The 144,179-nt window shown below is 43.8% G+C and overlaps 1 protein-coding gene across 1 annotated transcript; it reads left to right on the top strand.

Moving 5' to 3' along the window:
• Positions 1 to 58,079: 58,079 nt before the first annotated feature.
• On the top strand, positions 58,080 to 133,186 carry ntsr1 (neurotensin receptor 1 (high affinity)). Its single transcript, XM_070895092.1, has 4 exons — positions 58,080 to 58,754; positions 98,411 to 98,612; positions 127,773 to 127,863; positions 132,937 to 133,186. Exons 1-4 carry the CDS (start codon positions 58,080 to 58,082, stop codon positions 133,184 to 133,186), a joined length of 1,218 nt encoding a protein of 405 aa, XP_070751193.1.
• The last annotated feature ends 10,993 nt before the right edge of the window (positions 133,187 to 144,179 follow it).

Raw genomic sequence — 144,179 nt, 5'->3', positions numbered from 1 at the left:
GGGACCTTGTCGAACGCCTTCTGAAAGTCCAAATATACCACATCAACTGGTTCTCCCTTATCCACTCTACTGGAAACATCCTCAAAAAATTCCAGAAGATTTGTCAAGCATGATTTCCCTTTCACAAATCCATGCTGACTTGGACCCATCATGTCACCTCTTTCCAAATGCACTGCTATGACATCCTTAATAATTGATTCCATCATTTTACCCTACCGATGTCAGGTTGACCGGTCTATAATTCCCTGTTTTCTCTCTCCCTCCTTTTTTAAAAAGTGGGGTTACATTGGCTACCCTCCACTCCATAGGAACTGATCCAGAGTCAATGGAATGTTGGAAAATGACTGTCAACGCATCCACTATTTCCAAGGCCACCTCCTTAAGTACTCTGGGATGCAGTCCATCAGGCCCTGGGGATTTATCGGCCTTCAATCCCATCAATTTCCCCAACACAATTTCCCGGCTAATAAGGATTTCCCTCAGTTCCTCCTCCTTACTAGACCCCCCGACCCCTTTTATAACCGGAAGTTGTTCGTGTCCTCCTTCGTGAATACCGAACCAAAGTACTTGTTCAATTGGTCCGCCATTTCTTTGTTCCCCGTTATGACTTCCCCTGATTCTGACTGCAGGGGACCTACGTTTGTCTTTACTAACCTTTTTCTCTTTACATATCTATAGAAACTTTTGCAATCCGTCTTAATGTTCCCTGCAAGCTTCTTCTCATACTCCATTTTCCCTGCCCTAATCAAACCCTTTGTCCTCCTCTGCTGAGTTCTAAATTTCTCCCAGTCCCCAGGTTCGCTGCTATTTCTGGCCAATTTGTATGCCACTTCCTTGGCTTTAATACTATCCCTGATTTCCCTTGATAGCCACGGTTGAGCCACCTTCCCTTTTTTATTTCTATGCCAGACAGGAATGTACAATTGTTGTAGTTCATCCATGCGGTCTCTAAATGTCTGCCATTGCCCATCCACAGTCAACCCCTTAAGTATCATTCGCCAATCCATCCCAGCCAATTCACGCCTCATACCTTCAAAGTTAGCCTTCTTTAAGTTCTAGACCATGGTCTCTGAATTAACTGTTTCATTCTCCATCCCAATGCAGAATTCCACCATATTATGGTCACTCTTCCCCAAGGGGCCTCGCACAACGAGATTGCTAATTAATCCTCTCTCATTACATAACACCCAGTCTAAGATGGCCTCCCCCCTAGTTGGTTCCTCGACATATTGGTCTAAAAAACCATCCCTTATGCACTCCAGAAAATCCTCCTCCACCGTATTGCTTCCAGTTTGGTTAGCCCAATCTATGTGCATATTAAAGTCACCCGTTATAACTGCTGCACCTTTATTGCACGCACCCCTAATTTCATGTTTGATGCCCTCCCCAACATCACTACTACTGTTTAGAGGTCTGTACACAACTCCCACTAACGTTTTTTGCCCTTTGGTGTTCTGCAGCTCTACCCATATAGATTCCACATCATCCAAGCTAATGTCCTTCCTAACTATTGCCTTAATCTCCTCCTTAACCAGCAATGCTACCCCAACTCCTTTTCCTTTTATTCTATCCTTCCTGAATGTTGAATACCCCTGGATGTTGAGTTCCCAGCCCTGCTCATCCTGGAGCCACGTCTCCGTAATCCCAATCACATCATATTTGTTAACATCTATTTGCACAGTTAATTCATCCACCTTATTGCGGATACTCCTTGCATTAAGACACAAAGCCTTTAGGCTTGTTTTTTTAACACCCTCTGTCCTTTTAGAATTTTGCTGTACAATGGCCCTTTTTGTTCTTTGCCTTGGGTTTCTCAGCCCTCCACTTTTCCTCATCTCCTTGCTGTCTTTTGTTTTTGCCTCCTTTTTGTTTCCCTCTATCTCCCTGCATTGGTTCCCATCCCCCTGCCATATTAGTTTAACTCCTCCCCAACAGCACTAGCAAACACTCCCCCGAGGACATTGGTTCCGATTCTGCCCAGGTGCAGACCGTCCGGATTGTACTGGTCCCATCTCCCCCAGAACCGGTTCCAATGCCCCAGGAATTTAAATCCCTCCCTGCTGCACCATTGCTCAAGCCACGTATTCATCTGAGCTATCCTGCGATTCCTACTCTGACTAGCACGTGGCACTGGTAGCAACCCCGAGATTACTACTTTTGAGGTCCTACTTTTTAATTTAGCTCCTAGCTCCTTAAATTCATTTCGTAGGAACTCATCCCTTTTTTTAACCTATGTCATTGGTACCAACGTGCACCACGACAACTGACTGTTCTCCCTCCCTTTTTAGAATGTCCTGCACCCGCTCCGAGACATCCTTGACCCTTGCACCAGGGAGGCAACATACCATCCTGGAGTCTCGGTTGCGGCCGCAGAAATGCCTATCTATTCCCCTTACAATTGAATCCCCTATCACTATCGCTCGCCCACTCTTTTTCCTGCCCTCCTGTGCAACAGAGCCAGCCACGGTGCCATGAACTTGGCTGCTGCTGCCCACTCCTGATGAGTCATCCCCCTCAACAGCACTCAAAGCAGTGTATCTGTTTTGCAGTGGGATGACCACAGGGGACCCCTGCACTACCTTCCTTGCACTACTCTTCCTGCTGGTCTTCCATTCCCTCGCTGGCTGTGGACCCTTCTCCTGCGGTAAGACCAACTCGCTACACGTGATACTCACGTCATTCTCAGCATCGTGGATGCTCCAGAGTGAATCCACCTTCAGCTCCAACTCCGCAACGCGGACCGTCAGTAGCCGGAGGTGGACACACTTCCCGCACATGTAGTCGTCAGGGACACTGGTGTTGTCCCCGTGTTCCCACATGGTACAGGAGGAGCATATCACGTGACCGAGCTGTCCTGCCATGACTTAACCCTTAGATACACTTAAATTGCCGACAACAATGTTAAAAGTTACTGACTAATAAAGAAAAAGAAAAACTACTCACCAATCAGCAGCCAATCACTTACCACGTTGGCTGTGATGTCACCTTTTGATTTCTTTCTACTTCTTTTTTGGCTTCTCTCAGCTGGAGCTGCACAAGTACGCCTCTCTCGACGCTCCCCGGACTGCTGAGCCTTTTATAGGCCGCTGCCTCTCTCAACTCCCGCCTCTCTCGACGCTCCCCGGACTGCTGAGCCTTTTATAGGCCGCTGCCTCTCTCAACTCCCGCCTCTCTCGACGCTCCCCGGACTGCTGAGCCTTTTATAGGCCGCTGCCTCTCTCAACTCCCGCCTCTCTCGACGCTCCCCGGACTGCTGAGCCTTTTATAGGCCGCTGCCTCTCTCAACTCCCGCCTCTCTCGACGCTCCCCGGACTGCTGAGCCTTTTATAGGCCGCTGCCTCTCTCGACTCCCGCCTCTCTCGACGCTCCCCGGACTGCTGAGCCTTTTATAGGCCGCTGCCTCTCTCGACTCCCGCCTCTCTCGACGCTCCCCGGACTGCTGAGCCTTTTATAGGCTGCTGCCTCTCTCCACTCCCGCCTCTCTCGACGCTCCCCGGACTGCTGAGCCTTTTATAGGCCGCTGCCTCTCTCAACTCCCGCCTCTCTCGACGCTCCCCGGACTGCTGAGCCTTTTATAGGCCGCTGCCTCTCTCGACTCCCGCCTCTCTCGACGCTCCCCGGACTGCTGAGCCTTTTATAGGCCGCTGCCTCTCTCGACTCCCGCCTCTCTCGACGCTCCCCGGACTGCTGAGCCTTTTATAGGCCGCTGCCTCTCTCGACTCCCGCCTCTCTCGACGCTTCCCGGACTGCTGAGCCTTTTATAGGCCGCTGCCTCTCTCGACGCTCCCCGGACTGCTGAGCCTTTTATAGGCCGCTGCCTCTCTCGACTCCCGCCTCTCTCGACGCTCCCCGGACTGCTGAGCCTTTTATAGGCCGCTGCCTCTCTCGACTCCCGCCTCTCTTGACGCTCCCTGGACTGCTGAGCCTTTTATAGGCCGCTGCCTCTCTCGATGCTCCCCGGACTGCTGAGTCTTTTATAGGCCGCTGCCTCTCTCGACTCCCGCCTCTCTCGACGCTTCCCGGACTGCTGAGCCTTTTATAGGCCGCTGCCTCTCTCGACGCTCCCCGGACTGCTGAGCCTTTTATAGGCCGCTGCCTCTCTCGACTCCCGCCTCTCTCGACGCTCCCCGGACTGCTGAGCCTTTTATAGGCCGCTGCCTCTCTCGACTCCCGCCTCTCTTGACGCTCCCTGGACTGCTGAGCCTTTTATAGGCCGCTGCCTCTCTCGACGCTCCCCGGACTGCTGAGTCTTTTATAGGCCGCTGCCTCTCTCGACTCCCGCCTCTCTCGACGCTCCCCGGACTGCTGAGTCTTTTATAGGCCGCTGCCTCTCTCGACTCCCGCGTCTCTCCTATGGGCGGATGCTTCCGATCTGCAAAAAATCTACAAACTGACCTAGTAGTCCGGGAGGTTTGGTGACTTGCAGCCCTGGGCCTCTACGCATAGGCCTGCACAGGGGCCCACGTATCCCAGGGATGCAGGCGGTTCGCAAGCGCCCTTGGGATCACATGGGCCGGCCCAACCAATCAAAGAAGGGAATCTCCATTCATACTTCTGGGAATTCCATATGTATGGATCTTCCAGAAATATAAATGTGGATCACATAAAACGTACCTCTACACATCAAATAATTTTTTTAAAATTACATATTTAAAATTAATTAAAGTGGCATTTAATTCAATATTTAAAACAAAAATTTAATTTTTTGAAAAATAAATTTACATATTTTAACAGGGCTAAAAATAAACTAACCTTATTACACAGGGTTTTTAATGTATAAATGAATGAAACAATGTTATTTTTACCAGGCGTAAGAATTTCACGGGCATTCGCTGGGCAGAATTTGGGTAAGCAGCTCAACTCTGCGCCTGCTGAGGTCGTTTTCCCAGGAGTTCATGCATTCTGTCAGGAGAACTCTTGACAGATCGCGAGTTCCGGGTTTTAGCGCATGCGCAACGCATATCTAAACCCGGAACTTGCGCAGCCCCTACAGACACGTGCACACCTTGTACGCGCCCGTAGGGGCCGCAGATTCAGCCCCATTATGTTTACCGGCTGTTCTTTTGTGATCTTTTCTGAAAACACCTGAAAACAATGATCCTGTTACCCTCTGTATATACAGCAGCTCTCCAACATTACAACAGCGATTATACTTCAAATGTACTTCATTGGCTGCAAAGCGCTTTGGGACATCCTGAGAAGATGAAAGATGATAAATAAATACAAGTTCTTTCTTTCAAAGTCTTCCACTTGTCGAGTGTAGAACTGGTGAAGTAATAGATCAATAGATAAAGTCAAGTCCTAATGAATGGAAAATCTGAAACCAAAAAAGGTTTTAATCAGAGGTGCTTGTTCACATTGTACCATCATCAGAGTATAAAACAAAGAAATTCAAAGATTAGCTCTCTTGCTCTGCTTGTTGCAGCATCAGGAATATAATTTACCAGCTCGCTGATCAGGATAGCTATGTTACACATCATTTGGTGTCTTCATTAAACTTTGGAAGCAGAGGTCTTTTAATTTAGATGATAGCGCGAACTATAACATGAATATAAAAGGCTCACAATTATACGCAGTGCAGACAAGAATGGATTATAAGGTCTGCTACTATTACTTAGCACATGCCTGTTTGCTTGTGAAAAACAATGATCAAAATCAATTGTTATTTTCAAAATTTAATGAGATTTAAAAAAATGTATGTAACAATATAAATCTGTATTTGTTACAACTCTAACTTTTAAAATTCTGACAAAAGGTCCTCGACCTGAAATGTTGAGCTCGGTTTTCCCTACCGAGGCGGGCTGCAACCCTGCTCCTGGCTCCATGTCAGCTCCCCTCATGACTTTTCCTAGATTGGGCTTGTAAAGCTCACCCTGTGAGGTTACCGGCCAATTAAAAGGAAGCAGGTCTGGTGACCTCATTTGATGATGCACCGTCAGTTGGTTTCCTTAAAGGGACCATGGCTACATTGATTGTGCTGTCCGTGTTCTGCGGCATTGAGGTGCTGCAAATACTGACAAGCACTGCACAAAGTTGCACAGCTGCACACAGGCTCAAAGTCACAGCACGCAGGGAGGTTCTCTTCCCTTCCCGTGGGCGGAAGAGACCTCCCCAGGCCACCAATGCAGCCTGGTTACACATTGTACAGGAGGGCACAAGCAGGGAAGTCGTCAGGAGGACCTGGCTGCAGTGGCGCAAACGTTTCAATGATCTCAGTAGATCTCGAAATGTTACTGCAAAGCCACACTCAACATCATCCTGCTGTGCCACTCGTCACATCACTGTGCCTGCCCTACCCTACTCCTGTACGTCCTTACTCACACCAACTTACCTTGCACCTCCGTCCATCCCTCTCCCTCTATTTACATTATCACATCCCCATCTCACTAGCCACCCTTCACACTTACCCTCATCCTTGTCCAATCGTACCAACTAACAATACACAGGGGTGGGCACTTGGGTGTTGTCGCAAATGCTGTTGTAAGGTTTCTTTTAATGTGTTTTCAAACATTGAAATCTTTATGTTTAACACTTTGCCTTCTTGGATAGATCTGTGTGCACCTTTGGAAGTGGCTCAGTGTGTTGCAGTGAATAGTGAGACATAATGGTATCGTCCCTCCACCCACCCACCACAATGGTGTTGAGTGTGAAAGGAATAGCTTGGGCATTGTGGGAATGCTTTATGGTGTTGGTGTGGGGTGGTGCCAACCTGGTTCATCATGTGGCAGCCAGGGTCTACAGCATCAAGTGAAGTAAATCTGGCCATGGTGGGGCCATCCCTGGCGTCCCGGGCAGCAATGTAGTCGGGTGCTGATGCCCTGTGTCCTGTGCAGCATCAGGTGATTGCGGAGAAGTTTGGTGTTGTTGGTGGTGATGCTGGTGTGTTTAATGATGTTGGTGGTGGGGCTGATCGTGGTGGGATTCTGAGGACCAAGGTGATATTTTTTTCAAGAGCACCAATACTGCTTGATTAGGATTAGATGGCAGCTGAAGTTGAGATACAGGTGCGATCTGTCAATGGTGAGAAAGGTTGCTCCAAGGAGGTGACACTGGATAGAGAGCTCAATGCAAACATTTCAAACCTCCATAAAGCTGAAAAGTGTATTCCAAATCCTGAAGGTTCCAGCTTCTAAGATTGGAAATTGAACAGCTGTGAAATGGTAGCTTTTATACCACATCTGCAGCTGTCAACTGGTCAAACCAATCCAGCGTTGTTGAGAACTCGACACATTTACCTGACGTGATCATCGAGGGACAGGAACCTTGTAAAAAAACTTGGCAAAATAGATAGGACTGGGTAAAATGCTGCTTAAAAAGCTTTAAGCAGCCTCTTAACTAGCTCAATTGCCTGACCCGCTGCTTAGTGCTGGGTCTGCAAACCGCAGGTAGAGCCGGCACTTGTGAAATTCACAAGGAGGCGGGTTCAGAGCAGACTTCCGCCCCGCTGTCAATCACGGCCATTTGGACAGCGGGCCCACCTCCAAACCCACACTCGCAAGGTAATACTCTGGCCATTAACTCTGTTTCTCTCTCCACAGATGCTGCCTGAGCTGCTGCGTATTTCCTGCATTTTTTGGGCTCAATTTTCCCACAATGCCGTTTTTTTGGCATACTGCCAAAGTTACGCCCATTTTTCTTGGCCCCAACTGCTCCAAAAAAAGGTAGCAAGTTTCCCCGTTCTATTTTTTGAAATTGGTGCCGCGCAGCCTGTGCTTTAGCTTCGGGGGGGGTGGCGGTGGAGTCTAATGCCTGCACTGAAAAAACGATGCTGCTCCTTCTGCGCATGTGTGGGGGAAAAAAGGACGTTTTTGACGTGATTGCTATTGGCGCGCATGCCCAGTACAGCTCCTGGTCTGCATTCGGCCATTTTTAAAGAGCCAGTTGTGTGTGAGAACTTTAATTTTTATTGGAAAAATCGGAGCTGCAATACAAGATGCAACGCAGCGCAAGGACCAAGGATTTCTTACAGGATGAAGTGGAGGCACTAGTTACTGTGATTGAGACCAGATGGCAGGAGCTGGACACCAGCAGCAATCACATAAAAGTTCAACCAGAAGAAATGCTGGAACCAACTTGCAGAAGATTACTGTGCAATGGTGACCAGCCCGAGGTCTGGAGACCAGTGCAAAAAGAAGTGGCAGGACATTGGTCAAGTAGTTAGTGTAAGTAATATTTTCATTTTTCAATGGAATTGTAAATGTGACCATCTGTATATGTCCCACCCAGCAGAAAGACATTCTCTCTAAAAAGTTATATTTTCATCTTTGCAGGGGAAGGTGGCACACAACAAAAGGGAAAGAACTTGAACAGGAGGAGGCCTGGCAAATCTGTACCCACTGACACCATTGGAAGAGAGGGTCACTGCTTTGATGGGTCCTGCCTGGAGAAAAACAATCACCACTGCACAAGCTGGGCCCTCACTCGAAGGAGAGGGTAAGTCCTGCAAATTCCACAGTCTGGCTTTGCTAAATGTTAAGTACTGTGCGGGTAGCCATGTTTTGGTTAATGGGGATGTCTCTGTCAGCTAGGCTTTGGTTGATGCCATGTGCTATCATTCATCTTGGTCCTTTAAATCAGCCTGCTGCCTGCGCTGTGTGAGCCTACTCATGTTACCCACCCTACTCACTCTGCTGCTAACCATTTGTCAGTTCTGTTATATTTTGCAAAACTTGAGGCCAACCCTGACAATGCAGAAGAAGATTCAGACGTGGACGAGCCTGAAGAGAACATCTTCCAATCCTACCTTCCAGACCAAGAGCATGGGGGTGAGGGGGAGGGGGAGGTGATGGATGAAGCCCCCACTGTTGTACTCACTCTGGAGGAGGTGCAGGTGCCGCCCATTGAGGTACCAGCCCATTCCCTGAGTGGTTTGAGTGTTAGTGGGAGATTCCATCGTTTCCCACTGTCCGAGGCTAGGGATTCCAGTGGGGTGCAGTGAGGCACACCCAGGGTGAGGAGGGGAAGGAGAACTCAACAGCGCCCTCCTGAGGTGTAGGATCTAACAAATGTAGTTCAGATAATGGCAATGAGTGTGGAGAGCATTGATCTTACGCGATCACTCCTGGACACCATCAGTGGGGTGGGTGATAGTCCCGATACCTCATCAGGAGAAGTAACAACACTCACACGAAAAATGGGAACACTCTGCAGGAACATGAGGGAGGGAATGGCTCAGTCAGCTGAAACAATGTCGGTGCACATGAGGGAGGGAAAATTGCAGGTAGCTGATGTGCGCTGTCAGTGAACATGAGGAAGGGAATGTTTCAGGTAGTTGACACACTATTGCTCAATATGAGGGAGGGCATGTCACAGGTAGCTGAGACACTGTCGGCGAACATGAGGGAGGGTATGTTGGGGGTAGTTGGGACACTGTCAGGGCACATGAGGGAGGGAATGTTAGAGTTAGCTGCTTCAATAAAGCAACATGCCCAAACCCCAAGGCCATTGACAGAATTAGCTGCTACTCCCACTCCAATCCCCAGACCAAGCCGGGTCCTCCACATTACCGCCTGCACCCCGCGCCGCCACCCCCTCCCACCCTCCATCAAGAAGTGCGCATTAACTGAGATGTTCAAAAGAATAATCTAAGTACCAACCCGAGAAACACTGCACCACCACCTGCGGGCAGGGGTGGAGTCAACAAGACCAAGCGCTGTGGGCGGTCTTAGAATAAGGTGGAGGAGAGATGGGTGCAGCCTTTCTTAGCTGCTGTTGTTGTTATTATTGTTGTTACTGTTGTAACTGTTCTCATTAAAAAAAAATTGTAAGTGATGTAAATTTACAAGTTTAGAAGTTTGTAAGTGATCTTAACTGAATAGTTTAAAGTTTGATACAAGAATATTTTTATTAAAGTTAAGTTAAGTACAAACAAGTGTTAAATTTTGAATAAAATATATTTTAAATTATAACTGAATCATTTACATTATTTGTTGCATTATTAACACATTTTTGAACTAAAGAAGAATAATTTCCATTAATTGTTCCATTATTAACATAACTTTTTGAAGTAAACAAAAATCATTTCCATCATTTGTTCCATTGATACAACACAACATTACGGAACAGGTCAAACAGTAAACATGGTCCATAGTTGCCGCTGAGCCTTCAGGCAGCAAAGCGTTCATGGATGAGCTGCTGGTGCAAGGCTCGAGTAATCGTTAAAAGGGCATGATGGTCCGCCCTCCTCCGTCGTCGTGCTCCAAGTTCAGGTAGTTGCATGGCTTCCTCCTCCTCCTCCTCCTCGACAACTGCATCTTCCTCCTCATCATCAGTCACTCTCACCTCAGTTGGCTCTTCTACTACCAGCTGCTGCTGCCTCATGATGGCTATGTTATGCAACATGCAGCACACAGCAGTTAACTGACTCTCAGGGAAGTATTGCAAGTAGTCTCCGGAGTGGTCCGGGCATCGGAAACGCTGTTTAAAATGCCAATAGTCCTCTCCATTAGGCTGCGTGTCGCAATGTGCGTCAAATTGCATTCCCGGTCAGCTTCCGTCTGCGTTACGCGTAGGGGCATCATGAGCCAGGTGGTGAGGCCGTACCCTTTGTCTCCCAGTAGCCAGCTCTGCCCTTCAATCTGCTGCTGAAACATGGCAGATATAATGCTCTTGCGTAGGATGTATGCATCATGGGCGCTCCCAGGGTATCTTGCATCAACTGATATGATACGATGCATGTCGTCACACACAAGCTGCACCTTAATGGACTGGAACCCTTTTCTGTTCCTGTACATCTCGGAATCCTCCAAAGATGCTCACAAGGCGATGTAGGTACAATCAATGTAGCCCTGTAGCTTTGGGAAGCCAACAATCCTGGTGAAGCCTACAGCCCTTTCATGCATTGCTTGTGCGGTCATGGGGAACTTTATGTAGTCATTCCTCTGGGTATATAGTGCAGCAGTCACCTGCCGAATGCAGATATATGTTGCATGTTAAGAAATGGTGCACTGTTAAGGGGTTTTCAGGGAGTGTTGTTGTGCCTTGGGTGTCTCTCTCTGGGCTTCTGCCCTCACAGCTTATGCCTGGCCTGTGAGGTACCCTGAGTGCTGCAAGAGCACCCCTGGAGAGACTGTGTCCACAGCTTATGAAGGGGGTTTTGAGACTCGTGCGTCCCCACAGCTTATGCCTAGCCTGTGTGGCACCTGTGAGTGTCAAACACTCCTAACCCCTTCTTCCCTAGCCTGTGACACACAGTTGAGCGTTTTCGATGCGCTCCTAGCTTCCCTTACAATGTTCTGACATAAGCCTCACGATCAGGAGATGTAATACAATAGAACTGAGACAAGGTGATTCCAAGAGGAACTTCAGCTTCCAATTTATTTGACAAGGTGTATCTCAACAAACAGCAATACACCAACAAAACAATCCCCCTAAATCCCACTCAACGGACACAACGAAAATCTTTACACAAGTTTAGCAGTACAATGCCCAACCTCCCACCTTTCCTGGCCTAACTGAGTTGGGAGTTCCGGGGACCAGAGGTTATACTCACTACTGTGCCTTCTTCAAATCTGGTGATTTGTTTCTTCTATCTTCGGTGTCTTCGGACACTGGTTTTCCTTCAGTGTCGAGAGTCTTGCTGGTTGTTGGATGACGAGGGCAGGGAACCACCCACACTCTATCAGAAACCCCTTTTTATAGCCAGATTATCCAGATGGCCTCTCCTGCTGAAATCGATTCTTCCCATTGGTGGGCTTTGTGATTTTGTAAAATGCAGCAGTTTTAGATTATTGCGGGTTTTTTCCACTGATGTTAACCTACTCAAGGTTTGAATGGGTATTGATTGCGTTGGCCTCCTGTAGCCATTGTGTAGGCCCTTGGGTTGTTTTGGGTTCCCTGGTTTCTGAAGATCTGTATAATTTTCCTCCAATTCAGTTTTTCTAACCTACTCAAGGTTTGAGTAGGTTCCCTGCCCTCGTGATCCAACAACCAGCAAGCCTCTCGACACTGAAGGAAAACCAGTGTCCGAAGACACCGAAGATAGAAGAAACAAACCACCAGACTTGCAGAAGGCACAGTAGTGAGTATAACCGCTGGTCCCCGGAACTCCCAACTCAGTTAGGTTTGAGTAGGTGTTAATTGGGTTGGCCTCCTGTAGCCATTGTGTAAGCCCTTGGTTTGTTTTCGGTTCCCTAGTTTTCTGAAGGTCTGCATAATTTCCTTCCATAGTGTAAACATGGGGAAGACAATAGTCCGATAATGGCTGTGAGTCAGTCCCACAGTTTTCGAGCAAGTGCTCTCCCATTGGCTTGAAAGCCCCATGCTTCAGGCTGACTCTGTCCCACCATTGGCCCTCCAGTGTCCTCCCCCGTCCAATCACTGCTCTGCCAAGGTCAAACCGTATCGGTTTCAATTCACAGCACAGACTGATCCCACAGCCCTTTTCCTTCTGGGTAAAATGAGGGGGTTTTCGTCCTCCCCTACAGCACACATCCCCAGTTGTAGCCTGGAATGATCCAGATGCATTGAAAGTGCAGCTGTTACCTTCACTTCAACTGACAAAGCAGTCCTCTTGACACGTCTTGGTAGCAGGTCTGTTTTTACTCACTCACGGATCTCAGTTACAACTTCTTTGCGGAAACACAGTCTTCTGACACAGTCTGCATCACTCAGGTGCAGGTACGAACGCCTGTCTCGATATACCCGACATGGCTAAGGCCTCCTGACCATCACTTTACGTGCTCTGATGTTCCTCATGCAATGACATTGAATCAATTGTTTCCTCCGCAACACAACATGCAGAAGGCTTGCACAAGGTCTGGCATTGTCAGTAGTGCCCCCATGATTAAATTGTACCTTCGCAAGAAACTCAAAATGGCAGGCAGGTCAAGGTTCTTTGTTCTCTCTCCCAAAGATTGACGCCCTAGTACGGACCACACCCAGGTCTGAGCAGACGTAATGCCCCCCCCCCCCCCAGCCCCTCAACCCCCGGGCTTCATTTAATGTGTATTGTAGCCTTCTCATGCCTACCATTCACCTTCCACAGCCACCCACCCTCCCGGGCTTCATTTGACGTGTATAGCCTTCTCATGCCTTTTGTTTGCCTTCCACAGTCCCTGCCCCCCCCCCCCCGGGCTTGTTTTGAAGCCGAGCCCCTGTGTCCGGGCGAGAAACCGATTCTGCCGGCCAACGCCCCGACCCTCGAGCCCGGTTTGGAGACGTTCAGTGGTGGTGGCGTGTCAGTTTTTTTAAAAAGTGAAAACTTAAAGAAGTCCATTAAACTTCCATTTCCTGCGTTTTATATTTTTTTAATTTAAGTTTGATGATGCATATTTAAGGTGTTCTTGACTCCCTCCAAAACTTTGTATAAAAACAATGGTTCTTTCTGCGCCGATTTTTTAATGTGCGCTGGTTTTTCTTAAGCGCCCAGAAGGTTTTTCGGGAGTGGTCACATACGCCATCCTGGGATAAATTAAAATTGGCCAAACTTCCATAAGTGTTTAAAACTGGCGCAGACATCATGTTATGACGCAAAAAAAACCTAACTTAATAAAATTGTAACTAGCCGAGTTACGCTGGCGCACATTCCTTGGGGAAACTTGGATTTTTAAATTTCAGCCAAAAAAATGGCGCAAATCATTGGAGAAAATTGAGCCCATAGTTTTTATATTATATATAATATAAATCTGTTGTCTGTTTCATATACGTGACAGGTGCGCATCTTGGGCCCGACGAAGATCTTCAGCTGAGCGGCAGTGCCAAGATTTTCTATATTTACTAGCTTTCAGACAACTATTTTCCCAGTCAACAGTTTAACTCTCCAGTAAAAAAAAATCAAAAATCTTAACCTGCCAAAAATATAAACACTTACTAAAGTACACTTAAGACACACTAGAGAACTTAGAGAAGGCTAGAATTAAAGAACTGGAGAAAGCTTAAGCCAGCAATGGGCACAAATCAATTAATAAATGAATACGGCGGTGGAAGCAATTAATTAAATGGAGAAGGGGGTAGCATAACTAAAGAAATGGACCAGTGAGTACCAACAAATCAATAAATGAATGGAGCTGCGGACGCCATTGAATCAATAAAGTTATGGAGCAGCGAGCATGAGAACAATCGATAAATTAATGGAGCAGCAGGCAGCAATGAATCAATGAATTTCCAGATTTACACAGTTTCTGACTATGCAATATTAATGAAAAAGCAGAGCCACAGCGCAATGACGAAGGATAGCTTGCATAGGATGTTGCTTGATAGTGACATGCTGCATTCAAAAGATTTAATTCTGATGTGATGTGCACACAGCTAGAGTTTGATCATTTTATCATTATACCAATAATAAGTTTTGCCTCCCACGGTGTCAACTTTACAGATAGTAAAACATCACAAGCCTGCGCTGCCTGGCATATCAATTGGGCTATGATGCTGATTACAGTTAAAGAGGCAAACAAAGAAAGTGAGATGTTGCTTAATCGGAAGCCAATGTAAATCAGCAAGCACAGGGGTGATGGATGAACGGGATTGGTGCAAGTTAGAACACGGGCAGCCGGGTTTTGGATGACCTCATGTTTATGTAGGGTATAATGTGGGAGGCTAGCCACAACCATATGTAGTCTTCAGGTGAAGTTGACTTAAAGGGTAGGGGGATAAGTAGACTGGGGCATACAGATGTAATTCAATCCACATTTTAAAGTAATTCATTCTTTATTTATTTTTATATTACCATAATAAATTCCTATTCCTGCATTTATAAAGGAAATTGTCTATGTTAACTTGTCATGTTGTAATTACACTCACAATACTGGTACAGTAAAACTCCCATTGGGCGGAGGATATCATTGAAGTGTGACAAGTTGACATAGACAGTTTTATTCATAAATGTAGAAAAAAGAATTTATAAAGCAAAAAGCTGAAAAGACAGACATAAGATTTCTAATATATTACTAGTCAACATTGTGTGGCACATGGGAGTAAAGAAGTGCAGTGGTAACGGCCTAGCAACTGAATCCTGCCCGAATCGAGGTGCGTTCCCGGTGCAACGCATCTGCACGCGCATAATGAGACCAGTGGTAAATTGGTCCGCCGGCCTCATTTGTATATTATGGCAAGCGGCGGGTGCCAATCATGGCCCATGAGGCAGCTCTTTGGTTATGGGTTGGAGGGAGATCGGCATATTGGATCGGGCTCCTCTATAGGTGCCATGGGTACGTGCCGGATGTATTAAAACCTCTCGTTATATTATTTAAATAAAAGTCCTACATTTGATGCAAGACCTATTCATGAAATTGGTCTGCCCCAGTGCCTGACTTGCCTTGTGATAAACTCATTCAGCAACTCGAGGCATTAACAGGCAGGAAGGACCTTCAGCAGTGCTATTTAAAAAGCTCATCCACTCTGTACAGACCAATTGCTTCTTTATCCTTTTAGGCTGCTTGTTAACTTCTGGCTGTGTTTTTGTACCTATTGTCTACTTTCTACAACTAATTTGTGATTTCTGCTAACAAATTTTTGCTGATATTGAACTGCTTTGATTTGTCTTCAAACAAGTTTTATTGCAGACATCTGATATGTCTGCCTTTGGGGCTGGAGGACTTTGAGGCAGACAACTTGGCGACAAGGGCTATCCCCTTCGGACCTGACTCACGACTCCCGTCAGGAACCCGAGCAGAGCTCCAGAGATGGCCTACAATGTGAGAAACGTCATCGAGCAGACGATCGGCTGGCTCAAGCAATGCTTCCGATACCCAGTTAATTTGGGAGGAGCTCTGCAGGACAGCCCTGACATATTTCTAGATTTGTGGTCATGTGCTGCATAATTTTGCAATAATGAGGGACCAGCCCTTACCACCACCAGGCTACAAGAAGTGCAGGAGGAGAATGGGCAGAAACACATGATACCATCTGACACCAAAACAGGATGTACTGTTAAAAGAAAAAAGACTTGCATTTATACAGTGCCTTTCACAACTCAGGACGTCCCAAAGCACTTTACAGCCAATGAAGTACTTTTGAAGTATAGTCACTGTTGCAATTCGATAGCAGACCAAAGGAAACAGTAAGAGGATATTGGTACGATCGGGGAATAGGTTAAAAATGGACAGATGGAATTCAATGTCAGTAAGTGTGAGGTGATGTATTTTGATAAAAGAACTAACAGCAGTAATTACACTTTGAAGGGAAGTGAGCTTGGTGCTGTGGAAGAGCAGAGGGACTTGGGGTTCCAGGTTAAGCTGTACAAACAAGCTAATGGAATTCTGTGTTTTATCTCTTGTTGTAGAATATAAAAGACAAGATGTAATGATGAACCTATATAAAATGTTAATAAAACCTTGGTTACAGGGCTGTGTGCACTAGTGGGCTCCACGCCATAGGAAGGCTATTGAGGATTTAGACAGATTCACGAAGAGGGTGTGCGGAAATACAAATCTGAAGAAAGTCTTAGAAAGCTGGCTTTTTTGTCGTTCTGTTGCAATAATTTATCCTAAAAGCAGAAATCATTGAATATTCAGCACAGAAGGTCATTGAACTTTTGTGTACGTGTGTGTTAGCCCTACATCAGAGCTCTCTCTTTGAATCCTATTTCCCTGCTATTTCTCTTCAAGTGTTTACCTAAATCCCACTTAATTGCTGTAATCCACTCTTTTCAATAGTTACTTCTTTTGTATTCCATATTCTAATAACCCTTTTGAGGAAAAAATCTTCTACCTTCCCTTTTATGTGAGCAGCACTGATTCTAAGTTTATGCTCCTTAATATTGAAATAATAGAACAGGCGAGGTTTTCAGCAAGCAAATAATAATGTAGATCATCCGCCTTATTTGATACTTGGATTCTTCTCAAATATTGCTCATTTATACTGTGTTGTTTTCTAAACAGATATAGATTTTTCTAACAGATGTGGATTTAAAGCAGAACATTCCAGTGCTTTTTGATAAAGTAACATCTAAAACAGCCATGAGAATATTCATGCACATTTGCTATCAACAATCTGGATGACTTGCCGGTATAAATGAATTGATACTGACAATAGGAAACCGAATTACTAACACACACTATGTATGTACTTTCTTTAATTTTGCACAATGACATTTCAGTTTTGTGTAATTTGTGTATGAACATTTAAAGATATAGGGCCAGAAATTCGGTATCGCCCGCTTTGAGGTGGTGACACCGCCGGGGCGCTAGCTTTAGCGCCGGGCGATGTCTACTACCTCAAAGTGCGATATTCAATTGTATCGCCTCAAAAGGCGAGTGGAGCACTAAGGGAAGTGTTGCACAATCCTCTTAGGGTGCTAAAGGCCCATTGCGGGGTGGTAGCGCAGGAGCGCTTCTCAACTTGAGGTGTTAGGATACTGGCATCTTAGGGCCTAAAGAAGAGGTGAGGTTGACCATGTGAAACCTGCAAAAAAATGGAAGGGAGGCTACCAACAGCCTTCCACAGGTAAGAGGGGTAAGCAATTGTTCAAAATTTGACTCTCAACACTTACCTCTTCATTCCCTGTGATATTGCCCCCGCAATCCTCTGTGCACTGTCTGCTTCCCCCTGTCGGGAGTAGCGCCAAGCAGGCAAAAGCAGTCAATTTTGGAAACGCATCGCAAAGGGGGTGTTGCACACTCGTGACATCACCAAGTGGGTGGCGCTAGAGTGCGCAGTGCTAAAGGACAGTGCTGCCGCTAAACCACCAGGGAAGCTCGCAGCAGGCTGTCATAGCGCGGGGCTCGGGCGGTAGGTGTTTACCAGCGCCTTAGCTCCCCTCTCTGGCACTAAACATCTGAATTTCTCCCCTATATTCCTTTTAACTATCAATCTTCAATTAAGCAACAATCTGCTCAAAAAGAAACAGAACAAGGGTAAAAGGCAGGCAAACACATAAGAAAACAAATAGAATTACCTGTAAAGTGCTTAAGTAGAGAATAGGAGATGGTTGAATGGCAGAAGTGATATAAGCATGAGACAATAGGAGACTTAATGAGGGAAATAAAAGATATGTACGAGACTCAGAGATGGTGAAATTGTTTTTCGGTGATAGCGCTGAACCGAAGTGATAAATCAGGCAGTGTAAAGCGGACTGCCAATTCACTATCTGCTACCACCAAGGACCAATTTCACATCCAGTGTGTGTAACTATTTTAATGAGTGGGAGATAGACAGGTGGAAAGGATGCATGAAAACTGTCTTCTCTTCACACTAGTGCATGTTTATCACACCCGTATTCACTTGCTCTGTTCCTTGTTAAATGTTGTTCTTCGGTAATATCTTCCAGACTTCACCATTGGCTTGTCTGTTCTCTCCACAGATGCTGTCTCATCTACTGAGTGTTTCCAGCATTTTCTGTTTTTATTTAAGACCATTGGTGTGTTTTATTTATTATTGGGCACCTAAGCAACAATATAACTTAAGAACAACACATTAATCTTACTCGACTGTTTCTTGAGACTAAAAAATGTGATAAATAACCATGCGAGTATGTAATGGTTGTTTATTTAAGAGTGCCTCGGACCATGTCAGATTCGAAACATTTTCTACTCGAAAGCACAGAATGTCAATTTTTGCAGCAGTTCAACTCAGCTGAATTTTAGCTGGAAGTGCAGTGAATGCTGATATTTACTGTATCGCCTTCAAGCCTCTTTGAGCACAATATTTCAATTGGTACAAGGATTTGGTACAGAAATATAATAGATCACTTTTTAAAAGATGGTGGGGGTTATTTTGGCCAAAGGGTGAAAAGGGGTGCTAAATGGGTGCTATGCTTATAAGATACGCCTGTTTGAAAGTCTGGTTTTAGCACGCAATCTTAATCCTAATTGTTGATTACCATAATTTGAACTTGCCTGGAGGTACTAATATAATGATACATAGGTTTATCACCCAAGTGCTGATTAGATGCAATGAACATGCAGCAGTATATGTGGGCTCCACGCACCCACTTCCACTGACATACAGCGGCAGGTTTCAGGGAGGCTCAGGGACTGAGGGAGAAGGCACACAGGTTCTTGTACGCAGCAACGGAGGTTCCTGGTGGAGGAGGTCCAGAGGAGGAGGGATGGAGGGATGTCCTGCACCCACGGGGGTGGTGGTGGGGGTAGAGAGAGGAGGGGGAGGAATCCACCTCACCCTCCTATCCCTCTCTCTTGCAGCAACTGGTGCTGCTCTGCCTGGCCTCATGTCCTCCTCACATTCCTCTTGCAGACCAAGAGGGACCCCTAGCAAGATGCCCATGACCAAGCACTCCCTTTCTCCTGGTGACTCCTGTAAGGTAGAGTAGTACAGCACTTACTCTCTTTAGGTGAAGTCCTCAAAGAATTTCAGGAATAAATGTTGATTGAATGTTGGTGAAGTCTTGACAAAGTCCTAGAAAGTCTCCCGATCTGTTTCAGAAGTCCTCTTCAAAGCTCCAGCAGCAAGGGAACAGTGAAAGGTGATATACCTTTCAATAACACTCGAAATCCTCTGCAACGACTTGTTTACTCCCAAGCAGCTGGTCGCTGTTAGGAGAGTGCAAGAGGGCATATGCTAGCTATCAAATTCCCTCGAGTCTCTTTAATGAGCACCAGCAGGCAATTTAACTATCAATCAGGGCCTTAACAAGCCTCCGGGCGGCAGTTCCTTGCACAAGCTACAACTCCTTTACCAAGATGGCGTCTTGCGCTGAACATGGGCTAAACTGACATTTCAGTTCAAGACCTCATCTTGGCCACCTTGGAGGCTCTTTAGCGCCTGAACACACCATTGAAAATCGCTCCTGATATTTATTTTCAGGAAGCTTAAACCAAATTAAAATTGTACTGCTGAGGCACTAAACAAGCCTTTTCAACCAGAAAATAAGGACAATCAAGAAGTACGAGGATGGATGTGGCCCACAGAGAGGGGTGTGGGTGGGGGCGGGGGAGGTGTGGGGGTGGTCGCTCTGGCTGCCTGGCTCTCTTCCACAGTTTTGAGGCCTTCAATAACAGGTGGGCACCGCAGGGAGGGGAGTATTTTTTGGACACCAAGAATAATATTATAATCTAGCCTTATAACTTTCCCTTTGTTTTGTTCAAAGTTCTTAAAGATAAAAGATCTGAGAAAATGAAAAAAAAATCATGCAGCAGATTGTTCTTTAACGTAGCCAAGAATTGAATTCAGAGTGGATGTTCTCATGCAAACTTGGGGCATACTGTTACAATTAAAATTTCAAATTAGTTGTGGTTTACAAAATAATAATCACAAAATAAATAAACCTTTTTGGCTATCCCATTTTTTACTTCTATGGTTGGTGTTTTCAGGATAAATGTGTTTTAAATTCAGCACAATTTGGCTGCTCAACTATGATGGCTCTACTATGATGCATGTTATGAATGCAAAATAGAAAATCTAACTGTAATAACCTTGCCTCTTTTTTGAATTATGTTTCATTGTTTGTTTCCCAGTTCCAATAGCTTGTTTATCATGACAGACAGCTTCAATGGTATTCTCATAAATACAAATGAAGATACTAAGCAAAAATATTCTGACACATAAGTCTCCTTCAAGTTCATTGATTGATCTTTCAAAACAAAACTCTATTGAATTTTAAAGATAAGATTTGAGCTGATATGATCATGCACACCTCTTTTGCCAAACCTGATGTATATTCTGAATAACTCCAGTTTCTCTAAAAGATGGGCAAAACATTCCTATATAAAGCGACTCTGCATGAACAGTTAAATCAATCCACCACCATAGATGACTGGGTATTTTCTACTTTAGAGTAAGGACCTGTTTAGCCAGAATTTAAGCCAGCAAGATCCAACTCTTTCCTATTTTGTTCACCTTATTTGAATTCAGCTAACAAGCATTATAATGTTATTGAGTGAAGCACTTATGTTCAAAAGTGTAATGATCTTTTATTCGCAATGGATTTCCAATAGATCAATCGTTCATTGGTGTCACTAAAACTGAGCTTCTCTGTTTGACATTTTGAACAATTAGAAGAAAACCTACACTTCCATTTTGTCTGATACCTTGCCAAAGTGATTAATCTTTGTGCATGAACTCAGTTAGCAGCTATAACTCCTAAATGCCTTTAAGTATATAAGAAATAGGAGCAGGAATAGGCCATTCGGCCCCTCGAGCCATTCAATAAGATCATGGCTGATCAACAACCTCCACTTTCCCGCCCAATCTCCATATCCCTTGATTCCCTGAGACTCCAAAAATCTATCTATCACAGCCTTGAATATATTCAGAGACTCAGCATCTGGGGCAGAGAATTCCAAAGATTCACAACCCTCTGACTGAAGAAATTCCTCCTCATCTCAGTCTTAAATGGCCGACCCCTTATCCTGAGACTGTGCCCCCTAGTTCTAGATACTCCAGCCAGGGGAAACAACCTCTCAGCATCTACCCTGTCAATCCCCTTTAGAATTTTGTATTTTTCAATATCACCTCTCATTCTTCTAAACTCCAGAGAGCATAGGCCCATTCTACACAATCTCTCATCATAGGACAGCCCTCTTATCCCAGGAATCAATCTAGTGAACCTTTGTTACACCGCCTCCTATTTACTCATAGCCGAAGTTGTTCCCTATTCTTGTCTTCTGTAATTAAATGTTAGTTGATTTTGTTTCCAAAATGACATTAAACGGCCTATGTCTTTGCTACATTATGTATGGGGGGTGTCGGGAGACTAGAGCTTAGGTGGGCGGGACAGTGGGAACTGGGGTCCTGGGGGGGATTGGGGAGGTGGGGTGTTCATAGGGGACCAGCGATTCTTGCAGAGTAGGGAGCAGCAGCAGCAATATGGTGAGTGGCAGTGCCACAAGAGAGTAAAGGGGTGAGTGGAACACTGGGATCTTACGGTGAGGTAAATAGTGAAAGATTATTTCTACTGGTGAGCAAATCGGGAATAAGGGAATGGAGACTTGGAATTCTCACTGGAAGAACCAAGGCGAAAGAGAGAAAGAAGGTTTTAGAACTCAAGGATTTTTGGTTTTGGTCATTTCGGGACAGTAATGGCAGCAGGGCGGTAACATAGAAACATAGAAAATAGGTGCAGGAGTAGGCCATTCGGCCCTTCGAGCCTGCACCGCCATTCAATAAGATCATGGCTGATCATTCCCTCAGTACCCCTTTCCTGCTTTCTCTCCATACCCCTTGATCCCCTTAGTCGTAAGGGCCATATCTAACTCCCTCTTGAATATATCTAATGAACTGGCCTCAACAACTCTCTGTGGCAGGGAATTCCATAGGTTAATAACTCTCTGAGTGAAGAAGTTTCTCCTCATCTCAGTCCTAAGACTATGTCCCCTGGTTCTGGACTTCCCCAACACCGGGAACATTCTTCCCGCATCTAACCTGTCCAGTCCCGTCAGAATCTTATATGTTTCTATGAGATCCCCTCTCATCCTTCTAAACTCCAGTGAATAAAGGCCCAGTTGATCCAGTCTCTCCTCATAAGACAGCCCAGCCATCCCAGGAATCAGTCTGGTGAACCTTCGTTGCACTCCCTCAATAGCAAGAACGTCCTTCCTCAGATTAGAAGACCAAAACTGAACACAATATTCCAGGTGAGGCCTCACTAAGGCCCTGTACAACTGCAGTAAGACCTCACTGCTCCTATACTCAAATTCCCTGGCTATGAAGGCCAACATACCATTTGCCTTCTTCACCGCCTGCCAACTTTCAATGACTGATGAACCATGACACCCAGGTCTCGTTGCACCTCCCCTTTCCCTAATCTGCCGCTATCCAGATAATATTCTGCCTTCGTGTTTTTGCCCCCAAAATGGATAATCTCACATTTATCCACATTATACTGCATCTGCCATGCATTTGCCCACTCACCTAACCTGTCCAAGTCACCCGGCAGCCTCTTAGCGTCCTCCTCACAACTCACACCACCACCCAGTTTAGTGTCATCCGCAAACTTGGAGATGTTACACTCAATTCCTTCATCTAAATCGTTAATATATATTGTAAAAAGCTGAGGTCCCAGCACTGAGCCCTGCGGTACTCCGCTAGTCACTGCCTGCCATTCTGAAAAGGACCCGTTTATCCCGACTCTCTGCTTCCTGTCTGCCAACCAGTTCTCTATCCACGTCAGTACATTACCCCCAATACCATGTGCTTTGATTTTGCACACCAATCTCTTGTGCGGGACCTTGTCAAAAGCCTTTTGAAAGTCCAAATACACCACATCCACTGGTTCTCCCTTGTCCACTCTGTTAGTTACATCCTCAAAAAATTCCAGAAGATTCGTCAAGCATGATTTCCCTTTCATAAATCCATGCTGACTTGGTCCAATCCTGTTACTGCTTTCCAAATGCGCTGCTATTTCTTCCTTAATGATTGATTCCAACATTTTCCCCACCACTGATGTCAGGCTAACCGGTCTATAATTATTCATTTTCTCTCTCCCTTTTTTAAAAAGTGGTGTTACATTAGCTACCCTCCAGTCCATAGGAACTGATCCAGAGTCAATAGACTGTTGGAAAATGATCACCAATGCATCCACTATTTCTAGGGCTACTTCCTTGAATACTCTGGGATGTAGACCATTAGGTCCCGGGGATTTATCGGTCTTCAATTCCATCAATTTCCCTAACACAATTTCCCGCCTGATAAGGATATCCTTCAGTTCCTCCTTCTCACTAGACCTACTGTCCCCTCGTACATTTGGAAGGTTATTTGTGTCTTCCTTTGTGAAGACAGAACTGAAGTATTTCTTCATTTGGTCTGCCATTTCTTTGTTCCCCATTATAAATTCCCCTGAGTCCGACTGCAAGGGACCTACGTTTGTCTGCAAGGGACCTAAAGTTTGCACCGGGAAATGATTTGCATCCTCGGCCACAAAATTCATCAGCTGGGCCCTGAGTGTGGGGCAGAGCACTAAGGGGAGCATTGCACACCTGTTTAGGGTGCACGGCAGGCTGAGCAAGCGAAAATCCCGAGCTAAACAGCTGACCTGGAGCTCCCTAAGAGAGAGGCCTAGGGGGAAAAAAACCTGAAGAAAAACACCAAAAACATTCCCAATACATAACTCACCACCACCACAACATAAATCGCAAAAAAAAGAACAAGAAAAAAAATTGCTCTTACCTGAGGTCGATATTACTTACCCCACTGCGGCCGCTACTGCTCGGAACGCCAGCTTACACAGGCGGTCCACGCACGGCGCTCTAAGGAGCGCTGTGGATCAGACAGCAGCTCAACACATCCGAGCGGTAATGCTCCGCGCCCCCTCCAAAATGGCACCAAATTCCCTGACGGGGCGCTGGAAGCTGGCCGCACACCCGGAAGTGCTTACCGCTGCCATTGCCGCCCCTCCGGGACACTAACAGGGGCGGCAGAAGTCCGAAAATCCAACCCAATGGCTTTTAGAACATGGGATGCTTCACCACAATGCCTGAACATTATTTAAAAGGCAATGGGATAAGCATTTGAAAAGGAGGAATATAAAAGGATCTGGTGGGAATGGCCTTACAGGCACCAGGGGCACTCCTGGTCCTCCTGGCTCTCCTGCCTCCACAGAAACAAAGGTATAGAAAGGTCACCCACCTTTTTGTTGGCAGCCTCCAGCGATCCCTTTAAACACCACTGGTCAGGTTGCTATTGATCTGGAAAAATGTGCGATGCATGCACGTAGCAAGCTCTGCCCAGTTTCTACAGAATTTGGAGCGGGGTCCAAAAACAAGCATTAGGACACAGATTTGCATATTTAAGGCATCTAATACTTGTTTCAGGTGGGAACCCTGTACATTTGTAAGTTGCCAGCTACCTGGGATCCAATTTGACACTGAACAAAGCAAAGTGAGACTCCCTGGAGGAGGGATTCTCACTCGGCATCACTCTGGAGTCAGATAGGGCCTTAACACTGGAGTAACACTGCACAAATTTAGCATGGGTGCAAAGCCAAAACGACACCGTACATCATCATCAGTGGTCTTCCTCAGACAGGTTCTAGTTCAAGTCACCCTTCTCCAAACCATTCTGTCTTTTGTTTCTCTCTTCAATTGTTCAATCTCACTTTATTCAAGTAGTTCAGAAGCAGCCTTATTTTCCTGCCTCGTTTTCCTTCCATCTGCTCTTCTAACACACCTTTTTTTATTATTTGTTCCTGGAATGTGGGCTTCAATGGCAAGGCCAGCATTTATTGCCCATCCCTAATTGCCCTTGAGAAGGTGGTGGTGAGCCGCCTTCTTAAACTGCTGCAATCCGTGCGGTGAAGGTACTCCCACAGTGCTGTTACGGGGGGGGAGTTCCAGGATTTTGACCCAGCGACAATGGAGGAATGGCGATATATTTCCAGGTCAAGATGATGTGTAACTTGGAGGGGAACTTGCAGGTAATGGTGTTCCCATGCGTCTGCTGCCCTTGTCCTTCTAGGCGGTAGAGGTCGTGGGTTTTGGAAGTTTTGCCGAAGAAGCCTTGGCGAGTTGCTGCAGTGTATCTTGTAGATGGTACACACTGCAGCCACAGTGCGCCAGTGGTGGAGGGAGTGAATGTTTAAGGTGGTGGATGGGGTGCCAATCAAGTGGACTGTTTTGTCCTAGATGGTGTCAAGCTTCTTGAGTGTTGTTGGAGCTGCAATTATCCAGGCAAGTGGAGTGTATTCCATCACACTCCTGACTTACATAGGATTACACAGGATATATGGCACAGAAACAGGCCATTCGGCCCAACCAGTCCATGCCGGCATTTATGCTCCACTCGAGCCTCCTCCCATCTAAATCTATTCCCTTCTCCTTCATATGCTTGTCTAGCCTCCACTTAACTGCATCTATACTATACTACTCCTACATCTATATCTGTGCTTGTAGATGGTGGTGAGTCAGAAGGTGAGACATTTGCTGCAGAATACCCAGCCTCTGACTTGCTCTTGTAGCCACAGTATTTATGTGGCTGGTCTAGTTAAGTTTCTGGTCAATGGTGACTCCAGGATGTTGATGGTGGGGAATTTGGTGATGGGAATGCCATTGAATGTCAAGGGGTGGTTGTTGGACTTTCACTTGTTGGAGATGGTCATTGCTTGGCACTTTTGTGGTGCAAATGTTACTTGCCACTTATCATCTCAAGCCTGAATATCATCCAGGTCATGGACATTCGTCATACAAATGGAACTGAACACTGCAATCATCAGCGAACATCTCCACTTCTGACCTTATGATGGAGGGAAGCTCATTGATGAAGCAGGTGAAGTTGGTTGGGCCCAGGCCATTACCTTGATGAATTCCTGCAGTGATGTTCTGGGGCTGGGATGATTGACCTCCAACAACCATAACCATCTTCCTTTGTGCTAGGTATGACTCCAGCCAGTGGAGAGTTTTCCCCCTGATTCCTGTTGACTTCAGTTTTACTAGGGCTCCTTGATGCCACACTTGGTCAAATGCTGCCTTGATGTCAAAGACAGTCACTCTCACCTCACCTCTGGAATTCAGCTGTTTTGGCCAAGTTTGAACCAAGGCTGTAATGAGGTCTGAGGCCGAGTGGTCCTGGCCGAACCCAAACTGAGCATCGGTGAGCAGGTTATTGGTGAGTAAGTGCTGCTTGATAGCACTGTCGATGACACCTTCCATCACTTTGTTGATGATTGAGAGTAGACTGCTGGGGCGGTAATTGGCCAGATTGGGTTTGTCCTGCTTTTTGTGGACAAGACATACCTGGGCAGTTTTCCACATTGTCAGATAGATGCCAGTGTTGTAGCTGTACTGGAACAGCCTGGCTAGAGGCATGGCTAGTTCTAGAGCACAAGCCTTCAGCATGTCAGCCAGGATGTTGGCGGGGCCCATGGCCTTTGCTGTATCCATTGTGTTCTGCCATTTCTTGATATTAGGTGGAGTGAATCGAATTGGCTGAAGACTGGCTTCTGTGATGGTGGGGAGCTCAGGAAGAGGTCGATATGGATCATCCACTCGGCACTTCTGGCTAAAGAAGGTTACAAACGATACCCCATCCCACCTCAGCACCTGCTCAATCCAACTCATTTGCCTTGTCCTGATAATATCAAAATACGTTCTTCTTGTATCATTGCCAACACGCCTTATTCCTTTACTTGTCTATCCACTTTACTTTCTCCACGTGTCTCCAAGCCCAGAGCTATCTGTAAGCCTGACCACCTCCTTCCTCAACATCCATGTTCCAGTACCACACTCCATATCAAACTCTTCGTTAAGCTAATCTTCCCTTCAGCTCTCTATTCTGTTGTATGGTATATATCCTGTTCCTTCGATTAAATGCAACTTCCCCATTGTAATTCTAGCTCTCATGTCCTTGGTACATCTGCCATCTTATACTTTCCAGATATTTAAGTTGTGTCACCTGATCCAATTATTCCTATTAAACTGTTCACTCTTTTATCTGCATTCTTCAAAAGCTTCATAACTAATTTTGTATACCCGTCAGAAGTAATGTATCTCTTATTTGTGGCAATACCTCCACTAATAGGCTGGAATCTCCCCAGCCCTGCGAGTGCGGGTTTGGAGGCGGGCCCGCTGTCAAAATGGCCCTGATTGACAGCAGGTCGGGATCCCGTTCTGAACCCACCTCCGTGTGAGATTCTGACTTGTCAGATCTACGTTCTGATCGCAGACCCGACAGCAAGCAGCTGGGATGGGTAATTAACATCATTAAAAGGTACTTAAATGCTAGTTAAGATGCTTAAAAGTGGGCACTTACCATTTTACCAACCTTTTGACGGGTTTGCCATGCCTCGGAGAAACGCCAGGTAAGTGGAGTCGGGTTCTCAGTGACTCCCTATTGCTTTGGCTAGTTGACAGCTGCAGAAGTGGCATAAAAACTACCATTTCACAGCTGTTCAGGGATTGGAAGAGACTTTTGAGCTGTATGCAGTTTGAAAGTGTTTGCAGTGAACTCTCATTGTCTCCTCCTTGGAGCAACCTCTCTCATCATTGACAGGGCGCTTCTGCCATCTCAACTTCACCTGCCATCTATTCCAGCAGCTTCGGTGCTCTTGCAAAATTTCACCTTGGTCCTCAGAATCCCACCACAATCAGCCTCAACATCAACATCAGCAGGCACACCAGCATCACCACCAACAACACCAACCTTCTCCGCAATCACCTGATGCTGCACAGTACACAGGGCATCAGCACCCGACCACATTGTTGCCTGGGAGGTCAGTGATGGCCTCACCATGGCCACTTTTACTTCACTTGATACTCTACATCTTGACTGCCACATGATGCACCAGGTTAGCACCACCCCACACCAGCACTATAAAGCATCCCTCCAATGCCCAACCCATTCCTTTCTCACTCATTACCATTGTGGGGAGTACCGTTATGTCTCACCATTCGCTACAACTCACTAAGCCACTTCCAAAGATGCCCACAAATCTGTCCAAGAATGCAAAGTGCTGAAAATAAAGATTTCAATGTTTGACAACATATCAATATAAACTTTACATGAATATTGGCCAAAGGACCCAAGTGCCTATCCTTGTGTGTTGTTAGTTGGTATGATTGGACAAGGATGAGGGTGACTGTGAGGAGTGGTTAGTGAAATGGGGAACTGATAATGTAGGTAAAGAGAGAGAGAGGGATGGGTGGTGGTGCAAGGTATGTTGGTGTGAGTAAGGATGTGCACTAGTAGGGTAGGGAAGGCAGAGTGATGGGGATGTGATGAGTGGCACAGCAGGATGAGGTTGGGTGTGGCTTTGCAGTAATATTTCATGATCTACTGAGATCACTGAAGGTTTGCGCCACTGCAGCCTGGTCCTACTGGCGACATCCCTGCTTGTGCCCTACTGTGCAATGTGTAACCAGGCTGCATTGGTGTCCTGGGGAGGTCCCATCTGTCCATGGGAAGGGAAGAGGATCTCCCTACGTGCTGTGACTCCCTCCAAGGAAGTCATGAGAGAGCCTGGGTGCAGCTGTGCACCTCTGTGCAGTGTTTGCAGCAGCTCAATGCTGCAGAACACTGACAGAAGAACTTTCAAAAGCAATGTGGACCTGGCCCTTTAAGGAAACAGCTGATGACGCTTCATCAAATGACGGCAACAGGCCAGTTTCCTCTTAATTGGCCAGGAAGCCCGCAGGACGGCCTTAACAAACCCAATCATCGGAAGATTCAGAACAGAGAGCGGGCTCGAATCGGGGGTGGGCTTACCACACGCCACCAACCCCAGCCGCATCGATCCTGCCTCAAGTAGCAAAATCGTAGCAGTTGTGACTACAGCAGTAATTAAGCTTCAGGCACTACCTTCCTTAATTAATATGCAAGAGGAGTATTTGCTTTATTCCCCTCATCCACAAAACCTCTTCAGCTGAAGATGAATGACCTTGTTTTTTTTTGGCAAATCTCCATTTGAAGGCCAAACATGATCGGACATTTTTATTTCTTTCTGAAATTTTAATAACTTTATCAATTTATTTTTTAAACCTAGTTATTGCAAAGCTAATGCTTTTGCCTGTAGTACTATTTTTAATGTTTTCAATACAACATTTTATATTTGGTTATCCTGAGTTTATAAAGAATGTTGGTTTGAAAATTATATCAATCAATTCTATGCTTTATTCTTCAATTTGTGTCAGGGTGCTCTCAATAAGGAATTGCTTTAGTGGGTCAGATTGCTAGTGATTGAATCAATCTCACAAACTGGTCAGCTTCCTATTCAATTAACTTAGGTTACCTCTTGTTCTGTAGAAATGTAACTTGCTCTCTTAGGTTGTTTCTTCGACTATGATTGACATTGTAATGTGGCTATGATCTGAAACCTTGGACAGAATTTTGCTGGCACTGAAAGGGTGGGTTTGGAAGTGGGTCCGCTGTCAAAATGGAAAATGTTGACAACGGGTCGGCAACCCGCTGTCAACCCGCCTGCATGCTAGTCTCACAAGTGTCGGGTCTGTCAGCGCTTTATAGACCCAACACCAAGAGGCAGGGAGGCAATTGACATAATTAACAACTTGTTAAAAGATACTTAAACAGCATTTTAACATGTACTTACCATTTTTCCATCTTTTTGACAAGATTCACGGTGCTCGGGGATCACGTCAGGTAAGTAGGACAGGTTTTCAATCATTATCCATTCTTCTGAATAATTGACAGCTGCAAAAGTGGTATAAAAACTACTTTGTCACAGCTGTTCACTTTCCAATCTTAGAAGCTGGAGGCTTCAGAATTTGGAATACACTTTTGAACTTTTTGCATGTCGGAAGTGTTTGGAGTATACTCTCTATCCACTGTCACCTCCTTGAAGCAACCTCTCTCACCATTGACAGATCACTTCTGCCATCTCAACTTCAGCTGCCATCTGTTCCAGCAGCATTGGTGCCCTTGAAAAAAACTCACCTTGGTCCTTAGAATCCCACCACGATCAGCCCCAACACCAACATAACCAGGCACACCAGCAGCATCAACAACACCAACCTTCTCCGCAATCACCTGATGCTGCACTGAACACAGATCATCAGCACCTGACCACACTGCTGCCCGGGATGCCAGGGATGGCTTCACCATGGTCACATTTACTTCAGTTGACGCTGTACACCCTGGCTGCCACATGATGCGCCAGGTTGGCACCGCCCCACATTAGCATGAAAAAGCACCCCTGCAATGCCCAACCCATTCCTTTCACACTCATCACCATTGTGGGGGTATCATTACAGCTCACCATCCACTACAACTCACTAAACCACTTCCAAAGGTACACACAAATCTGTCCAAGTATGCAAAGTGTTGAAAATAATGGTTTCAATGTTTGACAGCACATTAACAGAAACTTTACATGAACATTGGCTAAAAGACCCAAGTCCCTACCCTTGTGTGTTGTTAGTTGGTATGATTGGGCAAGGATGAGGGTGAGGGGTAGCTAGTGAGATGGGGATGTGATCATGTAGATAGCGAGCGAGGGATAGGTGGAGATTAAATGTAAGTTGGTGTGAGTAAGAATGTGCAGGAGTAGGGTAGGGAAGGCAGAGTGAAGGGGATGTGATGAGATTGAGTGTGGCTTTGCAGTAACATTTCGTGATCTACTGAGATCATTGAAAGGTTTGCGTCACAGCAGCCAAGTCCTCTGGATGACTTGCCTGCTTGTGTCCCACTGTACAGTATGCAACCAGGCTGCGTTGGTGTCCTGGGGAGGTCTCCTGCCCACGGGAAGGGAAGAGAACCTCCCTGTGTGCTGTGACTCCCTCCATAAGCATTTGGAGATAGTCATGGGAGAGCCTGGTGCAGCTGTCACCTTTGTGCAGTTCTTGTCAGAGTTTGCAGCAGCTCAATGCTGCAGAACATCGACTGCACAATTGTCAAAATCATTGTGAACATGGTCCCTTTAAGGAAACCGTCTGATGATGTGTCACCAAATGATGTCATCAGACCTGCTTCCTTTTAATTGGCCGGCAACCTAGCAGGGTGGGCTTAACAATCCCAATCAACATAAAATTCCTTTCACAGAGTGGGATGGAGCCAGGAGCGGCATCGCAACCCGCCACCTACCTCGGCCTCACTGGAGCCGTCGAGCTAGGCAAAATCGCGGCCCTTAATTCTGTCAATTTGTCAAGTTAACTGTAACTCACAAGGTGTAAAGAAATATGCAATCAAAATCTAGAAAGGGACTGAAGGATTGTCGAGAAGAAGTAGGGCAAGCTGCTTTCTTTTCTTTTTAGGTGGTTATCTGCTGGACTTTGTTGCAAAACTTGAGTTCACATCGTTCAAATACCACAGGTACTTTTGTCCATCTCTTAATAACAAGTACAAGCCATGCTGTACACGAAGAAACTACACATTTTAAGACCAAGGTATTGATTACCCAAATTGTATGATTATTTCCAAGTGTTTTCCACCTTTTATAAGGACTTTTAAAAAAAATTAGTTCCTGGGATATGGGCATCGCTGGCAAGGCCAACATTTAGTACCCATCCCTAATTGCCCTTGAGAAGGTGGTGGTGAGCTGTCTTCTTGAACCATGTGGTGAAGGTACTCCCACAGTGCTGTTAGGGAGGGAGTTCCAGGATTTTAACCCAGCGACGGTACAACTGCAGCCACGATGTGCCGGTGATGGAGGGAATGAATGTTTAAAGTGGTGGATGGGGTGTCTCTTTGTCTGAATTATAACTTGGGAATATTCACTTAATGGGTGTTCATTCCGATTTGCTTTTTGCTGCTTTTTGATCACATGTACCATAGAATCATCACATTTTACAATATAGAAAGGCTATTCAGCCCATTGTACCTATTCCGGCTCTCTGGAAGCGAAATCGACAGCCCCATTCTCCTGTGCCTTTCTTATACTCTTCAAATGTTTTCTTTTTTTAATTTACTTTTTCACTTTTAAAAGCTATTATTAATTCTGATCTTGGTAGGCTGCTCTATGTCCTTACAATCCTCAGCGTAACAAAAGTCTCCTAACCTCTCCTTTCGGAGAGCGGATGATTTTGATCATTGTGTGTGCTTTACTTCCATGGTTGCTGCTTATCTACTAAAATGGAGTGTAACGTGAGTGAAAATCTTGACTTCAGCAGCACAGAACCACCAGCAATATTGTATGTATTGATTATTTTGACCTATCAGAATAACGCTCATGGCCAGCAGAACAAACCACTAAAGAGCAAGAAAGTAGTTCTTGGCAAAGGGCAAGCGGTGTCCAATCACATTCTGGTTGGCGAGCAGGAGCGGATCTGGCACATCTTCTTATGTGAGTCAACATTCTCAGCAATCATTCTGAGGAAGTCAAAGTACTGCTCGCAACTGCTGGACAAAAACCATGAGGCTGTAATAAGAAATGTTGTGGCTGATGAATTCATGTCAAAATTCCAAACTTTGGCGAAAGAGAAAAACTGCAAACGTTTGCTCCAAATGGTGGTACATGTTTGGTAAGTAAATATAGACATATGACGTACATTTACCTGTATTGTGAGTGTATGTAAGGCATATTCTTCTAAAATTAGTGTATGTGGTTAACATGGACTCACCAAGCAATACCTATGGCTAGTTATTAATTGCTATTGGGCAACATTGCGATATCATAAACTTTTAAGAGAAAGAAAATTTGCATTTATATGGTATCTTTCATGAACTCAGGAAGCTTTTATTTATTTTATGTATTTTGATATTTAGGGTAAATCTAAACTTAAAATCACAAATCAGCCAGCTGTAACTCGTGGATGTTTGTGTGCAATTTGTGGCAATGTTAGTGGAGTTGAAATTGCCCCTTTTTGCGCCGTCCGTTAGTGCGTCTGGGAGCGCTAATGGGGCATGAAATAAGTTTTGCCGGGGTGGGCAGAGGAGTGCTACCGGCTCCTGGGAAATTGCCCAGGAGTTAGCGGAGTGCCCCGGGCCGCCACGCAACCAGCGATGGCATCATCACCATGCGCGGTGAACCATCAGTGCCACATGCAGATCCCTTACCGCCCCGCAGGGTATATTGCCCCATGGCCTGCGAGGCTGGTACGAGCAGTTGTCAGCGCCAGCCTCGCGGGTCGCAAAGCTGGCCGACATCCGCTAACGGGTGGAAGTTAAAGGGGAGGGCGCCAGTGCCCTGCGCCGCCATCTTTGCCATTTTGCCGACTCTGGGGTAGGCTCCAATACTTGCTCACGATTGTGGTCTGGGCCACCATCGCGCAGCCCAGCACTCTGTTCTGGGTGCCGGGCTGCAGTCCCGGTACCACACTACCCTGGTGGTCCAGTGGAGGCCATCAGAGGCCGTGCAGAGTGTGCAGCGGTCCTTCCCTTTAAACAAACGGGAGGGGTGTTGAAGTGGGTCAGCACTATGCGGAGCAATTGCATAGTGCTCCCGATCATGCCCTGTTAGTGCTGTTAGTCCCATCCCATCAGGAAGTGGAGCGTGCGCGATTGTGCTCCACTTCCTTTGAGAGGTGGTAAGCCCAATTCAGTGGCCAGGGCGGGACTTCCTGCTCCGGGCTCAGGATCTGCTGCCCCAAATCGGGACACAGGGCAATTTCACCTCTATTATGTAAGTAGCCAATATATGTGCCTGACTGCATTGTAATTACACTCACCACCTTATCGAATGGGCACCTCTGTCCTCAATGGAATTGTGTCCCTGTCTCAATCCATTTCTGACTGGACAAATTACAGCCTAGTGATTATTTTTAATATGGGTTCCTTCACATTGCTATTTTTGTGATTCCACCTTGGTGCTAGCAGTCTTAAGCACATAATAAACGAAGTTTTTACATTTTAAGAATCAGGTGAACTGGAAACACAACTGACAGGAGGCCTGGGGGGAAAATTTGCATCGTTTATGCCTTCCATTAGTGCAACATAGCTCGACATGGCGCTCCACTTATTCTCGGGGGTGGTAACCCCAACTTCATGGCTGGGGCAGGACTTCCGAGCTGAGTACAGGAAGTCTTGCCTCGCCTCGGTTACCGTCCCCAAACGGGGAGTTACCGAATTTCAGGCCCCTGGGCTAAAGTATCCTTCATATTTGCGCCAGGATACACCTTTAAAACATCACCAAATTTTGGACATAAGTTAGCTGTGTGTGTAACTACAATACACCCAAGACTCCTCAATCTTTTATGTCTGTTCATCACTCAATCAGAACGAATGTCCACCCACAAAACTGGCCCCACCCCCAACTCCCAAATGTCAATATCCACCAATTCCATATGTTCGGGTGTCTCAACAATGAGTCCAGATTTTCAGTTGTGGCAGGAAACAGACAATTTTCTGGTCTTCTAATAACAATTTTTTTGAGCGTTTAAAAAAAAATTAGCCTCACTGAAGCCTGCTCCGTATTTTTTGTTTCTCTTAATGCATTTTTATGGCATGAGTATAAGTCACATTAAAAATTGAAAAGCTTCCCCGGCGGTTGCAAGTTCTTACACATGCTGTGCCTGTGTACATGAATGATGGTTAAATGAGTTCAAAATTAAATTTTAAAACTCGAAGAAGAAATATACTGTTGTGGCTTCCATTGGGCCTGATTGTTTACACTGATTTATGCCCATTTTAACTTTGAAAATATTCTTATGCATTGGGGAGGATACTCGGTAGAACTTGACTTCGGCACAATGAGCGCAGCTTTCGGGCGCAATTTCAGTTGCAACTTCTCATTTGCGCAGGGCCATGGTTACTGGCCTATCATCTTATTGCTTACTGACATGCACTTCTGCTTGTTTGCTCAAAACAATCTTCAAAGAGACTACTTCTACTTCTAGTTCAAAGGAAAAGATCCCTTATGTTCCAGGGACTCTTCTCGGGACCTTCAGACTTCCCTTCACTGAGACTCTATATATGTGGGAGGTAATAGGAACTCTGTACGAAATAATCTTGCATATTTACCATTAGAGCCTATATTTCAAAGTGCTGAAAAGAGCTCTAACAATTTATGGAAGATAAGTTTGTTTCACAGAAAATCCACATTGCGTAGTTTGATGTTGTACTGTTAGTATATTGCCGATATTTCTGTTTCTATTTAAAATAAAGATTATGTATGAATAACTCTGGACAAATAGCTGCTATTTTTCTGCCTTTTGAGGTGATCGTAGAATGTGATGGGCATCCCACCTATTCTCCAGCATATGATTCACCTCAATTTGGGCTCATTGTTAGACTTGAGCAATGCTACCTTATACATAGTAGTGAATTAAGACGCGAGTTTTAATTCATAAGAGACTTGAGGTGAGATTTTCAATTGCTCCGTTGCCTCCCGAAAATCAAGGGAAAAATTTTACCATCCTGATTCCTCTCCATACCGCTGGGCAGCCGAATCGCCTGTTTGTTTCAGGCAGTGGATCCTTTTAATATGTAAATCAGGGTCCTATGATGTAAATAAGATCCCGATTGAGATTTTGAGAGACAACTGGGCAGGGTGTACGCTGAGCATGCGCTGCCCAGTTTTACTCGGCGGTACAGCCAAAGCGGACCAAAAATGGTACGTTTTAAATTATTTTTATGGGGCCAGGAGAAGCAGGTGTATTCCTCTGGGCTGCACATGATTGCAAACCCCTCCTGGACCTATCTTGCTGCCTGTCCTCTGCTCCCCCCCCCCCCCCCCCCGATGTTGAGCCGCAGTACAGTGTCCATTTGGTGCCCACAGCCTGTTGGCAGAATGGTAATGAGGCTCAGCCCTCAAAATGGACTGGGCCAACGACTGGCACTAGGTGGCTGGCTGGTGCGCTCTGCCATTCGGCCATTAGATCGTGTAAATCTACCCTTTAATCTGCTTGTGGAAATTGTAATCTACCCATAAACATAAGAAATGTATTAAGGAAAAGTACAAACTATAATCTCTTCTTTGAAGGTGACCTACTCATGCAATAGTGATAGAGAACAAAAATGTTGTCGAAGAGAGATATGCACTCCATGAATTAAGGCTGGAAACCCAGGAGTCTGATTAACTTGACAGAGAATTTATTGGGCAGCATACATGGGTAATGTGATATCTTCTCTACAACATCACAAACACACACTTATAAGATGGCTCCATTACACAGGAACTTGTCAGGTGGCCTTGTCACATGATGCTTTTATTGTATTTCATCATCATAGGCAGTCCCTCGAAATCTAGGAAGAGTTGCTTCCACTCTAAGAGTGAGTTCTTAGGTGACTGAGCAGTCCAATATGGGAATTAGTCTCTGTCACAGTTAAGACAGACAGTCGTTGAAGGAAAGGGTGGGTGGGAAGACTGGTTTGCCACAAGTTCCTGCCGCTGCCTATGCTTGTTTTCTGCTTGCTCTCAGTGACGAGACTCAAGGTGCTCAGTGCCCTCCCGCATGCTCTTCCTCCACTTAGGGCAGTCTTTGGCCAGGGACTCCCAGGTGTCGGTGGGGATGTTGCATTTTATCAAGGAGGCTTTGAGGATGTCTTTGAAATGTTTCCTCTGCCCCCGGGGCTCGCTTGCCGTGTAGGAGTTCCGAGTAGAGAGCTTGCTTTAGGAGTCTTGTGTCAGGTATTTAAGCAGCAGTTGCATTTCCACAATAGTCCATTAGGTGGAGCTCTATATTACAGGTAATACAAGTAAATAATATGTCCATGTACTCACCAGCAGGAGACTCATCGGGGACTAGGAGCATCACCAGTATTCCTAAAGGTGAGTTGACCTAATAGAAGGTTTCATTACATATTTATACCTTGCATGAAACACACCTATTTGTGCAGTTTTTTTGTCTGCATCTGTCACATACTGAATTAGCAGATATCACATGACTGGTTTCAACATGAAACCATGGGAACTAAGGGTCCCAATATCTATACGTACTCAATGTTGCTGAATCCTACATAATTTTAATTATATTAGCTTATTATAACTATGCTTTGTTAGCTTAGTTAGGTTCCTTTCATTGTTTGCTCTGAGTTCAGTTTACGTGATGGTCAATCCTGGACTGAGACATCTGTTTCTGCTCCTGCTTTCCACTTACTCACACTAGCTATACCTTGACATTCCCATTCTGGGTGCCTCAGCTGTGTCAACTCGATAAGCAGACTTGCTGGTACCCTGCTATCTTTAACTCTTAACTTGGGTGAAAAAGCTATTTGATCTAAATGTTTCCCATCACATAAATTTGCGATGATGTCCTCTTGTTCCAACATACTTTGATTTGGAGGTTCCACTATCATGTGCTGTGCTGAGGATTAGCATTATTGCACAATCGTAACTATCTAACTACTACTGAACTTTCACAGACCTACAGAATCGCTGCTGCTGTTGCCATGGTGAACCCTTCTCATATTATCATTCACCTTCATCAGTTTTGATTTTATTTCCCAACAAGGGAGAGAATATAGATCCAAGAAAGTTGGATGATTGCTACAGGTAATTACATTTTGTGAGCTGCCAAAGGATGATTTAGGTTCTTGAGGACTCTAAGTGAATGGTGAGTGCAATTTTATTTTAGCTACATATAAGCCAAATTCATCAGGAAGAACTTGGAGTTTATTATAATCAGCGATGAGAGATTGCTGTTCTAATATTGCACTTAGACCTGAATGTTTTCCATGTATAACAGGCTTCATTGGTGAAATGACTGCGCAGTACTTGAGGAAAAAACTAGAAATACAAAAATTACAATAAGCTTCTGGAGTCAGCAGAAAGCTATAAAATACATTAAGAATGCAAGATTTTAATGCAGCTTAAGATTCATGGTTATCTGAGATCAAACCCTTTTCCCTTTTCCCATGCTAAAGAGAATTGTATTATGGGGATGAGGGTGCTCTCCCTTTGGTGAGGTTCTTCATGGCTGCACATCAGCTTGATGCATTTTAGCAACTTATATCAGCATAATTAGGTTGACTGAGGCTTTACTAGCATTTAAGCCAAAAGAGGCATGAAAAATTCTCCTCTACTTTTTCTTTTTTAAATCCATCAGTATAACAGAACCTGTGGTAGATTAAGGCAAAAATCTCACTTGGTTAAAAATAAGTTTTGATTTCTAGGACTCAAATATAACATCATTTAAACAAACATAAAATGATTTACAACCATTATGAATATTTTTGCTCCAATAGTTGGTTGTAAAATCAACTTTTTGAAAATCAAAATCAGCCTGACTGAGCCTGTTACGCATAATATAAAATAGTAAACGTTATTTGCTTCGACAAATATTCATGTCTGGCTCGGTGCACACATCTCTGCGTTTTATATATTTATAGAGAAGTAGTAAAAAGCCTCATTGTGCTGCACACTAAGACTGCTAATGGCCACATAGCTTTTTTGCTTGTAGCATATATGGTTTAGGGGTAATCATGGAGATTAGATATAAAATATTATAATACTTCATGAGATGTCTGTCGATCATATCACAGGTATTGGAAATTTTAATATGCAAGGTGGTTCTTGCTGTTGTTAGTCAAATAAAAGCAATAGTCTGGTATGATAAATATCTGAACAATAAGGGTTGAGCTGATAACTGATAACTGATGGTTATGAGAGGGAATATTTTTTTTCCATTTCAATGAGCAGTTACTGAGTGGATTTGTTTAAACCTTGTTCGGCATACAAACTTGTTTAAATATATTCCTTAAGCCTAATATTGTGAAAATATGCTTTGTCTTATTTGATACAACAATAGTTATTGTTTTATCAATATGATTTGTATAACCATGTACCTGGACTTGTTGCTGATAGGATGTTTCCCTGTCTGCATATAAATAGGGTAAGTGATTGATATGTAATCGCTCAGAAACTGACTCTATCACTGAGATCCATGATCTCATGTTTTCACTGGAGCATTGCACTCACAGAACTGTGACTTGCAGAATATTTTAAGCCTATTTCTGATCCCCTTTCCCTGTGATCATGGCTTCTCCATTGATAGGTCGGGCGTGTAGAATTATACCTTTTATGGCAAATTGTGGTACGTGGGCATAAAAATGGAAGGGGAAATCTGCAGACAGATCCGGGAGATGAGAAGGAATAACAAAATTATTGTTCTCGGAGATTTCAATTATCTACACATCGGAGCTGATTCTCACCCAGCCAAATCAATGCTAACGGGATGGTAATTGCCTCAAAATGGGGTCAGTATACTTACTGTCCCATTAACACTGACCATCCCGCTGCTACTATTTCTATAGGGGCGTTCCTAGGGAAATCAGGGATAGTATTAAAGCCAAGGAAGTGGCATACAAATTGGCCAGAAATAGCAGTGAACCCGGGGACTGAGAGAAATTTAGAACTCAGCAGAGGAGGACAAAGGGTTTGATTAGGGCAGGGAAAATAGAGTACGAGAGGAAGCTTGCAGGGAACATTAAGACTGACTGCAAATGTTTCTATAGATATGTAAAGAGAAAAAGGTTAGTAAAGACAAACGTAGGTCCTCTGCAGTCAGAATCATGGGAAGTCATAACGGAGAACAAAGAAATGGCAGACCAATTGAACAAGTACTTTGGTTCGGTATTCACTAAGGAGGACACAAACAACCTTCCGGATATAAAAGGGGTCAGAGGGTCTAGTAAGAAGGAGGAACTGAGAGAAATCCTTATTAGTCGGGAAATTGTGTTGGGGACATTGATAGGATTGAAGGCCGATAAATCCCCAAGGCCTGATGGACTGCATCCCAGAGTACTTAAGGAGGTGGCCTTGGAAATAGCGGATGCGTTGACAGTCATTTTCCAACATTCCATAGACTCTGGATCAGTTCCTAAAGAGTGGAGGGTAGCCAATGTAACCCCACTTTTTAAAAAAGGAGGGAGAGAGAAAACAGGGAATTATAGACCGGTCAGCCTGACATCGGTAGTGGGTAAAATGATGGAATTAATTATTAAGGATATCATCGCAGCGCATTTGGAAAGAGGTGACATGATAGGTCCAAGTCAGCATGGATTTGTGAAAGGGAAATCATGCTTGACAAATCTTCTGGAATTTTTTGAGGATGTTTCCAGTAGAGTGGACAAGGGAGAACCAGTTGATGTAGTGTATTTGGACTTTCAGAAGGCTTTCGACAAGGTCCCACACAAGAGATTAATGTGAAAAGTTAAAGCACATGGGATTGGAGGTAGTGTGCTGACGTGGATTGAGAACTGGTTGGCAGACAGGAAGCAAAGAATAGGAGTAAATGGGTACTTTTCAGAATGGCAGGCAGTGACTAGTGGGGTACCGCAAGGTTCTGTGCTGGGGCCCCAGCTGTTTACATTGTACATTAATGACTTAGATGAGGGGATTAAATGTAGTATCTCCAAATTTGCGGATGACACTAAGTTGGGTGGCAGTGTGATCTGCGAGGAGGATGCTATGAGGCTGCAGAGTGACTTGGATAGGTTAGGTGAGTGGGCAAATGCATGGCAGATGAAGTATAATGTGGATAAATGTGAGGTTATCCAATTTGGTGGTAAAAACAGAGAAACAAACTATTATCTGAATGGTGACAGATTAGGAAAAGGGGAGGTGCAATGAGACCTGGGTGTCATGGTACATCAGTCATTGAAGGTTGGCATGCAGGTACAGCAGGCGGTTAAGAAAGCAAATGGCATGTTGGCCTTCATAGCGAGGCGATTTGAGTACAGGGGCAGGGAGGTGTTACTACAGTTGTACAAGGCCACACCTGGAGTATTGTGTACAGTTTTGGTCTCCTAACTTGAGGAAGGACATTCTTGCTATTGAGGGAGCGCAGCGAAGGTTCACCAGACTGATTCCCAGGATAGCGGGACTGACATATCAAGAAAGACTGGATTAACTGGGCTTGTATTCACTGGAGTTCAGAAGATTGAGAGGTGATCTCATAGAAACGTTTAAAATTCTGATGGGTTTAGACAGGTTAGATGCAGGAAGAATGTTCTCAATGTTGGGGAAGTCCAGAACCAGGGGTCACAGTCTAAGGATAAGGGGTAAGCCATTTAGGACCGAGATGAGGAAAAACTTCTTCACCCAGAGAGTGGTGAACCTGTGGAATTCTCTACCACAGAAAGTTGTTGAGACCAATTCACTAAATATATTCAAAAAGGAGTTAGATGTAGTCCTTACTACTAGGGGGATCAAAGGGTATGGCGAGAAAGCAGGAATGGGGTACTGAAGTTGCATGTTCAGCCATGAACTTATTGAATGGTGGTGCAGGCTCGAAGGGCCGAATGGCCTACTCCTGTACCTATTTTCTATGTTTCTATGTTTTCCCTTGGGTGGCCAGAGCACCCATCTGTTTCAAGATGTAAGCCTTTTGATTATGTAAATCAAAGTCCCAAGGGGCAAACTATACAGTATATTATGTAGTTTGACCCCAATTCCAATTTTCAGAGATGGATGAGCAAATGTGTGCCATTAGTACAGGATAAATGGAAATTCGGCGGGATAGTTAACAAATGCTTCACATCAGAAGAGAAGGATATTGGGAAGGAGGTAAACCCTGAGTTGGTTAAAGGTGAGGTGAGAGATATTATAATAAATAGAGAGGTGTTGGAAAAGTTAGTTGTGCTAAAGGAGGATAAGGTGCCACGACCTGACAGGATACATTCAAGGATCCTGCGAGAAACAAATGGAGAAATAACCGACACCTTAGCAGTTATATTGTAGGCTTCTATATTTTCTCTCTATGCCTCTGGGAATGTAACAGTGAATCTAAATACAAGTTTACTAAGAGCACAGTTAGAATTAGGGCTTGGATTTTGCTGTGAGTGACAAAGGAACAGCTTTTACCATTCAGCTAGTGTACAGCTGCCCGTGGGCTTGTCAACTGAGATTTCTCGTATTCGGGCATCTGATCCAGTGCGGCGCCCTCTGCAGGGGATCTGTGGCATCTGTGAGCAGCTAAAGCAGGGAGGCTCTTCAACCAATCAGATTGATGAATGCTCACTGAGTCACGCAAAATTATTATTCTAGAGATTTCAATTTTCTACTCAACGCAGACTGCAAAGCAGGAAGTTAAAAATAGGAAATATAAATGACATTTAAATCCTCGTACAAGAAGTGAAATAAAGACTGGGACATACACGTGATTAAAGGAGAGATATAAAAGAGAAAAACAGAAAAGCTTAAAAAATATATATATATTTTAAAAATCTGCAACATTAATTTTCTTCTGAAGGAATGAGGCTCCACACTTGTAAAATTAATTTTTGGGGATCAGAGAAGTTGTTCAGTAGTAATGATCAATTATTACACTATTAGAAACTCAGTTACTCCCTATTCCACAAGCCCTAACTATTTCATCCACCTTTAGTACGAGACTTGTGGGAAATTGTCCCAAGTTCACGCCTTTACAGTGATTTCTGTGCAAATTCCATCAGCAAACACTGCAAAAACGCAGACTGTGGAGGAGCTGGGTATCACACGCAACAATTTCCGGATTTCCGCGTTTAACTGCGCACGTGCGGACACTAGAAGTTGCTGTCAGTTTTACACAGTAATAACAGCGATGCTGACAACCTCACCATTATTAGTGTCGCAAAATCTGGGCCATTGTGTACAGTTTTGGGCTGCACGCTATACGACGGACGTTGAGGCAGTAGAGAAAGTATAGTGCAGATTCACTAGGATGCTGCCTTGTATGAGGAAATCATTATCATCATAGGTGGTCCCTCGTATCGAGGATGACTTGATTCCACGCCAAAAAGGGATGAGTTCACAGGGTGTTTAAATGAAGGAAGTAATATTCCAGGTCCCGAACTACATCCTAAAGGGTGGAAGATGCCTGTGCGTGGATTTTTTTAACGTGTGGTGGCCGTCGCACACCATTCACCACACGGGCTTGACAGAGCTAGGTCTTGGTCCAGTGGCAAGGATTAACCAAGACGACTGGAGACCAGCTCTCCTGCACAGACCTGGTGCGCACACAATCGCAGTGTGGACTGGCCCGTGCTGCCCCTGGGCCCACGCCTCTCCTGGGCCCCAGACTCACGCCTCTCCTGGGCCCCGATCGCGTCGCTCCACGATCACTCGCCGCTCCTGCTGTACCTGCCCACGCTCCAATCACCGACCTGGACCTTGATGATGTCCATTCCGGTCTCCCTCTTCGCTGTCATCGTCCTCCTGCACCAGCTCGTGCTGTACCTTGCAGTGGTACGCCGCCACACTGCTCTAGGCCGCCGCTCGCCTTTTATGACCACGGCCTACTGCTGATGGTCTCTCGCAGGTCGGGACCGCCACAATACAAATGCAAAGAACAACTTAAAAACTGGCTATTTTCATTCGAACAGAAGAGATTATGGTGTAATTTGATAGAAATGTTTAAAGTGATGAAGGGATGGGACAGAATAGATCGAAACAGACTGATTCCAGTGGTTGACGGGTCTAGAACAAGGCAATATAAATATGAGATTTAGGACAGAGAGTAGGAGAAACTTTGGGCCCAAGTTTCGGGCTGCGCCGTTTCGACGCCCGTTTTTCGCGCCACAAAGGTGATTTTCTCTCTCTTGGAGCTCCCTCTGGAACATGTTGTTCTGCATAACTATCGACTTTCTGCACCTTTTCTTCATCCTTACTCATAACCATAGACAAAGTTAATGGTCTCTTGCAACTTTGTTTTTTTGCTGGTGGGGACCGGTGACCGATGACACCTCGTGATCCAATAATGTGATTTCGCAACAATGACACTGCACCATATGAGTGCGGCGCAGCACGAGCTGTGGGGGGCGGAGCCAGGTCCCTGCACTGAAAACAGTGCCGGGACCTCTGCCCATGCACGCTACAGTGGGCGCGCATGTGCAGTAGCTCCAGGCGCCCAAAACTGTGGGAGGGGCCCGAAGCACGCAACCCCTAGCCCTGGCCGAATGGCCTCACTGGTGCTGCGTGGCTAAGGCTCACCTCCCACCCGACCGAACCCGACTTCCGCTCCCCCAACCCACCCCCCGCCCGCCGGCGATCCGACCTCCGCTCCTCAACCCCCCCGACCCGACCCGAGCTCCGCTCCCTCCCTCCCCCTGGTGACCCGAACTCCGCTTCCTTCCCCCCCCGCCCCCTGGCGACCCGACCTCCGCTCCCCCCCCCCCGCGACCCGACCTCCGCTTGCCCCCCCCCGACCCGACCCGACCTCTGCTCTTTCCCCCCCCCGACCTCTGCTCCCCCCCGGTGACCCGACCTCCGCTCCCCCCCCCCCCACCGGCCCGACCCGACCACCGCCCCCCCCCCCCTCCACCACCCGGTGACCCGACCTCCGCGACTCCCCCCACCCCCCCCGACCACCGCAACTCCCCCCCACCTCCCTGACCTCCGCGACTTCCCCCCCCCCGACCTCCGGGACTCTCCCCCCCTCCCCCCACCCCCACCGACCACGGCGACCTCCGCCACCCCCCCCCGGACCCGGGACCCGAGACCCGACGCCACATACCTGTAAATCGAGCCTGAAGTCTTGGGCCTGGCCGTTCAGCCTCCTTCTCTCCTTCCCTCCCCTCTCTTCTCCTTCCCTCCCTCCCCTCTCCTTCCCTAACTCCCCTCCCCTCCCCTCTCCTCCCTCCTCCCCTCCCCTCCTCTCTCCTCTCTCCTTCCCTCCCTCTCTCCTCTCTCCTTCCCTCCCTCCCTCCTCTCTCCTTCCCTCCCTCCCTCCTCTCTCCTTCCCTCCCTCCCTCCTTCCACCCTCCTCTCTCCTTCCTTCCCTCCCTCCCTCCCTCGTCCTTCCCCCACCATCTTCCTCCTCTTTCTCCTCCCCCTCCTCCCCCCTTCTCCTCCCCCTCCTCCCCCCCTCCCCTCTTCCCCCCACCCCCCCACCCCCCTCTACCTCCTTCCTCCTTCCTCCCCCTCTCCCCCCCTTCTCCCCCTCCTCCACCCCCCTCCCCTCGCTGTCAGAAACACAGACACTGACAGACAGAGAGTGAGAGACACACACACAGACAGACAGAGAGATAGAGACACAGACAGAGAGATAGAGACACTGACAGAGACACACTGGGGGCCCCATCCCAGCACGCTGTTGGAGGATTCCCAGTGCTGCAGTTGGTAAGTAGAAAATGTTTTATTTATTGATTTTTAAATTTTTTCTATTTTTTATTAATTTTTTTTGATTGATTTATTGGGTGATTTATTGATGTATTTATCATTTATTATTGATGATGGCTCTTTATTTATAAAACTGAAGTGTTTAATGTTTGTAAACTTCCCTTTAAGCCCCCCCATTCCCTACCCCTGATTTGTAACCTACGCCTGATTTTCTAAGTGTAGACAAGGTTTTTCTGAGCGTACAAAAATCTACACTTACTCCATTCTAAGTTAGTTTAGAGTATGTTTTCACTGCCTAAACTTTCAAAATGGGTGTAAGTGGCCGGACACACCCCCTTTTGAAAAAAAAATTCTGTTCCAAAGTGAAACTGTTCTAACTGACTAGAACTGGAGCAAACTAAATGCCGAGAATTGCAATTTCTAAGATACTCCATTCTAAACCAGTTGCTCCAAAAGAACAGGAGCAACTCAGGCCGAAACTTGGCCCCATAATTACACAGAGGGTTGTGAGGCTGTGGTGATCACTATCAAAGTTAGTGATTGAAGCAGATCTCATGTCAACATTGAAGAATAGGTTAGAGGATGATGGAAGGTAGGGGAAGGTAACAGGACATTAAAACAGGACAGCCACCTGGAATTAAGACTACTGGGCATGTGGAGGATAAACACTAACGTTGACTGATTGGATCAGAGGCCTGTTTCTGTGATGTAATTTCGATGTAATGTTCAGCGAAGATTGAAGCCAGAACTAAGGGGGAAGATTTCCCTTGTTGTCTTACGTGTAACAAAACCCATTCATCTTTAAGTGGATTTATGTTTTTGTTACACATTGGGAAAAGAGAAAATTGTTCCCCTGTGTGTCATTTTTATCATCATAATGTGATACAATGATTTGTGATTTCCCTCTGTGCAATTGGCTTTCTTTTCTGTTTCTTTTTATCAAACACTTCCTGAAAACGGTGCTACTTTTAAGATGACTAGTGCAGTCGACTGGAATGGGAATTGTGACATACTGTGACAGCAAGTCAAACATACGCTGGGACCGTGATAATTGCTTTCCTCCTCAAAACCAACCATGAAGCTTGGAGAGATCTGATTTTAAGCGGATGTTTGTGTGTGCATGCACACTTATTTTGTTCTGTGAGCTAATTGTTTACAATCTTCATCCATTGAACGGAAACAGTAATTTGTCCTGGATTGATCCAATGACAATTGTGTCTGATATTAAATCAGAGCAGAAGGCATGTCCAGAGGCATAATGAGCTTAACTAGGTTTAGGTGATGAAGGTACACACCCAGAATGTCAAAAACATAATTTGTACATAAAACCTAAATGTACATAACATTTTTTCATTCATTTATATATTAAAACCCTGTGCAATAAAATACGTTTATTTTTAGCACTGTTAAAACATGTAAATTTATTTTTCAAAAATTAAATTTTTGTTTTAAATATTTAATTAAAAGCCATTTAAATTAATTTTAAATATGTAATTTTTTTAAATTTATTTGTTGTGCAGAGGTATTTTTTATGTGATCCCCATTCATACTTATCGGAGTTTCGTACATACGGAATCCACATAAGTATGAATGGGGATTCCCTTCTTTGATTGGGCAAGCCCACATGATCCCAGGGCGCCTGGAAGTTGGGTGAGAATGAATGCCATTGCATTTCATAGAAGAAGAATAGTCAGGAATATGCAAAACCAAGAGTTGTCTATAAATACATCATGCGCATGTGATCACACTTAACACGAAAGGCAAGACTGTTGTGATATTCCATACATAAAAGCAGTGCTTGAAATTATTACTACATAATGAGGCTGAATTTTCTAACGGAGGATTCCTGTGGGCACATGCCTCCAACCTGTAAAAAAATCTATGAATTTACCTGGTGGTCCGGGAGGTTCAGTGACTTGCGATCCTTTGCCTCTACGCGTATGCCTGCATAGAGGCCCACGTATCCCTTTTGAGGCTAGAAATGACTGTTGCCGATATTAGCAGACCAATGCCTAATGTGTTTGTAAGATATTCCACTATCAACTAGTTTAGCTAAGCTATTAACCTGTAAGCAGGTTATCAAACTTCAGTTAACATGCTCAGCCACCTCTCTCCTGTTGGCTGAATTGTCTGGGGACTTGTCTGCCATTATAAAGAAAGAGGACCTCCTTCCTGGCCCTCACTTGCTCCACCAGCACCTCAATGGCAGTATTGCCCTGGTCCTAGACATTCTTTCTTTAGCTTATACAAACACCATTCCCACAGACCAGCACTTAAAAAGTCACATCCTTTTTTTCAATGCTGTCATGGAGGGATTGGTGGAGCAAGTGAGGGTCAGGAAGGAAGAGAAGAACAAGAGTAGGCCATTCAGCCCCTCAAGCCCATTCTGTCATTCAGTTAGATTATGGCTGATCTGTACCTTAATTCCATTTAACTGCCTTGGTTGCTCTTAATGATCTTACCGAACAAAAATTTAGCAATTTCGGTTTTAACATTTTCAATTGATCTCACCTCAACAGCTTTTTGGGGAGACAGTTCAGATTCCCACCATCCTTTGTGTGAAGAAGTGCTTGAGCCCCTAAATTAATCCATTTAATGGACTAATAATCCAGCGAACAAAGTTTCAAAGCCCAGTTTAAGAAGTTGAATTCTGTTTAAAAACTCTGGAAGGAGAAAGTTGGCATCAGTAAAAGTGACCATGATGTAAAAACCCAACTTTTACCATTTATGTCCTTTAGGGAAGGAAACCTGACATCCTTACGCTGTCTGGCTTGCATATGGCACCAGTCCAACATCAGTATGGTTAACTCTTAACTGCCCTCTGAAGTGGTCTTGCAAGTTACTCAGTTAACATCTCAGGGTAACATGGGATGGGCAATAAATGCCAGCCTTACAAGCAATGCCCACATCACAAGAATTATTTTTTATTTAAATTGGTAATACATAGTCAGAATTTGGCTACTTTGATTGTCCTGATTGGAAAGATTTTGTAGATGGCCTTCACTATTTTCAGAGCCATCTCATTATCTGTTGGATTTGCCAGCCAAAATTATGGTTTTAAATTGTAGATTATATTAATTGAGTTTTTTTTAAATGCCGAGAGTAGTAGAAATGGAAATTAAAAGTGAAATGCCAATAACGTGTGACAAACCTACATAATATGGACAAATTTTCTCAATCTATTTAAATTATTTCAAATTTGTTCTAATTTTTCCTCAAGAATGGCCAGCACCGTGGGGGTGAGGTTATGCAGGTGCACCTGTCCCCCCCGCCGATTAGGAGCTGCTGGTCCTGGTTATAAGTCAACTTTTCCTGCAAAAGAAAGGGAAGTGTGTCAGTAAGTGTGATGAAATGTGTCTGGGTAATGTGCCTGTCATGGTTGAATGGCTGCCACTGTGTGTGAGATGTGGGAGTGAAGATTGCAGTAGTGGTAAGTATGTGAGGATGAAGTGAAGTTAAAAATATGAGGTATGAGTTGTGTTTGGTAGAGATTATTAGTAGGTGAGTGATAGGGATATGGTGCATTGAGCAGTGTATGCGGCTAATGGTGCAGATGATGGAATATGGCATTTGAAGGAAAATTCACTGACCTTGACTACTCGTGTGAGGTGGTTAAAGTTCTTCCTGCACTGTGTCCACGTCCTCGGGGCTACACTGCTGGTATTCACCACAGCAGCTATCGGCTCAGATTGCACTTTACACTGTTGCCTTGAGGGCCTACTGGTCCCGTATAGAAATAGCACCTCTCTCCTCCTATCCACCTCCTGCACCAAGTCCTCCAGTGCAGCATCCGAGAACCTCGATGTGCTCTCTCCTCTGTTGTGCCATTATTAATTGCCGATCACTGTCTTCCCCAGACAGTTCAATGGCCTGCTGCAGGCAGAATGCATCTCCCCTTTAAGAGGTGCAGACTGCCTTTCAGTAGTGCAGTCTAGCATTAAGTGGTGCTAGCTTTGCACGAACTTAGGTCCCCTGCTGAGCTTTAAGCCACACAGCAGTGTGTTCAGCGCTGGGCTGAATGCCACAATCCTGGAAATGAGCAGGCAGCACGAAATTTGCGTGCTGCCTGCATCCCTCTGAAGAGGCGTGGGTTGATTGCATATCGCGATTCCTCCTGCATGTTTTCAGGGCCGACCAATTTCTAGGCCTATGAGTCAAGAGACTACGTAACACAGGAACTCAACCTGATCCTGCACTCATCTGACTTCTAAACATTGTATACTGATCAAGAGAAGGAAGCCCGGGTATTGTTCCCCTCACTAAACCAGAGCAATAATGCCAATTTTAGCATCCTAACTGCTGCCATAGGTAAACTCGGCACAGATTAGGAATCAAGTCTAGGATCATTGTCATATGTATAGCATCTAAGCAATCTAGGAGGCATCTTTTTTTTTATTATTAAGTCTGGTTATGGCCTATTTAATCTCTTTTTAGGTATTCCAATTATTACAATATTGGAGTGAAGAACATCTTTCACAGTTTTCTAACTGACTTTAAATAGTTAACATAAGAATATAAGAATATAAGAAACAGGAGTAAGATGCTCCGCCATTCAGTAAGATCATAGCTGATCTGATCTTGGTCTCAACTCCACTTCCCCGCCCGCTCCCCATAAGCCTTGGCTTCTTTAACATTCAAAAATCTGTCTATCTCCACCTTAAATATATTCACAGACCCAGCCTCCACAGCTCTCTGGGGTAGAGAATTCCAAAGATTCACGACACTCTGAGAGAAGAAATTCCTCCTCATTTCTGTTTTAAATGGTCGACCCCTTATTCTGAAACTATGTCCCTTAGTTCTAGATCCCCCCCCATGAGGGGAAACATCCTCTCAGCCGTTACCCTGTCAAGCCCCCTCAGAATCTTATGTGTTTCAATAAGATCACCTCTCATTTTTCTAAACTCCAAGGAGTATGAGCCCTACCTGCTCAACCTTTCTTCATATGATAGTTTAATTCCCAGAAAGCTTTTTCCAGGCATCTCATTCCATTATAATACTCTATAGTGGATACTCTATAGTGGCTATTCTATCACTACAAAATGTGCAGGCTTTTACAAGACAATACAATACACTGGCTGGTGCTTCAGGTCTCTTAGCAACAATTCTGGAGGACTCCCTATCGAATACTCCTTGGCCACCTATGCAATAAACCCTTGCTTCAGTGGATGTTGTGGTTTGCCAGAATTATTAAAATAAATGAGAATGTCATAGAGATAACCTCAAGAAATCTGGGGGCGGGGGAAGGAAATTACAAGAATTCCTTTCCTCTTTTGAACTGAGCTTTTAAACATGAACAACTCTGGCCCATTCTTGCTATAAAGAATAAGTTCAGATTCATTTTTTTTGTGCTCATCCATAATAACTGGATTAATACTGAATCAAATGGTCCAATTTATATTTTCATTTTGTAGTATAATGTGAGTTGTGGTCTTCCTCTTATGAAATAAAAATTAGCATTGCATTGACTTTTAGCTATATTTAATCGGGAGCTTTTATTCCATACTTTAAATAATGCCCTCAATTGCCAAACTTGACAGAGAAACTTAGGGGGAGACTTTCGCCTTCATTTTTGGCAGTTTTCTCGGCAGTACAGCTGTTTTTGGAAGAGAAACAGCCCGGCGAAGGTTTCCCCCTTGCTTTTTAAGTAGAACGGCCCACATTTCGAAAAGACCGCCGGGGAGCAAACCGCCCTCGTGCACCTGTGTGCACTGCCAAAAAAAGCGCCAGGTTTGAAGTTTGGCCTCAACGGAAGCCCGTACAGATCGCCGAGGAAACCGCCCAGGGGAAGCAGCCCGAAACAGGGCGGTAGGTGAGTACCCTGCAAAGAAAGGTAAGTTAAAGAGTTTTTTTCAATTGTTTTATTCTAAAAAGGAGATTATATTTAAAACTATCTTGGGAACGTTTTTTAACTTTTAATTTTTTTTTTAAGTGAAAAAATATTTTTTGAGCTTTTCCCCCTCTCTAGGCCCAACCGCAGCCTCGGACTAAATTTTAAATACTTACAGTTCATTCAGGTAAGAACCGTCCGCTTCACCTAGTTTCAGCTTTAACTGCCAAGAAGCCATCAAGAATCTTGGTGCAAGATCCATTTTATCGCTGGGCAGTATTTCTTGCCTCATTAATGAAGATTTTCATCTGCGTTAATTGCAGAAGCTTAGCGGTCTTTTCTGGGCGGCAATGGGCAGTGAGAGCTTTGGGGAAAGTCTAGCCCAAAGTATCTATCAATCTTCTGGTGGATAGTTAAGATTTATCTTCTAGATTTGTCTTCTAATATTATTTCTATTTCTAATTTCTAGACATTTTTAAAGTTTTTTCTTACCTATATCAATGTATCTGGCTGTATAAACTTGGTAGAAATCAATCTTTTTAATATTTTTTTATTTAAGATTGATGCACTTCCACTAAATATTTGGCAAATACATCCCATTTTTCAACATTTTTAACATCACCATGCAGATGAGACAACAGTGCTGGTTTAATTCATTTCAAAAGATTTCCAATAAAAGCTTGAATAGGTTGCTTTGGTGTTTAAACAAAGCAATTAATTGACACTCAAACTGCAGGATGAAAAAAAACTGATTGGTGCAAATGAGATTTCAGTAAGTCAGCCACCTTGTGGCCCATTAGGAACTGTGTGGGAAACGTTACTCCTATATGGTGCTGTATTAAATAAATGCATAGTTTCCTGTAGTTTAATAAAGTTTTCTCATTCTACTTCATTATATTTAGTATTTGACATTTTCTGAATGAACAATTAGCCAGATTAAAGAATAGTTGTGAAACATTCCTGTAAATAAATGGCGAGCGTAATAATACAATACAAGGAATTATTTTACTTGTAGTTTAGTTTCTTTTTAATCTAGCTAAAAATAGATTGGTTGTTTTGGAATTCTATTATACAAAGTGGATCAATATAACTTACATGGCATCCAAGAAAAACAAAAATCTTATCACTACTAGTTCATTTAATTTAAGCAGATCAATGCATTTGCAATAAACTGAGGCAATTTCAATTGTATCTTAAATGAGGAATGACAGACATTTGTTATTGAAAATCCAAAGAGGCTATATTAGAGTGTCATGGTGTAAATAAGTTAGCTACAGCAGAAAAATAAATTGCAACACCAAATATAGAAACTTCCAAAATGTTTTTTCCCAATTTTGCACCGCTCCTCCATCAAAATTGGGTATGATTTCAAGGACACCAACAATACCTCACCATGTGACCATTCATCAGCTAGACAGAGACTGTTGGAAACCTATTTGACTCCAACTTCTGTCCGAGGCTGAACCAGACTGTTTGCAACCTTGGTGTCATATTTGACCCTGAAATGAGTTTCCGACCACATAACTAAGACCACCTATTTCCACCTCCGTAACATCGCCCGTCTCTGCCCTTACCTCAGCTCATCCGCTGCTGAAGCCCTCATCCATGCCTTTGTTATCTCTAGACCTGACTATTCCAACACACTTCTGGCTGGCCTCCCACATTCTACCCAATGTAAGCTAGAGGTGATCCAAAACTCGGTTGCCCATGTCCTAACTCGTACCAAGTTCCACTCGCCCATCACCCGTGTGCTCGCTGACCTACATAGGCTTCCGGTTAAGCAACGCCTCGATTTCAAAATTCTCATCCTTATTTTCAAATCTCTCTATAGCCTCACCATTCCCTATCTCTGTAATCTCCTCCAGCCTCACAACCCCTCAAGATGTCTGCACTCCTCTAATTCTGCCCTCTTGAGCATCCCTGATTGTAATTGCTGAACCATTGGTGGCTGTGCCTTCTGTTGCCTAGACCCTAAGCTCTGGAACTCCCTGCCTAAACCTCTCTGCCTCGCCACCTCTTTTTCCTCCAAGGCACTCCTTAAAACATACCTCTTTGTCCAAGCTTTTAGTCACCTGCTCTAATTTCTACTTATAGAAACATAGAAACATAGAAACATAGAAAATAGGTGCAGGAGTAGGCCATTCGGCCCTTCTAGCCTGCACCGCCATTCAATGAGTTCATGGCTGAACATGCAACTTCAGTACCCCATTCCTGCTTTCTCACCATACCCCTTGATTCCCCTAGTAGTAAGGACCTCATCTAACTCCTTTTTGAATATATTTAGTGAATTGGCCTTAACAACTTTCTGTGGTAGAGAATTCCACAGGTTCACCACTCTCTGGGTGAAGAAGTTCCTCCGCATCTTGGTCCTAAATGGCTTACCCCTTATCCTTAGACTGTGACCTCTGGTTCTGGACTTCCCCAACATTGGGAACATTCTTCCTGCATCTAACCTGTCTAACCCCGTCAGAATTTTAAACGTTTCTATGAAGTCCCCTCTCATTCTTCTGAACTCCAGTGAATACAAGCCCAGTTGATCCAGTCTTTCTTGATAGGTCAGTCCCGCCATCCCGGGAATCAGTCTGGTGAACCTTCGCTGCACTCCCTCAATAGCAAGAATGTCCTTCCTCAGGTTAGGAGACCAAAACTGTACACAATACTCCAGGTGTGGCCTCACCAATGCCCTGTACAACTGTAGCAACACCTCCCTGCCCCTGTACTCAAATCCCCTTGCTATGAAGGCCAACATACCATTTGCTTTCTTAACCGCCTGCTGCACCTGCATGCCAACCTTCAATGACTGATGTACCATGACACCCAGGTCTCTTTGCACCTCCCCTTTTCCTAATCTGTCACCATTCAGATAATAGTCTGTCTCTCTGTTTTTACCACCAAAGTGGATAACCTCACATTTATCCACATTATACTTCATCTGCCATGCATTTGCCCACTCACCTAACCTATCCAAGTCGCTCTGCAGCCTCACAGCATCCTCCTCGCAGCTCACACTGCCACCCAACTTTGTGTCATGCGCAAATTTGGAGATACTACATTTAATCCCCTCGTCTAAATCATTAATGTACAGTGTAAACAGCTGGGGCCCCAGCACAGAACCTTGCGGTACCCCACTAGTCACTGCCTGCCATTCTGAAAAGTATCCATTTACTCCTACTCTTTGCTTCCTGTCTGACAACCAGTTCTCAATCCATGTCAGTACACTACCACCAATCCCATGTGCTCTAACTTTGCACATCAATCTCTTGTGTGGGACCTTGTCGAACGCCTTCTGAAAGTCCAAATATACCACATCAACTGGTTCTCCCTTGTCCACTCTACTGGAAACATCCTCAAAAAATTCCAGAAGATTTGTCAAGCATGATTTCCCTTTCACAAATCCATGCTGACTTGGACCTATCATGTCACCTCTTTCCAAATGCACTGCTATGACATCCTTAATAATTGATTCCATCATTTTACCCACTACCGATGTCAGCTGCAGCTCAGATTAAGATGCGGCTCGGTGTCAAATTTTTATCTTATAATACTCCTGTGAAGCACCTTGGGACGTTTCACTATGTTAAAGGCTGTATATAAATACAAGTTGTTGTTGTTGTAGTTTATTACATAGAATTTTACAGCACAGAAACAGGCCCTTCGGCCCAACAGGTCTTTGCTTGTGTTTATGCTCCACACGAGCCTCCTCTTCCCCCCCCTCCCCCCAGACTTCATCTCACCCCATCAACAGATCCTTCTATTCCTTTCACCCTCTTGTGTTTATCTAGCTTCCCCTTAAATGCATCTATACTATTCGCCTCAACCACTCCATGTGGCAGTGAGTTCCATATTCTCACCACTTTTAGTAAAGAAGTTTCTTCTGAATTCCTTATTGGATTTATTAGTGACAATCTTGTATTATGCCCCCTAGTTTTAGATTCCCGCACAAGTAGAAACATCTTCTCCTATATCTATCATAACCAAACGCCTCTATCAGGTAGCCTCGCAGTATTTTTTCAAGAGAAAAGAGCCCCAGCCTATTCAATCTTTCCTGATAGTTATAACCTCTCAGTTCTGATATTATCGTTGTAAAAAAAAGATTGCATATGTGTGCTAAAAGTGTTCATATGATATAACTTTGGTAATTTTCAGGTGTATATTTGCAATGCTGTTGCCTGGACTGGAGAATCTTAGCTATGAGGAAAGATTGGATAGGCTGAGGGTGTTTTCTTTGGAACAGAGGAGATTGAGGGGAGAATTAATTGAGGTGTATAACATTATGAGGGGGCTAGATAGAGTGGATAGGAAGGACCTGTTTCCCTGAGCTGAGAGGACAGTAACCGGGGGGACACAGATTTAAAGTAATTGGTAGAAGGTTTAGAGGGGAGTTGAGGAGAACTTTTTTCACGCAGAAGGTGGTGGTGGTCTGGAACTCACTGCCTGAAAAGGTAGTAGAGGCAGAAACCCTCATCACATTTAAAAAGTTCCATAAACTGCAAGGCTAGGGACCAAGAGCTGGAAAGAGGGATTAGGCTGGATAGCTCTTTTTCCACCCGCGCAGACAGGATGGGTCGAATGGCCTCCTTCTGTGCTGTAAATTTCTATGATTCTACGATATGCTTTCAAAAAGATTGGTTTAATTAAAATTGGATCCTGCAAACTGCAGTGCTTGGATTAAGATGTCCAGCAAAATAGCATGTCTTGTGAAAAAAAAATTATTATTCGGGAAGAGGTTGGCACTTTGCAATATACACTGAAGATCTGATCAAACCCACCACAATATGTGCCAGGATGTCAGAAACAGCAGCACTGTTCTCTTACAACAATACAAAACTTCAACAATTATACTTCCTTTTGCTAAAAGCTGCAGCAACCGCTGAACTAACTGGCCTCATACTGCGCTGCTTCTAATTCAGCTCAACCGTTAGAGTTGAACAAATCGTCTCAGAACAAGGGGGTTCGTTCTGAACTCAACTGGTCCTAAAATAAACTCCCCAAGAACTCAGCCCAGCTAAGGAAATACAGGTGTTCGCTAGAAATGTGAAAACATTGCTTGGTAATTTATTGTCCTTCGTGCTGAATGAACACCTCCTCCCACCCCGCCACCCCCCCCCCAAAAAAAACCCCATCTAAATCCAAAGAAAAAAGTTCGTTTTTTTAATTTCCTGAATAACACTGGCTCGGTTCGGGGAAATTAAATCGTTACATTTTGTCCAACATCAATCTTACGCCAACTGTTAAGCGTGCCCGTGTTCAAACGAATCCGAATCTGTGGTTTAGCAGGTGGAATTAATGTTTCGAAATTTGTGATGTAAGCTAATGATCGGTACGAAAGTATTACACGTATTTTAAGGCAAGGAAGTGGCTAAATACCTACACTGCATTTTAACTATTGAAGTAAGAAACGCGGAGTGTGTTGGTAAAAAGAAAGACTTGCATTTAAATAGCGCCTTTCACGACCACCGGACGCCTCAAAGCGCTTTACAGCCAATGAAGTACTTTGGAGTGTAGTCACTGTTGTTACTGTAATAGTAAAGCTCCCGTCCAGAAGAGTCCCAACTTTCAATTCCAGTATCTTCAAACTCGTCTGCACTGTATTAGAACATCTTGGCTGGCTTTCGGCCTGATGGTGGATGGAGCACAGGTCAGAGGCGAAAGATATGGGCAGGACCATTCTCACTTTGTAAAATCTCTCTCCTGTCGGCTGGATTCATAACCCTATGGGTAGATACCAGGAGATAGGGTAGATACCAGGAGAGAGGAGAGTCTGCTGGACAAAACTGCACTGTAGCTAGAATCATAGAATGGTTACAGCCCTTCGACCCGTCGAGTCCGTGTCAGGACTGTGCAAGAGCACCTCAGCTAGTCCCACTCCCCCGCCCTTTCCCCGCAGCCCTGTCATTATTTTCCCCTTCAGGTATTTATCCAATTAGATGTAAGCAATGTGTCTGATTGTAATGATAATTTATGTGTTTCTTACCCACACTGACAAGAGCAAGAGAAAACAAATTGAGGTTAAGGGGCATTTAATTTATTTTGTATGGCTGAAGGGGTTACTTGAAGCAGACAAGTGCAGGACATATCATAAATGGACTTCCGTACGATAGAGTTTCTAGAACCAGGAGCTGGTCAGCACTTAGAAACTGTTCCATTAATCCCCGTCTTTCGAGAGAGCGCAACATCAAGGGGAAGGCGGAAGGTTGCTGTGTCGTGGTGCAGAAGGAGGCGGTACTGGATTTGATCAGATCTCATTGTTTATAAAACTGTCTGCACCTCCCAAACAAGAAACTTGACCTTTCAGTATATGTCGATTTCACGAAAAGCCGGTCGCGAAGTTGCCCAGTTCCACTTGGCATCTCGGTTGGATTCAAGCAACAAGTGAATGAATCGAAATGATCGCGACCACGCTGCTCACTTTAGGGTAAAGCTGCCGGAATCTCGATAAATAATCCACAATGCTATTCACTCTGGCGAAATAGCAATTTAGCTCTCTTTTGACGTTTGAAAACGGGAAAACACGGAGTCGCCGTTTCAAGTCAAGCAGTGAATTCTCTGACATTGTTTAGACTGGCCGGGGCGATCGATTACTGTCCGCACAAGCGAGGACCTCTCCGGACTGCTGACTATCGAGAAAGCCTTGAGCCCAATCTCGACCTTTTCACGCCGGGTAAAGCCAAGCGCCCTTGAGGAAAACGCCAGGCAGAGATTCTCCTTGCAGAAGCTGCTGTATTCCTGGAGTAGTGTGGGTCGTGAGTACATCTCACATCGTGGGCAACAAATATTAATTTTAGTGTATATATATTTTAAAAAACAATCTTCTCAATCTGCCCATTTATTCCGGTCCAGTCCTCCCCGCTCGGCGCGTCACCTTCCGAGGTAAGATACTTGTGACGGGGCGGGGGAGGACAACCCAGATATAAAGAGAGCGCTGGTTCATTCAGCGGCAGCTATTCCATCCCAACATTGGAATCTTACTGAACGCTCAGTCCTGCCCAAGACTTCCCTTCTCCCCCCCCCCCCCCCTCCCCCGCCAACCATCAGTAAACCATATCTGTATATAGAGATAACATGAGCCTTGTCGTGAACTCCAGCTTGGAAAAGAGCAATGCTTTGAATGGTGACAACCTCCAATCGGACGATTATCCAGACAGCAATCGCACCAATGTGGTCCCAGCAGCCGAGGACAGCGATCTGGACGTGAACACTGATGTGTATTCCAAAGTGGCGGTCACCCTGATCTACATCGGCCTCTTTCTCTTCGGCTGCCTGGGCAATTCCATCACCATGTACACGCTGGCGAGGAAGAAGACTTTGCAGAACTTGCAGAGCACCGTGCACTACCACCTGGCCAACCTGGCGTTCTCTGACCTCCTCATCCTCCTGCTCTGCATGCCCATCGAGCTCTACAACTTCATCTGGGTCCACCACCCCTGGGCGTTCGGGGACGCCGTGTGCCGGGGCTACTACTTCCTCCGGGACGCCTGCACCTACGCCACGGCTCTCAACATCGCCAGCCTGAGCATCGAGCGCTACCTGGCCATCTGCCACCCCTTCAAAGCCAAGACCCTGATGTCAAGTAGCCGGACCAAGAAGCTGATCTCCGCCATCTGGTTCCTGTCCTTCCTGCTGGCCACTCCGATGATATTCACCATGGGAGAAAAGTACGCCAACAGCGTCCCCGATCCGGATGACTTGATCTGCACCACTATAGTCGAAGAATCGACTGTTAAAACAGTCATCCAGGTAAGTACCTCGCTGTGCAATTTACAGTACTCCAGTGGCCAAGCAAATGTTCTATTTAATGGTGCTTTCTCTGTGTTGTGACTATTTAATTGGAGTTAGTTTCTGAATTGTTTCATTTTGATGGTATAGCTTTCTTAGAGACACGCTCATCGAAAGCGGGAGCCAGCAGCAGCCTTCAAAGTGGGAAGTGAATATTCCCCGAGTAGGAAGCGGCATTCAGAGATACCTGGGGGTTGGGAGCAGGATTTGGGACTGGGAGGGACAAGTATGCACAGTGGGCAGTGGCTGGCTCGACAGGGGAGCACTCCCAACGGAAGGAAAATTGGCAAGAAAGACTTGCATTTATATAGGGCCTTTCTGCCGCCACCGGACGTCTCAAAGCGCTTTACAGCCAATGAAGTACTTTTGGGGTGTGGTCACTGTTGTAATGTGGGAAACGTGGCAGCCAGCTTGCCCATAGCAAACTCCCACACACAGCAATGTGATAATGACTAGATAATCTGTTTTATGTTGATTGAGGGATAAATATTGTCCAGGGCACCAGGACACCCCTGCTCTTCGTCGAAATAGTGCCATGGGATCTTCCACCTGAGAGAGCAGCTCGGTTTAAGGCCTCATCCGAAAGACACAGCACCTCCACAGTGCAGCACTTTCTCAGCACTGCACTGGAGTATCAGCCTAGATTTTTGTGTTCAAGTCCCTGAAGTGGGACTTGAACCCACAACCTTCTGGCTCAGAGACGAGTGTGATATCCACCTTTTTTTTAATTAATATTTATTGAACATTAAGAACATTTACAACATCGTGATCATTCCATTGTATCGTACAAATCCATTCCGCCCCTCTGCACGGCCATTCCTCCAATACATTAACCTCAAAACCTGAAGTTTAATTTGTCTCCTGTAACATATAATAATCTATTTTACTTTACAAACTGGTTATAAAATACTATCTTTAAATTATCTGCTGAATAAAACATCCACAGAGCCTTATAATGATCTTTTAGTTTATATTTAAAATACTCTTTTAGGTTTATTCTCCTCCCCGTAAAAATCAGAGCATTCCTTCTTTGCATAATCACAAATCTAGCCAAACTGAACATTAAATTAATTGCCACTCCACTAGACTTGGGCAGACTCTCCTGCAATATCCATCTCAAAATTGAGTCCCATGGGATTCCCATTCTTGCTCTTCGGTCCTCACCCAGCAAGGAAACCTCACACAACTGTCGAACATAGTACGTAAAATCCTTTAATTGTGGAAATAACATCAGCAAATGGGACAGAGTCTCATCCCACATCCAACACATTCGCCCAATCTTACATAAGATTATCATGGTAAAAATCCAGTTATGAACCAATTTGAAATCCAGTTCAATCCACTCTGGACATTTAAAATTCACCCACACTCCCTTCCAAATCCTGTTGAAGTCCAGTTGAGGGTATACATTCTGCCAAAACTCCTGACCAGCAGGTGTCTTAAATCTCCATTTTCTAAATACCCCATAGAAATCTCGAGTATTACAGGTGTCAAATTGGACCAGCTCCTCCCCTTTCTCCAGCAGAAAGCTTGGAAAAGCGGGACGTATTGGGGATTTGTGTATTTATTTCTTCCATCCAATTCTGTGGCATTGCCCTCACAATCTTCTCATACATGATCTTAATTGCTTTTTCCTCTACCTCCTGATCCTCCTCCCAAACCATATCCCTCATTACCGCTTCTGGCAACCAACCTGGAATTACCCTATATAATCCATCTTTCACATATATAATATTAGCTTTTATAAAAGCTGATTAAATAATACCTCTCCTTCAATCTTGATCCATTTGTTCAACAATTAGGGCTGTTCTAAAAATTCCTCAGCATCTTTGGACATAAACTGCACACTTTAAAAAAAATTGGGCCCAAGTGTCTACAACACCCTTATAAAACCTAGGGAGAGGTTTAATCAATTTCAAAAACATATTGTTGTATTCCATATAAAATATTCCCTGTCCTCCTCTCCCACTTAATTTAAAAAAATGCTGGAAACAACTCTTCCAAAACTTGTATTTGACTTCTGCAGAAATCTCTTCACCCATTTAATTCTAAAGGATTTTTTCTTCAAATCAATATCTGGGAAATTGAGTCCTCCTTGATTTTGCTGTCCAATGATGATATTGTAAGCAACCAAGGCTGGTTTCCCTTCCCATAAAAACTTTACACAAACATCTCGGATAGATTTTTCCACCCACTCGGGAATATCCTCCACCGTCAATAAGTACTGTGGTTTAGATAGCAGGAGAGCTGCCATCACTGTCGCTCTTCCTTGCACTTTCAAACACCTTCTTTCCCATCTTCTCAAAATCTTTAACATTTTCATAACCTTTGGTTCCCAATTTAGTCAATCCACTTCATCCCTATCCTTCTTGCACCCCATAATCACCCCAGAACTTCTAAAACCTCCACCACCTTAAAATGACTTTCTTCCAACCCCTCCCCCATACTCCTTCCCACAACCAGGCATTGGGACTTAGTATAATTTATTCTGACTCCTGAAGCTCTACAATACTCCTCCACTACTCCCACAGCTTTCCTCACTGACTCCCCATCTCTCAACATTAAGGTCGTGTCATCTGCATATTGGTGTATTACCAACACCTGCCCAGAACTGGGAACCGCAATCCCGACCATGCCTTGTTCCTTTCGCATCATGTAACCTAATGGTTCTGCTACCAATGTGTACAACAATGGGGACAGGGAACAACCCTGTCTCATTGGAAAATACGTGGATAAAAAACCATTACATTTAACACAGCTAAATGTGTTTGAATAAACAATCCTTATCCACTCAATGAAATTTCCCCCAAAACCAAATGCTTCCAAAACCATCAATAAAAACTCGAGAAACTCTATCAAAGGCTTTCTCTTGATCCGTCTTTAGCACATAAGCTTCCCTCCCACTCTCTTCCATGAATTCGATCGCTTTTCAGATTGAGACCAGAGTCAGCGATGTCCCAACCTATGACTCCATAGGACTGAGGGCAAAACTATCTGCGGCATCACCTCCTTCATACGATTTGCCATAACCCTCGCCAAGATCTTATAATCCATATTTAATAATGTGATGGGCCTCCAATTCTTCAGATGCCTTCTATCCCCTTTATTTTTATAAACTAAGCTTATGATACCTCTCCTCATAGATGGGGCCAGGCTTCCCTCAGTTTTAATCTCCTTAAAAACCTCTAAGACCAATGGACTTAAAATCTCTAAAAATTCTTTATAAAATTCTGCATTTAGTCCATCAGACCCTGGGCTTCCCCCATCTTCATTCCACTTGTTGCTACTTTTAGTTCTGCTAATCCTACTTCTTTGTCACACATGCTTCTCTCATCCTCCTTTAAACCCTCTTCAATAAAAGCACTAACCTTCTCCATCGCCAATTTGGAAATGTCTTCTTTTGTACATAACTCTTGATAAAAGCTACTGGCCATCTCCATGAACTCCGCACTTTCATTAATGATCTTTTCCCCAATCTTCAACTCTTCAATTAATGATAACCTTTGTCACAACTTCTCTTGCTCTAGAAAATATCTAATGCATCTTTCTCCCTCCATTGAACCTTTAGCCTTTGCACGGAGAATTGCCCCCTTGCAATTTTAAGCTTGCAATAATTCCCACTCTTCCTTTAAAACGTTCCACTTAGTCTCTCCATCAACTGCTTTACAAATATCTGTAAAACTTCTGTTTATATTCTCTTCTTGACGCCGGTTAGCTGTTACTCTTTCTTACCCATAACGTACCGAAAAAACTTTTACCTCATATTTGAAATTGTCCCACCATAAAAGTTCCTTCCGAGCATTCTTTATTATATTTAAAAGCCCTTCTTTAAAAGCAATTTCTTTCAGGTACTGATTGTTTAAAATCCACACCCCTGGACCGATCTTAACTCTGCTGTTTCTAATTTTAAGAACCAAAGCCGAGGTCACTAAAAAAATACTTTTTTATAATAAATCTCCATCAGCTCAGAACTTAACCCTTCCTGCATTAACACAAAATCTATTCGGCTCTGTTTTAAAACATCACTCACACAACCTCTACGGGAGAACTCCCTTTCTATGGGGTTCTGATCCCTCCATAAATCTCTCAAATTTAAATTTGTCATCATTTTTACAATCATCTCCCTGGAGTTATCATCCTTAAAGGTCATCTGGGCTGAAATGTCCATCCGAGATAAAAAATACATTAAAATCCCTCACTATACAAGGGTTTTCTGCCTCTGCCACTTCTGTGAATAACCACCGAAAAAACTCACGCGCTTGCAATGGTCATTCGGCGCATAGATATTAAAGCGATCACAATTCAATTCATCCATTTGTACATGTGGCTGTAAAAATCTCCCCTCAGTGTCCTTGTCCACCAACGCAACATTCTCTTTTATGGACGAACTCACTAAAACGGCCACCCCTCTACGGTTATTATTTACGCAACTTGCAAACACTTCTCCCTTCCAAACCTTCCGAATTATTTCTAGGATCTCCTCATCCCAAAAGGTTTCTTGCAGACACAATAGGTCTGTGCCTTTAAAACACTACAACAACTGCTGCAATTTCTTCTCCCCCCTCAGTCCATTCACATTAACCGAGACCAATGTAATCATTGCTCCTGATAATCCCACAATCATTATTTAATCTTTGGCCGTTCCCTCCTCTTATGCTCCTTCCCAACCTTTTGGGTAGCTGTTGTTTTCTCCTGCAGCCTCCTGCTCTTTTTCACCTCTGGTTTGAACTTCCCCTGCAGTTTCAGCCTCTTCCTTACATTAAATTTAGGCTGCAGATCTGCCCCTTCTCCCTCCTTCTGTCCCTCACTAACCTTCCCTTTCCACATGATGCCCTCCCCGCCCCCCACCCAATTCCCTGTCTCCTTCCCCCTCTGACTCCTCACACTCTAGCTCTTCTGTAATCTCCCATCCCCGTTCCCCATCAGATACATAATCTCCCTTAGAGATTCCTCCTGCTAACATGGTTTCTCCAATAGCGCTACTCCCTTCAGCCTCACCGCCGACCCTTGCTCCCCGTTTATTTTCTCTCTGGGACAATGGCGCATCTCCACCCATCTTGCTCCCTTTTAGTGGCTTTGTCTCCCTGTTCTTTCCTGCTGCCGCTTTAAGGCTCCTGCCTCTTGCACCCTCTCCTGGTCTTGCCGCCTCCTGCTCCCCAAGATGTACAATTCCCCGTCTCTCCTTGGAATAGTTACACTTAACCCGTACCCGCCTCTGCACTCCCCACGGACACCTGAAGGTGAGCCATATTATGGCTCGACTCTGTCCCTGACTTGTGATGTCCTCTGCTGACTTTCTTCTTTTCCACCATACTTGGTGTGTTTTCCACCATTTCCATCCTGTTTTCTGCTCCACAATTTTCTGCCTCTTGTTGTGCCCTTTCCTCATTCCGCCGGCTGTGTCCTCTGCCTGCTCCGCTCTTCTGGCCACTCCACTCACACCTCCTGCTCCTTCTCCCATCTCCTCGTCGCTCAAGGAGCTTCCTTCTGCCTCACACTCACAGCGGGTGGGGTGTTTGTGACAAGCCGCAGAGCTCTCTGCCTTGCAGTACCAAGCGATGTATCCAGGCTTGCCACAGTTATAACAGTATAGATCTGGACAGTTTCTTACTAGATGGTCATATCCAAGGCAGTAATAGCAAACCTTCACCTGGTTATCATGCAGAACCCGGAAGTACAGCACTCCTTCAATTGCCTCGAATTTCATACCGTAGGGTAATGACTTCACCCCCTCTGGGAACTACACTTTTACATAACGGATTCCAGGATAGTATCTCTTTATTACTGAGCAAAGTTTAATGTCCCATTCCTTCAACTTTTTTCTCAGCACATTGTCCTCAACATAAACTGGCAGGTTTAAGAATGAAGCCTCCATCTCTTCGGAATACAGCAAAGATACATCCAAGTACTTCTCGCCAACCTTCAGGCTCAGTAAAAGTCTTTCCACCTCCTCTCAGCCACTGACCGTCACTTCAAATCCAACATTTGGCTTTGGTCGGCAAGCAAAGCAACTTCCCTCGCCGCAGTCCTCATGTACTGCCTGGATGATATCCCAAGCTCGCATCTTATCCTGGCAGTGAACCACCACTGTGTTTTCTTTTCCAAACCTCCTGGGGTCCCGGCCCAAATCTTTGGGCCTTTTATTCTCCTTTCTCAAGACATTCTCTCCCCTGATTAAATTCACACTGGGAGCATTGTCCTCTGAGGGGCTCCAGGCCCCCCAGCAGCCATCTGGCTGATGATTATGGGCCAAAAAGGCCCTAAAATTAGAAAAAAAAACAACCCAAAAACCCACCACCAACTTTTTACAAACTCACTCCAACTCCTGCAGTAATCAGCAGCACCTGCTCACTCCTAGCCCCTCCCACATAGAGAGTGCTACCCACTGAGCCACAGCTGACACTGTGGGGTATAAAGACACAATTGGGCACATAAAGATGGATCAGAGGCACAAGGAAAATGAGGCTCAGAGGCATTGAGGGATGCATGAACATCATTAGAAGTGCAGAGTGAGAGAAGAAGGTGGTGGAGGCAGAGATACAGAATGGAGGGAATCGGTAGCAGGGAGTGGGCAGCAGGGGCAATGAACTCATACAGTAGTTCCCCCCTACACTGAATGAAGTGCCTGGATTTATCCTGGCACTATTTGATGTACAAGCACCATAGCTCCTGCAACAGGAGACCACACGTGACTCCTGGCCTTTAATTGGGGGAATAATAACAATAGATGTTGTTGGGGACCTGAGAGATATCAGTACTAAGAAATGGAACACGTTATTACTTTTGGAGCTAGTGTCAGTCTCAAGTACTCCCGAGTCAGGTAAAACAGAAGCTGGAGACACATTTCACAAAAGCACCTTTTACTATTCTGCTATGACATGCTCATTATTCACATGACCAACCCGTATCATTTCTATAGGTAAATGGGGGTAATTTAGTACAAAATTGTACCGCATTTTAGATAGGTTTATTCCGTCAAATTTTAAAATTTTCTATTGCACAGCAGTCATTTTTTTTTAAATGCTAAACATTAAAGTTTAAAAAGCCTCCAAAGATTCACCCTGAGGTTTTTAATGTTTGAAAAAACAGAGTCTTGTAAGTTCTTTTCAAACACTGGAAATGTCTCTGGCATTCAGATAGGAGTGAGCAGAATCCTGTACATGAGATTAGGTGCACCTTCACAGAATTGTTATATCTGAGTAGAGCAATGCGGAAAGCACAATTCAGTGCTTTCTCTTCACATGCCTTTCATTGCATGTACTTGTCTCAATCACTTTTTTAATGCAGTCTACTAAGAATTCAGTATTTTTGTGCTAAAAATGGAATTATCTAATAACTTGAATTAAACAATCTTAAAGAAAAGCACAGCAAGGTGGCAATTTAGTGCTGAAAATTTGAATTATTAGATCATTTGAATTAAGCAACCTCAAAATAAGAGGAATATATTTGAAATATGCTAATGGTTAAGTTTTATCCCTGATTATGTTTTGTCCTGTTTAAAATGAATCTGAGCTTGCCACTTACACTCAGTAACAAGAATAAATCATGTTATTTTCATAATATAGTGCTCATCTGACTACGATGAACATGCGTCAGAATACAGGTCATTTTATTTCTACCAAAGAAACTCTCTCAAAATCTATTCATAATTATACTGTTCTGTAGTCATTACTTGAAGTTTTCTTTCCTCTATTGAAATGGAACGTTTAATTAATAGAACTTCAGTATCTCTTTAGCAATATAACCTGCACAGCTAATTATGAAGATTGCTGAGGGGCGTGTATTGGTGAAGGTTGCATGAATTACTGAAGATCTTTTTCCATTATACCTCTAAAGCGTGTTGGCCTTTGATCTTTGATGCTTAAACATGAAATGGAGTGAAAAGCAGATGGGTTCTATAAAGGGCAGGCAATCCCCCACCAGATTACTGCCCAGGTGGTGAAGATAAAAACAATCTTAAAAAAAAGAGTGCAGTATACATAATAAAATAGACTGGAGAGGTTAATAGTTTTGCCGATTTGGTTGAAAGTTGTCCAGATATTTCTCATTGCCCGTGAGTAGAACTTTATCCCCTCTGTGTTTTTATTTCTGCTTTTTCTCTTTTTAAAATTTTTTAGTTACCCTGACCAAGTACAAACCTTCCTTTCTCCCTCATCCATTTCTCATATTCATGTCAGATGCAGTTATATGGTCACTTTTGCAGTATATTATTACAGCTGAACATTAAAACCCTACATTTAATTTTGTGTAGGTCTTGCATTCAAGAGAATAAAGAAGGCAAACGCAGCAGATTCTATACTTGCAGTTTATTGGCATTAATGAAAATAATTTTTAACAGATACCCATCAAGTTGCCTGTAGAGTGCAACCTGTGTCTCAGGAGAGTGCAATAACTGAGTAACCCTTTAGCATTTAGTTACATAATGTACCAGTTGGTCATCTTGTAAGAGATGGCACTGTGGGGCTTGATATTCCTTGCATGTGTAGGTTGGCCTTGATATTTTGGCCAGTGCAGGTGATGTCACTATGGAGATAGCTGAGATGTTCATGCCTGATGTCATGATGCCCTCATCAAAACATGGGTTGACTTTGCTGTTGGTCTGAAAATATCAGGTGGGTTTATATTGATGTACCCACTGGCTGCATGAAACTCTTAAGAAACCATTGCTTGAAATCAATATAAAATAGCTTTATACTATTAAACCTTTAGAACATAAGAATATAAGAAATAGGAGCAGGTGTAGGTCATTTGGCCCCTTGAGCCTGCTCCGCTATTTAATAAGATCATGGCTGATCTGATCACGGACTCAGCTCCACTTCCCTGCCCGCTCCCCATAATCCTCTATTCCCTTATCACTCAAAAATCTGTCTATCAGCGACATAATATATCCAGCCTCCACAGCTCTCTGGGGCAGAGAATTCCACAGATTTACAACCCTCTGAGAGAAGAAATTCCTCCTCATCTCAGTTTTAAATGGGCGGCTCCTTATTCTGAGATTATACCCCTAATTTTAGTTTCCCCTATGAGTGGAAATATCCTCTCTGCATCCACCTTGTCGAGCCCCCTCATTATCGTAATGTTTTGATAAGATCATTTCTCATTCTTCTGAACGCCAATGTGAATAGGCCCAACCTACTCAACCTATCTTCCTAAGTCAACCCCCTCATCTCCAGAATCAACCTAGTAAACCTTCTCTGAACAGCCTTCAATGCAAGTATATCCTTCCTTAAATATGGAGACCAAAACTGCATGCAGTATTCTAGGTGTGGCCTCACCAATACCCTGTACAGTTGTAGTAGAACTTGACTGCTTTTATACTCCACCCCCCTTGCAATAAAGGCCAACATTCCATTTGCCTTCCTGATTACTTGCTGTACCTGCATACTAACTTTTTGTGTTTCATGCACAAGGACCCCCTCTGTACTGCAGCACTTTGCAATTTTCCTCCATTTAAATTATAATTTGCTTTTCTATTTTTTCTGCCAAAGTGGATAACCTCATATTTTCCCACATTATACTCCATCAGCCAAATTTTTACCCACTCACTTAGCCTGTCTATATCCCTTTGCAGATTTTTTGTGTCCTCACAATTTGCTCTCCCACCCATCTTTATATCATTAGTAAACTTGGCTACGTTATACTCAGTCCCTTCATCCAAGTCATTAATATAGATTGTAAATAGTTGAGGCCCCAGCACCGATCCCTGTGGCACCCCACTAGTTACTGTTTGCCAACTGGAAAATGACCCATTTATCCTGACTCTCTGTTTTCTGTTAGTTAGCCAATCCTCTATCCATGCTAATATATTACCCCCAACCCCGTGAACTTTTATCTTGTGCAGTAACCTTTTATGTGGCACCTTATCGACTGCCTTCTGGAAATCCAAATACACCACATCCACTGGTTCCCTACTGCAGAGAGTTGTTGATGCCAGTTCATTGGATATATTCAAGAGGGAGTTAGATATGGCCCTTACAGCAAAGGAATCAAGGGGTATGGAGAGAAAGCAGGAAAGGGTACTGAGGGAATGATCAGCCATGATCTTATTGAATGGTGGTACAGGATCGAAGGGCCGAATGGCCTACTCCTGCACCTATTTTCTATGTTTCTATGTTTCCCACTTATCCATCCTGCTCGTTACATCCTCAAAGAACTCCGGCAAATTTGTCAAACATGATTTCCCTTTCATAAAACCATGTTGACTCTGCTTGATTGAATCATGCTTTTCCAAATGTCCTGCTACTGTTTCCTTAATAATGGACTGCAGTATTTTCCCAATGACAGATGTTAGGCTAACTGGCCTATAGTTTCCTGCTTTCTGTCTGTCTCCTTTTTTAAATAGGGGCGTTATATTTGCGATTTGCCAATCCGCTGGGACCTCCCCAGAATCCAGGGAATTTTGGTAGATTACAACCAATGCATCCACTATCTCTGCAGCCACTTCTTTTAAGATCCTAGGAAGCAAGGCATCAGGTCCAGGGGACTTGTCCATTATTTTACCGAGTACTACTTCTTTAGTGATAGTGATTATATTAAGTTCCTCTCTCCCTATAGCCCCTTGCAGCATAGATAAGAGGAGACCAGTGAATGTAGTGTATTTGGATTTTCAGAAGGCACCACACAAGAGGTTATTAAACAAAATTAGGGCTCATAGGATTGGGATAATATACAAGCATGGAATGAGGATTGGTTAATGGACAGAAATCAGAGAGTAGGAATAAACAGGTCATTTTCGGGTTGGCAGGTTTAACTAGTGGGGTACCACAAGGATCAGTACTTGGCCTCAGCTATTCACAATCTATATCAATGATTTGGATGAAGGGACCAAATGTAATATGTCCAAGTTTGCTGATGATACAAAGCTAGATGGGAATATAAGTTATGAGGAGGATGCAATGAGACTTCAAGGGGATATAGACAGGCTAAGTGAGTGGGCAAGAACATGGCAAATGGAATATAATATAGACAAATGTGAAGTTATCCATTTTGGTAGGAAAAATAGAAAAGCAGAGTATTTTTTAAATGGTGAGAGATTGGGAAATGTTGGTGTTCAGAGGGATTCTTTTTTATATAAATATTTATATTAAAATTCTTTTTTATATAAAAACGGAAAACCACATTCCCGAACGGACTCCCAGAATGAGAGTGGAAATGAGAAAATCCCAGAGACCTAACCGAATGGTTTATGTTTAGAAAATACGAAGAGGAAACAGTGATGGTGTTCAGAGGGACATGGGAATCCTTGTACATGAATCACTGAAAGTTAACATGCAGGTACAGCAAACAATTAAGAAAGCAAATGGTATGTTGTTATTACAAGAGGATTTGAGTATAAGAGTGAAGATGTCTTCCTGCACTAATAACACATGACCTGGTGAGATCGCACCTGGAGTATTGTGTACAGTTTTGGTCTCCTTACCTAAGAAAGGATATACTTGCCATTGAGTGCAACAAAGGTTCACCAGACTGATTCCTGGGATGGGGGGATTGTCCTATGTGGAGCGATTGAGTAGACTGGGCCTATATTCTCCAGAGTTTAGAAGAATGAGAGGTGATCTCATTGAGACATACAAAATTCTTACAGGGTAGAGGCAGGGAGGATGTTTCCTCTGGCTGGGTAGTCTAGAACCAGGGATCACAGTCTCAGAGTAGGGAGTCGGCCATTTAGGACTGAGATGAGGAGAAATTTCTTCACTCAGAGGGTGGTGATTCTTTGGAATTCTCTACCCCAGAGGGCTGTGGAGGCTCAGTCTTTGATTATGCTCAAGACAGAGATCAATAGATATTTGGATATTAAAGGAATCAAGGCATAGTGCAGGAAAGTGTTGAGGCAGAAAGAAAGAAAGACTTGCATTTATAAAGTGCCTTTCATGACCACCGGACGTCTCAAAGAGCTTTACAGCCAATGAAGTACTTTTGGAGTGTAGTCACTGTTATAATTTTGGAAATGTGGCAGCCAACTTGCGCACAGCAAACTCCCACAAACAACAATGTGATAATGACCAGATCATCTGTTTTTTGTTATGTTGATTGAGGGATAAATATTGGCCAGGACAACAGGGATAACTCCCCTGCCCTTCTTCGAAATGGGATCTTATACATCCACCTGAGAGGGTAGACGGGGCCTCGGTTTAATATCTCATCTGATAGAAGGCACCTCCAACAGTGCAGTGCTCCCTCAGCACTGCATTGGAGTGTCAGCCTAGATTTATTTACTCAAGTCCCTGGAGTGGGACTTGAACCCACGCTCTTCTGACTCAGAGTGTGCTACCTGAGCCACAGCTGACACTAAAATCAGCCATGATCTTATCGAATGGCGGAGCAGGCTTGAGGGACCGACTGGCCTACTCTTGCTCTTATTTCTTATGTTCTTAAGTTCAGTTCAGAGTAAGTATTTTGGGGAAAGTCAATGATGTGAAATAGTTGACTATATAGTGGTACTTTGTCGAACATGCATTGGAAATATGACTGGAATGTATAATCAGTGAACCAATTTCCTGAAAATTATTCAGTGTGTCCCTGGACAATTAACATTATTATTTGAATAAATTCAGTATTAATAAGATTTATGCTAAACAGCAACAAGCTACATAAATACAAAAACATTTATGCTAGTTCAACTTCACAGTCAGCCACCAGTACATTATTTCATGTTTATTGGTTGCTGATTGTGAAGTTGAAATAGTATAAATGTTTTTGTACCAGCACTAGTTACATTTATTGGTTGAAGTTTTAAGCTTATTCACTGAGTCCTTGACACACAAGCTTTAAATATGTCACCAAATGGTAGGTGGGAGAAGCCCAGTAGACATTGTCAACTTAGACTTCTAAAAAGTCATAAGAGGCATCTCTACAAGATTGAAGCATTGGTATTAGTGATAATATAGTGAACTGGATTGTGAACTGGCTGGAAGGACGGTTACAGATGTAGTTATAGATGGATTTGGATCTGATTTGAGACTGGTCACCACTAATGTCCTTGCTCTTTATTATTTTTATTAATGATCTAGATGTAGGTGTTGGGGCCACGATCTACAAATTTGCAGATGATATTAAAATCTGTGCAAGTGTTAGGACTGTCGACGATGCTCGACGGCCTCAGGCAGATCTTGATATGTTGTGAGATTGGGCTCATGACTGGCAAATGATGTTTAATTTGGAAATGTGAAAGATATCTGGACGTTCCAGTGCATAAATCCCTAAAGGTACATGAGCAATGCCATGAAGCAATAACTAGAGCGAATAGAGTGTTGGGGTGTATTCATTGGACAATTGATTATAAGACGAGGATACTATTTCGTCCTTGTACAAGACCTTGGTCAGGCCTCACTTGGAATACTGTGTCTAGTTTTAGTCTACTCACATGGTGGGTGATATTGAGGCTTGTAAAGGGTGCAGAGGATGGCCACTAGATTAATTACCAGTATAACGCATCTTAGTTATCAAGATAGGCTGAAAAACTTGATAGTCTACACGTTAGAGAAGCATAGACTTAGGGGTGAACTGAGTGAGGTTTATAAGATAATGAAGGGAATAGGTTGTGTTCCAGTTGACAGTTTGTTACAATTAAATAGATTAGGGAGGACTTGGAGTCATCATTTTTGGTTGTATAAGGCCAGATCTAGATTAGATGTCAGGAGGTGGTTCTTTACCCAGAGAACAGTAGACCTCTGGAACAGGCTGCCGTCTAATGCGGTGGCTGCCGATTCACTAAATTCCTTCAAGTGGAGCTGGATCTGTTTCTGGCAGGAGCAGAGATCATTTCTTACAAAAGGTGGGTATTACAGGGAATTCAGTGCCAAAGTGATCTCCTGGATGAGTTTCGATTGCTTAGATGGGTCGGAGAAGAATTTCCCAGATTTTTTTTCCCCCAATTGGCCTGGGTTTTTAATCTCGTTTTTCGCCTATCTCAGCCGTTGACTTGGTGGGGTGGGGAGTGCTTATATTGTGATGCACAAGGTATGACAATTGTGTGCAATAGGCTGGATGGACCAGAGGTTACTTACCTGTCTGTCATTGTTCATATATGTAACTTTAAATATTCTGTTTGTGATGTTGTGCAGCATAACTAGTTGCTTCTGGATGAATGGAATATTTTATATATAATGAAAGGCAACCTGTGCATTTTAAAAGTCATTGGGCCCAAAATTGGTCCATACCGCCCCTTACCACCCATGTACCGCCCAAAAATGCGACTTTGATCAAAAAACACCTACATAACCGCTGACATACTGCTCAGTGGAATATTCATTGATATACCGCCGTGCAGGACTACCCGCATACCACGCAAGAAGTCCGATTTTCATGGCATACCGCCAACATACCACCGGAGCTGCATACCGTCCTGGAAAATGTGGTTTTATGCAATCTTAAGTGGGCGGGAATGGGTGGAGTGCACGGATCCGCCATTTTGGAAATCAGGAACTGTCAGCTAAGGTGAACAGTGACTTTACAGTGCGATTTAGAATGGAAAAGGTATTTTTGTTGGCACTGATTAACTTATTAAGATAGAAGGCATTTTAGTTATATTTTTTTCATCGAAAATATTGTGAAGATTTAAAAAGAATGGGGCCTGTACTATCTCAGCCTCGATTGCTGACAAACTGTCTAATGGAGGAACCAGATCTGAGAAGGTTTATTGAGCAGAGTTGTAAGGGTAATAGAGGAGGTCGCAGACTGATGAGGAGGAGGAGGCCTTACCCTAATGACTGTTACTCCAAAAGTTTGACTCTGTACAAGAGTGTTTCAATTAAATTCAAACCTTTATGTAAAAATCTCAAATATACAACAATTTAAAAACCTTATAAAACTTATAACTATAAACCAACTTTAACAACTTTAATAACAACTTTAACAAAACTTTTCAACTTTAATAAACTTTTACAAATCAAACTTAAATTATTCGATGCACAAGTACAAGAAAAAGTCCCTTTACTGGTCTCAGCCATGACCTCACCCCCCGGCCTCGACCGCGTGCTACACCACCCTTGGGACTATTCCCTCATTTCTTACTCCCGCCCTTCCCTTTCCCAGTGCCCCTGAGCCTGGACCTCCCCGTGCTGGTACCAAGCTGGCGTGCAGCACCACACCCCGAGTGCTGTTGCTGTCGTCGGGAGTCAGACATTGCAGGCACAATAAATGGAGCCTCAGGAGAAGTTCGCGATGTGGAAGGCGTGACTTCAGGGCTGGAAGATGATGTCAGCTCCCCACCCTCAGGTGCTGTCGACCTGACTACTATGGCACGGGGAAGTTCCGCGCCATGCCGCGATCCCGTCGATTGCCACATGGCTGCGACAGCATCGGCGGTTCACTCCATCACGATGATCATACGCGACATATCCTCCGACTGCCGCTCTGATAGAGCCGTGCTGTTTGCGGCTATCTTAGTCATGGCCTTGAGTAGCTCTCGACCTATGTCAACGCTGGCCTGTGACAGATGCACCATGTTTTTGTACACGCCTACAGCAACCGACCTTTCCTGCACCAACCTCTGTCGCTATGGCAAAGGCGCTGCAATACTGGGGGTACCTTGCTACGCACGGCTTGGTCCCACAGAATCAGATGAGCCATGGGGGAATCCTCTGAATATAGACTCGGTGGTGGAGGATGTTCCAGCTGGCCCACATGGAGCTGGTGTATCCTCCTCCGTCTCCACCCCCCACCTCCACCTCCACTGGCTGCAGGATCAGCGGCTCTTCCTCTTCCTCTTTGTCTTCCTCATGTCTGCCAGTAGTGATGTCGGGAGAGGGCTGGGTGGCGCCAGAGGTGGAGGCAGTGGGCCTGTCATCTGTGTCGGTGTGGTCTGAATCATCCGAGTCTGGAAGTACAAAACAACTTTTAAAAAAAGCTTGGCACCAGAGGAGGAGTCAGGAGTACACGAGTACATAGCACCTGGACATTTAAGTAAGACTGCGATAAGTCAACCACTGCTGCAGTACTGCATTACATATTGCAGACAGACAATACATTGTGTTACATGCCCCTAACATTACAGTGCAATAAACTTATATTACATTACATCAGGCCAACATTATAGTTAGAGTTACATTATATGACATGAGGACCGCAACACAGACTGCATTTTATTCAACTTACCATTCTGTGTGAGTGGGTCAGCTCCAATGCCAGTGGTGGCACGGTTGCTATCTCCAACCAGGGACAGGGCACGGATCTCAATGTCAGCCAGAGGCTCCTGAATTGTGGGTCCTCCCTCCCATACGCCACTGATCCGCTGCTATTGCAGATGTCGTCTTCTGCAGAAAGTAAAGTAAATCAAAGTAAAAATCTTTAATCTATTTAACATCGCAGGCACACAGGGTCTCACACACACACATAAAAAAAACACTGCGTTGATCCTCTTGACATTGCCTGAAAGCACGAATACAATTGCCGTAACCTAGGGATAAATAAAATCTGTGTAACACTGAACCTACATTTACATGGCGCATGGGGGGTGCATAAATAAAATAATTACTTACTCTTGCTACCCTCACCAGGTCATTCCACCTCTTACGGCACCTTTCCCTGGTGCACATCATGGTACTTGTGGAGGACACAGCCTCCCCGATCTCACCCCATATCCTGTTGTACTCCTTTGAGGGGGGGGGGGAGCTTTCCATGACCACCCTTCGTTAGCTTGGAGTACCTCTCTGTTATATGCTCGAGAAGGGCAGGTAACTCCGTCTCGCCGAAAGCGGGCGCCCTCAACCTCCGGTCCTTTTCGATGTTCCTGTGCTTTGATTTTTTTTTAACATTTCCATAATATTTCTGTAATGATTTTTGCTTTGTAATCTATGTCTTCTTATTCTTCGAACTGTAGAATTATTAGTTGTTAGGAATATTTTTTGACTCTGCAATGTGTTTTTCAAGTAACTGCCCGTCGACTAGCTTGCTGCTCCTTCTCACGCTCTCACCCTCCTATTCAAGTCACTGCACGTGCGCGGGTGACCCCTGAAATCACGGGTAAAACGCTACTGTAAAAAAAATGGGGGGAAAAAATCGCGCATGTGCAGTTCAGTGCCGCACCGTCCATCAAAGAGAAAGTCGATCTGGATCGACTACTAGGTTACATACCGCCCGCTGCAGACCGCTGACATAATGGCGAAAAAATGTTGACTAATTTTGTCCTCTTCAGTCTCAGCGGTATGCCGGTGGTTTGAAACGACGCACCACCGGCATACCGCCGAGAAATGGGCGGGCCCTTATGCATCGACCAATTTCTGCCCCATTGTCCTGAGTCTACAGAATAATTGAGTTTGCGAGTATTACAAGGCTGTGATGAAATTTGTGATGGGGTGTATTACAAAACTGCAACTCTATAGACAAGATCAGGTGATATCATAAACCATGACAGCAGCACTTGAGAGGGTTGTGGATATAATTTGCTTCTTGCAGCTCTTGTTGCGGCAATGTTTCTACCTTATTTCAAACTGAGTATTATTTTACATAGTGCTCAGGTTCTTTATACACAGTTTTATTATTTAATATATAGCAATGATTTTTGTTCTTATCTATCATGCCTGTTGTAGCATTATTTGTGCTGGGCAAGCTTTTTTAACACCATTGTAGATGGATTCTTGAAGGATCACTTTTTTAATTGAATTTTGATTAACAGAACAACAGTTTACATGCGTGGATAGCAGTTTTCAATTTGAGCAAACCCCTTTATCAAGAGACCTGCTCTGTTGACATCCTTCATTACAAGCTTTTGACATTTCCATTTTAATCAAGTTCCTATTGGCATCTCTTCAGCTTCAGAACATTTCCAGAGGCATGACAATAAACTAAATTAAATAAAGTCCATTCAATTAAAAAGCTGAGTTTAATGGTGTATTAGGAGTCCACTAGAATGGACACAGTTACTAAAAACAACAGTACTTCATTGCAAATACAGTTTCCACCTAATCTCCAAACCTCCCTAGCCCAGTATATTTTTCCCATAATTAGTATACAATGATTCCTATTGTATCTACACACACTCAGTGTTTCTCCTCCCAACATTTTGGTTCATTACATATAACTGACTTATAAATGCGCTGTTGGCGTGTGGCCTGGCTATAAGTTAGCACAGGGCACAAAGTCCAGGCTGCAATGTTATAAATTTTGAGCAATTTTATGAATGTTTAATACACTCAAATCGAATTCCTGTCACCCACATTTTAATGGAATCGTTAACTTATTTAAAATAAATGGGTTAACACTGCTGTTAAAATAACAGAATGAAGAATTTGATATGAGCATGTGTGTTTCTATGATAGCATTATTCAAACTAATTCCTGGGCCTAAATCATCAATCAGTGTATGGGCTGGGCTTGAATCCACATAGAGCTGCTCTCATTTCAGGACTCTGTCAAAATATGCAAATAACATCTTTAATTCATTCTGTAAGCATAGTAATTGATGACACTGTACGGAGTAGCTTTATGATCACATCCTTACCACCAGATGGCATTATTAAAATGGCATTGCTTACAACGCGCTTGCAAAGTATACTTTTTTAAAAATCAGGTATACACATCTGATTGCAGTCATTGCAGTGAGAATTGATTTGCATTTCCAGAAAGGCTTTTAGAATTACATCTTTTACATGCTCTGATTTTTAGTCTTTTCTCCGGATAGAGGTATATATACGTACAAGAGTTATAATGAGATGGAAAGCTTAAATTAGATTAGTTATCTGTGCATTGAAGCAAGTTGCTAATACAAATTGTTCAGTGTAAATCTATTGAATGGACTCGGTTTTGGGTCGTTTGCGACCTGGTTTTCGCCAGGTTTTGACCCCTCCACGGCGGAAAATGTCACGGTCAGTTGTTTTGAGTCCGGGCGCGATCCTCGGGTCGGTTTTTGCGGGGGCACTTAGAAGCACCGGCGAGGAGAGGGGCGCCAGGTGTGCAACGGCTCGCATTGTCACCGGCAGAAGTTTCAACAACCACCCGACGTGTCGGTTCCGAGACGTGCCCCGCGATGGCCGCCAGGGAAACACAGCGGGGCAGCCCTGCCGGTGGCGGTGAGGTGGATAAACTGCAACAAAGGTAAGTTTGTATTGTTTTATATTTTTGCAGCAATTTGTGTTGTGGGAGTGTTGACAATGTTTTTTGAATGTTTTTGTGAATATTTTTTCCCCCTCCCAAGGCCTCTCTCGGAGCGCTCCCGACTCCGCAGTAAAGCTGGCGAGGTTCCCGTTTTTTGCACCGCAAAAGTAGTACAACGCCTACCTTTGCGCTGCGTCCTGGCGCAAGGCCCAAATGATAAAAGTTGCTCCACAAAGTGCAAACGTTAATCGGGCGGTAAAGTTCCCGCCTGCCTCCATTTTCACCCCGAAAACAGCAAAGCCAAAAATCCAGCCCAACGATTGGAAAACTTACTGGGTTCTTCAATATCTTTTTAAAATGATGAATGAAGTGTATTAAATAGATATTGCTGAGAGAATGTTTTCTCTATTCTGTTATTTTTGCATTCTAAACTTTCATTTTATTTTATTCTTATTCTTCAATACATTTAAAATATTTGATTGGATAGGAAGGACTTATTTAGCTTAGCAGAGAGGTCAATAACCAGGGGGCATAGATTTAAAGTCATTGGTAGGACGTTTAGAGGGGACTTGAGGGGAAAAAATTTCACTCAGAGGGTGCTGGGGGTCTGGAACTCACTGCCTGAAAGGGTGGTAGAGGCAGAAACCCTCACCACATTTAAAATGTACTTGGATATGCACTTGAAGTGCCGTCACCTACAAGGCTACGGATCAAGAGCTGGAAAGTGGGATTAGACTGGCCTAATGGCATCCTTCTATGCTGTAAATTTCTATGATTCTATGAAAATCCTTCATAATTTTTAATACCTCTCTCAGACCTACTTTTAACCTATTTGTGACATTTTAACGCACCCACCTCATTATCATTTTACTTCCAGGTTTGGCATCGATTGCGTGGCAGCAGGCATGATGAACATGAGAACATAAGGAATTGGAGCAGGAATAGGCCATATGGCCCCTCAAGCCTGCTCCGCTATTCAATAAGGTCATTCTGAACTTTTACATCAACTCCACTTCCATGCCCTATCCCCATATCCCTTGATTCCCTTAAGTGCCCAAAAAACCTTCAATCTCAGTCTTGAATATGCTCATCGACTGAGCATCCACAGCCCACTGGGGTAGAGAATTCCGAAGATTCTCAACCCTCTGAGTGAAGAAATCTTTCCTCATTTCACTGCTAAGTAGACGACTCCTTATCGTGAGACTATGACCCCTAGTTCTAGATCCTCCAACCAGGGGAAACAGCTGCTCAGCATCTACCCTGTTAAGCCCTCTAAGAATGTTATATGTTTCAATGAGATCACTTCTCATTCTTCTAAACTCCAGAGAATACAGGCCCATTCTACTCAATCTCACCTCATAGAATGGCTATCTCATCCCAGGAATCAGTCGAGTGAAGCTTTGTTGCACCCTTCTAGGGCAAGTATATCCTTCCTTAGGTAAGGAGACCAAAACTGTACACAGTACTCCAGATGTGGTCTCACTAAAGCCCTATATAATTGAGGACTTGTATGACGTGGTCTCATACCAAGTATTTAAAGGGCCAATCCAAAGGTGGAATTTGGAGGAGATAAGAGTTTGCACAAAGAGAGGGTGAAGTTTAATGATGTATTCTGGATGGTTGAGTGCTGTGCCTCAATTTAACGATGCATCATTTCATGTACTGCTGGAGGCAGTGAGGAGCCGGAGAGAGATACTCTTCCCCAGCAATGGGAGGAAGAAACCTGCTGCTGCCAAAAAGAAGGCATGGCTGAAGGTGGCCGAGGAGGTTAGCAGCAGGAGCATTGTGCCACACTCCTGGACTCAGTGCAGGAAGCACTTTAATGACCTAACCAGGTCATGAAAGGTGAGTACAGTGGCACATTCACCTACATCCTACCGTGCACATCACCCCAACACCTCGCTCTGCATTGTCCAGCCTACACCATCACATCACTCCTCACACCCATTTACCTTACAAGCCCACCTTCTCTTTCTATGCACTTCATCAGATCCCCATCTATCTATCCATCACGGCCACTCAACCTCATCCTTAAACAATTCTTGCCTCGTCCTGAAAGTCACCCTCACCAAATGCATTGCATTCATGTGGTGAACACATGCGTTACACTCATTGATTGTTCTGTTCTTTCCCCAGTTGAAGGAGAAGAGAGCACAGTACACGAGGGAGCGAGAGAGAACCGGAGATGGTCCTCCACAGATCTCGCAGCTAACAACTGCAGAAGAGAAAACGCTAGAGTTTAGTGGTGTTTCAATGTCGCTGGCCATTGGAGATGGGGAGTTAGGGACCTCCCAGCTATCTGGTGACACAATTACATTTCAGCGACTCACATGTCCTACATCATTCAGTCATGTTGACTTGATTTCAACAGCAAGTGAAGTATGATCATCTTCACAATGATAAGTTGCAACATTCTTACCTTGCCGGTATTAATTCATATCTTTTATCTACGCCGGGACCTTCATGTGTGCAGCAGCAGTCTCTGGACCTCGTAGATGATGAATGCACAGAGGAGCTGATTTGTTTTGAGGACTTGTGCTTAACGTGCACCAGCTCAGATGCTCACAGTTCGGTGGCACCAGTTATACAGATACCTGGTGACTGACACTTCACAAGTGAGCAAGATGAAAGGTCCTTGACCTGAAAAATTAACTCTGTTTCTCTCTCCACAGATGCTGCCTGACCTGCTGAGTATTTCCAGCATTTTCTATTTTAATATTGTACCTTAAATCTGTGTCCTCTGTTTACCAACCCTTTTGCCACTGGAAACAATTTCTCATTATTTACTCTATCAAAACCCTTCTTGATTTTGAACACCTATATTAAATCTCCCCTTAAACTTCTCTGCTCTAAAAACAACCCCAGTTTCTGTATTCTCTCTGCGTAACTGAAGTACCTCATCCCTGGTGCCATTCTGGTAAATCTCTGCACCCTCTCTCAGGCCTTGACATCCTTCCTAAAGTGTGGTACCCAGAATGGAACATAACCCTCCAGCTGAGGCCTATCCAGTGATTTATAAAGGTTTAGCATAACTTCCTAGCTTTTGTACTCTATGCCTCTGTTTATAAAGTCAAGGATCCCATATGCTTTTTGAACAGCCTTTTCAATTGTCCTGCGACCATCAAATATTTATGTACGGACGTCCCCAGGTATCTCTGTTCCTATAAAATGGTATCTTTTCGTTTATATTGCCACTCGTCATTCTTCGTATCAAAATGCAGCACTTCACAATTCTCTGCGTTAAATTTCACTTGCCACGTTTTCAGCAATCGGTCTCTGACCTGAAAACTGGTACGATCCTCCTCATTGTTTACTGCAGTTTGAACTGGATCTTCATAAATCACTATCGTAAATTGTCAATGTAGCAATGAAAAACAAACAATGAAAAGAACAGTTTCCTAATCCTCCTGAACTTTGGCTGTGGCCTGATGAAAATGATGTAGGGAAGTTTACCCTTGAGAAGTTCTTCAATTGCATTGATGCATTTGATGCACACAGCTGTACCTACTGACCTGTCAATGGATATGCCCATCCATTCAATTAACTTCATATGAAATGACACTTCCAGGAGCATTATCTTGCCTGAATACATTTTTACTGTTGCCTAATATTTGCTGTCAACTCCTGCACAATTACAGCTGATGAGGGCATAGCAAGAGACATTCTGAATTCCTGCATTTGCTGGCATGCTGCTTGTGTCTGACTGACTGGTTCTGCCACAATAACAGGAGCTGATGCTGAGTCATGTTCAGTTTTGTGCTGTAGACTTATTTGGTACTGTGTTAAGGATGGAGAAATGTATTTTATTTAGCTGTCAGGGTCTACGCAGAGAGGAATTACATTGAATGCTAATGGGACAGATTTGAATCCAGATCCCTGTTGGAAGGACAGGATTTAGCAATGCTGCTGGCACTGGGGGAGCATCTTGTAGGATAGTTTAAAAAAAACATTTAAGAAAAGCACTATGGGTTGATACATGGGTGGCAAATGAAGTTAAGGCTATTATGTGTTAGCCGTTTCTTTTTTCAAATCACCTTTTTTAACTTATCACATTTGTCTGCCCTGTGGTTTCAGAACAGATTATGAGCCGGCAATGTTAAGATGTCATCCATATGATAGTTGGCCCAGGGGGTGGAGGTACTTTATTGCGGGGTGAGAGGTAGAGCAGGCATTGAGAACTGGTAAATGCCTAGAGCAGGTCAGAGAAGCTTTATGGGAATGAATAGATAACGCAAAGTGCTTGCAATCAATTGACCCTGAGCATGCTGGTGTCTTTGTCCTCCCATATTCTGCTCCTTCCTTGCCGCCTTCCGAGCCTTCCTCAGCTGAGATCCTCTTACTATGCTTCCTCCACATGCATTCCTCTTTGCACAGCAAATTTGTGCAAGAGCCAGCACATGACCACAAGGCGGGAGCCCCCAACCCTCTGCAGGCATCGAAAAAATTGCGCGAGAAAGCCTACTGTGTGTGCGTGATGATCATTCTGATAGCCCTTGTTTCCTAGTAGCCATTGGTAGTGGAGTTCCCGTGGTTATGGTCACAACATAAGGTTTTTAGTCCAGCAACAATAACCGCTGCATGATTCAGGCCTGAGTGGTTTTAAACAAAAAGCTTTAATATACATTGATTAATAATAATATTGGTTTTATACAGCTGTTATATAGTATTACATTAATAATACTCTAACACTCTAACTTCTGGAGGGAACAGGTTCTATTCTTCCACGATTCAGCTACCTTGGGCTGCACATACTCATAGCAGTATACAGTCAAGCTGACGCCAGGCTGAGCTGTTAATGCAACATCCTAATTGTTATTATTCTCTCCTCTTATCTGTAAGTGTCTTTACATGTTATCATAATACCAGCCCATCATATGGCCTTGCATGTTAGGTTGTGGGTGTCCTGGCAACCAGTCCCTTATCTAGGTATAGTTTTGAAATTTCCGCATTTTCTCCACATTTGCTCTCTGGCCAAAATGCTAACGCAAACATGCTGGGATATTTTGACCATTTAAAGCACTTTCAGATATTCTAACATCCATCCACCGATGTTTTGAGAGGGGCAAAATAGTGGGGAGATTGTTGATAACGAATGAGGACATCATGACAGCTGCCTGGAATCCTGGGAATAGACCTGCAAGAGTCTGTGATGGTGATCCATAACCAGCTGCCTAACGATTGAATGTTAATCTTTCCTGTCAATGAAGGCTGCCGGCTGATTGTCAGGTGCCCTGATGGCTATGGGTTTATGACACTCCCAAGTCCTGGGAAGCCCTTAACTGCAGCAAATCTCACTGTCCTTTCCTGCTGACTGCCGGTGTCTATTGGGGAACGAGTGCAGTCATTGGCCCGAGCAAAGAGGGCATCGATGAACAGTTTGATGCATTTATAGACTGCAGACTGCCTGATGTGAGAAACATTACCTGTTCCAACCTGGAAGGAGCCTGAGGCAAAGTGACTTTCACGGCCACAGGCAAAGCATGGTCACCTTATCCAGTAGGTCTTGCTGTACAGGTCTGTGACAGCCTGTGTGGAGAAGCACAATCTCCTCAGGTGCTGCTCCTCAGACAGTTTCTGGCTAGTGACTCTAGGCTTTTAGACCCAAGGGTTGGTAAGGCCTTCTTCGAGCAGCCCCCACCACCCCTCGTGTGGTCCCCTGAGAGGCCCAACTATTGCTTCTGTTGCTCTTGTCACTCATCTTCATGCAACCAAAGTAAAGTGTCAAGCATATACCTCATGTTGGGGAAGTCCAGAACCAGGGGTCACAGTCTAAGGATAAGGGGTAAGCCATTTAGGACTGAGATGAGGAGAAACTTCTTCACTCAGAGAATTGTAAACCTGTGGAATTCTCTACCACATAAAGTTGTTGAGGCCAGTTCATTAGATATATTCAAAAGGGAGTTAGATGTGGCTCTTACGGCTAAAGGAATCAAGGGGTATGGAGAGAAAGCAGGAATGGGATACTGAAGTTGCATGATCAGCCATGATCATATTGAATGGTGGTACAGTCTCGAAGGGCCGAATGGCCTACTCCAGCACCTACTTTCTATGTTTCTATGGTTCAATGAAATCTGCCATAAGCTCTGTGCTTATTGAGGATGGAGAGCAGAATAAATATAGTAAAATTAAATCTCCAAGGCAAACACTCTTGTGGATATATAAAAATGCTATAGATACCAATTATCTGAGTGCTTGCAGGTGAGTGCCCCTTTCAAGCGGCACTTACTCACCAATATCCTGCTCACTGATGCTCGGTTTGGGTTCTGCCAGGACCACTTGGCTCCAGATCTCATTACAGCCTTGGTCCAAACATGGACAAAAGAGCTGAATTCCAGGGGTGAGGTGAGAGTGACTGCCCTTGACATCAAGGCAGCATTTGACCAACTGTGGCATCGAAGAGCCCTAGTAAAACTGAAGTCAATGGGAATCAGGGGGAAAACTCTCCAGTGGCTGGAGTCATACCTAGCACAAAGGAAGATGGTTGTGATGGTTGGAGGTCAATCATCCCAGCCTCAAGACATCACTGCAGGCGTTCGTCAGGGCAGTGTCCTAGGCCCAACCATTTTCAGCTGCTTCATCAATGACCTTTCCTACATCATGAGATCAGAAGTGGGGATGTTCGCTGATGATTGCACAGAGGAGGTGGAGCGGGATGTTGGTGAGGCCTACAAGAGGCCGAGCAGTCAGAGGGAGCAGCGGGAGTTCATCGAGGAGGCGGAGTGGGACATTGGTGAGGCCCACAAGAGGCCCAGCAATCGGAGGGAGCAGTGGGAGTTCGTCGAGGAGGCAGAGCGGGACATTGGTGAGGCCTACAAGAGGCTAGCTGGTGCAGCAGCAGCGGGGAGGCAAAAAAGTAGAAAGAAATCAAAAGGTGACATCACAGCTAAGGGGTAAGTGATTGGCTGATGATTGGTAAGTAGTTTTTCTTTTTCTTTTCGATATCAGTAAGTAACCTTTCGCATTGTTGTTGCCAATTTAAGTTTATCTAAGGGGTAAGTCATGGCAGGACAGCTCGGACACATGTTATGCTCCTCCTGCACTATGTGAGAAGTCATGACGACAACGTGTGCGGGAAGTGCATCCACCTGCAGCTCCTGACAGACCGCATTGTGGCACTGGAACTGCGGGTGGATGAACTCTGGAGCATCCACGATGCTGAGAATGACGTGAATAGCACATTTAGTGAGTTGGTCTTACCGCAGGTAAAGGATACACAGCCAGATAGGGAATGGATGACCAACAGGAAGAGCAATGCAAGGAACGTAATGCAGGGGTCCCCTGCAGTCATCCCCCTGCAAAACAGATACACTGCTTTTGGTACTGTTGAGGGGGATGACTCATAAGGGGAGGGCAGCAGCAGCCAAGTTCATGGCACCATGGGTGGCTCTGCTGCACAGGAGGGCAGGAAAAAGAGAGGGAGAGCTATAGTGATAGCAGATTCAATTGTAAGGGGAATAGATAGATGTTTCTGCGGCTGCAACCGAGACTCCAGGATGGTATGTTGCCTCCCTGGTGCAAGGGTCAAGGATGTCTCTGAGCGAGTGCAGGGCATTCTGAAAAGGGAGGGTGAACAGCCAGTTGTCGTGGTGCATATAGGTACCAACGATATAGGTAAAAAATGAGATGAGGTCCTACAAGATGAATTTAGGGAGCTAGGAGCTAAATTAAAAAGTAGGACCTCAAAAGTAGTAATCTCAGGATTGCTACCAGTGCCACATGCTAGTCAGAGTAGGAATCACAGGATAGCTCAGATGAATACATGGCTTGAGGAGTGGTGCACAAGGAAGGGATTCAAATTCCTGGGACATTGGAACCGGTTCTGGGGGATGTGGGATCAGTACAAACCGGACGGTTTGCACCTGGGCTGGACCGGAACCAATGTCCTAGGGGGGAGTGGCTTGCTAGTGCTGTTGGGGAGGAGTTAAACTAATATGGCAGGGGGATGGGAACCTATGCAGGGAGACAGAGGGAAGTAGAAAGGGGGCAGAAGCAAAAGATAGACAGAAGAAAAGTAAAAGTGGAGGGCAAAGAAACCTAAGGCAAAAAGGGCCACATTACACCAAAATTCTAAAAGGGCAAAGTGTGTTAGAAAGCCTGAAGACTCTGTGCCTCAATGCGAGGAATATTCGGAATAAGGTGGACGAATTAACTGTGCAGATAGCAGTTAACGGGTATGATGTAATGGGCATCACGGAGACATGGCTCCAGGGTGACCAAGGCTGGGAAGTCAACATCCAGGGATATTCAACATTTAGGAAGGATAGACAAAAAGGAAAAGGAGGCGGGGTGGCATTGCTAGTTAAAGAGGAAATTAATGCAATAGTATGACAGGACATTAGCTTGGATGATGTGGAATTGGTATGAGTGGAGCTACAGAATACCAAGGGACAGAAAACGCTAGTGGGAGTTGTGTACAGACCACCAAACAGTAGTAGTAAGATTGGGGACAGCATCAAACAAGAAATTAGGGATGCATGCAATAAAGGTACAGCAATTATCATGGGTGACTTTAATCTACATATTGATTGGGCTAACCAAACTGGTAGCAATGCGATGGAGGATTATTTCCTGAAGTATATTAGGGATGGTTTTCTAGACCAATATGTCGAGGAAGCAACTAGGGAGCTGGCCATCCTAGATTGGGTGATGTGTAAAGAGAAAGGACTAATTAGCAATCTTGTTGTGCGAGGCCCCTTGGGGAAGAGTGACCATAATATGGTAGAATTCCTTATTAAGATGGACAGTGACACAGTTAATTCAGAAACTAGGGTCCTGAACTTAAGGAAACGTAACTTCGATGGTTTGAGGCGTGAATTGGCTAGAATAGATTGGCAAATGATAATTAAAAGGTTGACGGTGGATAGGCAATGGCAAACATTTAAAGATCACATGGATGAACTTCAGCAATTGTACATCCCTGTCTGGAGTAAAAATAAAACGGGGAAGGTGGCTCAACCGTGGCTAACAAGGGAAATTAAGGATAGTGTTAAATCCAAGGAAGAGGCATATAAATTGGCCAGAAAAAGCAACAAACCTGAGGACGGGAGAAATTTAGAATTCAGCAGAGGAGGACAAAGGGTTTAATTAAGAGGGGAAAAATAGAGTATGACAAGAAGCTTGCCGGGAACATAAAAACTTTCTGCAAAAGCTTCTATAGGTATATGAAGAGAAAAAGATTAGTGAAGACAAATGTAGGTCCCTTGCAGTCGGATTCAGGTGAATTTTATAATGGGGAACAAAGAAATGGCAGAACAATTGAACAAATACTTTGGTTCTGTCTTCATGAAGGAAGACACAAATAACCTTCTGGAAGTACTAGGGGACCGAGTGTCTAGTGAGAAGGAAGAATTGAAGGATATCCTTATCAGGAGGGAAATTGTGTTAGGAAAATTGATGGGATTGAAGGCCGAAAAATTCCTGGGGCCTGATAGTCTGCATCCCAGTGTACTTAAGGAAGTGGCCCTAGAAATAGTGGATGCATTGGTGATCATTTTCCAAAAGTCTATCGACTCTGGATCAATTTCTATGTGCTGGAGGGTAGCTAATATAACACCACTTTTTAAAAAGGGAGGGAGAGAGAAAGTGGGTAATTATAGACTGGTTAGCCTGACATCAGTAGTGGGGAAAATGTTGGAATCAAATATTAAGGATGAAATAGCAACACATTTGGAGAGCAGTGACAGAATCGGTCCAAGTCAGCATGGATTTATGAAGGGGAAATCATGCTTGACAAATCTTCTGGAATTTTTTGAGGATGTAACTAGTAGAGTGGACAAGGAAGAACCAGTGGATGTGGTGGATTTGGACTTTCAAAAGGACTTTGACAAGGTCCCACACAAGAGATTGGTGTGCAAAATTAAAGCACATGGTATTGAGGGTAATGTATTGATGTGGATAGAAAACTGGTTGGCAGACAGGAAGCAGAGACTCTGGATAAACGGGTTCTTTTCAGAGTGGCAGACAGTGACTAGTGGGGTGCCGCAGGGCTCAGTGCTGGGACCCCAGCTATTTACAATATACACCAATGATTTAGATGAAGGAATTGAGTGCAATATCTCCAAGTTTGCAGATGACACTAAGCTGGGTGGCGGTGTGAGCTGTGAGGAGGATGCTAAGAGGCTGCAGGTTGACTTGGAAAGGTTAGATGAGTGTGCAAATGCATGGCAGATGCAGTATAATGTGGATAAATGTGAAGTTATCCACTTTGGGGGCAAAAACGCGAAGACAGAATATTATCTGAATGGCAGCAGATTAGGAAAAGGGGAGGTGCAACGAGACCTGGGTGTCATGGTTCATCAGTCATTGAAAGTTGGCATACAGGTACAGCTGGCGGTGAAGAAGGCAAATGGTATGTTGGCCTTCATAGCTAAGGAATTTGAGTATAGGAGCAGGGAGGTCTTACTGCAGTTGTACAGGGCCTTGGTGAGACCTCACCTGGAATATTGTGTTCAGTTTTGGTCTCCTAATCTGAGGAAGGACGTTCTTGCTATTGAGGGAGTGCAGCGAAGGTTCACCAGACTGATTCCCGGGATGGCTGGACTGACATATGAGAAGAGACAGGATCAACTGGGCCTTTATACACTGGAGTTTAGAAGGATGAGAGGGGATCTCATAGAGACATATAAGATTCTGACGGGACTGGACAGGTTAGATGCGGGTAGAATGTTCCCGATGTTGGGGAAGTCCAGAATCAGGGGACACAGTCTTAGGATAAGGGGTAGGCCATTTAGGACTGAGATGAGGAGCAACTTCTTCACCCAGAGAGTGTTAACCTGTGGAATTCCCTGCCGCAGAAAGTTGTTGATGCCAGTTCATTGGATACATTCAAGAGCGAGTTGGATATGGCCTTTACGGCTAAAGGGATCAAGGGGTATGGAGAGAAAGCAGGAAAGGGGTACTGAGGGAATGATCAGCCATGATCTTATTGAATGGTGGTGCAGGCTCGAAGGGCCGAATGGCCTACTCCCGCACCTATTTTCTATGTTTCTATGTTCAGTTCCATTACCGATCCTCAGAAAATGAAGTGTCCATGCCTGCATGCAGCAAGACCTGGATGACATTCAGGCTTGGGCTGAGAATTGGCAATTTACATTTGCACCACACAAGTGCCAGGCAATGATCATCTCCAACAAGCAAGAGTCTAACCACCTCCCCTTGATATTCAACGTCATTAACATTGCCGAATCGCCCACAATCAACATCCTGGGGGTCACCATTGACCAGAAACTTAACTGGACCTGCCACATAAATACTGTGGCAACAAGAGCAGGTCAGAGGCTGGATGAGTGCAGCTCCAACAACACTCAAGATGCTCGATACCATCCAGGACAAGGCACCCCATTGATTGGCACCCTATACCGGTACACCATGGCTGTAGTGTGTACTATCTATAAGATGCACTGCAGCAACTCACCCGGGTTCTTCGGCAGCACTTCCCAAACTCACGACTTCTACCACCCAGATGGACAAAGGCAGCAGGTGCATAGGAGCACCATCACCTGCGAGTTCCCCTCTAAGTTACACACTATCTTGACTTGGAAATATATCTCCGTTCCTTTGTCGTCACTGGGTCAAAATCTTGGAACTCCCGCCCTAACAGCACTGTGGGAATACCTTCACCACAAGGACTGCAGCGGTTCAAGAAGGTGGCTCACCAGCAGCTTCTCAAGGGCAATAGGGGATGGGTAATAAATGCTGGCCTTACCAGCGACACCCAGATTCCAGAATGAATTAAAAAAAATATTGCTTCCATTTGCACTTTGGAAAGAATCTTGCTAGGCTTTGCTCAGCAGGTCAGCGCTGGGCAGAACTTCTGTTTTTTTGAACATTAAAGTTGCCTCAGGGTCCCAGTTACATCATCGGACCTTTAATTGCACGTAGTAATGAGGTAAAACAGGTGCCTTGCAGACCGATAGAAACTGCGTGGTTATGATGGCAGTGGGCAGGTATCAAGCAGGAACAGGGTGATAGTCCTCTGATGCCATTTTAACTCCACTACTGATCCATTCCTACCAGGCTGAGGGGGATAAAATTGCCCCAATCATTTTAAAATGATGAAATTAGAAGTAAATAGAGCATCGTGGGCATGTGAAGTAAGCAGCCAATGAAGGTTACTCAAGAAAATTATGCAAATAGGTTTAAGAAAGAATGAGATGTGTTTCTGGGGAAAGAACCAACAGATGGATATGGAGAGAAGGCAGTTTAAGGTCAATCAAAAAATCTTCTTTGGCCAAAAGCTCTTTTCCCATTCCAATACTTCGTTCCTAGTACTTCCTGTGAAGAATATCATCTCCGAAAAGGAAAATATTTCTGTTCAGTAACCAATTTTTTTATCCTACTACTGTTATAATTGATATCTGAGAACAGCTTCTGGATTCTATGATCAATGTTGCCAAGGTAACTATTGGACCATTCTGAGCTAACAGGAAACGGCATTGTTACTATTCCCTACACTTCAGTTAATAGGTATTATTTAACTCAACGAAGAAATTTGTTTACCAAAGAATCTGTCACGTTCGCCATCATTTCTAAAGCTGTTTGTCTGAAGTTTCTTGAGCAGACACTTTCATGCATTCTGATGATGTCATGGGATGGAGTACTATTGCTACTTGGTTTTTTAGGCCTCTCTATCGGTCTGTTTTTGAAATTTCATTTGTCACGAAGGAGCCTTTGCTGCAGATGCCTTAAAAAGGGCATAAAGAGATATGATTGGTGGCTCTGGTTGTAGTTGGGTTAGTGTTATAGTCTACATTTTGAATAGTCAGCGGAATTTTAAAACTTTTTTTTAACCTCTCACTCTATTTTAGAAAGAGTCGGCTATTTCACATCAGCACCAATATCTCTCATTGCAGGACTTGAATAGCTACCAGTGAATAGTATTTTCATAAACCTCTAAAAATGCAGAAAAGAACAAAAGGATGTAAGTTGTGTGAAGTAATGACATCTCCTGAAGCGTTTTTTTCTCAGCTTGAAGCTCACGTTTAACTAGTTCAAGTAAAGGGACGTGGACTAAATATGAATTAATTAAAAGTGTTAACAGCTGGGCATTACTAGAGGAGCATAGATACAATCAAAACTTGGTTCCTGATTATGCTATTAATATATCACATGGATCATTAATACTGTAGTCGATATGAATAGAACTTTCATGGAGGGACTGGAGTGCATCATCACAACCGGGAACAACATTTTGATTTGATTTGTTAGGTTTTCTTAAATGTTTTTGGTTAGTTTACAGGTTCTAATGGTTGTGCCCCTTTAACAAGGGGGCATATGGTTGAATGTTATTATTCGAAAGAGTTGCGAGCTAGAAGCTGATTAAGCAGTTGTAACTTGATTGACTCTCAAAAGGTATATAATCAAACACTTGTTTACAAAAGCACAGCTTCAGCACAAAGCTTGGAGACAGAGGTACGTGAATCACAGAGTGGAAGCTAAGCACTTGGTGATCGTCGGAATTCAGTGGAGAGGCAAAAGGTGGTTTCTCGCATCCAACTCAAAAGGAGTGGAGCACCAGAATCTGAGGATTCTAATATCGAACATTTAGGCTAGTGTTTAGTATCTTGATAGTTCTTGTTAAACTTGAGTAAATAATTTAGTCTTTGGTTAGTTTGCCTTGAGAAGCAAATAGAATAAATAGCAGTCAACAGTCAATCAGCTGTAAGTGATTGTCTGGTAATTACTCTGAACTGGAAACTTGGATGTGGCTCAGAAAGTGTGTATAAGTAGAAAGTGTTTGCTCAGGCACAGAGTGCAACATTTACTGATACAAAAGCAAAATACTGTGGATGCTGGAATCTGAAATAAAAACAGAAAATGCTGGAAATCTCAGTGGGTCAGGCAGCATCTGTGGAGAGAAACAGAGTTAACGTTTCAGGTCGATGATCCTTCGTCATTACTGGCGAAAGTTTGAAATTAACAGATTCGTAAGGAGCACTGAAAGCGGGCGGGGAGAAAAGAACAAAAGGGAAGGTCTGTGGAAGACAGGAGAGATTTGAGAGACAAAAGCAATGATGGGCCAACTTGCGATGGCAATGGCAGAAGTTAGAAAAAGATCAGTCTAGATATGGTGGAATAATTACCAGCTGCCATGGGAAACTGAGAGAGAAAAAAAAATACATAAGATCGGTGGGGTGGGGTGGGGCGTTTTAAAAAAAATAAAAGGGGATGGGGTTTTTAAAAATTGAAGAGGAAAGGGAGCAAAATATGGGCAGAGGTTATGGTCTGAAATTGTTGAAATTGACGTTGAGTCAGATGGCAGTAAAGTGCCAAAACATAAGATGAGGTGCTGTTCCCTGAACTTGCGTTCAGCTTCATTGCAACAGTGTAGGAGGCTGAGGACGGAGAGATCCGAGTAGGAGTGGAGCGGAGAATTAAAGTGACAGGCGACCGGAAGCTCGGGTCATGTTTACGAACTGAACGGGAGGTGTTCCGCAAAGGGGTTACCCGATCTACGTTTGGTCTCCCCACATCGTGAGCAGCGAATACAGTATACTAAATTGAAAGAAGTACAAGTAAATCACTGTTTCACCTGGAAGGAGTATTTAGGGGCCTGGATAGTGGGAAGGGAGGAGGTAAAAGGGCAGGTGTTGCATCATTTACTGAATTCATTGTAAATAGAGTGGGAAGTTGAGAATTTGGTTAGAGTGGGAATTTTATGCAGAAGGCAAATTAGGTTCTTCTTTTAGTTACATTAATTTGTTTAAAATACACCAAGTGAATTAATTACATAAAACTTTAATTAATTCTAGATATAAAACAATGTTGGGTAGAGATGGTTGTGTCAGCGGTGTGGCCGCATCTGCAGCATGTGGCGAGAGCAGTGTGATCCCAGGCACCTGCAGTAAATGTCTGCAACTTGAGAAACTTCAGCTCAGAGTTGCTGAACTGGAGTCTGAGGTTGTGATGCATCAGGGAGGGGCAGAGTTACCTAGACATTTTGACTTGGGAGGCAGTCACCTCTCAAGTTTAAAAAAAAAAAAAAATTAATTCTGGGATGTGGGTGTTGCTGGCAAGGCCGGCATTTATTGCCTATCTCTAATTGCCCTCGAGAAGGTGGTGGTGAGCTGCCTTGAACCGCTGTAGTCCTTGTGGTGAGGTATTCCCACTGTGCTGTTAGGGAGGGAGTTCCAGGATTTTGACCCAGTGACGATGAAGGAACGGCAATATATTTCCAAGTCAGGATGGTGTGTGACTTGGAGAGGAAATTGGCATAGGGGCAAACAGATTAGAGGTTTAAATGCGTGGCTGAAAGTTGGGTGGTTGTTTAGATTTGGTTAATGGTCAGGGACAGAAGGGTGAGACTGTGACTGAGACAGTAAATGGACCACAGATGCAATGGTGGAGTTGCCTCGGCATTTACCATTGTCCAACAGGTATGAGATACTTGCTACCATTGTGGATGAGAACAAAGACTGCAGGGAAGATGGGCAAATTGACCAAGGCATTGTGATACAGGAGGCCATTCAAGTTGAGGAGGCGAAAAGGAATGTGGTAGGAGATAGTATAGTCAGGGGGATTGATACTCTTCTTTGCAGCTGCGACTCGCAGTCTTGAAGACTGTGTTACCTGCCCGGTGCAACTCCTCGTGACTGGAGAAGAACTTGGAGAGGGAGGATGCAGTTGTTGTGGTCCATGTAGGAACCAACAAAATAGATAGAACTAGGAATAAGGTTCTGCTAAGGAAGCTTGAGGACCTGGAGTACACATTTTAAAAAGCAGAACCTCAAAGGTAATAATATCTGGATTACTACCTGAGCCACTGCAAATTGGCATAGGGACAAACCGCTTAGAGGTTTAAATACATGGCTGAAAGAGTGGTGTGTAGGCAGGAGTTTCAGTGCATGGGGCACTTGCACCAGTACTGGAGAAAGAGAGAGCTATTCTGTGGGGACGGGCTCCATTTAAACGGGACTGGGATCAATGTCCTGGTGAATCAAATAACTAGGGCAGTAGATAGGGCTTTAAACTAATACAGGGGAGGCAGGGTTAAGTTAAAGGGAAATTTATACGTCTTGAGAGAAAAGTCAAGGCTGTAGAGCAGAGTAGTGATTTGGGTAAAATCAAGCAGATTGTGTCAGGAAGGGACAGAGAGTTTAATAACGGCAATAGGGCATTAGCGACTAAGGGCACATCAGGGAAAAATAGTAAAAAGTTAAAATTTAAAGGCCCTATATATGAATGCACAAAGCATTTGTAACAAGATAGATGAATTAATGGCACAAATGGGATTGATCTAGTAGCCATTACTGAGATGTGGTTGCAGGGCGACCAAGGTTCGAACTAAATATTCCAGGATACTTGACTTTTAGAAAAGGTAGGCAAAATGGAAGAGGAGGTGGGGTATCTCTGATAAGAAAGGCAGTAGGGAGAAAGGATCTTGGCCCAGAAAATCAGGATGTAGAATCAGAATGGGTGAAGCTATGAAATAACAAAGAGGAAATTGGCATAGAGACAAATAGATTAGAGGTTTAAATATGTGGCTGAAAGTTAGGTAGTGGTTTAGATTTGGTTAATGGTCAGGAACAGAAGGGTGAGAGCAGGAGTATAAAGGCCCCCTAATAGTGTTGGACCGAGTATAAATCAGGAAATTAGATGATCATGTAATCAGGATAATGCAATAATCATGGGGGACTTCAATCTTCATATACCGTGGGCAAATTTGCAAAAGTAGCGTGGAGGACAAGTTTATGGAATGCATTCGAGACAGTCTTCTGGAATAATATGTTGAGGAACCAACTAGGGAACAGGTTATTTTTGATCTAGTATTGTGTAATGAGACAAGGTTAATTAGTGATTTTTTTAGTAAAAGATCCTCTGGGGAAGAGTGGTCATAATCTGATAGAATTTCATATTAATTTTAAGAGTGATGTATTTGGAAACTAGGGTCTTAAATTTAAATAAAGTCAATTACGGGAGTATTAGGGCTGAGTTGGCTGAGGTAGATTAGGAAATTAGATTAAAAGATATGATGGTAGATAAACAATGGCAAACATTTAAAGAAATAATGCACAATTCTTAACGAATATACATTCCCTTGAGGAATAAAAACTCCACTGGAAAAGTGGTACAGCCGTGACTAATTAGAGAAGTTAAGGATAGTATTAGATTAAAAGAAGTTTACAGTGCTGCCAAAATGAGTAGCAAGCCTGAGGATTGGGATGGTTTTTTTAAAAAAATCAGCAAAGGATGATCAAGAAATTGATAGAGGGAGAAAATAGAATGAGAGTAAGCTAGCAAGAAATATAAAAACAGATTGTAAGAGCTTTTACAAGTTTGTATGGGGGAACCAGTAGGTACAGAACATTTTGATTTTCAGAAGGCATTCGATATAGTGCCACACATGTGGCTGTTACACAAGATTAGGGCTCATGGGATTGGGGGAAATATATTGGCATGGTTTGAGGATTGGTTAATGGACAGAAAACAGAGAGTAGGAATAAACGGGTATTTTTTGGGATGGCAGGGTGTAAATTGCTGCAAGGATCAGTGATTGGGCCTCAGTTATTTACAATCTATAGCAATGACTTGAATGAGAGAACTGAATGTAATATATCCATGTTTGCTAACGATTGCGGGATGACAATAACATTTGGGTCTATGTGGCCATCAATCCTTTTAATTACCGCTCCCCAAGCGGCTGGCCAAGCTTTCAACGCCTCCTGCAGCTGCTGTTTTTGACGCCCGGTGATGCTGCAGGGGGCGGAAGTGAGTTTACGATCCAGGGTGTTAACGGGTGCTGTTCACCGGATGATGTCACGATCTCTGAGGTGCAGGAGATCGAGGCAGTAAGTTTTAGCGCTAACCTATCATGCAAGTTCAGGGGATTCGGAATTTTTCTGCACATGGTCGGTAAGCCATTAGCACCCTGTTATTGCCCCCCAGAGGTGCTAATAAGAGGTGCAAGGAGGCCAATTTCTTCCCCCAATATTTTTAGAAGGTGAGCGACTAGAAAATTCAGAGGGATTTGTGTTCACAAATCACAAAGTTAACATGCAGGTACAGCAAGCAATTAGGAAGGCAAATGTTATGTTGGCTTTTATTGCAAGGGAGTTGGAATACAAGGGTAAGGAAGTCTTGCTACAATTGTACAAGACTTTGCTGAGACCACACCTGGACTACTGTGTACAGTTTTGGTCTCCTTACCTAAAGAAGGATATGCTTGCCTTAGAAGGAGTGCAATAAAGGTTCACTAGATTGATTTCTGGGATCTGAGGGCTGTCCTATGAGAAGAGATTGAGTAGAATGGGCCTAATTTGCTGGAGTTTAGAAAGATGAGGTGTGATCTCATTGAACCATATAAAGTTCTTCAAGGGCTTGGCAGGGTAGATGCTGAGAAGCTGTCTAGAACTAGGAGTCATAATCTCAGGATAGTGGGTCGGCCATTTATGATTGAGATGAGGAGAAACTTCTTCACTCAGAGGGTTGTGATCTTTGGAATTTTCTACCCCAGAGACCTGTGGATGCTCAGTCGTTGAGTATATTCAAGATTTTTGGGCATGAAGGGAATACAGGGAAATGGGGATAGCGTGGGAAAGTGAGTGGGTGTAGAAGTTCAGCCGTGATCTTATTGAATGACAGAGCAGGCTCTATGGGCCATATGGCCTACTCCTGCTCCTATTTCTTATATTCTTATCCCGCTCTGTCGTTTAAAATTGTCGCACATTATCGCTGGAACTATTTTACAATGCTGCCATGAAAGTATCTCCTTTTCTTCAGCTCTGTCTCTCTGTTATTCTCAACTCTCTTCATCATCTTTCCTAATTACTTTTCCTCTTTGCTGCTCTCCATCCAAGTAACATTTTAATGAAATCCCCAATGTGAGCGCCACATAACATTGGCTTCAGATAGTTTGCAGCATCTCGGGTATCAACCCACCAATAATTGCACATCTGAATAATCCAGGATACCAAAAGAGTCACCTTTTAAAATGACAGTCCTATACTGTAAGGACAAATACAATGGCCCCAAATTTCTTTGAGGGTTCCACTGAACTTCCACGGCAATTCTAGCAGGAGTCCAGCAGATTCTACTGGAAAAAGACAGGGGCCTGGCAACGTTGGATCCCAGATGACTTCTGCTGTTCCCCGGTCAATGCTCTAAAGGGCAGAACCTCCTCCTGCCCCTTACAAAGCCAATGACACAAAGGTGACAGAGTTGGGGAGGGGGACGTACTACACCAGGAGCTTCTGATTCTCCGGCATGGAAGGCACCCTGCGTAACATTGGAGGCCGAACAAGATAAAAGTCTATATAGATGACATGGAAGAGGGGACAGAGTGTAGTGTAATAAAATTTGCAGATGACACAAAGATTAGTGGGAAAGCGGGTTGTGTAGAGGACACAGAGAGGCTGCAAAGAGATTTAGATAGGTTAAGCGAATGGGCTAAGGTTTGGCAGATGGAATACAATGTCGGAAAATGTGAGGTCATCCACCTTGGGGGGGAAAAAGAAACAGTAAAAGGGAATATTATTTGAATGGGGAGAAATTACAACATGCTGCGATGCAGAGGGACCTGGGGGTCCTTGTGCATGAATCCCAAAAAGTTAGTTTGCAGGTGCAGCAGATAATCAGGAAGGTGAATGGAATGTTGGCCTTCATTGCGAGAGGGATGGAGTACAAAAGCAGGGAGGTCCTGCTGCAACCGTATAGGGTATTGGTGAGGCTGCACCTGGAGTACTGAGTGCAGTTTTGGTCACCTTTCTTAAGGAAGGATATACTAGCTTTGGAGGGGGTACAGAGCTGATTCACTAGGCTGATTCCGGAGATGAGGGGGTTACCTTATGATGATAGGTTGAGTAGACTGGGTCTTTACTCGTTGGAGTTCAGAAGGATGAGGGGTGATCTTATAGAAACATTTAAAATAATGAAAGGGATAGACAAGATAGAGGCAGAGAGGTTGTTTCCACTGGTCGTGGAGACTAAAACTAGGGGGCACAGCCTCAAAATACGGGGGAGCCAATTTAAAACCGAGTTGAGAAGGAATTTCTTCTCCCAGAGGGTTGTGAATCTGTGGAATTCTCTGCCCAAGGAAGCAGTTGAGGCCAGCTCATTGAATGTATTCAAATCACAGATAGATAGATTTTTAACCAATAAGGGAATTAAGGGTTACGGGGAGCGGGCGGGTAAGTGGAGCTGAGTCCACGGCCAGATCAGCCATGATCTCGTTGAATGGCGGAGCAGGCTCGAGGGGCTAGATGGCCTACTCCTGTTCTTATGTTCTTATGCGTCCAGAAGAGCACAGATGATCCCCAATGAGGAAGTGTCCAAGCAACGGAAGAAGCCCGGACCCCAGAAGAAGAAGTCAGTCCTTTTTAAAAGCAATAATTGGATCATCCCCCTTGCATCTAGATGTAAGAGGAGCTCCATGGGTTCATGAGACTGAGGGTGTGGGTGCCGAGCTTCTCCTCAGATGGTGGGCAGGTGTTGGAGATGCACCCCTGGTGGCACATGTGTTGCCACTGGGCACAATCCCAGTGTAACTGCAAGGAGCACAGTCCAGGGATTTTCAGGGCCATCCTGTAGCTATGTTGGTGATGATTACATCCATTTTTCTATTCTAATTACATCTATATGTCTTATTTGTAGGTGAATGCATTTTTCTCCTTTGTTGTGCCCATGGTAATAATTTCAGTCCTGAATACAATCATCGCCAATCAGCTAATAGCGATGTTCAAGCAAGCAGCTCAAGACAGCCGGGTATGCACAATTGGTGGACAGCGGACCACACTTAGCATTTCAGTGGAGCCAAACCGGATCCAGTCTCTGCGACATGGAGTCAAAGTTCTCCGTACGTATCACCCTTTCATTGTTTGTTTGTTTAGTTACAGATAAACTTGTTTGTGTGTCCATGTGAAGCAGCAAGGCCTTTTTCCCCTATATCGCTCTGACAGTAGTTGACCAGCAGGGTATCTGTCTATATATAATTAATGCGAGCAGTGTGCCGCTCATGCAAGTGCCACCACCAATTTCCTTGGGATGTTCTCCTGATCAACCGCTACTTTCAATGGAGGTCGGTGGAAAGCTCAGATACACAGCGTAAACGGGTTTCCACCGAACTTCTCCCGAAGCTGTGGCATCTGATTGGCAGGGATGTGCTCGGGGTTCCCCCCAATGTAGAACTAAATTAATATTAAAGGCTTATAGTAGCTCTATAAAAGTGATGAGTAATAATTGCATTAATCTGATGCAGCACAGGTCAAAGGTTTTCTAATCTGCATATTATTGGTGCCAACTCAATTTCACAGAGCTGTCAGCTGAGTCAGTTTAGAGGAAATATCATGATCTAAATAAAGAAGGAACCTCAATCCTAGGAATTCCATTAATAGTAGAAGCCTAATCCCATTTTTAATAAAATGAGGAAAGTTTTAGTGCTGGAAAAACATTCTATTAAATAAACAGTGCAACATCCTTGGTGGGTGGAGAGGGTGCGGTAGGGAGACTGTGGTGGGGGGGCTGTGTAGAGGGGGCGGTAGAGAGGGTGTGGGAGGGTGCGGTAGGGAGACTGTGGTGGGGGGGCTGTGTAGAGGGGGCGGTAGAGAGGGTGTGGGAGGGTGCAGTAGGGAGACTGTGGTGGTGGGGCTGTGTAGAGGGGGCGGTAGAGAGGGTGTGGGAGGGTGCAGTAGGGAGACTGTGGTGGGGGGGCTGTGTAGAGGGGGCGGTAGAGAGGGTGTGGGAGGGTGCGGTAGGGAGGGTGTGTGTGCCGGGGGTAGTAGGGAAGATGAAGGTGGAGCAGGATTGGAATTTTCGGCACGTTGCCAAGAGGATTCACCTCAAGGCCTCGGGCTCTATTCAAAGTGGGAACAAAGCTAAAATGGTAGCTCAAATTGGAATGCTAGCCGTAACTTTTTAAAATATATAACATTGAACTTCTAGGCCCTTCACCTGAAGTAGTTATTTAAAAATATTGCTTTCTTTTTGCAGGTGAAGATGTATAATATAAAATATATTTGTGTTACACTAAGTTAATAGACTCCATTCAATAATCCATGACTATTGGCTCAGCCAGAATCACCTGATAAAACAGGGAATGGTTCTGGGTGGACATTATATGATATGCTGAGTTACTGAGATGCCAGATCTTAAAACTGCAGAATTTAACTCAATACACACCAAAATTTTTTTGTTCTGCAACAAGTCCAAAGCAGGCAATTTTCGGGTGATTCCTGATTTGCTATTTGTACTTATTTCCACAATGGTTCACTCTGTGAGTGCACCCATACAACCCGAGAGTACACCCGTCTGAATCGAGCACGTAGGTCCCACATGCCCAATTGGTAAGGTGCCAAATTGAATGAGCTAACATTTTTTGAGATTTCATTCCACATCTGATTTGTAGTCAAAAGGTGAAGTTGCTCCCACACCAAAATCAGCAACTTTTTTCACCTGTTCACTCTTGGAGTAATGTTTCGAATGGGCACTGCTGAGATTTCCTGCTCTGGTCTTCAACATTTTGATTCTTAACATGTGAGTGATGCTCTACTATAGTATCAAAAGTGTTCCTTTCTCATTCCTATTTCTGCATTTCCTTTGGTGCATTACATACTGCTGGTGTTGGTTGCTGCTTTTTTTGCATTGCAAGATTCATTTTGCAGATCCCTTTTCCCAAAGCATTGTTGTCGATAGCAACTGCTTCCAAAGTGTTCAGCATTGGCATTCCAGTGGCAGTGATGGAATTTGAGGAGGAAGAGGAGTTCATGCATGGGGAACAAAGGCAGCTGTGATTGCAGCTCCAAATGTCTGATACCCGCTCAGCCTGGTCTGATGAACCAATGGCAGGAATTTGCTCACAGACTTTCCCAATCAGCCGCTGTAACTGTGGTAGAGATTGGTGGAAACCCAAATGGGATTTCCAAAGTTATGGCAGCTGATTGGGAGAACCCCCGAGGAAATTCCCGGTGCAAATTTTCTGGCCTAAGCACACATGCTTGGAAATGTTAAATGACTTGTGCCTTTGCCACCCAACCGTGCTTCATAAAGGAGACTGCCACTGAGTTATGCTGCTTGCAGCATATTTACCAAAGGGACATCCGAACCTGTAATTGAGAAGGTTAATTTTTATGAGATCGTTCCAAGCCACTAATGTGACATATGTCATAATTGGTCACCCTTCAGTCCACTGATGCACAAAGCAAGTGACACAAAGGGGGCCAAGTTTCGGCCTGAGTTGCTCCTGTTTTTTTGGAGCAACTGGTTTAGAATGGAGTATCTTAGAAATTTGAATTCTCGGCATTTAGTTTGCTCCAGTTCTAGTCAGTTAGAACAGTTTCACTTTGGAACAAATTTTTTTTTTTTCAAAAGTGGGCGTGTCTGGCCACTTACGCCTGTTTTCAAAGTGAAGATTTTTGTACGTTCGAAAAAACCTTGTCTACACTTTAGAAAATCAGGCGTAGGTTACAAATTAGGCATAGGGAATGGGGGGGGGGGGGGGTTTAAAGGGAAGTTTACAAACATTAAACACTTCAGTTTTACAAATAAAGAGCCATCATCAATAATAAATGATAAATACATCAATAAATCAACCAATAAATCAATCAAAAAAAATTAATTCAAACATTTAAAAAATCAATAAATAAAACATTTTCTACTTAAGTCCTATGAGGATAGATTGTATAGAATGGGCCTGTATTCTCTCTGGAGTTTAGAAGAATGAGAGATGATCTTATTGAAACATACAAGATTCTGAAGGGGATTGACAGGGTAGATGCTGAGAGGTTGTTTCCCCTGGCTGGAATGTCTAACACTAGTGGGTACAGTCTCAGGATAAGGGATAGGCCATTTAAGACTGAGATGAGGTGGAAGTTCTTCACTCGGAGTGCTGTGAATCTTTGGAATTCTCTGCCCCAGAGGGCTGTGGATGGTAAGTCTTTGAGTATATTGAAGACTGAGATAGATAGATTTTTGGAGTTCAAGGGAATCAAGTGATATGGAGATCGGGCAGGAAAGTGGAATTGAGGTAGAAGATCAGCCATGATCTTATTGAATGGCGGAGCAGGCTCGCGGGGCACTATGGCCTACTCCTGCTCTTTTTTTTCTTAAGTTCTTACCACGGGAAGTATTTTCAGCACTTTCCTAGTGGAAAGGCAGCAACAGCAAGTGAGTATATTTCAACAGCAGTCAAGCTTTCCAAACATGCGGGGCCTCATTGTTGGCACACTTGCAGTCATAAAGGCTTTGAGCAGTAACACCATTGCACATACAATTAGGAAAGGCTTTTGTTCCATCAGTGTGCAGATGCCGTCCATCCACAAGAACGGGATTATGCAGGAGAACCTGGCGGCAGTCGATCTGTGGCAGTCCGCTATAGCACCATTAATTAAATGAGCAGGTAGACTGGATAGCTGGCTGATGAGGGACCAATCTACCCAACGCAGCTCTGGATAATGACTATTTAAAAACCCAAGCATAGCACTGGTACAATAAAGCTCATGTTTTCACCTAAAGGTGAACATATAACTGACCTTCTCCAGCAGAGATTCTGATGCCTGGACAGATGGGGGAGGAAGGGACTGCTCTATAGCCCTGACAACGTGCCTAACACAAGCTATATTGTGTAAACTGGAGTCCCAGATCTCAATAGCTGCAGTAATATTCATGAGAGAAGCCATGCCTGGCTTTAGAACACTGTCCTGGGGGGATTGCTCTGCAGCTGGCTATGGATTTGCCATTTGTTCCATTGTGGACTACAGATTTCCTAGTAATTCTCACATTACTGCACACATGTCAAAGCAGCACTTCTGCAGTCTTCGCCATACCATGCAGGGAGTTCTTCAGATTCCCAAAGCATTGCATGAAGCACTTCTACACATTAATGAAATCCACTCTGTAGGCAGCACCACAAGGTAAAAATCCATGCGTCCTGCCGCAGAGGGAAGACTAGTTCCATCCACTCATTCACTTTCTGGCTGCTCCTTTGCCCCCACCGGAATCTGCTGCTTCTCACATGTGCTTCAATAAATGTTCCCTCCTGACCTGCTCTGATTCCCCCGAAGTGGCTGTGTGTGAGCAGCAAAACGCATGGTTAGAATTATGTGACCGATGCTTGTGTTGGTCCCTTTAGAAGATGAGAAGGGGGATTTAATAATGGGAAATGTGGAAATGGCTGAGACCTTAAACAATTATTTTGCTTCGGTCTTCACAGTGGAAGACACAAAAACCATGCCAAAAATTGCTGGTCACGGGAATGTGGGAAAGGAGGACCTTGAGATAATCACTATCACTAGGGGGGTAGTGCTGGACAGGCTAATGGATCTCAAGGTAGACAAGTCCCCTGGTCCTGATGAAATGCATTCCAGGGTATTAAAGGAGATGGCGGAAGTTATAGCAGATGCATTCGTTATAATCTACCAAAATTCTCTGGACTCTGGGGAGGTGCCAGCGGATTGGAAAGCAGCTAATGTAACGCCTCTGTTTAAAAAAGGTGGCAGACAAAAGACCGGTAACTATAGGCTGGTTAGTTTAACATCTGTAGTGGGGAAAATGCTTGAAGCTATCATTAAGGAAGAAATAGCGGGACATCTAGACAGGAATAGTGCAATCAAGCAGACGCAGCATGGATTCATGAAGGGGAAATCATGTTTAACTAATTTACTGGAATTCTTTGAGGATATAACGAGCATGGTGGATAGAGGTGTACTGATGGATGTGGTGTATTTAGATTTCCAAAAGGCATTCGATAAGGTGCCACACAAAAGGTTGCTGCAGAAGATAAAGGTACGCGGAGTCAGAGGAAATGTATTAGCATGGATAGAGAATTGGCTGGCTAACAGAAAGCAGAGAGTCGGGATAAATGGGTCCTTTTTCGGGTTGGAAATCGGTGGTTAGTGGTGTGCCACAGGGATCGATGCTGAGGCCACAACTGTTTACAATATACATAGATGACCTGGAAGAGTGTAGTGCAACAAAATTTGCAGATGACACAAAGATTAGTGGGAAAGCGGGTTGTGTAGAGGACACAGAGAGGCTGCAAAGAGATTTAGATAGGTTAAGCGAATGGGCTAAGGTTTGGCAGATGGAATACAATGTCGGAAAATGTGAGGTCATCCACCTTGGAAAAAAAAACAGTAAAAGGGAATATTATTTGAATGGGGAGAAATTACAACATGCTGCGGTGCAGAGGGACCTGGGGGTCCTTGTGCATGAATCCCAAAAAGTTAGTTTGCAGGTGCAGCGGGTAATCAGGAAGGTGAATGGAATGTTGGCCTTCATTGCGAGAGGGATGGAGTACAAAAGCAGGGAGATCCTACTGCAACTGTATAGGGTATTGGTGAGGCCGCACCTGGAGTACTGCGTGCAGTTTTGGTCACCTTTCTTAAGGAAGGATATACTGGCTTTGGAGGGGGTACAGAGACGATTCACTAGGCTGATTCCGGAGATGAGAGGGTTACCTTATGATGATAGATTGAGTAGACTGGGTCTTTACTCGTTGGAGTTCAGAAGGATGAGGGGTGATCTTATAGAAACATTTAAAATAATGAAAGGGATAGACAAGGTAGAGGCAGAGAGGTTGTTACCACTGGTCGGGGAGACTAGAACTAGGGGGCACAGCCTCAAAATACGGGGGAGCCAATTTAAAACCGAGTTGAGAAGGAATTTCTTCTCCCAGAGGGTTGTGAATCTGTGGAATTCTCTGCCCAAGGAAGCAGTTGAGGCTAGCTCATTGAATGTATTCAAATCACAGATAGATAGATTTTTAACCAATAAGGGAATTAAGGGTTACGGGGAGCGGACGGGTAAGTGGAGCTGAGTCCACGGCCAGATCAGCCATGATCTTGTTGAATGGCGGAGCAGGCTCAAGGGGTTAGATGGCCTACTCTTGTTCCTAATTCTTATGTTCTTATGAGATGGCCCAGCTTCCCTCTCATCTCTGGTAGCAGTAATTTAATCTATGGAGCCCCTTAAACAAGAGGAATGGAACATGTTCAAAATAGTGTGTGCTTAAAACTGTCTCCATGCCAATACATCAAGTGCCAACCTGCTGTAGGGCAGATGTGCCCTTGAGTTAGTAAGCGAGTGATTTTGAAGGGGAAGTTAACCAGGAACCTTGCCATGTTGGGCTGTCAACCAGGAACCTTGCCTTGTTGGGCTGTCACCGCACTGTTCTGCTCTCCTTGGCCCTTATTCTCTATTGCCATCACAATTATTTGAAGGGCTGTCTCCTTCAAATAATTGTTGTCAGCTGTGGCTCAGTGGGCAGCACACTCGCCTCTGAGTCAGAAGGTTGTGGGTTCAAGTTCCACTTCAGGGACTTGAGCACATAAACCTAGACTGACACTCCAATGCAGTGCTGAGGGAGTGCTGCACTGTCGAAGGTGCTGTCTTTTGGATGAGACATTAAATCAAGGCCCTGTCTGCCCTCTCAGGTGGCACTATTTCGAAGAGCAGGGGAAATGTCCCCAGTGTCCCATCCTATATTTATCCCTCAATTTACATAACAAAACCGATTATCTGGTCATATCACATTGCTATTTGTGGGAGCTTGCTGTGCGCAAGTTGGCTACTGCGTTTCCCACATCACAACAGTGACTACACTCCAAAAGTACTTGATTGGCTGTAAAGCACTTTGAGACGTCCGGTGTTCGTGAAAGACGCTATTTAACTGCAAGTCTTTCTTTTCAGCACTTCAAAATTAAGAGATTGGTAGGCCTGTCACTATCTCTGTGGCTCTGTGAAGCCTCTTCTGCTTTAAGACAGACAAAATGTACATTTTCAGCAATTGGAAATAATATAAAGAAGCACTCCAGTGCCCAATCTACATCCTGTCTTGTATAAATGAATGCTTACACAGAAGGTAATTTCATGTGGTATTTCAACTTGACACCACAACATGAAACCGCTATGTCTGACATTGAAAGCATTTTCTGTACCAGTCACAAAGTTCAAGCTGAAGAACTATAGACAAAGAGGTTTTGATGTACAAGGTTTAGGGATTTATGCCATTGCATCCCATGTCCATTGCAGCCTGATTAAGCCACATTTTTGTGACCTAATACTATGGGCATAGACTTCATTTGAATTGTCTACCTCACCACCACCTCCCTCTTCCTCTCTGCTGTCACTAAATTGTCACGCTGCTGTCCGACATCCAGTACTGGATGAGCAGAAATCTCCTCCAACTAAATATTGGGAAGACTGAAGCCATGGCTTCTTTGACAACGCCTCCAAAACTCACAATCTCTACTATCTAGAAGTGTACATACCATGCTGACTTAGAAATATATCGCTGTTCCTTCATCGTCGCTGGTTCAAACTCCTGGAACTCTCTCCCTAAAAGCACTGTGGGAGTACCTTCACCACATGGACTGCATCGGTTCAAGAAGGCGGCTCACCACCACCTTCTCAAAGGCAATTAGGGATGGGCAATAAATGCAGGCCTTGCCAGTGACACCCACATCCTGTGAATACATTTTACAAAGGCGCTGTATAAATACTTGTTGTCAAACTGTGGCCAATCTTAACTTGGCACTCTTCCTCAGGCTTCAGATTTTCTTCTGCATCTGTTCCCCTGACCTATGGATGTAGGAGACAACATTCTCTCTATCTATCACTTCCTGCTATGCTTGCTGCTCATTGGGGACCTTTTTCAAGATAACTCCCTCTTTCTCTCCCTTCCAGTTTTCTTCTATTCACTCCTGTAACATGGAATAATGCTTCAGTGTGCTTCCTTGGGCAGTGGGCATTTTCTATTACTTCACACAAGTATCCATTCTTCAAGTGTAAGTTATAGTATAGTAGTATTGGGTAGTCCCTCGTGTCGAGAATGACCCACTTCCACACCAAAAAAAGGATGAGTTCACAGGTGTTTCCATGTGGGACCTGAAATTCCAGGTCCCGAACTACATCTTGAAGGGTGGAAGATGCCTGTGCGTGAATTCTTTTAGCATGGGTTGGCCATTGCACACCAGCCACCACGGGCTTGACAGAGCAAGGTCTTGGTCCAGTGGCAAGGGACGACTGGTGACCAAGCTCTGCTGCATGGGCCTAGTCCACACACATACTCATACTGCCAAGTGTAAGCCTAGACAATGAATATCAATAAACTGATGGGCATCACAGTTGGGCTCAATCCAGTCCGGAAAACATTCACTTTCCAGCAGTAGACAAACTATCAATCAGCATCAGATCAGCCATGTTGGGTTTTCATTTGCCTACCCTAGCCAGAATTGCTGGGGGGGGGGGGGGGGGGGGAGAGGAGAGAAGAGAAGAGAAAGTGTAGAATCAATTATATAAATGAAAGAAAACAAGAAAGAGATCAAACTAAAAGAGATGTTGGAAGGTATTGTATTAGGCATACAAGAACTTCACGAGACTGAGTACTGTGAACTAAACTGAGTGTGACCTTAATCTTCTTTATTATAACTCCCGAGTGCCTAAACAACATGGCAGCCAACCTTTTATACTGGCCCTGCACATGTGTGCAGGTGACCATTAAGATTCCAACAGTCGCGCCCTTTGGTGGCAAGTATTACATAGTTACATACATAACATATTGTATGTGACTTTTAGTTTGGTTGCTGTGAGTGGGTGTTTGAAGTTCCAAATAAGGACTGAATGCATCAGAAGTGGAGTGAGGGGGATAAGGAAGGTTGACATCGATGCTGTGCTAGAATACTCTGACACTAATTGCTCTATTTGTGCACAGGATTCCGATGAGAAGGGAGGGCACATTATTATGTCACTTGCATTCTTGCATTCTGCCTTGATCTAAGTTCAAAGTGAATTAAAATTGAAGAGTTTTTAGATACTTTAGCCATGGGAATCCTTTCATCCAGTAGCTTCCTGGACTGTCAGTAATTGTTGCTTTGCATTAACAAAATAGGGAAAAGACAAGGGTGGTGATCACTTGTGTGGGCCAAGTCTTTGAAAACAAAGTAAATTATGCATTATTCATGTTTGAAACTACTGGCAGCTATGGATTACTTTTAGACTGTCCCTGTGGTCTTGTCCAGATGGGTTGACTAGTATAAGTTCTGATATGAGCTTTTAATCCTGACTGTAGCTGATCGCTTTGATCTCCTATAGTGTTCCTCACTTTAAGTCCAAAGATATGTGCTTTCATAATGAAAAGAAGCATTGGGCTATGTTAACATATAGTACAAAGAGCATATTTATTTAAGCAGCTGCTGCAAACATGATATATTGCATTTTTTAATCTTTCTACGCTTTTTTATTTCGTAATGTAAGAACATAAGAAATACAAGCGGGAATAGGCCATGGCTGATCTGATCATGGAATCTGCTCCACTTCCTTGCCCACTCCCCATAACCCTTTATCCCCTTATCGTTTAAGAAACTGTATTTCTATCTTAAATTTATTCAACGGCCCAGCTTCCACAGCTCTCTGAGGCAGCGAATTCCACAGATTTACAACCCTCTGAGAGAAGAAATTTCTCCTCATTTCTGTTTTAAATGGACGGCCTCTTATTCTAAGATCATGCCCTCTAGTTCTAGTCTCTCCCACTAGTGGAAACATCCTCTCTGCATCCACCTTGTCAAGCCCCCTCATAATCTTATGCGTTTCGATAAGATCACCTCTCATTCTTCTGAATTCCAATGAGCAGAGGCCCAACCTACTCAACCTTTCCTCATAAGTCAACCCCCTCATCCCTGGAATCAACCTAGTGAACCTTCTCTGAACTGCCTCCAAAGCAAGTATATCCTTTCTTAAATATGGAAACCAAAACTGCACACAGTATTCCAGGTGTGGCCTCACCGATACCTTATATAGCTGTAGCAAGACTTCCCTGCTTTTATACTCCATCCCCTTTGCAATAAAGGCCAAGATACCATTGGCCTTCCTGATCACTTGCTGCACCTGCATACAATCCTTTTGTGTTTCATGCACAAGTACCCCCAGGTCCCGCTGTACTGCGGCACTTTGCAATCTTTCTCCATTTAAATAATAACTTGCTCTTTGATTTTTTTTCTGCCAAAGTGCATGACCTCACACTTTCCAACATTATACTCCATCTGCCAAATTTTTGCCCACTCACTTAGCCTGTCCTTTTGCAGATTATTTTGTGTCCTCCTCACACATTGCTTTTCCTCCCATCTTTATATAGTCAGCAAACTTGGCTACGTTACACTCAGTCCCTTCTTCCAAGTTGTTTATATAGATTGTAAATAGTTGGGGTCTCAGCACCGATCCCTGTGGCACCCTACATGTTACTGGTTGCCAACCAGAGAATGAACCATTTATCCCGACTCTCTGTTTTCTGTTAGTTAGTCAATCCTCTATCCATGCTAATATCTTACCCCCAACTCCGGAAACTTTTATCTTGTGCAGTAACCTTTTATGTGGCATCTTGTGAAATGCCTTCTGGAAGTCCAAATACACCACATCATTGGTTCCCCTTTATCCACCCTGTTTGTTATATCCTCAAAGAACTCCAGCAAATTTGTCAAACATGACTTCCCCTTCATAAATCCATGCTGACTCTGCCTGACCGAATTTTGCTTTTTCAAATGTCCTGCTACTGCTTCTTTAATAATGGACTCCAACATTTTCCCAACCACAGATGTTAGGCTAACTGGTTTATAGTTTCCTGCTTTTTGTCTGCCTCCTTTTTTAAATAGGGGTGTTACATTTGCAGTTTTCCAATCTGCTAGGACCTTCCCAGAATCCAGGGAATTTTAGTAAATTACAACCAATGCATCCACAATCCCTGCCGCTACTTCTCTTAAGACCCTAGGATGCAAGCCATCAGGTCCAGTGGATTTACCTGCCTTTAGTCCCATTATCTTACTGATTATCACCTCCTTAGTTAATGTGATTGTGTTAAGTTCGTTCCCCCCCCACCTCCCCTCAATAGCCACTATACTATCCACTGTCGGAATATTGTTAGTGTTCTCTACCGTAAAGACTGATAGAAAATATTGTTCAGAGTTTCCCAGGTCTCTGCAGTGTCACTCAATAGATAGCCTTAGGACATGCAAGGCAACAGCCTGGGTCCATCTGATTTTAGTTCTTTCTGTAGGGATGCCTGGCTCATGCTTACTACCACCCATGGTAACATAATTGAAATCTGAACCTCACTATGTAGGGAATTGTGGATGTAAAGCCACATAATGGGCCCAAATTTGGCCCACACGTTTTTTCGGTGCACTCATGTGAGATGCGCCGACTTCCTAGGCTCAAAATGGCACCAAAAAGATGTCCCCAGATTCTGACTGCTCTATCGACTCTCCCGGGGCTTGGCGAGGCGTAACGATTCTATTGGGGGGGGCGGAGTTAGGGCACTGCGCGTGAAAGAGTGCCGGCAGCTGTCCGCGTGGGCATTAGAGCGTTCGGGCATACGCAGTAGCTCCTCCCATGATGATAATGTGTGCTGCAGCGTGGGACCCGATGTGTCCCACCCCTATCCCAGACCGAGTGGCCTCTCGCACCGGCCGCCTGGCCCGTTGTCCATTGATTCCTGCAGCCTGTATATTGTGCGAGCCCAGTCAGCGTGCCTGTGTTGTTCTGCGAGCCCTGCCCCCTATCCGCTGATTCCTGCAGCAAGTGTGTTATGCGAGCCCAGCCCAGCCTGCCTGTGTGTGTGTTCTGCAAGCGTGTGGCCAGTTCCCTGTGCTCTCCCGCCCGGTTTTCCCACCCGCATCTATCCCTGGCCAAGTGGCCTCTCACGCCGGCCGGCCCGCTGACTTCCCAGGTCAAGTTAGGAAGGTAGGGCTTAAGTTTTATTTCTTATTTATTATTGATGGTTTTTATGCTTCTTGAATGTTGTTGTGAAGGTGTTTAGTGCTTTGCAAGATCCTCTCCGCATCCCTTTCCCCCCGCCATCTCTGGCTACCTGCGCTGATTTCTTAACTCTCCGCAAGGCTTTTCTGTGGCCACATACGCTGGCCTAAGTTAGTTTGGAGCAAATATTAGCTGTCCAAAGTGGCTTAAATGGCCAAAACGGGCATAGGTGGCTGGCAATGCCCCCTCTTGAACAAAACTAAATAAACGACAAAAAATCCTAACCAAGTCACTTACATTGGCGCAAATTGAATGTGCAAAATGAGGATTTTTAAGATAGTCCAGAAAAATCAAGTTGCTCCAAACAAAACGGAGCAACTCCTGGGCAATTTTGGTCCCAATGAAACTGTTGGGGGTTCCAACACCATTCCATAAAGCTTACAGAGCACATTCACAATTCTAGATTATGAAATCTTGTAATTAAATTAGATTTTATTTCAAAGTTCTACAATAATTGAACTCGTGTCCTCCTGGGCCACCTGTTTTCAGGCAGACTTTATTTATATCTTCAATTGAAAAGGGAAATTAATCATCATGCTCCAAAAGGCCAGGATTTGATATTTATCCTAGACTGAAGCTTATATAAAGGTTGTATCAATTTGCATTGCTAGACTTTCTCTAATAGTTAATGATAAAAAAGAAAGAAAGAAAGAAAGAAATAAATGGATTTATATAGCACCTTTCACAACCACTGGACGCCTCAAAGCGCTTTACAGCCAATGAAATACTTTTGGAGTGTAATCACTGTTGTAATGTAGGAAACGCGGCAGCCAATTTGCGCACAGAAAGCTCCCACAAACAGTAATGTGATAATGACCAGATAATCTGTTTTTTGTTATGTTGATTGAGGGATAAATATTGGCTAGGACATCGGGGATAATTCCCCTGCTCTTCGAAATAGTGTCATTGATCTTTTACATCCACGAGAGAGCAGACGGGACTTCGGTTTAATGTTTCATCCGAAAGGCGGCACATCCAACAGTGCAGCATTCCCTCAGCATTGCACTGGAGTGTCAGCTAGATTTTTTTTGGAGTGCTCAAATCCATGGAGTGGGACTTGAACCCATATGGGAATGTATGGGGCTAGAAGAGATCATTGTGACCATCTGGCTAGACCATACTCTATCCAATTGTTTTCTCTGACAAATATATATCCAGTACCCTAATGCTAAAGCTATCCACCTGTATTACCACCCTATTCAATCTGTTCCATATATTTGCCACAGTTGTTAAAGTAATCAAATTTAAAGTTGCTATCAATGTCTTTCAGAAGATTTAGAGTTTATTCTCTAAGGAATTACTACAATATTAGATCACTAGGTGATCGTTTACATCATCACAAGCTTGTGATTGGTTAAATTCTGATGCCTCTTGAGTCGGCAGCTCGCTGGCATTTGCCTCTGTAGCAAAGTTTTCACTTCAGGGGGTAAGTACAAGTTTGCAGGATCAGCTTTACCCAACCTAATGCAATAGCCCTCTTGGTTGACATCGGTGAAGCAGTAATGTTAGCTGCGAAGAATTACACACACCACACATTTCTTCCTGCCTCTTGCCTGAAGGAAGAGATGTGAGGGCAGCGGGAAGTATTGGAGGAAATAATTTTGCTTTAAAGTTGCAAGCCTTCAATTACTTGTGAGTGATGGTTCTCAGAAAAATAAACCCACTAATCCTTCAGACCAGTGTTCAAGCTAATGTTCTGAAATTCTAGCCCTGCTCTTAACGGGGAGCCTGGGAGGGTGAAGGGCAGCCCGTCATCAGGCAAAGGACCCGGCAAAGGATGTAGAAGCCCTGACGATCCTCACGGCAGGGCCCCATTACAACATTGTTGGGCCCGGCACCTGGGCAAATTGACAGTCTGGCTGGCAGGTGGGAGAAAAAAACTAGCGGCAGGAGGCCGCAACCAGGGACGCGTGGGGACGGTCCCCGGCATTCAGAAGGGAGGGTGGGCGGGGCTGAAGACTAGGGCTGGGGAGACTGAAGGCTTCCTGGTGAGGCCTGTGGGGAGAACTTGAGCTCCGCCTGGCCCACAAGGAGCGCTGAGAAAGCAGATCTTTACCACTTGCCTTCGGGAGTTGGCAGCTCAGTTCAGCTGCTGAGCAGCCGATAGCTCATCTTACCCCTCGCTTCCGGTTCAATTTAATTGCGGCACTGGTTATGTCACCAGGCCGTGACTTTGGAATGTTAATTAGGCCCCCGCCTGCCTTTTGCGGGAACCTCGTGAAAGGCCTGATTTCTGTATGTTAAAATCTATTGGGTCGGGTTGCTCAATACTGATATTTTAACCACCCTCCAACCCTATCCCCACCCCCTCCCCATTGGGCGGGTAAAATGTGACCTAAGCATCTATTCAGAATCCTGGTCATTTTGTCTTAGTTTTTAACAAAAACAAATGATCAAGACCAGTAGAAAGTTGAAACCTGACCTTTTTGAATTTTACCACTGCTCCCAGCTTTGCTCCCATGCTAAGATGGTTTTTATTGTGCAATGTATTTGCTTGTTAGAGGCCAATCATGAAAAGCTTCAGTAGAATTGAGCGAAAGGAATAGAAATGCACACTTGCAAACCTGTGAGTTCGTGATAAAACGCAAAAGCAACATTTTAAAGTTGATTTAAATTAAACGGTAAATTCACCAATCCCACATCCGTGGCAGGCAATATTGCTCAAAAGAAGCATGGTTAAGAGAATCAATGCTTATACTGTTGTAGATCTATCTATGATCCACTCTCCCTTAAGTATTTTAACGGAATGTTAATAACTGGTATGTGCAAGCAATCTTGACAGACAGATAATCAATAAATATTTATGTGCATCCTACTGAAACTCTTTTTGGAGTTTATCTGCAAAACAAAACACATTAAACCGTGCCACCCGACCTGGGTGACACACCAGACATTTACAAGGCCCTTTTTTTCCTTTTTTTAGTTTTTTTTTTGTTTTTTTTTCTTCTTTTTTTTGGTTTTTTTTTGGGCACTAAAATCACAATTTTTCCCCAGTGCCCCCTATAAAAGGGAAGGGGACACTAAAAACACCGGCAATTTAAAACAAATTAAACTTTAAAACGTAAAATCAAATTAAAATTTGGTTGCCGGGCGTGATGATGTACTCCAGTCCCTCCGGTGCCCACCTCTCGCGGAAGGCCGCGAGCGTACCGGTGGACACCGCGTGCAACTGAATGGAGCACAGCTACTGGCTTTTGACATATAATTGGTTTCAGGTGCAATTGGACAACAGTCTGCTGTTGTAGTATCCTGTAATATACTGCATCCATCACAGCAATCAATTTGGAGACAAATGCAAAATACTGCGGATGCTGGAAATCTGAAATAAAAATTGTAGGTATACAAAAATGTTTAGATATTTATCAGATATGAAACATAATTTAACACTTTCCACCTATTAAGGATTTTTCCAGTTCTAAACGTAAAAAGCTGCTATCAAATACACAGAATGTGTTTGTGCATCTATATTTCATTTTCCTTTTAATTAAATTTATATCTATTAATACTTATTGTTTTGATTTTAAAATATTTTCAATGGAACAGGTGGTGATAGCACCTTTTAGAACATGTTTCTCATTTTGACTTTTGCACAATATACCCAGAAAATTAAATGTATAATAATTAATTAAGACAAATTGATGTAAATTCAAAGAATTCAACCAAAGCATGGCAGCATAAAGATATTTACTATTTTTTTGTAATCATTTGTAAGATGATGATGAACTCACAATGGTGCGAGGTAAAGTTATCAGACTGAAGTGGTGTAAGAAGGCAGCCCACTGCAATCTCTCTCAACACCTAGGGGCAGGCAAGAAACGCAGCCTTTCAAGAGTTGCCTGTCAACAAAGAAAAACACACAATGTTCTGTTTGATTTTACCTACTATTTTACAATCATAGCAATTTTTCTCTCCATATTAGAAACTTTCCGAAATACATCAAAGCTCATTGCTTTTTGTTGATAGGCAACGACAGAGTGGTAGTGATGATTGGTGCTTTTTTCTCAAACTGGTGCTTGCAATTTTCTCAGAGTGCGGAGCAAGGGGCTAGTACAATATACATTGAAAAATATAATTTGATTTCATAAACTGTCCAAAATGTACAATCTGTTTAAATCCGACAAGTGACTGTGTCCTGACACCTGAAGAACATTTCATTCTACTGGGAGAATACAATTTTTTTTTAAAGATGTAGAATTTAATTTTTGGGCAGAGTGAACATTGTGGGAAAATTGCCATTTTTTACATTTTCATGGAGCCTTTATTTCTTCTGGTGGGGGAATCAGGAGCAAGGGGTTCTAATCTTAACATTAGATGTAGACAATTCAGAAGTGAAGCATTTTTTTTCCACAAAGGGTCGTAGAAATTTGGAACACTCTCCCCAAAAGGTTGCGAAAGCTGGGAAAATTGGAGCTTTCACGACAGAGCTAGATAACTTTTTGTTCGGCAGGGGTATTAAGGGACATGGATCAAAGGTGGGCAAATGGAGTTGAGGTGCACATCAGCTATGATCTGATTGAATGGCAGAGCCGGCTCTCATCATCATAGGCAGTCCCTTGAAAACAAGGAAGACTTGCTTCCACTCTAAAAGTGAGTTCTCAGATGACTGAACAGTCCAATGTGGGAATTACAGTCTCTGTTACAGGTGGGGCAGACAGTGGTTGAAGGAAAGGGTGGGTGGGGAGTCTGGTTTGCCGCACGCTCCTTCTGCCATCTGCACTTGTTTTCTGCATGATTTCGGCGACGAGACTCGAGGTGCTCAGTACCCTCCCGGAAGCTCTTCCTCCACTTGGGGCAGTCTTGGGCCAGAGATTCCCAGGTGCCGGTGGGAATGTTGCACTTTACCAAGGAGGCTTTGAGGGTGTCCTTGAAACGTTTTCTCTGCCCACCTGGGGCCGTGCAGGAGTTCTGAGTAGAGTACTTGCTTTGGGAGTCTCGTGTCGGGCACGTGGACTATGTGGCCGCCCAACGGAGCTGGTCGAGTGTGGTCAGTGCTTCAATGCTGGGGATGTTGGCCTGAGTGAGAACACTGACATTGGTGTGTCTATTCTCCCAGTGGATTTGCAGGATCTTGTGGAGGCAACGCTGATGGTGGTACTTCAGCGCTTTGAGGTGTTTACTGTATATGGTCCACATCTCTGAGCCATATAGGAGGATGGGTGTCACTACTGCTCTGTAGACCATGAGCTTGGTGCCAGATTTGAAGTCCTGATCTTCAAACACTCTCTTCGTCAGGTGATCGAAGGTGACAGACATTAGTGACGAGGTCCAACACTGCCTCTAGTGTGCCAGAGCAGGCTCGAGGGGCTGAATGGCCTACTCCTGTTCCTCTGGAGACTTCAGCTGCTCTCTTTGGTCAGTTCAACAAATGTGCACTCCAAGAATGGAGCCCTGCCTACCAGGAGGGCATAGTGGGAATTTACAGAAGCATTGTTCATAATTTTCCATTCATTCAAATAAACAGACATAAAATCATAGGGAGCACACCGTTAATTTCCTGATATACACTCCTAGTGACTGGAACTCCATGCTGCAAGTAAGCAGTCATAAAAAAAATTTGACCTATTCTGAAAGCCTGCTGAGCCATTAGAGACGATTTCCTCTTTGTCTTGGTTTCTATTACAAAGGAGGAGAAATTCGTTCGCGCCTCATTTGAGGCAGTAACCCAGGCGGAACGGTAATTTTATCGCCTTGAAAAGTTTGAGCCCTCCGCCCAGAAATTCGTCAGAATTGTCGAAGAACTGACTGGGCTGCTAAATCAGCTGTTGCACATCAGAGCTGGGGTGGACACTAACGGAAATGCCGGCGCTAAATTTAACCGAGTCATTGTGCATGCGCCAAACTCCGATTTCAGATCCCGGGAAAAGCCACGTCTTAAAGGTGCGGCACAGTAATGCACCCATTAAAGTTTTCAAAATCACTTTTTTTCCCGAGCTGTACTCTTATTTCTGTCAGCCGCTGTAAACTCTGAGGCTCACGCACCGTACTGTGTGTGAACGTTGCACTGACTGTGACCTCCTCATCCTTTAAGTAGCCACCAGTTAACGATTCTGCAAGCCTGTACCGACTGTTTTTCCAGACGCTGTTCTTGGCGGCCGCTAAGTGAGGTGGCCACACCTAATTTTCTGTCCGGGGCGCAAGCATAGGCGTTGCACCAGGAATGCATCATGATTCAGACTTGCATTTATATAGTGCCTATCACAACCTCAGGACATCACAAAGTGCTTCTTAGCCAATGAACTACTTTTGAAGTGTATTCATTGCTGTAATGTAGGAAACATGGCAGCCAATGTGTACACAACAAGCACTCACAAATAGCACTGAGATAATGACCAGATAATCTGTTTTAGTGATGTTGATTGAGGAATAAATATTGGCCAGGACACCGGGGAGAACTCCCCTGCTTTTCCTCTAAATAGTGCCATGGAATCTTTTACATCCAACTGAACAGATAGACGGGGCCTCTATTTAACGTCTCATTCAAAAGATGGATGTCTTTCATGTCCAACATTTAATTTTAAAAATCTATCGTTGTAGAAGGAATGGCCCAGAAATTGCGGTTGGAGGCTTCCCGTGAGCGGATGCCTATAACCTGAAAAATGTCTATGAATCTACCTGGTGATTCGGAGACTTGTAGTCCTGGGCCTCTATGCGAAGGCCTGTGTAGAGGCCCACGTATTCGAGGGACTTAGGCGCTTCGTACAGGTCCCTGGGATCACATGGGCCGGCCCAACCAATCCAAGTAGGGGTATTCCTATTCATACTTATGGGAATCACCATAGGTATGAATGAGAATACCCCCAAAAACACACACATACTTAAAATATATATTTTTTTAAATCACGTATTTAAAATGAATCAAAATGGAATTTAATTAATTATTTAAAATATAAACAAAAATTTGAAAAATAAATTTACAATAACAACTTGTATTTATGTAGTGCCTTTAATGTAGTAAAACATCCCAAGGCGCTTCACAGGAGTGTTATAAGACAAAACAAATTAATTTGTCACTCAGCCATATAAGAAGAAATTACGCCAGATGAACAAAGGCTTGGTCAAAGGTCGGTTTTAAGGAGCGTCTTAACAGAGGAACAAGAGGTAGAGAGGTTTAGGGAGGAAGTTCCAGAGCTTGAGGCCTAGGCAACAGAAAGCACAGCCACTGATGGTGTCTAAAAGTAAACTTACCATATTTAACAGTATTTTAAATGATTAAAATTATTGAAAATGTTTTATTTTTCTGTCCTTTTAAAGGTCTGATCAAAGACTATGATCAAAGCAGGCCTTGTGCCTGCTTTTATCAGTCGTAAGAATTTCAAGGGCATTCGCTTGGCAGAAGTTGGGCAAATAGCTCAACTCTCTGCCTGCGGAGACCCTTTACTTCCGGATGCATGCGATCTGTCAAGAGAATTCTTGACACATCGCAAGTTCTGTGTTTAGGCGCATTGCTTTGCATGCCTAAACCCAGAACTTGTGGGGCCCCTATGGGTGCATGTGCACTTTGTACACGCCCGTAGGGGCTGCAAACTCAGGGCCAATATAATAATATATATATATCCTCCACTGTTTGTTTCATAAAAGAAGATTTAAGAAGTTTCAGAGGATATAATTGATCTACAATAACATTAGTCGCACAAGCTAACAAAAGAACACCTGCTTTATATTCAGTACCATATTTAAAATCTCAACCATTGCAAAGATAAGGAATCTAACACTTAGCGCAAACATCAGCCAATTTGCACGCAACAAGGTCCCACAAACAGCACTGAAATAATGACCAAATAACCTGTCGGTTGAGGGATAAATATTGGCTAGTACACTGGGGAGAACTCCCCTGCTCTTCATCGATTGAGATACTGCAGTAAACCAAAAATAAGATCAATTAGTTGGACATTCTCTTTCTGAAAATGCATCAGTACCATCAATGATAAAAATGCAGGTAATGTCAGCAAGACTTGGGTTGTTAATTTGCAAACTTAAAGTGTTGTTCAGGATCAAGGAATCTACTGAATGTCGTGGAATATTTGGATTTCAGGAACTAAAGTACCTCTTCAGATATGTTCCCATATAATCTTTCATTTTAACTAGTGGGACTTGTGATGATATATATTTTAACTGGTTGTCTAATCCTCTGGACCAAGTGCAGTGAACTACAGTGATTGAGCCTGAAGTAAGCAATATAATTCATTATATTTGTTGTATTCTAAATCAATTCCCCTGTATTACAAACTTGAGTGTCTATCTCTTTCATACTGGTGGCCTTGTAACAGAGTTGGCTATTAAGACACATGGTAGAGAACATAAAACAATAAGGATCTATTGTCTAAAGTTACATAAAAGTTCTATATCCTTCTGAGTTTGGTTGTATAATTTGATATGTTTCCAATTTTATTGTCATCTGAAAAACCTGGAGATTGTACTTACTGTATCATCAAGTAAGTCATCAATCCATTTTTGTAATTATAAAATCCTTTTATCTAAAATGCATTCATAGACTGTGCAAATATTGTCTTGTCTCTAGTCAAACTGCCTCAGGCACCTAACTTGCTCAAACAACCACAATCACAATCTGTTAAGTTAATCATGCTAATTCACTCAAATATGGAAAATTAGAAAAGCTACTGGTTCTGTACAAGCAATCCACGCAAAATTGATTCATGTAGACATTCCAATGTTTTGAAAGCTATGAATCAGGAACCAGCAACTGCCACAATGTAAATTAATCAGAATACTCAAACATTTTTTCCAACTTCCTTTTGATTCCTCAGCTAGCTATATACTATATGGCAACTAGGCCCATATAGCAGTGCCTGGTCTCCAGTCATCTTGAACCCCCTTGCCACTGGATCAAGACCTCGCTCAGCTAAGCCCGTGTGGTAGCCAGTGTGCAACGACCACACCACGTTAAAAGAACTCATGCATAGGCATTTTCCACTCCGTTAATATGAAGTTCGGGACCTGGAACATCGGGACCCTCATGGACAACCCCAACAGCCATGGTTGCCCGGGAACTTAGACGCTTTGATATCGACATCGCCGCCCTAAGCGAGACCCGGCAGGCAGGGGAAGGCCAGCTCAAGGAACAAGGTGGAGGTTACACCTTCTTCTGGAAAGGGAAACCAGAGGAAGAATGCCGCCTCCACAGAGTCGGCTTCACCATCAAAAACAAGCTGGTTGACCGCCTCAAAGACTCCCCCTGCGGGGTTAACGAACGCCTCATAATTCTTTGACTCACCTTATCCTGCAACCAGTGTGCCACAGTCATCAGTGAGTATGCCCCAACACTCGATGCAACTGATGAGGCCAATGGTTTTTACACCAACCTCAAAATCCCTGTCCTGCGTCCCCACGGGCATCAAACTGATCCTTCTCGGTGACTTCAATGCCAGGTGACTTCATGCAGGCCGTGATCCTTACCAACAGATCCATCACAGACCCAATCCGCGTCCAGACTGGAGTCAAATGGGGCTGCGTCATCGCCCCAACCCTCTTCTCAATCTTTCTCGCTGCCATGCTCCACCTCACAGTCAACAAGCTCCCCGCTGGAGTGGAACTAAACTACAGAACCAGCGGGAACCTGTTCAATGTGCGCTGTCTCCAGGCCAGATCCAAGACCACCCCAACCTCTGTCGTCGAGCTACAGTACGTGGACGACACCTGCGTCTGTGCACATGCAGAGGCTGAACTCCAGGACATAGTCGACATATTTACTGAGGCGTACAAAAGCATGGGCCTTACGCTAAACATCCGTAAGACATAGGTCCTCCATCAGCCTGTCCTCACCGCACAGCACTGCCCCCCAGTCATCAAGATCCACGGCGCAGCCCTGGACACCGTGGACCACTTCCCATATCTCAGGAACCACCTATCAACAAGAGCAGGCATTGACAATGAGATCCAACACCGCCTCCAGTGCGCCAGTGCAGCCTTCGGCCGCCTGAAGAAAAGAGGCCCTTAAAACTGCCACCAAGCTCATGGTCTACTGGGCTGTAGTAATACCTGCCCTCCTGAATGGCTCAAAGACATGGACCATGTACAGTGGGCACCTCAAGTTGCTGGAGAAATATCACCAACGATGTCTCCGCAAGATCCTACAAATCCCCTGGGAGGACAGGCGCACCAGCATCAGCGCCCTCATTCAGGCTAACATCTCCAGCATTGAAGCACTGACCACACTCGATCAGCTTCGCTGGGCAGGCCACATAGTTCGCATGCCAGACACAAGACTCCCAAAGCAAGTGCTCTATTCGGAGCTCCTTCTTGGCAAACGAGCCAAAGGTGGGCAGCGGAAATGCTACAAGGACACCCTCAAAGCCTCCCTGATAAAGTGCGACATCTCCACTGATCCAGGAGTCCCTGGCCCAAGACCGCTCTAAGTGGAAGAAGTGCATCCGAGAGGGCGCTGAGCACCTCAAGTCTTAGCGCTGAGAGCATGCAGAAATCAAGCACGGGCAGCGGGAAGAGCGTGCGGCAAACCAGTCCCACCCATCCCTTCCCTCAACGACTATCTGTCCTACCTGTGACAGAGTCTGTGGCTCTCTTATTGGACTGTTCAGCCACCAAAGAACTCGCCAGGAGTGGAAGCAAGTCTTCCTCGATTCAGAGGGACTGCCTATGATGATGATGATAATGATATACTATATATAATTTATAACGTACAAAACATACAGAAACTTAAACAATGCACACAAAACCTTTGAAATGCTCATCTACAATCCAATAAATTTACTGACTGAGTGCTGCACGTCAGAGGTGCTGTCTATCAAATGAGACATTAAACTGAGGCCCCGTCTGCCTTAAAGAAAGCAAACATCAGGAAAGGATCAAAACTCAAGCCCCAGGCCTTTGAGATTGGGATAACCATCTGTGGTTAAGGAAATAAGGGATGGTGTCAAATTGAAAGCAAGGGCATACACTGTGGCCAAGACTAGTGGGAGGTCAGAGGATTGGGGAATTTTTAAAATCCAGCAAAGAATGACTAAAATAGGGAAGATAAGTTATGAAAATAAACTAGTATGAAATATAAAGACAGATAGTAAGAGTTTCTACAGGTACATAAAAAGTAAAAGAGTGGCTAAAGTAAATGTTGGTCCCCTAGAGGATGAGATTGGGGAATTAATAATGGGTAATAGGGAAATGCCAGAGACTTTGAACAAATATTTTGTAATAGTCTTCATGGTAGAAGACACTAAAAACATCCCAATAGTGGATAATCAAGGGGCTATAGGGAGGGAGGAACTTAATACAATCACTATTACGAAAGAAGTAGTACTCGGTAAAATAATGTGACTCAAGGCGGACAATTCCCCTGGACCTGATGGCTTGCATCCTAGGGCCTTAAAAGAAATGGCTGCAGAGATAATGGATGCATTGGTTGAAATCTACCAAAATTCCCTGGATTCTGGGGCGGTCCCAGCAGATTGGAAAACCGCAAATGTAACGCCCCTATTTTAAAAAGGGGGCAGACAAAAAGCAGGAAATTATAGGACAGTTAGCCTCACATCTGTCATTGGGAAAATACTGGAGTCCATTATTAAGGAAACAGTGGCAGGACATTTGGAAAAGCATATTTCAATCAAGCAAAGTCAGCATAGTTTTACGAAAGGGAAATCATGTTTGACAAATTTGCTGGAGTTCTTTGAGGATGTAACAAGCAGGGTGGATAAGGGGGAACCAGTGGATGTGGTGTATTTGGATTTCCAGAAGGCATTCAATAAAGTGCCACATAAAAGGTTACTACACAAGATAAAAGTTCACGGGGTTGAGGTTAATATATAAAGATGGATAGAGGATTGGCTAATTAACAGAGAGTCGGGATAAATGGGTCATTTTCCAGTTGGCAAACAGGAACTAGTGGGGTGCCGCAGGGTTCGGTGCTGGAGTCTCAACTATTTACATTCTATATTACTGACTTGGTTGGAGGGACCGAGTGCAATGTAGCCAAATTTGCTGATGATACCCAAAGATGGGTGGGAGAGCAAATTGTGAGGAGGACACAAAAAATCTGCAAAGGGATATAGACAGGCTAAGTGACTGTGCAAAGATTTGGCAGATGGAGTATAATGTGAGAAAATGTGAGGTTATCCACTTTGGCAGAAAAAATAGAAAAGCAAATTATAATTTAAATGGAGAAAAATACAAAGTGCTGCAGTACAGAGGGACCTGGGGCTAGAACCTCCACTTTTGAGCTTATCGCCCCAAAATAGGCGTTATTTCCGGCGTGGGCATTAAAAAAGGGTTTACAGATCACCGGCTTCTCGCCCATTCTCAAACCACCTAGTTTACATTTATGAAAATGGGCGTTACCGCGAGCAATATCAAATGGGCGGTAGCGTTCAATTTTTCTGACCTTCTGCCGTAAAGTGTGGCCGTCCTTGGCAATGGCATGGCAACACTTGATTCCCGCAATTCAGGAGGTCACGGGTCATCATGACATGCGCAGAAGAGGAGACAGAGCGAGAGAGGGAGCTCCGAGAAACTGAAAGCAAGTGTGGCTGTGGTGTGTGCTTGTTGGGCTGTTGTGGAAGGAACGACGGAGATTCACCAAAGCCGCAGCAAAAAGCCTACTAAGCCCCAAGAACATATTTGTTGGACAAAAACTTGGTGCCAACTAAGATATAACATGGAAGAGATGGAGGAGGCCCTGGAGAGCTGGTAGCCAGGAACACTGGTGGCAGAGGGTTCCCAGTGGTTCCGGAGTGCCGCACTGCACCCCAAGGTGACACACCCCCTTTGCCAACCACACGAGAGAGCCAGCAGCAACATCTTGCTTATGGCTCGGAGCACGCTCCTATCTTGGGACCATCATCTCCCGTATCCATCCAAGCTGCGTTTCGGCCATCACCCCTCCACCCCCCCGCCCCCCCCCACCAATGAAGCACCGCCTGGGGACCTCCTCAGCCAGGCGGCTTGGAGTCAGGAGGGTAAGGGTAAGGGTTAGAGGTGGGGAGGAGAAGCGGGCTGATGATTTCAGACTAATGTTCGGTTTAAATGTTTTTTTATTTAACAAAACCTTGCAGCACATTGGCTCAGATAGCTGCACCATTACACACTGGTGATTCCTCATCAAAGGGTATAATCACACTTAGTTAAAGTTTAAGTTGATTGAAATTGTCACCAAGGTGATGCCCACCATTGATTTATGACCTGCACACCCAGCAGGTTGTCAGCATTATAAATAATTCCAATGTTCTTTCAGGCAAAGTGACCATTGATGAGCTCCTGACGTAAGGCTCTTGCAGCTATCATGCCACCATGGGCCCTTTCATGCGGTAGACAGGGGGGTGGGGGCATAGCTTCAGTGTCAACCTGATTGTCTGGCCCGATGTCAGTGTCCACCTCCTCCTCCTCCTCTTCCTCTCTCTGGTGACCTGAAAAGAACCCAAGGTGTAGAACGACAGTGCCGCGGTGACTTTGACCTCGACGGACAGTGCAGTTCTGATGGTGCTGGCAGGCTGCAGATCTGCCCTTATCAGCTGGCATACCTCAGTGATAACCTCTTTGTGGAAGCGCAGTCTCTGAAGGCTTCTCCTTGTACTTGCGGGAGGTGTAACATCTGTTCCTCCTCATCTGTCTGTCACTTCGTTCATTGGCCACATAATGCAGTGCAGCGTTCCTTCGGCGATGTCGAGTCTGCTGCATGTATTTGGTCACCAAGAGAGGGTGAGAAAGAACAGGGCCCATTGCAGTAGCTCTCTGTTTTCCATCGATTGCTCACAAACAAGGAATGTCCCGACGAACACACCTCTTCAATTCCGATTGGTCACAGTGTGCTCAAGACGTTTTTAGAGATGTTCATATCAACTCCAGCGCCCTGCAGAGTACATCCTAACTCCGCTGAGGTTGAAGCACATCAGCCTTTTAAAGGACGTGACATGTCATCTACAACATGGAGTCCATAATGGTTTGATTCGTCCCAGTTAGTTCCACTTTCTGTGGACGTTTTTTTGAGCGAGCGATATTGTGGACGAAATGTGTGCGAGGTGGTGAAATTGATGATGGGCGATCTCCATGGACACTAGTTTGGGTAAATATGCTCTTAACGACAAAAAACAATCGTCGAGCGTTAATATTGAATCTCGGTGATAATTCCGTGCGGAAAGTAACACTGGGCGATATTATGGGCATTGAGTTCGCCCATTCTCCTGATTCCGCCCCAAAAAAGTGGGCGGGCAGTAATATTTTTTCTTGACATTAAGCACATGGGGAAAGTAACACTCGGCAATAAGTTTCTGAAAAATGCCCGCCAGTTTCCATTTTGTGCCAAAATGGGCGATATATGGGCGTTGTACGTCATTTCAGTGGTAAAATGCCATTAAGTGGGCGTTAAGCAGGCAAAAAAAGTGGAGGTTCTAGCCCCTGGGGTCCTTGTGCATGAAACACAAAATATTAGTGTGCAAGTACAGCAAGTAATCAGGAAGGAAAATAGAATGTTGGCCTTTATTGCAAGGGGGATAGAGTATAAAAGCAGAGAAGTCCTGCTACAACTGTACAGGTTATTGGCGAGGCCACACCCAGAGTACTGCATACATCAGGAGCTTACTATCAGCAAGGGCAGACATAGACAAGGTCCAACACCACCTCCAGTGTGCCAGCACAGCCTTCGGTCGCCTGAGGAAGAGAGTGTTTGAAGATCAGGACCGCAAATCTGGCACAAAGTTTATGGTCTACAGGGCTGTAGTGATATCTGGCCTCCTGTATGGCTCAGAGACGTGGACCATAGACAGTAGACATCTCAAATCGCTGGAGAAATACCACCACCAATGTCTCCGCAAGATCCTGCAAATCCCCTGGGAGGATAGACACACCATCTGTGTTCTCGACCAGGCCAACATCCTCAGCATCGAAGCATTGACTACACTCAACCAGTTCTGTTGGGCATGCCACATTGGCCGCATGCTCGACATGAGACTCCCTAAGTAAGCACTCTACTCACAACTCCTACAAGGCAAGCGAGCCCCAGTGGGCAGAGACATTTTTCAAGGACACCTTTAAAGCCTCCTTGATAAAGTGCAACATCCCCACTGACACCTGGGAATTCCTGGCCAAAGACCGCCCTAAATAGAGGAAGAGCATCCGGGAGGGCACTGAACACATCGAGTCTTGTCGCCGAGAGCATGCAGAAAACAAGCACAGGCAGCGGAAGGAGCGTGCGGCAAACCAGTCCCACTCACCCTTTCCTTCAACTACTGTCTGTCCCACCTGTGACAGAGACTGTAATTCCCGTATTGGACTGTACAGTCACCTGAGAACTTGCTTTTAGAGTGGAAGCAAGTCTTCCTCGATTTTGAGGGAATGCATACAGTTTTGATCTCCGTATTTAAGAAAGGATATACTTGCATTGGAGGCTGTTCAGAAAAGATTCACTAGGTTGATTCTGGAGATGAGGGTGTTGACTTATGAAGATAGGTTGAGTAAGTTGGGCCTATACTCATTGGAGTTCAGAAGAATGAGAGGTGATCTTACCGAAACATATAAGATAATGAGGGAGCTCGACAAGGTGGATGCAGAGAGGATATTTCCACTCATAGGGGAAACTAAAACTCGGGGACATAGTCTCAGAATAAGAGGCAGCCCATTTAAAACTGAGATGAGGAGGAATTTCTTCTCTCAGAGGGTTGTAACTCTGTGCAATTCTCTGCCCCAGAGAGCTATGGAGGCTGGGTCATTGAATATATTTAAGGTAGAAATAGACAGATTTTTGAGCGATAAGGGAATAAGGGGTTATGAGGAGCGGGCAGGGAAGTGGAGCTGAGTCCACAATCAGATCAGCCATGATCTTATTAAATGGCAGAGCAGGCTCGAGGGTCCAAATGGCCTACTCCTGCTCCTATTTCTTATGTTCTTGTGTTCTCAGATTTACATAAACGATCCCATGGCACTATTTCAAAGAAGAGCAAAGGAGTTATCTCTGGTATCCTGGCCAATACTTATTCCTCAATCGACATAATGATCAGATAATCTTTTTTTTATCACATTGCTGTTTGTGGGAGTTGCCACGTTTCCCACATTACATTAAATTGTTTTGAGATGTCCGGTGGCCGTGAAAAGCACTATATAAATGCAAGTCTTTCTTTTACTAACTCCTCTCTCCCTGACCATGTATCCCTGCCTCTAACATTCCAGCTGCAGCATTAGAATCCTCTAGTTTTGTGCTGCCGTCCCCCTTCTCCTCAAGAAAATAGTGGTTGTAACAGGGAAAAAAATTCTTAACCAATTCTTTCTCAGTAATGGAATTCATCTGTGCAAACCTTATTTTCATACTGCAAAAGTAATTAAAGCAAACAGCTGTGCAGCATCTGTTTAAACTTCATTAAACATTAGTAAGAAGCTTCAATGATTCATAATACTTTAATCGAAATTGCAATCTGCGTATCTCACTAATCAACATTCAGATCGCAATGAGTGCCTCCAGATGGTAGCATCACAATCTTTCTGTCAACACATTCATTCTCTTAGCACAGACATATCGACAGACTAACCTACTTCATAGTCAGTGAAAGCCAAATTAGCAGATCGCTTGTTTGAAAGTAATTATAGGGAACAGGCATTCTCTTGTGATATCAGAATTATCCAGTGGCTAAATTTATAGCACAAATTTTAACAGCTAATTTTAAATTTTGTAATATCTGTACTACTCAAGTTCCTTGTAAGCTAAAATAATTTGATGTCTGGACTTATCTATTTGTCTGCAATGACGGCAAGGAAAATTATACCCGGGGTTTTGAAATTAAACTTCTGGGTTGATGATAACAAATTTCTGATACTTGTCAATGTGATCTTAAAATGATTGACCAGATTACTATCTCTTTCATCTCATCAACCTTTACGTTGTTTCCTTCCAGCAACAGTTGCACAAACTGGATAGCTTGAGTACTTCCAACAGCTGCGTTGCTCATGTATTAATCAGCAGAATATTGGGTCGAAAATCGTCTCTGATGGTGGTCTGCGATACGCAGCACCTGGTATTCAGTGTCATTGACTGCTATGGAACCGAGTATCATGCATTGGGTATAATGGGCATTCGATATGATACCGCCCATTGTACACCACCACTCGAAACGAATTTCTCAGCCAAAGTAATTTCGCAAGGAGTTTTCATTATGGCAGAGTGCCTCAATCATCTTATCCCAGATTTTCTTTATCTTCTCTTTAAAGATTAATTCAATAAGCACAGTAATATAGTATTAAGAGTTAAAAGTTATTTTTTTCCCTGCAGGGGCTGTGGTCATTGCCTTTGTGATTTGTTGGCTTCCATATCACATTCGCCGACTGATGTTCTGTTATGTCCCCAAACATCTCTGGACAGAGTGAGTACTCAAATGACAAGAGTCCTAGTTTGATGACAATATTCACATTTAATATTGTATGAGGAAAACATGGGTGACATTTTCATTATTTTTGTATGTATTTTGTTATGATTCATACAGCATATTACTCAGTTTATGAATGAATGAATGTACTGAGCAAATTAAGTGGTTTAAATATTGAGTTTATTGATCCAAACTGAGTTAAACTTCTCAAACCCAAATCCAGAACTGAGCCACTAATGTCTCATTTTCCTACTTCATAATCGATGCATGTAAAAGACTTCGATTTACTAATTTGGTCTAGTGTCTGTGACTAGATTTGAAAAAATTCCATCTCATTGCTTGGTGCCTTCATTTTAATTCACTTTGTACAGTAAATAATAATTGTTACAAATCAACTCTTCCCAGCAATCGGGTGCAAGACTGTCCTTTCATACGTGGGATCTAGGTATGACTGATAGGAAGAAAGCCGATATAAAATCAGCTCAGGCCAACTGAAGATTGTTAGTAGTGAATAGGAATCTGCAGCAAAAATCTGCACTGTGCCTGCCTAGAAATGTTCGTGAAGTGTAAAGTGAAATTCTATTATATTCTTTAGCTAAATTAGGACAATAAAAAACAAATTCTCCTCTACTCAATGGGGATGAAATTGCTCTTTGTCAAAAGCGCGAAACAGTGAATCAGGAGCCCATTTTACACCGCGACCGACTTAATTTTTTTCCCATTATAGTCAATGGCTTCATTTGGTTTCACTGTTCACTAACACTATAGAGTCAATGCAACGCCTCAAATTTAAAATTCTCATCCTGTGTTCAAATCCCTCCCTTCCTATCTCTGCGACCTCCTCCAGCCCTAAGCTCTGGAATTCCCTGCCTAAACCTCTCAGCTTCTTTGCTTGTCACTCCTCCTTCAAGGTGCTCCTTAAACCTATCTCTTTGACCAAGCTTTTGGTCACCTGCCCTAATTTCTCCTTGTGTGGTTCGGTGTCAAATTTTCATCTCATAACACTCCTGTGAAACGCCTTAGGACATTTCACTACGTTAAAGGCGCTTTATAAATACAATTTGCTCTTGTTAAAGGTGATCTATAATTGAAAGTTGTTATTGTATAGATGCACCTTAAGAAATCAAAGTACAATTGGATGGTAGGCTGGGAGTGTTGGGGTGCTGAAGAGATTAGCTTCAATGGAACAAATGGCCTTTTCTTCTCCTTGATTGTTCGTATGTGAAACTATTTTTGTGAAGTGATTGTATATTGCCAGAATGGTCTGATTTGATATGATTGAAGAGTTATTCCAATTTTGATCACTGTGACCTCTATCCTGTAAAACCTCTTTAGGAAGCCCAGTGCCCCAGTGGCATTCAGTGGCAATTTCAGTGAAGTATTTATTCACATAATTAGACACATTTGTCAATATTGTGGTGAACTGGCGAGCCGCAAGCTGTGAATTATTGCAGCACGAGCTTGGGAATCTAAATTTCATACTTTATAATAATGTCACTGAATCTCTAAGTGATGGCTGACTGCTGCGATTGATGCATCTTTTCACTTGCACTGGTAGTTATGAAAAATATTTTTTTTCTTGTGATTAACTGATCATGTTCAGCTTTTGTAGCAGGGGAATTAAAGATGAGGGAATCCAAATGAAACACAATACATGCATCGCATTTTTATGAGGTTGGTGTATGGTGGAACTGAGTACAGTATTTGGGAAAAGTAACGAGTCAAAAGATAGAGTAAGATTGCTAAAATGTTAAATCATGCCATGTTCCAACTATTATCGAATCCAGTTATACATTTAATTTTGAATCAGAGATAAATTACATTTCAAGCCACCGATTGCTGTTGGCCCTGGTAGCAAATAAACACTTTTCCTCTGTTCTCTATGTTAACCTGGGCATTAACCCATTTATCATAAGCAGGTTGATACATCTGCTAAAATAGTAGCAGAATATCACCTGTGTTCATTCACAAATATTGTTGACAGTAATTTAAAATAATCAGTAACTTCAGAGCATAGCTATATATCTTTTTTTTAAATTCATTCACGGGATGTGGGTGTCACTGGCAAGGCCACAATTTATTGCCCATCCCTCATTGCCCTCGAGAAAATGGTGGTGAGCCGCCTACTTGAATGGTTTGCTCGGCCATTTCAGAGGGACGGTTAAGAGTCAACCACATTGCTGTGGGTCTGGAGTCACCTATAGTGGGTAAGGACAGTTGATATCCTTCACTATAGGACATTAGTGAACCAGATGGGTTGTTACAAAAATACAGTAGTTTTGGGGTCACCATTCCACAGCTGCTGTGGTGGGATTTGAACTTGTGTCTGGACCATTAGTCTGGCACATAACTAATACACTGAGAGGCCCACTCAGGGATAAAAGTAAGAAATTTAGAAATCAGCTAAATGGAAATGAAGAAGGAAATGTTGGAAATAGATATTGAGCGCAGATAAAGCGACTATACCTGGAACACTTTACTGCAATGGATGCTGGTGCTGGGAGGTGGAGGAACTGTTCGAATCCCGGGAAGGCAGGTTAATGTTGTAGGTATAGTCCCTGCATCAGCATCATGTATTTCTAACATTCCTTTTTCATTTCCCTTTAGCTTATCTCTAATGGCCTTACCTTTTTCCTTGGGTGGACCTCTCAGTGTATTAGTTATTTGTACATTTTTTTGGATCTTTAATGTCTTCCTGACTAAAATTATATTATTTTATATGGTCTAACTTACTCCTGCGTTTCTTTGCAATCTGCAGGTCAACCTTAAATTCCTGGGATTGGTGTATCTGTTTTTTTTTTTCCTTCCTCTCTCCTTTTTTCCGGTTTTATTAATATTTTTCTTTATCTTTCTTTTTTCACTTCTAACGAAAATTTCTGCTGAAATGCTGATCTGTCTTTTCTCTTACAAATTCTGGCTGACAATGCTGTGTTTTTCCATTATATACCCATTTACCTAACTCATTTTCTATTTGTCAATTAACTTTCTTTCCAAACTGCTACATTTCATTTTATACCAACTGCCTGAATTTTTCTAATGAGCCTATTGTGAGACATCATGTTAAACACCTTCTGGAAATCCATATACATCATATCTACTGCATAGTGTTTTTTTGCCAGACTAGTAATCCAGAGGCCTGGGCTAATGATCTGGAGACATGAGTTCAAATCCCACCAGGAGAGCTGGGGAATTTAAATTCAATTAAGTCAATAAATCTGGAATAAAAACTGGTATCAGTAATGGTGACCATTTATCTACCAGATTGTCATAAAACCTATCTGATTCACTAATGTCCTTACCTGGCCTAGATGTGACTCCAGACCCACAGCAATATGGTTGACTCTTAACTGCCCTCTGAAATGGCCTAGCAAGCCACTCAGTTATATCACCACCTTATCAAGGGAAATTAGGGATGGGCAGTAAATGCTGGGATTGTCTGTGATGCCCACATCCCATGAACGAATAAATTATCTATCCAATCGATCTTATATTTGTCTTTAACAAATTCATGCTGACTATCTTTTATTGACCCATACATGCTCACTAAATGTTCACTAATTTTATCTCAAATGAAAAGGATTATAACGTAATTATTTAGAAATTTTTAAAGAGACTAAAACTAGCAGAAAGGGAGTACTTAAGCAAATAAGTGCGGGCGATTTTAACCCTACTTGCTCAGCAAAAACCCAGAAGGTGGGCAGCTAAAATCGGCGGGGTTCTTACCTGTCCAAAAGCCGCCATGATCTCAACATCTACAATTTTAACCTGCTCTCCTGAGCAGGCAGCAAGGACACACACCCGGAACCAATAGGGTCCTTCTTTACTATGCATGTTGTGGCCCAATGACATCAATGAGACCCAACTGTAATTTTAACTCGGGCCTGAGCGGGGAATCCACCTGGAGATAAAATCGGGGCCAAGCTTGTTTCCTACACTTTCATTCAAATACGAACTAAATAGATTTACTTCAGAAAGTAATATTTTGGGATACAGTATAAGAGTAATTTGAGACATGACATATGGCAAGTGTAGCAGGCTTGGGAGAAAGAGATGAATTTGGACTTATGGTTCCAAAAGCTTTCCACTACTGGGAGATTGCCTCGCCTCATGTCTAATTGATAGTGATTGATTGCCATGATTAGGCAACAACTCCACTAGTATCATGCAGTATCATGCGACTACCAGGATGGTCGATAAGGAATTAGAAGGATCTTGGTCTTTTGTTGTCTAGCAATTCCTGTGTTCCTTCCACTTTAACTTATGAAGAGACTCACAGAATGAAACCTCTTTTCAAAGAGAAAATAAGATTATGAGCAACCTCGCTGCAAGTCTTTAAATGCTGAACGGCATTAATAATGTACTTGTAAGCAGGTTACTTAAATGAAACCTTGGTTGTAGAGCTCGAAGATAAACAGAATTAGTAAGCTTCAGCTGAGACTTTGGCCAGCGTGGAGGACAAACTCTATTTTGTAATTTCTTTGAAGATTAATAAAATTTCCCCTCCCCTGACTAGTAGTATGGATAATAACATATCAAAAACTAGTTAATACACATCAGTTAAGTCTATTAGAAAAGAGCTGGACAAATATTTGGTTTCAAAGATAAGCAGAGATAAAAAAATACTCTATGGCACACTATAGCTGAAGGAGTTGTAGATCTATGAAGATTAAATCTTTCTGGGTCGACGGCTGGCAGATTGGAATCCTGCTGTATTTTGTATCTTTAAAGGGCCACAAAGAAATTTGACAAGAGTTTTCTGCTTTTTATGTTTATCTGTGGTTAGTCCATGTACTCCGGAGTTAAGTTTGGAGAAGGGTGTCACTAGACCCATCTATTTCCAAGAAGAGGATCCTACAATGTTTACACAGTTTGAAAGTTGACATGTTACGGCTAACTACAATTTCAGATGGGTTCTGTATATTATAACTTTGTCAAATTCACTTGCAACTCTCCTTTTTAGTAAGAATGATTCTTGCATCCACAAAATACTGCACAGTATATTCTTAATCTATGTTTGTTATTAATTTTTGCTGCATTTTGTAATCTTAATTCCTATATCACTTCTTGCAGATTTCTCTACGATTTCTATCATTACTTCTACATGGTGACAAATATCCTCTTCTACATCAGTTCCACTATCAACCCTATCCTGTACAACTTGGTCTCTGCAAATTTCAGGCAGAACTTCTTCTCAACGCTCAGCACCTTCTGTCTTCTCAGGCGGCATAAGGCAAAGATTCCTGCACTCAGCAGAAAGTCAAACAGCATTTCCAGCAATCATACTTACTCCAGTAATGTCACCAGGGAAACCATGTACTAGCAGATTCTAATGGGGTCAAATAGCTCAAGAAGCAGGGGGGAAAACTAATGAGATTAATAATTACTATCATGACTTGTGGAGGTAATCACGTTCGTGAGAAGTTTTTCTGCAGCAATGAGAGTTTTAAAAAATAATTTCACAGAGGAGCTTTGCAAAAATTGAAAGACACCATTTTCTGAGTGATATCTATTGCTATCCTGTTAGGGTGAAAATGCTCAGAATGTGACCAAAAAATTGGCCCCGCACCGGTGCCTATATTTGTATCATTCTGCACTTTCACAGTAAATTCCTAGTGAACTTCAAATAAATCCCTGGCCATGAATCAAATATTACCCATTGGCTGAGGCTTTTTGTGTGTGTCTAGCAGGATGCCCAAGAATGCATAACAGAAAATCAATGTTATTTTTATTTTTTTTTTTAAAGTGACTGTAATTTCTCATGGTTCATGTAGGAGATAATCAATGGCAGTGTGAAAATATTACTCTTCTTGCAATGCGCACATATCTTTGAAATTCCTCCTTTGTTAACTGTGAAAGGGTTAATTTTTTTTAAATGGCAGGATTTATATTGTTTAAAACTATTTGGTAAAAACCACGATGAGTAGAATGACAGACGTTTCTAAACCAGAAACTGCAATTGTTGTACTGCAGTACTTTTTAAAAAATAATATTGCAGACTAACTTGGTTGAATCCTAACCCTTTAACCATTATTACATATATTTTCATTGAGAGTCAGCCATGGCCCAGTGGATAGCACACTCACCTTTGAGTTAGAAGGTTGTGGGTTCAAGTCCCACTCCAGAGACTTGAGCACAAAATTCTAGGACGACACTCCAGTGCAGTGCAGTGCTGCACTATTGAAGGTGCTGACTTTTGGATGAGAAGTTAAACCGAGGCCCCATCTGCTCTCTCATTATGCCCCCTACACATAAAAGATCCCATATCACTATTTTGAAGACGAGCAGGGGAGTTATCCCCGGTGTCCTGGACAATATTTATTCCTCAATCAACATCACTAAAACAGATTATCTGGTCATTATCTTATTGCTGTTTGTGGGAGCTTGCTGTGCACAAATTGGCTGCTGCGTTTCCTACATTACGACAGTGACTACACTCCAAAAAGTATTTAATTGGCTGTAAAGCACTTTGGGATGTCCGGGAGTTGTGAAAGGCATTATATAAATGCAAGACTTTCTTTTCCTTTTGCTAGAGTCCATAATTACCACATTAAGGCACAACCTTTGTTCACAACCTAATCACACAGTAATTAGTAAAACAATTACAAACAGGGTTTTCAAAAAAAGGTATGACCTGAAATTGTTTCCATAATGCAAATTACATTCTTTGGTTTCAGTCCTTATACAGCCCAAACAAACTGGAATTATGAACAATCAAAATTGTTATTGACATAAGTTCTATTTGTTCCTGCACAGTTGCTAAGAATAATACCAGAGTTGGTAAGAAACAGGTTTAAATGAAAAAATGGACCAGGATGTATTTTCCCTTTTTTTTTGCAGAAACCCTGTTTTTTTGTAAAAGACAAAATGGTAACTGGGCACAATTTTTCTGTGACCGATTTTGTGAAATATGTTTTTGTTAACGGGAACAGCTGAAAGCAGACAATCACAACACAACTAATAACATCCCTTTAACGCTTCTCAAATTGCTAAACAGCCACTTACTTGGTAAAATTGAAGAAGCGTACAGCAATCCAGCCAAGGTACTTGTGTATAATGGCTGCATGAGCATCCTAGGATTGATGGCGGAAAGCAACTTGAAAACATAAAAACTGTAACCCAGGAGAAAATTACTTTGCAAAAATTAACATTTACACATTACCAGGAAAAACTAGGGTAGATTAAAGGGAAAAATTCTAACATCTACCCATAAATATATCTCTCAAATGAGTAATATAACTTCTCCATATTTATGCTTTTTGAAGGGCTCTGATTCTTATATAGCCAGGATTTACCTTTCAAGAGAAAACATATTGCCATTTTGTTTTGCAAGAAGCATATTTAAACATCAGTAATATAAATAACTTGCATCAAGATTCATAGTCGTTGTGAATTCTACTCTCTCAGAATTAGCACAAGGCTGGTCTCCCTCAAATATTTTGATCTGATTAACCATCCTTCTTCGTAATTCAGTTATGACCTGATTTTAACTGGGGACCAGTTTACGACTGGAGTAGATAGATCCGCAGGATTGGTTGCCAGGCCATCCAGCTGGGGTACACACAATCGGAAGGGGGAGGGGGAGCGGGAGATCGCCATAGTGGTGGCCTCTAATTCCCTGCAGGGCACGGTGGAGAACTTCTGCTTCTCCTGGCCCCTCAAGGAAGCAAAGACATTTTTTACGCACTTACCTTTATGGGCATCTCCTGGTGCTGGGTTGGCCTGGTGGGACGCTGGCTGCCATCTTCAGGCCTCCGGGTAAGCATTACAGTTGGGTCTCTGCCATCGTCGGGGGCCCCCGACATGCATATGCTAAAAAGGACCCGGCCAGCTTTGATCTGGTGTCCATGCAGACTGCTCAGGAGAGCAGGTTAAAATTGAGACCTGTCAGGTTCTGGTGGCTTCAGATTGGGAAGTAACTTGAGGGCATTAACTGGCCACCTGCCCAGTGTTCGCCAGATGGGTAGGATTAAAATCACCCCCCTAGTCTCAGATGCAACATATACGATGTGCACTTCTAATGAAGACTAGATTTATCTATTAATTATGGTAACACACCTGTAGCTGTGCTCCATGCTATTCGTTACTGATGGACAAGACCTCAGCTGGACGTTGCTATGGTGATATTTTGAAACCTTGCGCATGGTGTTTACAGTATGAACTCAGGTCTGCCCTGAAGTTCAGAACTTACTTTTCATTTTTAATTCCCCCAGCCTTGCATCGACCACTCGCTCCCAGCACTTAATCAGCCTTAAACCTCATTAATAGAAATAGAAAACATTGCTTGCTAACACATATTACAAATGGAGCAAGACTCAGGATAGTGGCACAGTCCAGCCAAAAGTCTGCTACCACTTTCTTTTGATTTTGTTTTTTGTTTACTCACATCTAATTTTATGTTAAATTTATCACGTAGAATAAAATATGCCATAGGATCTCAAATTTTGAACTAAAATAAATAAGTGCTGACTTAGTGGGTGTCAGGTGGGCATCTACCATACTTGCTGTATCTTCCATGACCTCATTGCGTGTTGGTGCAAATAAAGACGAAAATTTATGACTCAAGGTGGTGAAAAATAGAGGTCATCAAAACATCGCTCAAAAATTAAACATGAAAAAAGTCAAATGAGGCCAGAAAGAGATAAATGAGAACAAAATCTGGAACCTCTGTCACCAGGGTGCACGTGTGTACACACACACGTGTGTACACACAAACATACACGCATACAACACACATGATTATACACACGTGTGCGCATGCACACATACATGTACACACAATCACAAACACACATGCATGTACATATACACATGTACAGACACACACATGCATACACACACACACATACGTGTATACACACACGTGTAGACACACACACACACATGGGGTGAGTCAACGATCCGGAATTCCCAGGCAAAGTTTACTAGGAAATCACAGCTATGCAGCCAGTAATTAAAATAAATAGAAGGAAAATCCCCAGTTGTATGCCAGTGATTTCCTAAGATTCATTTGCTGCGATTTGCTGGAGGGTCAGATTGCCGGATTCACCCCAATCGGTGAAAAGAATATAGGTAGATTGGTCTGTGATAAATATTATGTTCCGTACTATAACCCCCTTCCAACATACATTTTTTGAACTCTTTCGTATTCTAACATTCAACATAAACTCAAAGATGTAACATTGTATGTCTATTCTCTGAATGTAATTTTCAATGTTTCCATAATGAAGAGAGTTCTGCCTGCTCTGTACTGATACTAATCGTTAACCAGTCAGAGAGAGGAGCATGTACAGTGTTCCTGCATTTTGGCAGATTGTAACATTCAGCCAATGGTATAACTCCAGTCTGCTGGCTGTAAATTGCATTTAACAAATAGCAGTCTGAGAGTGGTATCTGTGTTAAATTTTATCTATATGTCTGTGTAAAGGGGGAAAGTGATATATAACATAAAAAAGCATATTATTTAATAATTTGTACAAATGTTGCAGTGATATTCCTGAAGCACTTTCTGAAAAGAATTATGTTGTTGCAATGCAAATGATATCATTGTATTGCTTTGCTGAATAACGTTGATGAAAAGTTATCCCAGTGATTTTGCTGCATTGGAGGTGCCTCTTTAAATCTGTACGATAAATATCAATATATTACCCACTGAAAGTGTAGCAGATCCTCTCCATAAATCTGCTTTTGGGGACCATTTTAAAAAGTAATTTGTAAAGAGGGTGTTTGTCTTTACCAGTTGCATGTATATTTTATTATATTTTCAGATTTTAATTGGATAAAGGTGAATATTAGTTTTCTAATGCAGAGTTCTCCAAACAGTGTCTGTCACATTAGGATTCGTGTTAATATATCAGAGTGTTATATATTGTGCATTTTAAGTAACACATAAGCCTACCTTTATCATTAAAAAAAAAATCCCTGTGCAGTGTTCAGTACAATGTCTGTCTTATAGTACAGGTGTTGTTTAGTCTAACAAATTACTTTATGTCTGTATTTTTTTCAGATTGATGTTTATCTGATTATATCTAATGTTGGTATTAACTTTTATATTGGTAGACATTGTTCAACTTGTAATGTTGTGTAAATACTTCTATTAGAGTGTTAATGACTATCTAAATATATTATATAGTGAATTTCTGCTCTCTCTATACACTGACGTTTCATTCTGATCTTTGGACCAGTTATTAAGAACTAACTATACACAATCTTGATTGATTGTCAAGTGGTGTCAGCCGTGGCTAAGTGAGTAGCACTCTCACCTCTGAATCAGAAGGTTGTGAATTCAAGTCCCAGTCCAGGGATTTGAATTGAGCACAACAAATCTAGTCTGAAACTCCAATGCAGTGCTGAGGCAGTGCTGCTCTGTCGAAGGTGCCGTCTTTTGGATAAGACTTTAAACTGTGGCCCAGTCTGCTCTTTCAAGTGGGCGTAAAAGATCCCATGATACTATTTCAAAGAAGAGCAGGGGACTTATCCTCTGTGTCCGGGCCAATATTTATCCCTCAATCGACAAAACACAGATTGTCTGGTCATTATCACATTGCAGTTTGTGGGAGCTTGCTGTGTGCAAATTGACTGCTGTGTTTTCTGCACTAAAACAATGACCACACTCGAAAAAGTACTTAATTGGCTGTAAAGCACTTTGAGATGTCTGATGATTGCGAAAGGCGCTATATAAATGCAAGTCTTTCTTTCTTTCTGATTATTTATAATATTGACTGTCAATAATGTGAGTTTAAAGTTTGTAGTAACTTTTAAAGAAAAGAATTAAAGTTGCAAATTCAGAAATTCATTTGGTTCAATTCTATGGCCAAAGATCTCTGGTATTTATTTTCTGTCAAATGCTGAGAAGCTTGGAGAATTAAAGTGTTCAAATTACGCACAACCAATGTAATTGCTGCTTATACATCAGTATCTGTTCTTGAGTGCTTTGTTCCTGTCTGAATATTTCTATTAATCCTTTGGGTACTGAAATACAATTTTAACTTTCTAAATGTGCAACTGCTTCTCTCATACATGTGAAAAGTGATGTTTGTATTGCTCAATATGAATGATGAGTAGAATTAGAGAAAGCACAGACTCAAAGCACATTGCTTAATGCAGTTTTTGTGGAATAAACTGATTGTTTTCACCATTACTTTCCTGTTATTATTCACTTTGATGCTGAAATGATATTCGAGTTGATTAACAGGCAGTATTATAATCAGTACTGCTCTGTGTCATAACCAATTATTTTGAGAGGCATTTTGATGAGAACAGGAATTTAGATTTTATATTTTACACGTTCTAAATGCATCAGTGGAAAAAACAACTATATAGTCTCAAAGGGCCCAAGTTTCAGTTGAGGATTAGAACGGCGCACCTCTGAGAGATCCGCCGATTTCCTGGAATAAAAAGCGCACCTGTTTCCTACCTTGCTATTCTCGACTTTCATGAGGCCTCCTGTGGCCTTGGTACAGCGGAGCAGCAACAGCAGGGGCGGAGCTACAGCCCCGCGCCTGAAAGACTGCCGGCAGCTATGCGCATGCGCCGTGGAGTCTGCGCGCATGCGCAGTAGCTCCTGGCCCCAGATTCTGTGTGCATGTGCTGCAGGCTGTGTGGGAAGGGCCCAAAGCACACTGCCCCTAGCCCTGGTCAAATGGGCTCCTGGAGTGGGTGACAGACTATGCAGAGGAGAAGGAGATCCTGAGCTCGGACCTGGAGACGACAAACAAGAAAGAGAGAAGGAGCTGGCAAAAGTGACCATCAAGAAGGAAGATGTCGATTGCTCTCACTGACTGAGGCCATTGAATGTTCCTTGGGACTATCTCGGAGATGTTCGGAGGGGCAGGGATAGCAGGAAAGCAAAGAGATGATTGGGGGCAAGACGTGAGTAGGATGGGACCTGGGCAGGCTCGTCTGTTTAACGTTGCCCCCTCTCCTCCTCCCCTCCCCTCCCCACCCTCCCCACCACTCCCTCCTTTCTCCTCCCCCTCCCACCGCCCCCCCCTTCCCCTCCCGGCCATGCTCAAGACCCTATCCCTGGCCGAGTGGCCTGTCACTGCTTGCTGCCTGCATGTGCTTGCTGCTGTGTGCGCTGCTGGTGGGCTCCAAGTGCTCCCGAATGGGTAGGTGAGGTAGGAACTTTTAATTTATTATTTATTGATTTATTGATTGATTTATCATTTATTATTGATGATGGTTCTTTATTTTTTAAAGTGAAGGTGTTTAGTGATCTCTCTTCCATCCCCACCCCAATCTCCCCCCCCCATCTCTGGCTAGCTGCGCTGATTTCTACACAAGGTTTTTCGTGGCGTACAAAAGTGGACACTTACTCTGTTCTAAGTTAGTTTGGAGTAACTTTTCGCAGTCTAAACTTGAAAACAGGCGTAAGTGGCTGGACACGCCCCCTTTTGGAAAAAAAGACTGAACTAAAACAAAACTAAACTAACTCACTGAAACTGGAGCAAACTAAATGTGGAGAATTGCAATTTCTAGGATACTCCAAAAAAAACTAGTTGCTCAAAAAAAAAATAGGAGCTAATCCAGTTGTCCCAAAGGAACTAACTTTACCTTCAGGTAGAACCTGTATGAAATTGTCCATACAGATTAGTATATTCCTTTAGTGTCTAACCAATGAGTTGTGTATAATACGATGCAGAAAATGTATTCTTAGCAAAATTGGACTAGTTCAGTGTGGCAAACTGACATCAGAATCATGCACCTTAGTTTAAAAAGGCAGCTGTCTGGCTCCTACATAATATTAGCATTACTGAAGGTATGATAACAAAGGTTTTGATCAGTATGTAATTGTTCAGATCCAGGTTAGACTGTTGTCAGATTGGGTCAACCCATCTTAAAATTTCAAAATCTTACCAGGAGTTATTTGGACAGGAGTTGCAAGTAAATTAAATAGCTAACATCTTGGGTTTAGAGTGAAAGTACATCTTTTCTTTTGCAGGCAACCTGTGTATTTCTAAGATTCAAAAAGTTTAATAAAACCAAGTTTGGTTCATGTTTTGATTTATTTTTCTCGGTAATTTCTATGATCTTGAGAAAGCATGGAATGGGAAAAGGTCATTTAGTCCACCACAAGCCCACATCTTCATTCAGACAATGTACAAGTGACTCTACCAGTTCTATTCAATCTTCTGGGAGAAAATCAAGTGCGATTCCAACATAACTATCTATCCACAGATGTCCACAGGCTAACTGCCCACTGCAGACAACACTATCCCATTGGGAGCAGATTATTGACAGAGTAAATGCTACATGCAGGATCCAGCAAACCTGGGTATAGGTCAGGAAGAATCTGTCTCGCCTGAAGATAACGGCTAATCTACCTCCCCAAGTGTGCATTTTACACTGTGTATCCTCATAATTCATGCCTCTGCTGCAGTGCCTAAAGATTCAGATCCCACAAAGCCTGTTTATAAAAGATGACTACTATCTCAATAGAATCATCTCCAAGAGCCACATCAAACCATGCAAAACACCCTGCAAGGTCTGGGCAGGAGTATGAAGGAGTTCTTAAAAAAAAAAAAAATCATCCTGGGGATGTAAGTGTCACTAGCAAGGCTGGCATTTATTGCCCATCATTTATTGTCCAGCAGCTGGATCTGTGTAGTCGTGAATGATTGATTGTCTGCACTGCATGTAATAACTCGCATAGCTTTTGCAGCAGAGCTCTCCGTGTCTTATGTCAGGCTGCAAGGGTCTTATGTGAAATGAGTTTGGCATTTTCAATCCAGTTCCGAGTAGGCATGAGGCTATGGCACAAAACTGTCCTTAATTTAGCTCTTATTGGCAAAGATGATAACACTGCTGACAATAATTCCTACCCTTGTAAATTTTGGTAAACTACGACTATTCAACTTTTTTTTTTCACTTCGGGTTTCACGAGCCGTTGTACCAATTGCTCAAAAAAAAATGTTCATCCTAGCAAATCCCTTTATCTGAGATGCTTGGAGGAAGATGAGGAGAACCATTGAAAATATGCCCACCAGCCAGTATCTGCTGACTCCAATCTGCAGAGAGCTGTTCAGACCTCACTTTGGCTGACAATTAGTGTGTGAAATTTAAAGGGATGGGGAACTTTTGAACATCAGTTGTGACGTTTTAAAAACAGCAGTGACAATTTGGATTGCAAATTTCATTTTTTTTTTCAAAACAGTGGCCAATTTCCCCTTCCCAAGTACACAGACCCTGCAACGAAAAGTGAATACTCTGAATTGCTAAAATACATCATCACAAAGAAAGCAGCGCCAGTCCCTCGCCGACATTTGGGTCCAACAGAGTGATCCCGGCACACCAGCAGCACCCAGACCCAGACCCAGCATGAACACCACCACCGCGGCCCAGGTGAAGGTTCGGCGCATCGATGGCAAAAATATGTCTAAAGACCTGACGAACCATTGTGGTGCTGCAGAAGCACAATAATCACACCTTGCATGAAGTTGCATGGAAGATGGTATGCCAGCCCATATTTGAAGGCAATGTTACATTTACCTGGCTGTAGACATCCACCTGGCAAAGATAATAGGTAAGTTGACAAGATCAGGGTCAATAGAAGGCCACAAGTGGAGCTGTGCCATCTGCTACAAGAACGACTGGTAACATCCACCGGTGACTGTACCGATTAGCTACAGCCAAGAGCATGTCTCCACCACCTGTTGGGCAGGCTGTAATGCAGTCTTATGGGAATGGTGCTGTGGAATGATACAGAAGTGACCCTCCTTGCAACCACTGCCTGCAACATCACCTTGATGTTGTCAAGGTGTCAGCCGTGGCTCAGTTGGTAGAACTCTCGCCTCTGAGTCAGAAAGTTGTGGGCTCAATTCACACTCCAGAGACTTGAGCACCAAACTCTACGCTGACACTCCAGTCCAGGACTGAGAGAGTGTGGCACTGTCAGAGGTGCTGTCTTTTGGGTGAGGCAATAAACCGAGGCCCTGTCTGCTGCCTCAGGTGGACATAAAAAATCCCACGGCATTATTTCGAAGAGCTGGGTAGCTATCCCCAGTGTCCTAGCCGATATTTATCCTTCAAAAAACAGCACTAAAAAACAGATTATCTGGTCATTATCTTATTGCTGTTTGTGGGAGCTTGCTGGGCCCAAATTGGCTGCCATATTTCCTACGTTACAAAAGTGACTATACTTCAAAAGTAATGCATTGGCTGTGAAGCGCTTTGAGATGTCCTGAGCTTGTAAAAGGCACTATATAAATGCAAGTCTTTTGTCATGTATTCAACCAGCATTGTAACCCATGTATAATCTGACCTAAGTTGTACACTGTGAGAACAATGACCACTAGGTGGGAGACACTCCTAACCTGGACCTTCAGGTATAAAAGGGGAAGCTCCACCCACCTTCATCACTTGAGTGCTAAGGAATAAAGGACAGGTCACAGACTGACCTCTCAAGCATGGGCCTCGTGTGCATTTATACTGTATAGTAAGGACGTATCAATGGCGACGAGAAACTGGGATTTAAACCACGCGAGCATGGCCACTAGCAGAACAGACGAGAGGTACTGTGTTAAGGAATGGTTGGGACAGAGATTCAACATTGTTAAAGCAGCACACAGTTCTCCAGGCAAATAAGGGCAGTCGGGCATGCCCCAACATGTAGTCGAACCCAGAGGGGGAGTTCGACAGAGACAATGGCAAGTTGAACGGCAAGTTGCAAGGGACAATGAGGCCAGTAATGGGGCCATCAACACCTGTTAATGGTGCACTCAAGGACAGTCACAGGGGCAGTCAGGGACGATCGACTGGCAAGGGACCTTTTGTTTCCAACAGCAGCTCATGTTGGAGGCGTGGAGGCACATACTCAGCCAGAGTTTGCAGAGATGAGCAAAAAACCTGCAGAAATTGCAGAAATGAACGCTGGGGGAAATCGCTGGAAGCTGAAGTTCAATGAGTTCATGTGGAGCACGTATACAGTTCATACACCAGGACGCCACCGATAATGATGAAAGTGCTCCTCAATGGCATCCCAGTATCAATGGAGCTAGACACGAGGGCCAGCCAGTCCCTGATGGGTATCAAACAGTTCGAAAAGTTGTGGGCGTCCAAGGCCAGGAGGCCAAAATTATCGCCGATTGACGCACAGCTACGGACTTACACAAAGCAGATCATTCCGGTGCTCGGCAGCGCCACGGTAGTCGTGACCCACAAAGATTTGGAGAACAGGTTGCCACTCTGGATTGTCCCAGGGGATGGTCCCGCACTACTGGGGAGGAGTTGGCTTGCTGTCATGAACTGGAAATGGGACAATGTCAATGCAATTTCCTCTGTGGAGCGACTATCATGCTCACAGATCCTGGACAAAT

This window comes from Pristiophorus japonicus, chromosome 12 (genome assembly GCF_044704955.1).
Source record: "Pristiophorus japonicus isolate sPriJap1 chromosome 12, sPriJap1.hap1, whole genome shotgun sequence".
NCBI lineage: Eukaryota > Metazoa > Chordata > Chondrichthyes > Pristiophoridae > Pristiophorus > Pristiophorus japonicus.
Note: the sequence above shows the minus strand (reverse complement) of the source record. Positions and strands in the feature narration are given on the sequence as shown.

What these genes read in the sequence shown, in the direction of transcription:
- ntsr1 (XM_070895092.1), top strand. Translation starts at nt 58,080, where the DNA reads ATGAGCCTTGTCGTGAACTCCAGCTTGGAAAAGAGCAATGCTTTGAAT. An exon ending in ACATGGAGTCAAAGTTCTCC is followed by an intron (nt 98,613 to 127,772) that starts GTACGTATCACC and finishes TTTTCCCTGCAG; the next exon opens with GGGCTGTGGTCATTGCCTTT. An exon ending in CCCAAACATCTCTGGACAGA is followed by an intron (nt 127,864 to 132,936) that starts GTGAGTACTCAA and finishes CACTTCTTGCAG; the next exon opens with ATTTCTCTACGATTTCTATC.